Below are 141,106 nucleotides of genomic sequence, written 5' to 3'. Positions count from 1 at the left end.
CTCTCCTGTTCCCTTCCCCTCAGCGCAATGCGGGCGGTCCTCTGGCTGGAACCTCCCCACAGCTGCAAATGTGATGGAGGCATTTCCAGAGGCACATTTGGGCACTCCCTGTTAGCAGCGGCATCTCCTCTTGGCAGCAGAGGCCTGGCCTAGAAACCGCAGGAAGGGATATTTGCAGGGGGAGAAGTGGGGAGAAAGTAACCAGGGGGCACCCATTCATTTCCCATTGAAGGAGAATGTGTGCCTGTATTTACCCTCTCGCCCTTGGCCAGACGTCAGCCTGGGGCGCCACCAGCGTTGGCTGTAAGCTGAGCGCTAGGGCGACGGACCCCGCAAGATTCAGGGGGCACCCAGCTGACTAGCAGAGGGCTCACAGTGGGCAGCACATGTGTCCACTGGTGGTGCACATTTGCAAAGGCCTTACTGCACATAACAAAATGTATTCCGCTGAAGCCTGGGGAAAAAAAAAAGGAGACGCTGGAGGTCACCACTTGGAGAAACTGATCTGCTGGGGCTGTCAGTGTGTTTGGTTCCTGGAAGCGCTGATGGCCATAGTTTATCCATCAGGATGTGCACCCCTCCCCCACTCCCATTTATCTCCAGGTCTCGCAGAAGACCACATGATCCTGCGGCAGGAGCCGGCAGAACTTCACGGCCTAACCGGCCGGTGCCCTCTTGTGGTCCTTCGTCTGCACTCCCAGCGCCGCAATACACGTCTGCAAGGGGGAATGTCGTACAGGGCCAGGGATGCTGCCCGAGGTAGGAAAGGGTTTTGGCATATCGGGTAAAATTCCATTGGCCTGCAGGGTTTGGCCTGGACAGGAGGCGGCTGAAGACCTAATAACAGAGTTGCCGGGATGTGGGGTTCAATAACATAGTCTCTAGGGTGATGTACAGAGAAACCAGCCTCAGGCACGTGGTCAGTTCTCCTGTTACTTACGGGTGGTGGGTGTGACTTGACCAGCGAATGTCATCGGAGACACACAAAGCCAGTTTGTCCAATGCACATGGCAGAGGGGCAGCGCACAGGGGCATGGGCCACCAGTGCCCCTCTGCCGCGGGCTTTGGACAGACCGGACAGCGTCTGCGCCAAAGGATGAACGGACACAAATCGGACGTCAGGAAGCGTCATACATGGAAACCTGTCGGGGGACACTTCAACCTCCAAGGACGGTCACTAACGGACCTTAGAGCGGCCGTCCTCTGGCAAAAGGGTTTTACAGGAGATCACACAGGGAGACGTCTGAAGCGGAATTCATCTGCAAGTTTGACACATTTAACCTGGGGCTGAACAGAGCTCTCAGTTATCTTAGGCATGACAAGGGCAACTCCCCACCTTCGATAGTCGCATGAAGGGCGCCCGTCCCACTTCACGCAATCTACACCTCCCGCTGGCCCTGTTAATGACAGGTGACTTGCCCCCTCCTTTTGCCCCCTTCTTCTTCTCCCCTCCCTCTGCTATTTAAACCCTGGACTCTTATTTTTACTCCAAATCGGAAGAAGCGGGTCTTACCCAGAAGAGGTCATTACCTAGTAAATGAAATTATTGGTCTTTTAGACGCTACAGGACCACTTGGTTGGTTGTGAAGCTACCGACTAACAGGGCTACCCCTGAGACCAGCACAGAACTGGAACAAAACAGCTCCTTTTATCTGATTTCCGGGTCCTCTCTTCCCTTGCTGCTTTCCAGTAACGAAGGTAATTTTAAGTCAAAGGGGGAGGGGAGAACTCTCAACATAAGAAGATAAGAATGGCCATACTGGGTCAGACCAAAGGTCCATCCAGCCCAGTATCCCGTCTGCCGACAGTGGCCAATGCCAGGTGCCCCAGAGAAGGGGAACAGAAGACAATGATCAAGTGATTTGTCTCCTGCCATCCATCTCCTGCCCTTGTACTGAAGGCCAGGGCACCATATTTTACCCCTGGCTAATAGCCATTTATGGACCTAACCTGCAAAAATTTATCGAGCTCTTTTTTAAACCCTAATAGAGTCCTGGCCTTCACAGCCTCCTCCGGCAAGGGACCCAGCCCCACACCGGACCTCCTCCTGGAGCACCCCAAGGTTTGCAGTAACGCTCAGACAAGGTTAGGGCCATACAGGTATAATATGTGCCTGCACATTCCGGAGGGTTACAATGTGTCCATAGGGTTTAAGGCCAGAGGGGGCGATGGCGTCCAGCTAGCCTGACCTCCTGCATGACACAAATCATGGAACATCCTTTAGCAATTCCTGCTCCTAGGCCCGCAGCTTGTGGCTCAGGTACATAACCACGTAAAGATTTACCCTAGATCCCCTCAGGGTCCAAATGTATTGGTTTAAATTGTCCCCTGGCGACAGACACTTAACACATGCCAACTACAGCCATGGTGAAAGTGGTTTAGCACGTCCAGCTGTATCATGTAGCAGACAGATCAGCAGTAGAGAGTGTTTGGGGGACAAGCTGAGCTGCTTCCAGAGCCTCTTCGGATTAACTCACCCACAGGGCAGCCATTTGCTCAGCCAAAACTTGCACAGAATCATAGAGTCCTTTGGCTGGAAGGGACTTCCGGAGGTCATCAAGCCCAGCCCCCTGCCGAAAGCAGGATCAACCCCGACTCAAACATCCCAGGCAGGGCTCTGTCAAGTCAGGACTTAAAAACCTCTCAGAATGGAGATTCCACCACCTCTCTAGGCAATGCATTGCAGTGCTTCAGCACCCTCCTGGGGAAACAGTGTTTCCTAGTATCCAACCTACACCTCTCCCTCTGTAACTTCAGACCCCTGCTCCTTGTTCTGCCATCTGTCATCACTGAGAACAGCCTCTCTCCATCCTCTTTAAAGCCCCCTTTCGGGAAGGCTGCTATCAACTCACCCCTCACTCTTCTCTTCTGCAGACTAAATACACCCAAATCCCTCAGCTTCTCCTCACAGGTCATGTGCTCCAGCCTCTTAATCAGTGAACCTGCTCCGTTGTGTCCACATCCTTCCTACACTGGGGGCCCAGAACTGGATGCAATACTCCAGCTGTGGCCTCTTCAGCATTGTGTAGAGGGGAATAATAACTTTTCCAGATCTGCTAAAAGTGCTTCTCCTTATGCACTTCAATAAGCCATTAGCCTTCTTGGCCACAAGGGCACACTCACATCCAGCCTCTCATCCACTGTAATCCTCAGGGCCTTTTTTTCTGCACTGCTGTTTAGCCCATTAGTCCCCAGCCTGTAACAACGCTTGGGATTCTTCTGTCCCAAGTGCAGGACTTGGCACTGCTCTTTGTTGAACATCATCAGATTTCTTTTGGCTCAATCCTTGAATGTGTCTAGGCCACTCTGGACCCTGTCCCTACCCTCCAATGTATCTACCTGACCCCCTAGCTTAGTGTCATCTGCAGATTTGCTGAGGGTGCAATCCATCCCCTCATCCAGGTCATTAATAAAGATGTGGAACAGTAAAGGCCCTAGAACTGATCCGTAGAGCACTCCACTTGAAACCGACTGCCAACCAGACACTGAGCCATTGACCACTACCTGTTGGACCCTTACAAATGAATCTAGGGCTAAGCCTTCAAGTCAGTCTTCAACCTGAATTTTGCAGCTGCAACTTCTAACTGCTCGATTTTATGTGCATTATACACGTAACATACTGATGGATTGCAGAGTGTATCCTTCAATTGCTAGTCTTTGAAGTGCTACTGGACTGATTTTTTGTTTTTACATAGTCTCTCTCTGTCTTTCTCTCTCTCTGTTCTTAGCTTCTGTTTGCCAGAAGCTGGAAATGAGCTACGGGGGTTCATCGCTTGATGTTACCTCTTCTATTCATTGCCTTTGGGGCACCTGGCATTGGTCACTGCCAGAAGACAGGATGCTGGGCTAGATGGGTCTTTGGTCTGACCCAATATGACCTGTCTTATGTCCTCTTTTGCTGTTGCTGTTGGTGTTGCATTCATTATCTTTTCCTGTGCATAGCCTTTTGGGATCAAGGTGCTCAGAGAAGGTTAGATGGCTGTGTCCTGCTTGACCTATATGGACATGTGTGTTTGCTGCTCTTTCTATTATGCACTTACTTCCTATACTTACACCAGTAATAGGGCCATACGGTTACATGAATTGTTGTGTGTCAGTGTCAGAAGTGTAATGTTATTCCAGTGTGGGGTTGCTAGCCAGTATCTAGGATAGTTACTACGCTTCATGGTAGACACAGTAACCTTGCAGGAGTTGCTGCATTTAGAAAGTGAGCTCCTTGACTCAGAGACCTCATTTCCCTCCCTGTCTCTAGCGCACCCAGCAAACTGTTGTCATTGTGTAAATCAATAATGATTCACGCAGGTGTGTGAGGGCTGAGAGGAACATGCTGGAGCGGAGATATGCATCACTGTGAGAGTTTGCGTGTGTGCCGTCTGCATGTGAGATTTAGTGCAGTGTCTTTAACCACGCACACCACCTGTCCAAACCACGCAATGAATGAATAGTGAACCAGACAGGACTATGACAACGGCCGTAGTGGTTCAGACCAAAGGTCCATCTAGCTCAATATCCCATCCCCACACAGTGGCCAATACCAAGTGTCCCAGAGGAACGAACAAACCAGGTGACCATCACATGATCCCTCTCGGTCACTCATTCCCAGCTTCTGAGCAACAGCAGCTAGGGACACCGTCCCCACCCATCCTAGCTCACAGCCATTGATGGACCTGTCCGCCATGAATTTACCTAGCGCTTTTTTGAAAAACCCAATGAAGCCCCTGGTTTTCACAATACCCTCTGACCAGGCGATCCACAGGTTGACTGTGCGGTGCGAGAAGTAATCCTTCCTTCTGTTTGTTTTAAACCTGCTGCCTATTAACTTCAATTGGTGACCCCCTAACACGTGTGTTATGGGAACAAGTACATAACTTGTCCTTATTTAATTCCCCCACACCAGTCCTGATGTTACAGACCTCTGTCATATCCCCCCTTAGTCTCCACTTTTTTCGGAGCCAAAAAGTCCCACCCTTCTAAACCTCTCTTCACATTGCAGCCGTTCCAAAACCCCTCATTATTTTTCTTGCCCTTTTCTGATCTTTCTCTAGTGCCAAGGTATCTTTCTGAGATGAGACAGCCACATCTACCAGCAGAATTCATTTAATGTACATAGTGGCAATAAGAGACGCTCTGTCTTATTCTTTGTCCCTTTTTTCATGATTCCTAATGAAGAGGAGGGAGGTGGGGAGGAACTCAGAAGGTTGAGAACCCCCCAGTTCCCCAGCATTTTATCTCCTGCAGAGGATTTGGCCTGCAGAGCAGATGAGAAAGGAGCATGCCTCCATGTGCTATAAAAACGCAAAGGCTGACTGTACCGCAACATCTCATTTTTGCCTGTGAAAGTCAGGGCCACCTGAGGGGGTAGCAAGAAGGGCAGTGGCTGTGGGCCACAGGGGCCTGATGGGATTTGCTTAGGGGTAGCAAGCAGGGCAGTGCCTGGGACTACAGGGGGTCTGATAGGATTTGCTTAGGGGTAGCAAGCAGGGCAGTGCCTGGGACCACAGGGGGCCTGATGGGGTTTGCTGAGGGGGAGCAAGCAGGGCAGTGCCTGGGACTACAGGGGGTCTGATGGGATTTGCTTAGGGGTAGCAAGCAGGGCAGTGCCTGGGACCACAGGGGGCCTGATGGGGTTTGCTGAGGGGGAGCAAGCAGGGCAGTGCCTGGGACCACAGGGGGCCTGATGGGATTTGCTGAGGCTTCAGCTCAGGGTGGCGGGGTGGGACCACAGGCTTCAGCACCCCAGCACGGCTGGCCCTGCTTGCAGCCCCTAGGCACCGGGTTGTGAGCGGGGCTGCTGCAGGGGACCCCAGCTCTGCCGGCCAGCACTGCCGAGGCCTCGCGTACCAGCACCTTCCGCGGAGCTCCCGCCCCTGCCCACGCCTGCACCTGAGCCCCTCCCCCGCCGGGCCCCACGGGGAGAGGGGCGGGGCGGGGCGGGCTGGCTCCCCTGCAGCCTGGTTCCCAGCCCTCCCCACCAGCGCCCCCCCAACAGCTGGGGGCCGGCGGCCGGCGCGGCCACAGGGCGCTGCCCCTTTAAGAGCCCTCCCCTCGCGTGACTGAGTGACCGGGCGTTGCAGGTCCGGCCGGAGAGTCGCACCGGCCCAAGGCCCCTTCTCACGCGATGCCCCTCCCCCCCCGGCCCGGCGGCTCCCCCTTGTCCCCTCCCCCCGCCCAAGCCGGGCTGGGGGGCAGGGGGCGGGCCGGGGCAGCGCACCCCCCACCTTGCGGCCCGGGGGAGGTGCGGGATTTACGGGCGGGCTGCGGGGAAGCTGCTCCGAGTCTCTGCCCCGGGCAGCCGCTTTGGGGCCGGGCCGGGGTCCGATCCGCTGGCCGTGACCGCGCTGTGGGCCCGATCCTGCCTCCACGGGCTGCTTTTACCCGCTGCCGTCAGTGGGACCCGGATCGGGCCCCGCTTTAGCCGGAGGGAGCGCAGAGGCGCCGGCCTCAGTGTCTCGTTCTCATCGCCCGCTCGGTGCAAGGGCAATTCAGTGGCGCAGGGGGCGCAGCGCCTGGCTGTGCTGTCAATCAAAGCGGAGCACGAGGTTTCTCCCCCCCCGGCCCCACGCACGAGCGGGGCGTGGGCGCGTCCTCGCGAAGGAATCGGGGCCTTCCCGCAGGTGGCCCGCGCGTGCCGCCCCTTCTCCCGCGCCGCTCCCGAGCACGCGATGCCCCTCCGAGCACGCGGCGGAAAAGGTGCTGCCGGGCCCTGCCCCGCCCCCGCGTGTGCCCCGATCTGTCCCGCGGCGTTTGCACGAGAGCAGCAGACGGAGCCAAAGCGCTTCTCACGCGAACCTTTAACCTGGCCCGGCTCCGGGGCACCGCGCTCCTGCCCGAACCCCCGCTGCGCTGGGCTCGCAGCCCGGCCCCGCCCTCGCTCCTGAACGTGCCGGCCGTGGGGCCCGGCCCGGCCCGGCCCGGGGAAACGCGGCTCCCGGGGACCAGGGCGGGTCCCCTGCAGCGCCGGGACGGATGGGACCGCGCAGGGGAGGGGAGGCCGGGCGGGGCCCAGCCCGTGGGGTTTACGGGTCCCCGGGGCTGGGCCCAGAGCCCCGCTCCTCGGATCGCCAGCGGCACCGGCACGTGGCTGTTCTGCGGGGCACCCCCGGGCTCCCGGAGGCCGCTGGGCGCAGCGTAAGGCGGGGTCGTTGTGCGGCCGCTCCCGGGACCCGGCGGGTTCTCCCGCGCGCTGGGCGCGCAGCGCCTGAGAGCGGAGCTGCCGCTCGGGGAGTCCAGGGCCACGTGCCAGGGGGCGCCCGGGGGCTCGAGGCCCGGCCGGAGGTGGCCGAGGAGGAGCCCCCTGCAGGCCCGCCCGCAGGTCCCTGCTCCCGGCGGAGCTCGGCCGGTACCACCCCCCGCACACAGCGGGAGCGGACCTGCCCCGCGCCGGGAGCGCGGCTCCGCCCTGGGCGAGATGAGCGGCTCAGCGGCCGCCGCCTCTGCCCGGGCCCGGGGAGATGCTGCCCCGGCGGGGGCGCAGGGTCGGGCCGGCCGGGCACCGCGCGCACGAAACCCCCCGGCCCGGGGTCACGCGGCCGCCTCCCCCTGGAGCTGGTGCCAAGGCGCGCGGCCGGGGGAGGCGGGGTCGGCGCTCGCACGGACCGAGGTGGGGACCCCCCCCCGCCATGGGCTGTGGTTCGTTCCCGCCCCGCCCCCGCCCCGTGGGGTCCCGAACTCCTCGCGCCTCTGCCCTGCCCATTCCCAGCCACGGGCGGGAGCGGCCGGCAGCGCCGCCGGAGCCGGCAAACTTGGCGCGCCCCTGTCACGTGACGGGAGGAAGCTCAGCCAATCAGGATGCAAGGAGGTGCATATAAAGCGGCAGAAAGTAGCACGCCACTCAAGCCGCTGGGGAGCAGCCCTAGGTACCCCCGTTGGCCACCCCGCCGCAGCCCCCGGGCGCCTCCGACCTGCGCCCCGCTCCTGGGAAGAGGTCTCCGAGGCAAGCTGCGCCGAGCACCGGGGAGGGACTCGCTGGGAGCAGGGACTGGGGGGAGGTTTTGTGGGTGTGATCTCCAACGGCACCGCGAACAAACTCGAGCGACGCTGCCCTGCGGGGACGGTGGATAAGCAGCTCCCTGCAGCCTGCGCAGCAGCTGGGCCTGGGGGGGGGGGTTAATTGCCTCCCCCGTTCACGCCCAAGCAGCCCTGGGAACACTCCGGGAGACCTTTGTGGGCGAGAACTAAGGGCCAAGTCGCGCGCCAATCAAAGTTATTCGCCAAACTCCCAGCCAAGGGCAGAAGAGCGGGTCCCCAAAGCTTCAGGCACAGAGTTGTTTTACTGGATCGGATCTCCTGAGTTGAACGAAGTGTAGCCAATCCGGGTTTGTTGGGGGGCGCGGGGGGGGGCTGCCCACAGGGTCCCCACAATCAAGGCTCTGACCTCTGTTCTTTGAGGTTTGGATGAGTCGGGAATGATGAGGCTTATTCATTGTGAAAAGATCTGGGGGATGACTCGCAATCTAGAGCGCTCTAGAAGGAAGGAGAGATGGAGGCAAAAGGAAATCGAGAGGATTGTGCAAAACTGTTCTTCTGAACCCCACCAAGCAGCTGTAGATCCGTTCAGAGGGTCCCATCTCAGTGTCCCACAAAGACAGGCCCCTCGGCCTCAGACCTCCTGCTGCCCCGTGTCTGGGTTCTCTGCAGATAAGTTGTATCTGCCCTGGGGATTGCCTGGCCCCCTTGCAAAGGTGGAAATCTGCCGCTTGATGCTCTCCTTCCAAGTAAATTTCTTTCACTAACCAATTAGGAAGAGAATCCCTGTTTGCTCTGGCGCAAGCCACAGCCCACTCCGTGACGGGCACCAATGTCGAGTTTGGGATTTATTTCCCAGTGACTTATAAAAGCCCCTGCCCAGGAGCACAGACCCCTTTGGAAGAGTTCACCCATTATGTCCTTGCTCTGTCTCCTACCTTTTCCTTCACAGTCCTCCTTCCCTGTGAACAAGACAAGGAAAAAGTCTGGGCTGGATTTCCCAACTCCTTCGATTTCATCTCTGCCCTTGTGGAAGCATGAAGAAGCTTTGCCCTCTTTCCTGGCTCAGTCGGTTTAATGGGTGAATGAGTGACACCTTAAATCACACAGCACTCTTTGGAACTGATAAGGCCCAGCCTGTCTGCAACAAGCACACCTCAAGTAGAAGGTGTCTGATCCTGCATACGCTGCTCTACGCTGGTGATGTAAGTAGGGAGACGGCAGCTCATTCCATAGACCCGGGGTGTTCAACATGCCGGCCACTAGCCACATGTGGCTATTTGGCTGGTTGAGTGTGGCTAGTTGGCTTGAACAATAAATACGTTTTCGGAGTAATGTGGCTAGTTCCCTAGAGAACTGCTTTGACACCAGAGCTGAAGAGACCCTTCCAGAGAGTGGCCAGCAGTGGAGGTTATTAACAGACTCTTGACTAAAACTGGTCTAAGACTTTGTCTTCAGTTTACGCTTTTCTGGCAGGAGGAAAGGTGGTGCGGTCATACTAGGAATCTGAAAGAGATCTTGGTAAGCCCATCCCCCCCTCACACATGTGACACAGTCCTGGGAATCTTACAAAAACCAGGATCGAACTCTCTAGTCCTGCATCTTGTGATACCTTCCACAATACGAGGGACATCAGACCCAGAGTTAGAGCTAAATTGCAACTTGGGAAACTACTTTCTGCATCCCATTAAGGTCTCTTCTCTTTGTTCTGTGAAATGATGGTCTAATATTGACCCAGCCTACTAGAGGACCATGTTCTACCCTAGATCTGGCAATATTTCAGCAGGGAAGTTCTTGGCTCGGCTGAGCAAAATCCTGTGTGCACTCTTTAGCTGAGCTAAGGTGGAGTAGCTGGTGCCCCATAAATGATGAGTGGAATACTATAGGTATAAGATGAGCAGGTCCTCTTTCAGTTCCTGGAGACCTTGCTTCACCATCAGAGGTCCTTCACCAAGAGTCTTTATTTCTCCCTTGTGTAACACCAATATCTCAGCAGCAGCCAGGAGCTCCCCTTCTGCTCCCTGGCTCTGTCTCTTACGTTGCTTACCTTGTTCTCCAGCTGATAATTATTTTAGTAACTCACCAGGTACAAGTAATCCCTTCTAACCTACCCGAACTGCACCCTCTTCCATGGGTGCTCTGTCTAAGGGTATCTCTACCTTGGGATAAAAACCCACAGCTGGCCTGGCTTTGCTGCTTCAGACTCACAACGGTCTGGGGCTGAGATCTTGCCTGGTAGATAGCCACGTTCAGGCTGTAGTCTGAGTTCCAGGAGCGTGCGGAGGTAGATGAGTCCCATAACGGAGGAATGAGAGGAGTCACCAAACGAAATTAATAACTAGCAGGTTAAAAAGAAACAGAAGGAGGTATTTCTTCACGATGTGCACAGTCAGCCTGTGATACGCCTTGCTAGAGGATGTTGTGAAGACCGGTACTTTAACAGGGTTCAAGAAAGAGCTAGATAAACTCACAGAGGAGAGGTCCCTCAATGACCACTGTAGCCAGACAGAACCCCCCTTTTGCTCTACTCCATCTTGCCTTCCCTAGGTGCTTCGGAGCACGAAAGGGTTAAAAGGAACAGCCCAGCCCTGGAATGCCCAAGAGCGCAGATGGGCTTATCTTGGCCACGGTCTTTGAAGCTCCCGGAGCAAAGCTAAGAACAATGGCCTAATTAACAGCCGGCCTCGGACTGCCCTTGGCTAATTACCATCAGCTGATTCGCCAGGACACTCATCCCAGACAGGAGGAAAATCTCTGGCCCATTAAGACACAAATGCCCCTAATTGTCTACCTCACAGGTGTGAACTACACCCTTGAACTCCCCCTGAGAACTAGTATCAGACAGTCTAATTCAATTGGCACTTTTTTTAAAACCAAGGAAGAAGCCTACGTGACCCAATGGGTATAAAAGAGGGGTCTGGCAGACCCCCTATTTGAGCTCCAATCATCTTTCCAGCTGGACAGGAGGGTGGGGGTCTCCCCAGGTCCCCGGGGAAGCTCGACTCCTGGAAAAAAAGGACAAAGGACTTCTTCCCAAGGGATTGAGAGGAAACTGGCCAAGCCACGTTGGTAATGCAGGGGTAAGAAGAAGACCTGCTAGGTATTTTACTTTTCATTTCTTTTGCGCACATTCAACAAGTATAGATCTATGCATTGAACAAGTACAGATCTATGAATTAGAGTGTATGCTAGCTATTTGTAATCCAAGTATAAGCCTTGTAACAATTGTAACCACAAGAGCTTAACAGGCTAGGTAAACAAATAAAGCAACATTGAAACACTAAGAGATTGACTTGTTAGGTAAATAAACAAAGTTAATTGATTAAGTGGTAACCTGACTCCTCCTGTTACTGTGCAAACCCGAACAGAAAACAAAGAACCTCAGTGCTTTTCAGGGCTCTCAGCCTGGTCACTGGTGGGCTCTGCCCTGGCAGGTGAAATCTCATATTAATACAAGGGCATAGTGGCATCTCACCTGACCATCGGCTAACAGAAACTGGCGTAGTCGGCAGGTTTTGTGATATCGGTTTATAACACAGTGACATGAAGCCAGTCATGATCAGCACTGATTTGAGTAAGGTGGAAAAGAGTTTTGCCCAGGAAGGTTGGGGTGACCCCAAGTGGGATAAGGAGATGTTGGAAAAGAACTGGGGTGATGTAGAGGAACTGTGGTCACAGTTCTGTGTGGAGGAATGCTTGTAAGTTGAAGAAAGGGAAAGGAAAAGGAGCCTGTATCTGGCTGTTAAAGAGCGCCCTGCAGGCAGCAGGTAGGAGTCATAGGGAAGTAGAAATGGAGCTGGAAAGAGTGCAGAGGGAGAGAGATGAGTTGCAGCAGCGATGCCGGAATTTAGATACCCGGGCACACCTGCTGAGTAAGGGTGTGTGCCAACTGGAGGAGCGTCGTGTTCCTCTGGTAAAGAAGGGAGGAATAGAGCAGAGAGCAAAGCTAGAGAGTAAATCTAGGTGCATTAATAGAGCCAAAGTAGAGGCTGCTCTCTGGCTAGACCCAGAGGAGTGGGATGAGGACATTTGGGATTCCTCAGAGGATGACTATTCCAGCAATCTCACTCATGAGATAGAGAAAACTCCCATTTGCATGAGACCTATTGTTACTTATCAAAAAGATCTCACTCCTGAAGAGGAGGAGGCTGAGGGGGCTGAAACTGACAGCGGTTCCTCCTCTGAGTGTGATAAGCTGAAACGGCAGCCAAAGCGAATTACTACTCGGAGCTATGAGCCAGCCGAGCTGAGAAAGATTCAGGAAGATTTTATTAAGAAGCCTGGGGCGGGCGTAATAGAGTGGCTAGTCAGAATATGGGACGCAGGAGCTGGCCATACACAACTGTCCTCCCAGGAATGTGGAAGGGTTAATATGGGTGCAGGAGTATTCTTCACCCCCAGGCTACGTCTACACGTGCACACTACATCGAAATAGCTTATTTCGATGTAGCGACATCAAAATAGTCTATTTCGATGAATAACGTCTACACGTCCTCCAGGGCTGGCAACTTCGACGTTGGGCAGCACCACATCGAAATAGGCGCTGCAAGGGAACGTCTACACGCCAAAGTAGCACACATCGAAATAAGGGTGCCAGGAACAGCTGCAGACAGGGTCACAGGGCGGACTCAACAGCAAGCCGCTCCCTTAAAAGGCCCCTCCCAGACACAGTTGCACTAAACAACACAAGATCCACAGAGCCAACAACTGGTTGCAGACCCTGTGCATGCAGCATGGATCCCCAGCTGCGGCAGCAGCAGCCAGAAGCCCTGGGCTAAGGGCTGCTGCACACGATGACCATAGAGCCCCGCAGGGGCTGGAGAGAGAGCGTCTCTCAACCCCCCAGCTGATGGCTGCCTTAGCGGACCCTGCTATTTCGATGTTGCGGGACGCGGATCGTCTACACGGTCCCTACTTCGACGTTCAACTTCGAAGTAGGGCGCTATTCCCATCCCCTCATGGGGTTAGCAACTTCGACGTCTCTCTGCCTAACGTCGATTTCAACTTCGAAATAGCGCCCAACACGTGTAGCCGTGACGGGCGCTATTTCGAAGTTGGCGCCGCTACTTCGAAGTAGCATGCATGTGTAGACGCGGCCCCAGAGACAGGGAAGGTCCAAAGTCTATCTGGACTTTTGCCTGTAGATGGGCACAGGGAATTCACCCCTCTGATAGAGGTGAACCCACTAGCACCCCTTGGACCAATGGGGATGGACTTAAAGGAGCCCTACAGACTATATCCACGATGGCTATGCTTCGGGGTGATGGTCCTAGAAGCGGGGAAGAAGGGAGCCCATGGGAGCAGATAGTTGTAACAGCAGATTTACGACCCATAATTAAAGTAGCTCCCAGGTTTTATAAAGCCCTAGCAGTAGCTGAGAGAAATCGTGCTCAGAATAACCAGATTACCTATCAGACCTTACTTGGGAATATGCTTAAGGACCTACGAGAATGTGAGGAGGATGAGATAACACAACAGGCATCACAACCCAAAGCTAAGATACAGAGCCTGACAGGAGATTCTAGTGGTAAGGAAGGAGGCTTTAAGCCCAAGCGAGAAATAACCCCAGAGGAAAAGGAACTGAGAACCAAATTGTGGAAGCAGGGTTTAGATCTGGGATACCCCAGAGACCTGCTGCATGGGATGCCAACTGGAAAGTTAAAAATCTTGGCAACCTCAAAGGGCATTGAGCGGGGAAAACAGCAGGAATGCCTAGTGCTCCTTCCAGCTCAGACACCCCTTACTCACCACTGAGGCAGCAATTACATGAACTGATGCCCATAATTGAAATTGACCAGGGCAACTGAATAGTGGGGGTCAAACCTCTCTCTGCAGAAATGAACTTAAATCAGCAGAGGAGGGACGTACCAGCAATGACCCCCGGATCCTAGTAACAGTAAATGATAAAACTACTGTGTCTTTTCTAGTAGATACTGGAGCCCAATTGTCCATGATTAAAAGAGAAAACTTTCTCGGTCCTCCACCTTCTGGTCGGAGAAATGTGCTAGTCACAGGGGTAAATGGCACTATTGTGCCATTGAACATCCGCTGGTTAGAGTGAAATTGGATATGCCCTTGAATCCCTACAGACAGCCCTGAAAGCATAAAGTAATACCTGGGAATGCTAATATCCTTGGCATGGATATTCTGAGGGGCAAGGAGGGGATAATTAATGGGGAAAGGTGGGCATTTGGAGCTGGCTGTAAACCTAGCACAACAGTTCTGGATGAGGGGAAAGCTCCCCTCTGTCATGTAAACCTGCTAGCGCAAGCTTCTTCCCTCCCCACATCAGCTGTGGCTAATGTAAAGCAGTACAATGTCCCAGCTGAAGCTGTGGCTCCTGTAACAGAATTGATTAAAGACCTAGAGAAACGGGGAATACTAATTCGGACACACTCCCCGTACAATTCACCAGTGTGGCCAGTAAAGAAGCCTAATGGCAAATGGAGGCTCACTGTAGACTACCGCAAACTCAGTAACAACACGGGACCCCTAACTGCAGCAGTCCCCAGTATAGTAGACATTGTGAATAACACACGAACCTGGAACAAGCAGTGGCTAGCTGTACTGGGTGTAAAGGACATGTTTTTCATGGTCCTCCTACAGCCTGCAGATCAGGACAGGTTTGCTTTCACCTGGAAAGGTGTCCAATATACTTTCACTAGGATGCCACAGGGATTCAAACATTCACCCACAATATGCCACGGTGCATTATCAAAAGTCCTAGATGGTTTGACCATGCCACATAATGTCCAATTACAGTATATTGATAACATTTTGATTGGTGGGGATTCATGTGAGGAAGTACAGGAAGCCATGAACAGCGTAAAGACAGTGCTAGAAAACCTTGGATTAGATTTACCTTTAGATAAGTGCCAAGGTCCCTCCCATGAGGTGAAATTCCTAGGCACTGTCTGGATGGGAGGGCAAAGGTCAGTGCCTGACGAAACTGTAAAGGAACTCAGCCAGGCAGTGTCACCCGAGGACAAGGCTCAACTGAGACAGATTCTAGGAACTTTGGGGTTTTGGAGAAAACATGTGCCAGGCTTTGCTGTAATTGCCCGGCCACTATACAACCTGTTAAAGAAAAATGCCACTTGGGAATGGACCTCTGCTCACGAGGAGGCATTAAGGCAATTGATTAGTGAAATTCATACTTATCAAGCCCTGGGTCCAATTCAGCCCGATGCCCCATTTCATTTGTATCTTACTGTAGGAGTCACAGGAATGTCTTATGCCCTATGGCAAGAGAGTGACACTGCACCCTGACGCCCCATTCAATTCGGTTCAAAGTCATGGCAGGGGTCACAGGCAAATTACACTCCATATGAGAAAGTGCTCCTGGCAGCCTACACGGCTTTAAGGGAAACTGAGGAACTGACTCAAACTCCAAACATAACTATTCACACCCCTCTTCCAGTTATTAAACCCGTATTGGAAGGAAAGGAGCTACCACCAGGTGTGGCACAGAAAATGACAATTCAAAGGTGGGCACTGTACATACACCACAGGGTAGGTGGTGCACACACTGCACAAAACCCCACCATGATTAAAGAATCTTTATGGAAGGTGGGCATGCCCGAGGAATACCACCTACCCCACAACCGTCTCCGATCCGAGACGCTGCTCCATTTAACTCCTCTCACCCTGAGGGAGTGTGGTTCACTGATGGGAGTGCTAAATTAGTTAAGGGAAAGTGGAAGGGAAAAGCTGCAGCAGTGTCAGCAGGTAACTCCACCGCACCCTTAGCTACTGAGATTGACGGCTCCGCCCAACTTGCGGAACTGACAGCAATTAAACTCGCCTGTGAAGCTGGGGCTCACACTGTATATACTGATTCGTATGCTGTATGGGCGGGAGCCACCCAGTGGATAACTAACTGGAAGAATAATAACTGGGAAATAGGAGGAAAGCCTGTATGGGGACTGGAATACTGGAAATGGCTTTATAATCACACCACCCAGCAACCCCTAAGCATAGGACATGTGTCAACCCACCAAAAGAATAGTTCTCCAGCTGAATAACCTGGCTGATGCAGCAGCCCAGATCTTTACCACCCAAGTAGATTGGGAACGCTTATACATCTGGTTACGTGAAACTCTGGGACATACAGGGAGTGAGGAACTGGTACGGCAAGCCCATACCAGGGGGTGGCCCATTACCCACCAACAAGCCGGAGACTTGGTACAAGCCTGTGCCCCTGTGTGCTGTAACCAGGAAACACATAACTGAAGGGCAACGATTTGCCAGACTAAGAGATGGAAAGGCACTATGGGCACCCTGGCAAGTCGATTATATTGGTCCATTACCCACCACAAGACAAAGGTGGAAATACATCTTAACTGGGGTAGAAGTCATCTCAGGAACTGGTTTTGCTTCCCCAACTCGATTAGCAACAGCACCGTCAACCATTGTGGGACTAAACCGCCTACCAGCAATCATCCCAATACCCCGAGAAATCCAATCAGACAATGGCTCACACTTTAAGAATAAACTTGTGCAAGAGTGGGCCCTCTGGAAAGGAGCTCAATGGGTCTTTCACCTCCCGTACCGACCCCAATGCAACGGTAGAATTGAACGATGGAATGGGCTACTAAAACACCACCTTCAGCCCACGGATGGTACGTGGGAGAGCAGCTATAGTGCAACGACTGAACAATCGGCAAACCCCTACGGGTAGCCCGATAAATAAAGGATTTTTCCCGACAGGAAAAGCTTCTCTGACTCAAACGTTGCTCAAGGATTCTAAGTACACACCTGGAGACACTATTGTGATTAAACACCCTAGCCTGGGTACACAAACATGTGTACTCCAGTCATACAGGGGAAAAGGTGTATGGACCACCTTGGACTCTGGAAAGGTGCCAATAACAATCACTGAGGCCTAGACTGTATCCAAGACTGGTTGAACTTGTGTTCTCTTCCATGGAAGATAAAAGCAGTTACTACCATGAACAGATATACCTCAAGGACTCTTATCTTCTCTGTGTAGCAGACCTCAACCTGGACCACAGCATGACGCTCACGCTTGTTATGGTACTACTGGGAATCCCACCGGTCTCCGCCATGCCCGAGCATCCCCTCAAGAACGCTATCCAGACCATCGCCTCTGCTGCTGGTGCTACAGACTGCTGGATGTGTCGAATTTGTTCCCTTAAACCTAAATGACGGGTGGAACAAGAGTGACATCTTCAGGTGGGGACCAGCCTGGTTTAATGACGGCAACAACCTTCGAAATGACTCTGGGGGGCAATCCAGGGGGCAGCGCGGACACTGGCAATCCCCTGTATGGGGCCAGCCATTAGAATACATAACTGGAACCTCTAAAGATATATAGCCTATTTGTTTTGAAAATGATAATGGTGCTGGACCTCACCTGGGGTGGCTGGAGGACCAGCAATGCACTCACATTTTGGCTTTTAATAACAAACTGGGAATTTGGGACATTTATCCAAACTCAGGCAGTACAACCCCTCAGGGACACTTAACCTGTTGGGGACTTTTGTAAATGTCTCTCTTGGAGGTACACCTGTACATAATAACGTTACCATTGTTCCCCTGAATTTTAGCCAGTACCCCAGGGGAAAACCTGGCATAATAATTCTTTGTATATAACTCCTACTACTGAACATTATTGTGTGTATTGTTAAACGCGTAGTTAATGTAGCTATATCCTCTGTGCATGTCCGATATATGGCATTGGCAAGTGATCCTGATCAATCCCTTGACTGTCAATCACCATCACCTAATCAGGCCATCCCTACGGGCCGATTTTAGTTTCCTCCAAGGAGGGCAAGAGGTGCTGGCGTCACCACCACCTTGAGGTCTGGGACATAGTGAGGCGAATCAGGGGGGTGGAATGTAGCCAGACAGAACCCTCCCCCCCTTTTGCTCTACTCCATCTTGCCTTCCCTGGGTGCTTCGGAGCACGAAAGGGTTAAAAGGAACAGCCCAGCCCTGGAATGCCCCAGAGCGCAGATGGGCTTATCTTGGCCATGGCCTTTGAAGTTCTGGAGCAAAGCTAAGAACAATGGGCTAATTAACAACCGGGCCTCGGACTGCCCTTGGCTAATTACCATCAGCTGATTCGCCAGGACACTTGTCCCAGACAGGAGGAAAATCTCTGGCCCATTAAGACACAAATGCCCCTAATTGTCTCTACCTCACAGGTGTGAACTACACCCTTGAACTCCCCGTGAGAACCAGTATCAGACAGTCTAATTCAATTGGCATTTTTTTTTAAAACCAAGGAAGAAGCCTACGTGACCCAATGGGTATAAAAGAGGGGTCCAGCAAACCCCCTATTTGAGCTCCAATCATCTTTCCTGCCGGACAGGAGGGTGTGGGGTCTCCCCAGGTCCCTGGGGATGCTCGACTCCTGGAAAAAAAGGACAAAGGACTTCTTCCCAAGGGACTGAGAGGAAACTGGCCAAGCCACGTTGGTAATGCAGGGGTAAGAATAAGACCTGCTAGGTATTTTACTTTTCATTTCTTTTGCACGCATTCAACAAGTATAGATCTATGCATTGAACAAGTACAGATCTATGAATTAGAGTGTATGCTAGCTATTTGTAATCCAAGTATAAGCCTTGTAACAATTGTAACCACAAGAGCTTAACAGGCTAGGTAAACAAATAAAGCAACATTGTAACAGTAAGAGATTAACTTGTTAGGTAAATAAACAAAGTTAATTGATTAAGTGGTAACCTGACTCCTCCTGTTACTGTGCAAACCCGAACAGAAAACAAAGAACCTGACTGCTTTTCAGCGGCTCTCAGCCTGGTCACTGGTGAGCTCTCCCCTGGCAGGTGAAATCTCATATTAATACAAGGGCATAGTGGCATCTCACCTGACCATCGGCTAACAACTACTAGCTGGGATAGGTAGGAATGGTGTGTCTAGCTTCTCTGTCAGAAACTGTGAATGGGTAACAGAGGAGGAATGACTTGATAATTACCTCTTCTGTTCACGCCTTCTGGAGCATCTGCTGTTGGAAGACAGCCCACTGGGCTAGATGGACCTTAGGTCAGACCTAATGTGACCCTTTTTATGTTCTAATGATTCCAAGGTCAGGCTGCAGGCCACGCCTGAATTTATCTACACAGCGGGTTTTAGCCTCATGAGCCTGAGCCCAAGTCATTTGACTCTGGCCCATTGCAGCCAGGCAGTGGGGCTTTTATCCCTGCGTAAGCACAAGTGAACAGGCTGCTGGCTTGCTTGCAAAAAGCTCTTCACAGCTGCTAACAGCCCACGGTCATAAGCATATAGTATGTAAAATGCTTAGGATCCTATTAAAGTCTCTTATATGAAAGTAAATGCCTAACTCTTAAGCTGCTATGAGCAAGATCTCTCGTCTTGGGGTCATTCTGGAGTAAAATCAACGTGGCGAGTTTTTTCGGTCTGGTTATTTGGAGTGAAGTGGTTCAGGTGGAGCCATTCTCTGGGCGTCTCTGCTGAAACGTAACATGGCATTTTGAAAAGGTTCAGCTATGTGTGTCCATTAGAGTTAAGGCAAAGAAAAATGTCACTTAGTGTAGCTACGAAAGTGCTGTCTCCAGTAACCCGACTGTACAACAAGGAGCATAAATTGCTTTGAAAGCAACACTTAAATAATACTCAGGTTTCACATCCCAGCTGCTCTTCGGTAAAGGTCAAAGTGGGTTATTTTGCTGTACATATTCACAGAGTGTGCACAGATGGTAAAAGGAGGGAATGTTCACAAACTCAGTGACTCCCCAGCACTGCGAAGGTGGACATTTAATGGGAGAACACCAAGAAAAAAGCTGCTCAGAGTAAGGGGCAGCATAACGTGGCCCTAGGTAACTTGCCTAAGGTCATTGCATAAAGCGAGTGCCTGAGCTAGGTTAGAACAAAGGTCTCCTGGCTGTGAGCTTTGGGAAGTAACGATGGGAGAACGCTGCCTTATAACGTGAGGTGCCTCCTGGACGTTAGCTCTGACCGCTCTTATCTTTAATCTTAGGGTTCTTAGTGCCGTGAAGATGAAGGCTGTGATGTCCCTGGTGGGCAACCTGAGCAATTTCTTGGTCACTGAGCTGCTCATTGCCTCTGCTGTCTTCTGTCTGATCCTCACGGTGATCAGATCCTTCCAGCAGCGGATCCCCAAGGGACTAAAGAGGCTGCCAGGACCACGGGGTTACCCCTTGATAGGCAACGTGCTGGAACTGGGGAGCAATCCACACCTGACCTTGACTCAGATGAGCCAGACGTATGGCGATGTGATGCAGATCCGGATCGGCACCAGACCAGTGTTGGTGCTGAGTGGATTGGACACCCTCAAACAAGCCCTGGTGAAGCAAGGGGAAGACTTCATGGGGCGCCCCGATCTCTACAGCTTTCGCCACGTTGCAGACGGTCAGAGCTTGGCCTTCAGTGTTGACTCAGGGGAGGTGTGGAGAGCTCGCAGGAAGCTGGCCCAGAATGCCCTGAAGACCTTCTCGGTCTCGCCCAGCCCCAACTCTTCATCCCCCTGCCTGCTTGAGGAGCACGTCTCCAAAGAAGCTGACTACCTAGTGAGAAAGTTCCTGCAACTGATGGAGGAAGAGAAGAAATGTGACCCATATCCATAACTGGTGGTCTCCATGTCCTAAGTCATCTCTGCCATATGTTTTGGCAAGTGATACAACCATGGTGACCAGGAGTTACACAGTATAATAAACATGAGCAATGTGTTTGGGGCATGGTTGCCTCTGGTAACCCCGCAGACTTCATCCTGGTGCTCCAGTATCTCCCCAGCCACACCAGGGACATTTCCAAGGATCTCAGTAAGAGGTTTGGCTCTGTTGCGAAGAGCATTGGTAAGGAGCACGACAGCAGCTTGGGTAAGGTCAGGGCTTGGAGGAGATTTGTTTGCATCCATGTTTCTGCTCTGTTTTTTGTCTCCTTGCTGACTTGTCTCTTTTACTTTGTGGCTCAAACACATATCGCCTGAAGCAGAGGCTAGAGAAGAGGTAGTGGAGATCACAGTACATCTTCTCTCCAGCCAAATAACGTTTCTCCCCTGGACACTTTACAAAGTAATTTCTGAAGCCGACTTTTGCTGGACCTACTAAATGCATTCCGTGGATCATAACTGTTCAAGATTACTTTAGCTGCTGTAGGAAGCAATATAATTCTCCCCATTAACAATTACCCTCTGCATGTAAACAAATAGCATTATCTGTTGTCTAGTGTTTGCTGGGGAGAAAAACCTATTTCTGTGCCCTCTGCTGCAGTGAAATCATGCGGCAGGTTCACTAACATGGCAACAGGGCCCTAGCTGGACTTCTCATTTAATGGCCATACCATTTTGGGGCCACTTACAACCTGTAGACCTTCCTGTTTCAGGGCCATGTTCGAGACATCACTGACTCCCTGATTCAGCATTGTCAGGAGAAGAAATTGGATGGGTCGGCCAACGTTCAGCTCTCTGAGATGATTGTCAACCTTGCTTATGACCTCTTTGGAGCTGGTAAGAATATTTCCATTCAAAACCAAAGCAATCGCAGCTGTTCCTCTTCCAGGTCATTCAACACTCATTCTCTGAAGCAGAAAGGCTGTTTCGTGGCTACCGCTAGTCGCAGAGCCGTTACGTATTTGCAAACTGAAAGCTTGGAAGTCTTTGAATCCGGATTCCTCGGCAGTCGCCCAGCAGGACTCTGTAGGAAAGTAACTATGAAACAGGTTCTCAGGAGACAGCTGTGTGCTGCAGTTTAGCACTGATCATCCAGATTTGGGATAACAAAAAAAACTAGAAGTTGTCCTGAAGTAAAATTCTGAGTCCAAACACTCTTGACTTTAAATTGTGGCACCTTCACATTTTTGATTAATTTTAGCAAGTTGTTGATATCAACAACTTGTAAACTTGACCATGAAGTTATGAAAATCTGAAGTCACGGAGTTGCAGATTTCCTTTGACTGGTCGAAAGGACGACTAAATGCTCTTTGTCTGTGTCCAACCAGGTTTTGACACCGTGACAACTGCCTTTTCTTGGAGTTTCGTGTGTCTTGTGACGTATCCAGAAATTTAGAAGAAGATTCATGAAGAATTAGTCATGTTCAGGCTCCCAGTTCTACCCTGTTTCAGTGTCTGTATCTCAAAGGTCAGATTCCAGCCAATGTCTTCCTCCATTCCAACCTGTAGATCAGGCCATTGGCCGAGAGAGGAAACCCAGACTGTCAGACCTGCCCCTGGATCTTTTCAGGGGACAAGACAGTATGCCACGTTTATTATAAGAATGTAACCAATATCTAATGCTTAACACACACACACACACACACACACACACACACACGTGTTCTGCAGCTGCTATATAGTTGCCAGTCCTGATCGTAGCTGGAGTCTGTGGCTTGAGTTTGCAGCTCATGGTGGCTAACTGGCCAGGAAAGCCGGGCATGAAGAAGCTCCGGGTGTCCATTGGGTGCGCACCAAAGGTTACAAGCAGCATGTTACCCAGAGGTCTTCCCTTCTCCCCGCTTCTTTTATAGGCTTCAAGTTAGATGTTGGCTGATGGGTCCTGCTGTGAGGTGCAGCCTCCGTGTTCAGACACGACTTTCATCTTGTCTTTAATGGGACTTTGTTCTGCTGTCTTCGGGGTGGACCTTTTTCTCACCTTCCGGGAGCCGTCTGCACTCTTCAGCCACTGGCGTCTGATCATCAGGATGGGCTGGTGTTGGGGATCAATCACTCACAATCGCACACTCCCCATTCACACGTCTAATACAATTCACACCCTAGTCACACAGTTTAGGTAGAGTTTTGGTTTCAACAGGGCTTTACACAATGGAGTATGGGATCAGAATGGATCCTCGGTTACAATACGGAGTCTGGTTTTGTCCTTAGTGGTGCATATGACAACATAACTTGAATTATAAATATAAATTACAAACGTAAATTGAAAACATTAGACTAATCCTTCATTCATATTAATCTTATTACTTATCATACAAAGAATTAATGCAACATTACAAACAGTTTCATTTTTCCTAAATACAATATTAGTTTCCCTTTTTTTTCCTACTGATTAACCCTACATTGGGTCGGAATAGATAGTCAGTGTTCACAGTGAAGAAGCAAACAGCAAGTTACCCAAGAAGCGTTCCTGGGCCTTGCGCTATTCAACATCAACTAATGATCTGGAAAAGCAGGTCATTTGGCAACGCTTGGTGATACTACAAAACTATTCAAGGTAAGTCCAAAGCTGACTGGAGAGCATTAAAGGCATCACAAAAGTGGGTGAGTGGGCAGGAACATGGGAAATTAAATCCAATACTGATTAACGCTCAGTGGCTACGTCTACACGTGAACGCTACATCGAAATAGGCTATTTCGATGAATAACGTCTACACGTCCTCCAGGGCTGGCAACGTCGACGTTCAACATCGACGTTGCGCAGCACCACATCGAAATAGGCGCTGCGAGGGAACGTCTACACACCAAAGTAGCACACATCAAAATAAGGGTGCCAGGAACAGCTGCAGACAGGGTCACAGGGCGGACTCAACAGCAAGCCGCTCCCTTAAAGGGCCCCTCCCAGACACAGTTGCACTAAACAACACAAGATACACAGAGCCGACAACTGGTTGCAGACCCTGTGCCTGCAGCATGGATCCCCAGCTGCTGCAGCAGCAGCCAGAAGCCCTGGGCTAAGGGCTGCTGCCCATGGTGACCATAGAGCCCCGCAGGGGCTGGAGAGAGAGCGTCTCTCAACCCCTCAGCTGATGGCCGCCATGGAGGACCCCGCAATTTCGATTATGCGGGACGCGCAACGACTACACGGTCCCTACTTCGACGTTGAACGTCCAAGTAGGGCGCTATTCCCATCCCCTCATGGGGTTAGCGGCTTCGACGTCTCACCGCTTAACGTCGATGTTAACATCGAAATAGCGCCCAACACGTGTAGCCGTGACGGGCGCTATTTCGAAGTTAGTGCCGCTACTTCGAAGTAGCGTGCACGTGTAGATATGGCTAGTGATGCATATGGGGAAAAAATCCATTTATATCTATACAGTGATGGGGTCTAAATCAGCCATTCGTGCCCCTAAACATTCATAGAGTCACCCACGGACAGTTCTCTGAAAACTTCCATTCCATGCGTAGCAATGGCCAAAAATACAAACAGTGTGTCAGGGACAATTCTGAAAGGGATTAATAAAGACAGAAAATATCGTAATGCCACTATATAGACCCTGGTGCACTCACACGCTGAACACGTCCATGTCCATGTTGTCCATTTCTGGTTGCCACGTTTCAAACAGAGATGACAAAGATGAAAGATAGAGGCAGTTTTGTTGAGCGAAAAGATGATTAAGGGGGAAAGATATGACAGAGGCCTATCATATCATGAGCAACATGGAGAAACGGTCACCCTTTTAAGCAATGCAAACCAAGGGTCACTCCACAAAATGCGTAGGCAGCAGGATTAACACCCACACGTGGCGGTAGCTCCTCACACAATGCACAAACAACCAGTGGAACTCATTACCATTGGATGTTGTGTTGGCCAAATGTATAACTGAGTTTAAAACAAAACCGGCTAGGTCCACAATGGATGGTCTGGGTTCCAGTGGGTTTTCCCAGGAAGATTTCAAATGATCAAACCTCCAAGGAACTTTTTCTAATTGAGTCACTTTAATCATTTGTATCAGAGAGGTCGCCGTGTTGGTCTGTAGCTTCGAGAACAACAACAAGTCTAGTGGCACCTTATAGACTAACAGATATTTATTTAAGCTTATGCTCCAAAATATGTTTAATCATTTGGTTTCCCTTCGGTGGAAACTGTTGCCTTTGGTCACTAACAGAATGAGTTGAATTCATCCCTGGTTCAACTGCATTAGCTTTCAAGTAAGCAACACCAGATCTGAATGTGGCCCCGACCCTCATTGTCGCAAAGGCTCAGCAGATATCATGGCATGACTGCGGCTGCAGCGTTAAAAGTAAGGGCACAACTGAGTGATAGAAGTAGATGGATGCGAGGTTGAAAACCTGTGCCAGATACCAAGAGTCTGTTCTGATGACGCTTGTGCTGAGATGCTTCCCTAGTAGTCTTTCAGATGGTGGTGGTACATCTTCAGTCTTCTTCCGTTTCAGGAAGCTTTGGAAAGATCCATCTGCCTTCAGCCCAGAGCGTTTCCTCAGTGTTGAGGGGACTGAAGTGAACAGGGCAGAGAGTGAGAAAGTGATGGCCTTTGGCTTGGGGAAGCGGAGGTGCATTGGTGAGTCCTTAGGCAGATGGGAGGTCTTCCTCTTCCTGACCACCCTGCTCCAGCAGCTGGAGTTCAGCCTCTGTGATGGTGAGAAGGCCGACACCACGCCTCTGTATGGGCTGACCATGAAGCACGAGAAGTGTGAGCACTTCCAGAGTGAGTGGCGCTTGGAAGTGAAGAGCTCTGTGTGAGCTGTGTGTTCTCCCAGCTAAGACGTTGGGGCTGGAAGGACGCCACATTGCAATATTTTGACGTGGGGAGAGTACCACCGAGACTGCTTCTAGGGCCGAGGTGCTCTAGAGCGTGGTTTCCCAAAATGGGGGGGCATGCTGAAATTCTGGGGGTTGCGAGGCGATCCCCCCTCATTTTTCCCCACCGCAAGAAAGAGCTGGCCCTCGCTTCCAGCTCTCAGCTCCTGCCATTTCACATGGGTGACCCGGCACAGCTGCTATAAAAAGCAGGCAGCCAGTGAAGGCCCATGTGAAGCTAGCTGCCTCCTGTGAAGGTGAGTGGGTGTGGGTTGGGGTGGGGAGGAGGAGGATGGGGTTAAATGGGGGTTGGGGGTGCCTAGGTTTGGGGGAGGGGTGGGGAGGGACTCAGGCAGGTGGCTCATGGTTGGCTTGCTTGCGGCTCAGGCAGGCAGCTTGAGCAGCTGGCCCTGGCAACGCCGGGGCTTGGCAGCTGGCCCCGGAAGCACTGGGGCTCGGGCAGGCAGTTTGGGTGGCTGGCCCCAGCAGCGTGTGGGCTCAGGTGCCATGGCAGGGCGTGGGCTAGGGCGGGCATCCCCAGCAGCACAGGGCTCTAGTGCGTGTCCCCGGCAGCATGGAGCTCAGGTGGACATCACTGGCCGAACAGGGCTCAGGCAGGCTGGTGGCTGGCACAGGGCTCAGGCAGAAGGCCAGCTTGGGCCGCGCCAGGCACCCGCAAGGTATGGCCCATGCCGTGAGCCTGGATGGTCCATAGTTGGTCTCCTAGGATTTCCCAACTTACGAAATGCAGCAGCATCTTTCACATTAAATTCATTTGTTTCTGCTGTGAAATTATGTTTTTATTACATCTTTGGGTCAAGAAAAACAATTCGTGCTTATTTCTAATTTTAAATAAAATGTTTCTATCAAGTTTGTGGGTTTATTTTAAATTACAAATTGAATTTTTTGTTCAAAGGGGGTTGGATGCCGGTAAAGAAGAGGTGAGTGGTGTGTGAGGATTTCTCAAAAATCAAAAGGAGGGCGTGATGCTGAAAAGTTTGGGAACCCCTGATCTACAGCATCAGATAACACAAGCCGTGTTGACTGCATCTGTACTGACGTAGCTGAGGTTTGGTCGTATTTGCCATGTAACTGTACTTGGCTGCTGTCTGCTGGCGTTCAAAGATTGTATTGTAAATACTCAAATCGGCCCAGCTGCATGCTGTGTGAGGACACCTGACACCTCAATGAGCCAGCTCCTGCATTCTGACCTCTAGAAACAACATGATCGGGAAATGTGTTTTGATCATGTAGGTACCACTGAGCGTGTGCTGGTTTACACTGAGTGTCCTGAGTTCTCTGCAGAACTGCCCTTACTGCCTTTATGATGGACACCTGGATTTTTTGAAAACAACAAGAAGTCCTGTGGCACCTTATAGATTAACAGATATTTTGGAGCCTAAGCTTTCGTGGGCAAAGACCTGCTTCGGCAGATGAATGAGTTGTGGGGGCAGGGTTCAGAGGAAGATTGAAAGAGGGAATCTCAGTAAAGGGAAGGGCCAGAACTGACAAGGTCTACTCAGTCAGGGTGGAAATGGCCCATTATCGGCAGTTAATGTGGAGTTATGAACATCAAGGCTATGTCTACACGTGCAGCCAACATCGAAATAGTCTATTTCGATGAATAACGTCTACACGTCCTCCAGGGCCAGCAACGTCGATGTTCAACTTCGACGTTGCTCAGCCCAGCATCGAAATAGGCGCAGCGAGGGAACGTCTACACGTCAAAGTAGCACACATCGAAATAGGGATGCCAGGCACAGCTGCAGACAGGGTCACAGGGCGGACTCAACAGCAAGCCGCTCCCTTAAAGGGCCCCTCCCAGACACAGTTGCACTAAACAACACAAGATACACAGAGCTGACAACTGGTTGCAGACCCTGTGCCTGCAGCATAGATCCCCAGCTGCCGCAGAAGCAGCCAGAAGCCCTGGGCTAAGGGCTGCTGCCCACGGTGACCATAGAGCCCCTCAGGGGCTGGAGAGAGAGCATCTCTCAACCCCCCAGCTGATGGCCGCCATGGAGGACCCGGCAATTTCGACGTTGCGGGACGCGGATCGTCTACACGGTCCCTACTTCGACGTTGAATGTCGAAGTAGGGCGCTATTCCTATCTCCTCATGAGGTTAGCGACTTCGACGTCTCGCCGCCTAACGTCGAAGTTAACTTCGAAATAGCGCCCGACGCGTGTAGACGCGACGGGCGCTATTTCGAAGTTGGTGCCGCTACTTCGAAGTAGCGTGCACGTGTAGACGCAGCTCAAGAGAGGAGAAAACAAATCAGTTCATCGGGGGGATGTGGCCCATTGTCAGTTGCTAATGTGGAGGTGGGGACATAGAGAGCAGAGAAACTGCTTTTGTAATGGGCCAACCAATTTTTGTGTGTGACTTAGTCTAGGGTAGTAACGGTATATTAGACAAACTTCAAAATCTCTTAGACAAAGACTTAGTGGGCATAAAACAGACGTAAAAACACTCCTGATTCACGCACCTGTCAGCCAGCACTTTAATGGAGTGGGCCATTCTGTTAATGACCTGAATGTCTGTGTCTTACTGAAAAGGAACTTCCACGGCTGTTTGGAAAGAGAAGCTGCTGAACTCTCTTTTATATTCAAATTGGACACATTAACACATGGTTTGAACCGGGAGGGCAATTATCTGTGTCATTATAAGGACTCTTTTACATACTTTGCTTTATCTAATTCTTGACTCCCCCGCCCCCCGCTTTTGCCCCTCTGCTCTCTGATTTGCTCACCTCGATCACAGTTTTTCTGATTTGTCAACCTTGATTACTATTTTTGGTTCTCTGTGCCTTAAATATTGAGTCTGTTCTGGTCTGGCTATGGTCTGAAGAAGTGGGTCTGTCCTACGAAAGCTCACCACCTAATAAATTATTTTGTTAGTCTTTAAAGTGCTACTGGACTGCTTTTTTGTTTTGTTAGTTTAGAGTAAGTGACTTGGGTCTGAGCTAGTCTCTGAAATTTAACCAGCTGGCTGTGGCTGCAAAAATATATATATACTATCAAATTTGAGGTCCAACCCATTATCAGAGCACATTTTACAGCCGTTCTTTAGAATCTCATTAACTCATCAGTTGCCTAAAGGTTCTGAGGAGAAACACCACCACCAGCTCTTTGCACTGAGTGGAATGCAACCTTCTGCAGAGAACGAGCTCACATTCAGCCGCGACTTAAATCTGATTTTGAAGGCTTCTGTGAACTTCAGTTTTGCAGAGAGGAATTTCACCTGCTTTGAGGCTGGCCAGCTGAGACACATGGTATCCTTCCCCTTCAACTATTTGAAAGAGAGGATAGTGAAAGATGCTTCACTTGTATGAAAATTCACGAGAGTGTTGGGATTTGAGCTTCAAGTTTTGCCCATTTTGGAATACTTGCAATACAATCTTTGAACGCCAGCAGACAGCCACAGAGTACAGGCACACGGCAGGTATGGCCACACCTTGGCTATGTCAGTGCAGTTTTATTTCCCTTAATACTTGGCAATTTTCCAGCTATTTCAGTACCCCACAGCAAACAACTTGATCCTGTTGTACGTGAAAATACTAACAAGACAGAAGTTTTACTAGACCAGCTCAAGTCATTTCACAAAAACCTCTTCAAAGTTGTAATCAAGGTGGACAAATCAGAAGAGCAGAGGGGCAGTAGGAGGGGAGTGGATTCAAGAGTCAGATAAAACAAAGTATGTAAGAGAGTCCATATAATGACCCAGGTAACTGGCATCCCGGTTCAAACCATGTGTTAACGTGTTGAATTTGAATATAAAAGAGAGCTCGGCACTCTCTCTTTGCAGGTGATTCTTAAAGTTCCTTTTCAGTAAAACACAGGCTTTCAGGTCATTAACAGAATGGCCCACTCCATTAAAGTGCCGGCTGACAGGTTTGTGAATCAGGCGTGTTTTTATGTCTGTTTAATGCCCATTAACTCTTTGTCCAAGAGAGTTTGAAGTCTGTCCAATATACAAAGCATCTGGGCATTGTTGGCACATGATGGCATGTATGATGTTAGTTGAGGAACATGAGAATGTGCCCATGATTCTCTGAATAACCTGGTTAGGTCCAGTGATGGTATCTCCAGAATAGATACGTGGACAAAGCTGGCAATGGGGCTTGTTGCAAGGAAAAGTTCCAGGATTGGTATGATTGGTATTATTCTCTTCAAAGTGGCAAGTTGAAATGGGTAAAAGCAAAGGACAGAGAGTGAGAGGGGGAACCAAGGACCTTATTTACTTTCAACCTGTGCATCGCTGCTCTTTCAAACTCTTGCATCTGATGAAGCAGGTCTTTGCCCCCGAAAGCTTATGCTCCAAAATATCTGTTAGTCTGTAAGGTGCCACAGGACTTCTTGCTGTCTTTCAAACGAGTTTGTTAGAAAATTGGTGCTAGATGTGTACGTTCCGCCTAGTAAAAGGCTAAGGGTAGGAGGGACTCAGCTTACCAGGATCACTGGTTGTGGCTTTAGAGTACCGGGTCAATTACAGTGTGGTGAACCAACACCTTGCTCAAGGATGCATTTGTTGGGGCTAGCTGATATTAGCATAAGAGGTCACTCACTCAGAAAAGCTGCCTTCTAGCTTTGCTATTGCAGTGAAGAGCTCTCTGACATCTGCTGGCCTTTCCTTGAATCAGCTTTCTATCCATAGTCAATATTTTTGATCGGATACCTCTGTTCTGTTAAGAAAAACAAGGGAGTGGCAAGTATTTATTTATTCACTGCACACACTGGACAAAATAGGATTAACACAGGGAGTTTCCATGCAAATGCACTTCCATCCTACAGCAAACTTGGAGTTTTTAGTGTGGCAGCCAGAAATCTAACCCACCGCATGGCTTTCAAACTCCGCCAGGAAGCCTGTAGGGTTCCATGCCAGCCCCAAGCCTGGAGAGAGGAGGGGGGTTGGTCAGATAAGGGACGATGCGCTGACTGTGAAACAACAATACAAATGAACGAAGCTGAGCGTCTTGAAAACGTGTATATTCAGCCACGTGTTGTAGGGACGTGAGACGTGGGTGATAACAAAAGATTTGAAGAGAAGGATATTGGCATTCGAGACGAGCTGGTATAGAAAGATCCTGAGAATAGGATACACACGTATCTTGTAGAGCTGGAAGGGACCTGAGGAGGTCATTGAATCCAGTCTCCTGCCCTCTTGGCAGGACCAAGCACCAGCCCTTTTTAAAATCTGTTTCCCCAGGTTGCTCTCTCAAGGATTGAGCTCACAACCCTGCAGGCTAATACACAAACCACTGAGCTATGGATGCGGAAGGGCACCACTGAGGAGTTCTATAAGAAGATACAGCTGAAAGAGAACCTGCTGCAGAAGGTTATACAACGCAAGTTACAGCTATTCGGGCCTATCTGCAGAATGAACGACGGACAAAAAATCAAGACCCTGGTATTCGGCATAATGGACGGTTTGACTAGGAGAGGCCGACCCCACAGAGATGGGGAGATGATACAGTAGATTGGTGCGGAGCTAATTTACAGAAACTAAGCCGCTCCGCACCGGACAGGGAACGATGGAGGAAATAGTAGAGGGGCATCAGACACCGATGGCGCTGAGCCCATGATTGTTGTTGTTGATGATGCTGAAAATAGCAGCCTTCAACTTTCATCGCAGCCTTCAACTTCCTGCAGGGAAGCTCTAAAGAGGATGGAGAGAAACTGTTGTCAGTGGTGACAGGTGGCAGAACAAGGAGCGATGGTCTGAAGTTACAGAAGGGGAGGTCTAGGTTGGACATTAGGAGAAACTACTTCCCCAGGAGGGTGGTGAAGCACTGGAATGCGTTGCCTAGAGAGGTGGTGGAATCTCCATCCCTTGAGGTTTTTAAGTCCCGGCTGGACAAGGTCCTGCCTGGGATGACTTAGTGGGGGTTGATCCTGCTTGAAGCAGGGGGCTGGACTAGATGACCTCCTGAGGTCCCTTCCAGCCCTGTGATTCTATAATTCTATGATGCACGTTTTTTTAAAAAAACAAACAAACAAACAAAAAAACCAATACAAAACAAAACAAAAAATCCCTAAGCGCAGGAATTGCCAAGTGACCGCAAGAGGGAGCCACTGCAGCCTTATGAATATAATAAGGCTTTATGGGCCATTATTGAAATGTCAGAAGATAAAACAGCTCAGGCTGTGCTGTGCATTCCCAGCAAGAGTTAGTGGCTGGGAAGACAAATGTGAATTAAGTTTGATTTGTTCAACCAAACCCCAATAAAGAAGCAAATGAGTGTTCCCAACCCCGTCTGCTGCAGTAAGGCAACACATGCAAAGCACTATGTTTTGCTAGGATTATCACATATCTAGCACAGCAAACCCCCACTAAAATGGACAAATGCAGGGGAAGGTTGTCGGCTATTCCCAGCAGTCTGTTATATGTGAGGGTTTACTGCCCACCCACCCCGCCAGGCTCCCTGAGCCCCAGTCCTAGTCCCCCACCCCCCAAAAAAAACCCTGCCACTCATTGGAGCCATGGCTGACGTAAGAGCTGCTGAACCCTACCATGTGGCTCCAGCAGAGGAGACGGCAGCTTCTCCAGGCTGCACCACCGGCAAGTCTTAACTTTTTTTTGATGGGGGGATGATTTTACAGACCCCCAGTGGACTTCAGCGGCAAGGGGGTGGGGGGTGGGGATCTGTAGTTACCAAAGTCCACTAAATCGGGGTCTGTAAAATCGAGGGTTTCCTGTATAGTAATACAACGTGAGTTGGTAGATATCGACACAGATACATTCCCTCGCAGGGGCGTCCTCGTTTTTGAACATTCAAATGTGGCAACCCTGGTTTCCTCTTGCTTGTGTTAAAGTCCCACGTCTATTTCACTGACACAGAAGCTGACGTTCAACTGTGCTGCCAAACGGAGGCCTAAATTAACGGTGTCCTTACCCCAAATCTCCCTTGTCTTCGTCTTCCGCTCGCAGGGACGTAAAGCGGGGCCTGACGTAAGGAGTTTGCTCACCCCAGCTGCAGGCCATGTGCAGTCTTGACGCTTGTGTGGCCCTCTGGGATTAGTATCAGAGAGGGAGCTGTGTTAGTCTGTATCTTCGAGAACAACAGGAAGTCCTGTGGCTCCTTATAGATTAACAGACATTTTGGAGCAGAAGCTTTTGCGGCCAAAGACCAAAATATCTGTTAGTTTATAAGATGCCACAGGACTTCTTGTTTTCCTCTGGGGCTCGGCAGCCATGAAGTTCTAACCCAAGACGTAGCAGCTCCTCTGTTAGCTTTGGAGATCCCTGGGTCAGTCCTTGGGGGTGGCTGTCGCACTGGGGCAGCTCTCGAGGCCTAACTGAGTGGATTTAATTCAACCAGATCACAGTGGTGTGCCGTGAGAACTGTCCAAGTAGCACCCTGAACTTTTGTCAGTTTCCAGTTCCCACTGGCCGCACAGAGATGGGTGGCGGGAGTGGGGAGGAATTAACAATCCCAGGCCAGCAAGGCTGCCTGAGTCCCAGCTGGTGCAGGGCGTGTCAGTTTCCCCTTAGCTACACATCACATCTCATAGAGCCGGAAGGGATCTTGGGAAGTCATCGAGACCAGTCCCCCGCCCTCTTGGCAGGCCCAAGCACCATCCCTGACAGGTTTTTTCTTTCTAAATATCTACTTGCTCCAGACCCCTAAATGGCCTCCTAAGGATTAAACTCACAACCCTGGGTTTAGCAGGCCAGTGCTCAAACCACTGAGCCTGTACGGTGGTTCTTTGCAGAGCCACCACGAGGGAAAATGCTGACCCTGCAGGAGCCTGTTCACACCCTGAGAGGGAGCTGAAATGCTTCTTCCCTGACCAAGATGCTGCCCAGCTGTGACGAGGTGGGAGGGAAGGCAGGAGACCGCTGGAGCTGGGGTGAGGTTTAAATGCCCTGTCCCAGTTCTAATGGTAATCACAAGTAATCAAGTAACCAGATCCTCGTTTGCACAACATCCCATTCGATCCCTGTTTAGCTTGGTGCATGCGCTGTAGGTAATCTGTCATGTCTGACGATGACATTTTGAGCTTGCACAGGTTCATGGGCTGTGGACTTGCATGTGGCTGAGGGGTCCAAGCTTTGGATGGCGTGGGTGTTCACAGTGGGGGCAAGGGAATCGTCCTGGCTCTGTTGGTGTGGCTGCTGCTGTCGCTTTCTTCCTCTCACGAGCATCAATGAGGCGCGCACGTCGCTGCTCTTCAAAGTTGTCATACGCGTGTTGTACGAGAGCACGCCAGCCTGGTCGGTCTTTTGCACGCTGCTCCAGCTGATCTGGGTTTAAACCAGCAGGAGCAATGTTGGCCTTCACGCAGTCTTATACCTCTTGCGAGGCCTACTTGGATTCCTTCCACCCTAGGAGAGGTCACCGTAGAGGAGTTGCTTAGGGATTCTCACCTCCTCCATTCGTATGACGTGCCCTGTCCAGCAAAGCTGGGCTTTCAGAATCATGGCTTCCATGCTGGTGGTTCCTGCTCTGTCCAGGACTTCCAGGTTCGTAACTCCGTCCTGCCATCGAATGTGCAGTATTGACCTCAGGCTGCATGCGTGGAAGCCTCCAGCAGTTTTATATGTTTTCTGTACAAGGCCCAGGTTTCACAGCCATACAGGAGACTGGTCAGGACTACAGCCTTGTACGCTTTCAGTTTACTGGACCGTTGGATATTGTGCTGATTCAACACTCGTGCTCTCAGACGTCCCAGTGCCAGGCTGGCCTGGCAGCGCTACCACTGTTGCAGACCGCTCTAGTGAGCCCGGAACCTGAGTGAATGGACTTAAATGCGCCGATTCTGAGCAATCGACTCAGCTGAGAAAAATGTGGCTGCGCCATGGAATCGTCCAACCCCCCACGCACCCACTCGTCCTTCGGGCCGCTGCTCAGCACGCCTGTTGCTGACACACCACAGCAGCGATCTCATGGCAGGGCTAACGGCAGCGTCTGTTGAGTGTGTGCCTGAGAGGCCTTCTGTCAAGGAGGAGCAGTTTCACTTCAGCAGCCCTTGCGCTTGGCTTATCTCCCCTGCAGCCATAAAACGCTCATTCCCATCAGAGAGCAGAGCTGCTATCTTATCGGTGCCTGGGCCTCTTAGCCCAGAGGGTGAGGGAGAATGTCTTGGGCTCCCTTCTCAGCAAAGGCAGCCGGCACTGGGGTGGATGAAGGCACCGTACCCAGGGCAGCAGATGAAGTGAATTGCACGGCAGCTCCCTTGCATCCCAACATGCCTGGGTCTTCTGGGCCCCATGCTGGACGTTTCTGCCCTGCAATCCACTTCATTGGGAACCACTGCCAGAGGAAGTCTAGTTTCTTATGGGACTTGTTCCTTAGCGTCTCCTGGGAGATGTTGAGTGTCCTCAGCTCCCTGGGAGGATGGGGACTGATTTTGTTTAGCCACAGAGGGCCTTTGGTTTTTCATGCCATGGGGCAGGTTGTGTCACTGGCTACTGAAGACCGGTCTCTAAATGGGCTGGGTGAAACAACCTGTAGATGAGACCATGACGTTGCACCCTGTATTAGTCATACGAATATGCTAATGAATATGAATATGCCTACCTGGAAGACGTGTAATGCAAAATACATCTTACACGTGTATATTCTGTGTGCGTGTATCATTCCTGTATTAGATGTTAGACGTATGAAGTCTAAACCTGTTTACTAATCTCAGTGTGCTAAGTGAGGGCCATTAGTAGTACTCAGGGAGCTTAATGGCCTGGTACTTGGGACAATGATCTGTGAATAGTCTTGTTCTTCCTGCAAGCCAGGACTACCGTTGGGGTTGCGTGGGGGGGGGGGGGCGGAGTGGGGGGAGGCCCTGCAGGTGCTTTCAGATGATGACCTCTTCCACTGAAGAGTGAAAAGTTTCAACTGAACACAAAGGATTCCTGCCTTTGGCAATTGAAATATAAAGGCAGGAAACCAAACAATAGGGCCTGCCAAATGTGGGGATCCCCCACTTGCCATCCAAGATGGCTGCTGCAAACATCTCAGACTGACCAGTGGGAAAGATCAGGCCTAAGCTGGGAGGCTTCTGACACAGCTTGTTTTATTTTGCTTAGTAACTTACTTTGTTCTGTCTGCTATCACATACAACCACTTCAGTCCTATAAAATCACTTTGTTTATTCACAAACCCAGTGTACATAACTGTTACCTGGGAGGAGGGAGATAGCTGTGCATATCTCTTTCACTGATAAAGGGGGTGAACAATTTATGAGCTGGCTCTGTTTACAGCTATGCAGAGTGAGATGGATTTAGCTGGGGTCCTGGTCCCAGTGGGGCTGTCCACCTGAGTGCTGTTAAGTCCCTGTGACTGAGCCTTCCCTGAGCTGAGAGGCTGTCCATGTTTATGTGGCCCTGCTATGGGTTGTGAGCCCAAATCTGTGCCAGCACTGGAGGAGACTGGAGGGTCAGCCCCAGAAGGCCAGGGTGGTGGGGCACCCCAACGGGAAGGCAGGCAGGCAGGCTCAGTGGTGTGATCAGCCCAGGAACAGGTAGTATCAAGAGGGCCAAGCCAATCATGCAGATCATAGCGGCTGCACCTGGGCTTTGATTTTGCCAGGCATTTCCCTCTCTTGGTTCGGCTTAGGTTTGCGTGATGCAGAGCAGGTGTGGCCGTGCTCTCCTTGGGGTCAGAGGCTATTGGCTTCCACACTTCCCCGTCCTCCTGTGTTGCTTCGTTCCTCTTTGCTGGAGTGCGGTGCATGTTGAGTGAGGGAAGGAGGCCCCATGGCTCTATCTTTTAGGGCGCACCTCTGGCTAGGGAGAAGTGACACAGGCCATTGGGTTCTGGGGTGGAGCATGTTACGCGAGCCATGAACCATGGCTCCTCTCTCCGGCTGGACTTGTTCCCGTGCTGTTCTCTACCTGCTCGTAGTTTTGGCGTGCGAGTGAGCAAAGAGCCTCTCTGGGACACGGGATGAGCCAGACAAGCCACGTTCATCTCCAACGGTGCGGACCGAGTGAGAGCCATGTGACCTCCTTACCCCACCAGTCCTGCAGCCAGTCCCCACCTTCCACTGCTCTGCCCCATTGGTAGGACCTGCCCCCATCCCATGCTGGAACTCCGCTGGCCCCAGCGCCCAGGCTCTGAAGTTAGGACCTGGGGCTTTTGTCGGTTACCGAACCTGAGCCAGGCTGTGCTACGGAGCTGGCAACTCGCATGCCCATGGTGGGAATGGGGCTTTCCTGGTGCGTGGCTGAACTGCCGCCTAGGTGCTCAGACACGGTGGTGTTGGGCAGCAGGGAGCTAAGGAGACAGAGGATCCACGTGGCTTGTACTTCTGGGCCACCACAAACGAGACATCAATCAAGGCTACGTAGGGTCTGGAGACACCAACATACTGACCTGATTCCTACCCGCAGCCGAGACTCCTCACATAGCTAAACACGCTGCTCCTGACCTTCCCCCTCCTCCTTTCCTCTGGGATACACGCTTCTCCTCGGCCCACTTCTAAGAACTTGCTCTTCCTCCCAAGGGAGCTGCCCAGGCTAGTCCATCAAAGGCTCTTGTGCCCTGGCTCATGGGGCTGGGATCCAACTCATCACACGGACCTTACTTCAGTGCACTGTCCAGTAGGCTTGTTTATGGTCTTAGTGCTGTGCAGTGCCAGGTGTGGGTTTTCCAGTCCCAGGGATGCGTGGTGCACACTCAGGGCCAGGTGTGGGTTCTTCAGTCCCAGGGACGTGCAATGCACACTCAGGGCCAGGTGTGGGGTTTCCAGTCCCAGGGACGTGCAATGCACACTCAGGGCCAGGTGTGGGGTTTCCAGTCCCAGGGATGTGCAATGCACACTCAGGGCCAGGTGTGGGGTTTCCAGTCCCAGGGACGTGCAATGCACACTCAGGGCCAGGTGTGGGTTCTTCAGTCCCAGGGACGTGCAATGCACACTCAGGGCCAGGTGTGGGGTTTCCAGTCCCAGGGATGTGCAATGCACACTCAGGGCCAGGTGTGGGGTTTCCAGTCCCAGGGACGTGCAATGCACACTCAGGGCCAGGTGTGGGGTTTCCAGTCCCAGGGACGTGCAATGCACACTCAGGGCCAGGTGTGGGTTCTTCAGTCCTAGGGATGTGCAATGCACACTCAGGGCCAGGTGTGGGGTTTCCAGTCCCAGGGACGTGCAATGCACACTCAGGGCCAGGTGTGGGTTCTGCAGTCCCAGGGACGTGCAACACACGCTTAGACCAGATTTCAAAGAGGCTTTAAGGATTCTAAGGTGCGTAACTCTCACTGGTTCTTAGGCTGTAGACACTCCCGAGTTTGCTGGCGAGGGCAGGCGTGGTTCCTTCTCGTGCTTCGCAGCGCCAGTGCCCGTAGCATCAGCGGGCACAGGCGTGTGAGCTAATCGTACTTCTGCTTGGAAGTGCTACTGTGGTTTACTAACATGTTCCTAGTGCCTCACCAGTGTCTGGATCTCTTCCTGCAAGGGATCCATCCTCGCCCAGCCATCCGTCAGCCCAGCAGCCGGATCCACCAGTGCCGATGCCTGGGTTAGGGTAGCCCCAAGATCAGGCCTTGTTATGGCCTTGCTGGTTGCCGGTGGTGCTGCATTCACTGTTCCTCCTGACGGCTTCGGGTGCTCCAGACACACAACGCTGTTCTGAAGACCAGGCTTAAAACACCTCCCTGAGGGACAAGGGGTTAAAAAGCCCTTGGTGAGGACTATGGCAGCAGCCAATGAGGAAGAGGCTTGAGGCAGCCAATCAGAGCTTGGCTGGGCTGTATAAAAAGGTGGCTGGTCTGAAGCACCTCAGTCTTGCTGTAGGTTTGGACTAAGCTATATCCTAGAGGTTGGTACCTGGGACAGACTGGTGCTGGGCACTCCAGGCCTGACTAACTCCCAGCTGAGGGGGTGCTAGGGCTGCAGAGGGGCAGCCAGGGGAAAAAAAATACACCACCGTCTGGGAGGAATGTTGGTCCTGGCAAGTGGTGAAGCAGTTACAGCCGGCAAGAACCTGCCAGAAGAGGGTGCTCCAGGCTGGAGGACAGCTGGTTCCCAAGCCTGGCCAGCAGGAGATGGCTGGGAGCTGTTACACCCCTCCAAGAAGGTTCCCACCTGAGCCCAGGCATCTGTGAGAGCTAAAAGTCACTTCCTGAGGGGTCCGTCCTGGGTTTTCCTCTGGCTCCAGCACCTGCATGGAGAGGTAACTCTGTGTGCAGTTATGATCTGTCCCAATTGTGCACCTTCAACTCTACTGGCGCACTTAAAGCGAAACAACCTCTCTAGAGTAGCCACGATTACACCAGGATGAAGGTCCGGGTGCCCATCTAGTTATTCCTGAATGGGAAGGGGGACTCTTTGAAGCGCGTTATACTGGTATAACCAAGTCTGGACTAAGGGCTGCCCTGCTATAGCGACAGCCACAGGCCTGTGGCGTTCAACCCACGTGCTCTGAAATTCCTCAGTTTCCCCCTGCTGTGGATCTTTGCCCAGCCACTGCCAGGGGAAATGCCGATGCTGCAGGAGCCTGGTTGTGCTGGGAGGCAGCTGAAATGCTCCTTGCTGGCCCGAATGAGCCAGCGGGGAGCCTGCCTCCGCTCTCTGCTGTGGCAAGGGAGAGAGAGAGGAAGGGTGGATCCTGTTGGCGCTGGGGATTGGCTTAAGTGCCACATCCTGGCTCCAACAGGCTGGCGGGGAAGGGAGCCTGCTTTCAGTGCTCGCTCCTTTACCCAGCACCCCTGGCATGGCGCTGAGCAGAATTCCAGCCCTGTGCTCCCCATCTGACAGCGTATTCTATGGTGGATTTGAAACGTGAATGCCTTTGATCCCTGCTTAGCCTGTTGTGTGTGCCACCATATGCAGACCTCTCTCAAGGCCGGGACCGTAGCAAATGGGCGTAAAGGTGACATTTATGAGCAAGCGGTTCTGCTGAAAAACGTGACTGTGCCATGGACTGGTTTGTTTCATTGAAGTGTGCCGGGCTCCTGAAAAGGTGGGGAACCAGTGACCTAGACCACTGTGTAAGGCGCATTGTCTGTAGCCAGTCCAGGCATATTTATGGAGCTGTCTAAATTAGAATAGAGCCACTCTGGAGGTCTTCCCTGGTGGTGGGTGCTGATGGTGTTAGAGAACTTGGCCCTCGGACTGGGTGGTGAATAAGAGCATATGGAAGGACCCTGCTATGGAAGTCACAGCAGCAGCTTTACTTGAGGACGCAACCAATAAGTAAGCAAATTCTCCCCAAATCACAGCTGGCCCTGGGGTGGGAAGTGCCAGCAACCGGCCTGAGCTTTTTGCCCGCTCTTTACAATTTGTTTTCAGTACGAATCTTCCTTTACAAGCCAGACTCCAGTCCTCCAGGTCCCTGCCCACTGGGCATTGCTGCCTCTCAAATGATGTGCCTGGGAAACAAGAGGGGTTTTTGTGGCGGGGAAGGTCAGGACCGAAGGATCAATGGCACAAAGCCTGGGGGAAACAGAGGAGGCAGCTGCAGTAGAATGGGGATGGACTTCAGTTCCCGCCCGCTCCATGGGACAATGTCATTTCCTGATGCGGTTCAATAAGGAGAAGTGCAGAGTCCTGCACCTGGGGCAGAAGAATCCCAAGCATTGTTACAGGCTGGGGACCGACTGGCTCAGCAGCAGTACAGCGGAAAGGGACCTAGAGGTTATGGTGGATGAAAAGCTGGATACAAGTAAACAGTGTGCCCTTGTAGCCAAGAAGGCCAGTGGCAGATTAGGGTGCATTTAGGAGGAGCATTTTGAGCAGATCTATAGCAGTGGCTGTTCCCCACTATTCAGCACTGGTGAGGCCACATCTGGAATATTGTGTCCAGTTGTGGGCCCCCAGTATAAAAAGGATGTGGATTTGCTGGAGCAGGTTTGGCGAAGGGCAACAAAAATGATTAAGGGTCTGGAGCACAAGACCTATGAGGACAGGCTGAGGGATTTGGGCTTGTTTAGTTTACAGAAGAGAAGACTGAGGGGTGATTTAATAGCAGCCTTCAACTTCCTGAAGGGGAGCTCTAAAGAGGAGGGTGAGAAACTGTTCTCAGTGGTGTCAGATGGCAGAACAAGGAGCAATGGTCTGAAATTGAAGAGGGGGAGGTGTAAGAAAACTTAGGAAAAACTACTTCACCAGGAGGGTGGTGAAGCACTGGAACGTGTTGCCTAGAGAGGTGGTGGATTCTCCATCCCTTGAGGTTTTTAAGTCCTGGCTTGACAAGGTCCTGGCTGGGATGACTTAGTGGGGGTTGATCCTGCTTGAAGCAGGGGGCTGGACTAGATGACCCCCTGAGGTCCCTTCCAGCCCTGTGGTTCTGTGATTCCTCCCCTTTGCCCATGCGGGGTGTGTGCGTGTCTACTTTAGAGGTATTTCCCCTTGCTGGCTTCTCCCAGCCACCCCGTGACTTGCTTCATCGTAACCTGTCTCGCCTGTAGATTGTTGGCGCTCTGTGGGGCGCTGATTGTGTCCTGTGATGCTTGTTTGCACAGCACCTTACACGCTGGGGCCTTGAGCAGCGAGTGGGGATTGGAGACGCTGTGATCATTAACATCAGCCCGTTCAAGACCCTGGCGCTCTCCAGCATCCCAGCAGAGAACTGCTTCCGCTGGCTTAGCGGGTAGAGGGAGACAGAGGCCTTCCCTTTCCCAGCATGCTCTGTTTGCTGTGGGACAGGATCTGAGCCCTGTGCCTCTGCCTCAGTCAGGGACTTGGAACCAACAAATTCATTGACTGTTCTCTTGATTGCTGCTCCTGGGTAAGAGCGGCCCTCCCCCGGCTTTGTCTTTTCCCAGGAATCTTCCTCAATTAAGCATCTCAATCCCTAATCCCCAGAGTAGGTTGCCGGCTGTGTTATTTCTTCACTCCAACAGGCACTGTGGTAAGGAGGAGGTGCCCTTATCACGCCAAGGCTGATTGCTTTTTATTGCTGGCTTCCAAATGCAACGCCAGTTCCACAGATCTCTCTCTCCAAGTTCTCAGAACAGAGCCCCGATCTCTGGGCCTAAGTCAATGTCTCAGAACCTTGAGCGCCACCCCTGAAAAATCCTTCCTCCCCAGCAGGATTCAACAGATTTTCTTTGTAGGAAAGCAGGTCACTGGCCTGTGGAACTCATTAGCACAAGATTAGACATTCATATGGATAATGAGAACATCCCCAGCGTAACTAGATTGGTTAAAAAGTAACTCAGTTTAGTAACAGAGAGAGAGCCGTGCTAGTCTAGATACTATCAAAACAAAAAAGCAGTCCGGTAGCACTTTAAAAGACTAACAAAATAATTTATTCCGTGAGCTTTCGTGGGACAGACCCAAGTGGGTCTGCTTTTGTTTCAGTTAGGGGGGTGTGTGTGTTTGTTTCAAGGAAGGCTCTAAACCCTCATGCTTCAGGAAGTAATGGACCCATGGAGTAATGAGGGTCAGGAAGAAACTTTGCCTGTGGGCAAATCATTGCATAGTTGTCAATTAAGGAATTTTTGGAGCATCTGGTGCTGCCAAGGCTGGGGCATCTCCTCCCCAGGGCCCAAGGGGGAAGACGATGCCATGCAACCTCCAGAGTCTTTCTGAGCTAAAGAGGAGCCAGGTGAACTGCTACAAGGCATAGTCTGACCCTGGTTGGATGCTGGACTGGCTGGACAGCCAGTCTGATTTGGTGTGTGGGATGGGAAGCGGGGCATGCAGAGGTGAGATGAGGTGTCCCAGGTCATCCAGACAGTCAAACGGCCCTTTACAAATATTTCCTGTGAAAGTCCTGCTGCTGCAAGTTGCTGGCTTCTCCCCACCCAGGAACAAGGTCTTCAGGGTCTTACCAATGACAGGTATTACCTTAGGCCCAGAACCTCAAAGGTGTGAAGGTTCCTCACTTCCCCAGAAATCAATAGCCCCTAGGAGCCAAAACATCGTTGAAGATCTGGGTCTCCATCTGTTGTCTCTCCAGCTCCAATCAGCCCCTGCCCCAAAAAGCTTATAGGTCTAGTGGCCAAGAAAAATAGGATTGGACGTATCCACCTTCAACAGAGCGGGAACAGTGGCCCAGAGGGGCGCAAGGCCATGCAGGAAATCTGCTGAGACCTGAAAACTAACCCCAGCTGCCCTCGGCTGGATTCTCCATTGCCCTGCAGCCTGCGTGGTTATTTGCGGCCTCACAAGGCGAGTCAGATCGGTAACAATCATTTGTTGTTGGGGCTTTTTGTCCTGGGACTGTCCAGCTCCAGACACAGCGGGGCCAAGGGTCCTGACGGGCTGCCAGACCCTGTGGTAATACAAATAAATCAGCTTCCCTCCAAGGCTCATGGCGCATAGGTGGAAATACACAGCCTGCAAGGCAGAGAACTGGCCCCTTGGGATACTTCCACACCTATTCCAACCCAGGGCTGGGGGACTTGGTTTGCCAGGCTGTCAGTGTGTGTGTGTGTGTGTGTGTTGGGTCACCAGATACTGCCCCCCCAGTGGCAGTCAGATGTGACTCTCATGCAGAAGGGAGAACAGGAGGTTACGAGGCGACAGGGACACAGCATAGAATAGACTTGTCAGCACAGAAACCAGGAGCAGTCAGAGGTGAGGGGATCCCGGAGGGTCCCAGGGCCCAGCCCCTGGCCCCACTTCCTCCCTCTCCAGCCAGCTCAGACTGCCCCACTCCAGAGCCCTGTTCCAATTGAAACCAGCCAGGCCCCTCCTCCCTCCTTTGTCCTGTTTCTGGGGGAACAAAGGCATCACCTGGTTGCCTAGGTTACAAAGACCCAGGAGGGCCATTCCCTGCGTGTGAGAAGTCATAACCCCAAACCTCCCCTCACCACTATGCACCGATGCTGTGCTGAGGGAAGCTGAGGCACCCCCCTCGGGTCACTGCAGGTCAGTAGGAAACACCTGCAGCCGAACCCGGGGAATAAAATCCTCCCCTGCCCCACTTCAGCGCACAGGTCCTCATTGAGCAACCGCGCTGCACTGTAAATCTGAGCCTCGCAGCAGTGCTACCCGGTCCCCGCTGCACGGACCTCCTGATCCAGCTGCATGGCCTGCTCTGGAGCATGACTATTTCTAACCATGTCCCTGCAGCGGAGTCCTTAGACTTGGTGTTTGCTTCTCCTAGCTGGTCTGTGCCTCCGCTTCCACCTTGGTACACGAGGGCTGTGGAGATGAAGGGAGGTGTGGATCCTAGCCTGAGTCAGGGCCTGGGCTTATTGCGCAGTGCGGAGCAGTGGTTTTCAGCCAGCGTGCCGCGAGAACTGTCCGAACAGGCTGTGAAACTTCCTCGGTTTCCCTTCGCTGTGGAGCTTTGCAGAGACACCGTGAGGGGAAATGCCAACCCCGCAGGACCCTCTTCATGCCGGGAGGCAGCTGAAATGCTGCTTGGCAGCCTGAACAAACTGGCAGGGAGCCCGTTCCCATTCTCTGCTGTGGCAAAGGAGAGGGAGGGAGCTTGGTGGTGGTTTAAATGCTACATCCTGGCTCCAACAGGCTGGCGGGGATGGGAGCTGCTTTCAGCGCTCACTCATGACTCAACATCCCTCGCATGGTGCCGAGCAGATTTTGAAAATGTCTGTGCTTGCTGAGGTGGTGTATTCTGGGGTGGATCTGACTCATTCATGCATTTGTTCATTGTTTAGCTTGTGCACGTGCCTAACTTGCAAACCACTCTAAGACCGGAGCCAGAGTAAATGTGGCGTGTGCGAGCAAACAAGCCCGCTGAAAAATGGGGCTGTGCGGGGTAATTGCTGGTCATATTGAAGCGTGCTGTGTTACTGAAAAGGGTGGGAAACTCTGCTGTAGAAAGACCATCGGCGCTCTAGCCCAAGGCCTTTAACCATGCATTTGTGCGGCAGGCCCAGCTGGGGGGGCTTGCAGAATGGAAGCAGTGGGGCAGCCTGGAGGGCAATGGGGTAGCTCAGCACCTTGCGTAGTAGTAGTAGTAGTAGCATCCTTCAGTCTGCGTAGACTATGGATCGTGCCCTTCGTAGTTCTATTTGGGATCATCATTTGCAGCGTCGACCGTGACTGTGAAGGCCCACACGAGGGTGACAGTCCTTGCCGCATCTGTTGCATGCGTAATGGGTGTCTGGCAGGACCTTACTGTGCTTTCTGTGGGCTCGCTTCTCCTCTGCTAGCTGTCTGATCCTCATCCCCCCCTTCTGAAGGCCCTTGTGTAGTTCCTGCCTCCATCTGCTGCGATTGTCTGCCGGCTCCTCCCAGCTGTCCGGCTCGATGTCTACCTCCCTGAGGTCCCTCTTGCAAACGTCTTTAAAGCACTTTGCCCTGGTAAACCCGCAGTTGTGAGTTCAACCCTTCAGGGAGCCTTCCGAGGTTCTGGAGCAGGTTAGATCCTGCTTGAAAAAGGAAGTCTGCCAGGGATGGTGCAGGGGACTGGATTCAATGACCTCTTGAGGTCTCTTCCAACTTTCTGAGATAGGTGTATCGGCATATAAATGTCTCCTGCCAGCCTCTTCCACCCCTGTCGAGTCCGCTCGCCAGGCTGTTTATTCCCCACTTGCAGGCGGAGGGCTGGGCGTGGCAAGGGAGCAGCTTTCTTAACAGCTCCCCACCCTGCTGCTTTCCCCGGTGTTGCTTTCAAAGCAGCCGCCACGGAGGAAGGGCGGTTGGACGGGGCGGGAGGGCTGGGCAGGCCGCCTCTGGCTGCAGGCACGCAAGGGCCTTCTCAGGTTCCTCAGGCAGCCCTCCTCACCTGAGCGGCTCACCTGGCTGGGGAGGGGAGCTGGCTTAGCCTACCTCTGCTGGCTCCACCCCTTCCCTCCCTCCCACCCAGGTGCTCCTCTCCTGCTCTGGAGGGAAGTGTCAGGCCTGGGGGCTAGCTGGCTCGCCCCAGGGGCTGCACGAAGCCAACAGGTCTGCACTGAGCTCAGCAGCAGGTCGTCAGCTTACGCGACAGTGATTTCTCCTCCCCCTGCCCAGGTTCCTCATAACAGCACTCCTAGTTTCTCCCCCAGCTGTTCCCTTCAGGCCTGACTCCAGGCCGACCCCTGGTCCTAACTGCCAGTCTCCGGCTCTAACCCCTAGGACAGATAGTCTGCCTCGTGGTCTCCATCAGCATAACCTCTTTGGGGCAGGGGCTTCCTTTTTGTTCTGGATTTGCCCAGCACCTAGCACGATGGGCCCATAAGGGAATCCTGGAGTATGAAAAGTACTCTCCCAAAGCCAGGCACCCCGGTCAGGCTATGGCACCAGGCTGGGACTCAGGAGGTGTGGGTTAAATTCATGGCTCTGCCACAGATTCCTGTGAGACCTCGGACTGCTTTCTCCCACCTGCTAGCTGTAAAGCAGGCACAGTGGCCCTTCCTTTGCTTGTCTTGTCTGTGCTGATTGGGAGGTGTTTGGGGCAGGGTTTGTCTGTCACCGTTAGTAACACCGAGCCCCTGATCTAAGACAGGGTCCTGAGATGTGCTGGTTGGGGTCTTCCCTGCCCTGTTCCGGGGGTGCAGTCAGTTTCCTGCTCACTTGGCACATTCGGCTGTTGGCCAGATGGGAAATGGAAATAGACCAGGATAGCTGGGAGGAGAGGAAATCAGAACCTCCTAAGAGCTCACCTGGAGATCAGAAACAACAAGTCCTGTGGTGGTATTTGTTGTTTTTGAAGATACAGACTAACTCGGCTACCCCTCTGAGATTTGAGATCAGACTCCTTCTAGCCTTTGAATCGGCATCTTGCCTCTTCCACTGGGATGTGCTGTGATCTTGGGCCAGTCACGTATGGCTTTGTCTTCACAGGTGCTGAGTAGCCAACATTGCCTCTGAATTCAGTGGCTTCTGACCCACCCCCTGTCCCTTCCCACTTCATTTCTGTCTTCCTGTCTGCGGGGACTAGAACACCAGCTGCTGCTCAGGGACATCATGGGAGTTTTTAAAAAAAAAAAAAAAAAAAACAAAAAAAAAACCTCTGGATCAATGTGCCCGCTAAAATTTTCCATGCATGTGCACAATAAATTTTTATGTGCACCACCCTACAAACGCGCAGTCTAGCAGTGGGCACTCTGTTAATCAGCTGGGTGACAGGCGTTTGGACTTCTCCTGGGTGACTGCACAAGTGCCCTGCCTACCGCATAGGGGTCCCCAGGCCCTGTCCCCCCAGCCACAGCCAGTTGTGATTCTCACTCAGCAGGGAGAACAGGAGGGTTATGAGGTGACAGGGACACAGTATAGAACAGACATGTCAGCACAGGCACCAGAAGCTGTCAGTACAATCCATCTTGCGGGGGTGGGGGAGCCCAGAGGTGATCCCCAAGCCAGACGCTGGCCTCCCTCCTCCCTCTCCAGCCAGCTCTGACTGCCCCACGCCAGAGTCCAGCCCCAGTTCAAACCAGCCAGGCCCTTCCTCCCTCCTTTGTCGCATTTCCCAAGGAAGAAAGGATGTCCTCTGGTTGCCTAGGTTACAAACAGCAAGGGGGCCGCTGCCTACGGGTGAGAACTCATCACTCTGAAAGTCCCCTCACTACTGTGCCCTGATGCTGTGCTGAGGGAAACTGAGGCAGCCACCTTGTGTTACTACAGGACAGTGGGGAAACACCTGGAACCTAACTAGGGGAATCAAATCCCCCCACACCCCACTTGGCTCGGCCCACCTGGGGGGCTCCCCCGGAGTCACAGGATTCCAGCTGTTGGGGAACCCCCGAGTCTGGGAACTAGGATGGCTTTCCGGTTCCTATGTCCCACAGGTGAGTGAGCTGGCAGGAGGCCAGGCCGTATCTGGTGGGCGGGGTTCAGTCCAGACATCCTCAGAATCAAACCTGTCTGCAAAACAATTTGGTTTGGACAAAGCAACGCACTGCAAGGAAAAGTCTCTCATGGGCGTTTCTAACAGACTGGAGTTCCACCAGGCGCCAAGACCAGAGCAGTCTGAGTATGATCCTTTGGACGCTTACCCGTGTCAGACTTCCAAAGGTGGTTCTGCCGCCAATCACAACTCAGTAGACTTCAGCTAGTTAGTGCTGGTCAACCTACTGTGTGACCACCTGCCCGGAACAGAGCAGGTCCTCCAACCCCACCTCTTTGTTAGAAGTGCTCACTGATGACACAACACGGCTCCTGCAGCCCTGTGAGTGGCTGATTGGTCCCTGGAGAACATCCGCATGTAACTTGCTGTCCTCCTTGCAGAGGAAGAACCCAGTACGTTTCCAGCTGGTACTTGGCTATCTAGGCATCCCAATAGGGAGGTGAGCTGGTTTCTCCAGACACTTGGTGTGAGATGGGATTGAGTCAGAGACCTGGCTCCAGTATTGGACCAGATCCTCAGCTGGTGTAAATCAGGGATGAAGTCAATGGAAGGACAGGAGTTTAAGCCACCCGCCTGATTACCCACTTCCCGTCCCCCACAAACTCTGGGGTTCAGCAGCCAGACAGGGAGGCACCCCAGGGTCTGGTTCATTGTGACCGTGTGGAGGAGGAAGGGATCTGGCGGCTAACCCCACAACCAGCCCCAAATGTTATGATTGGCTCCTATTTGTATATGAGACCCACCAAACCCCCGGTGCCTCTGAACAGTGCAGGGTTTGAAATCTGGACCCAGGTCCACGTTTTGTGACTCTGGTTTCTGGTGTGGAGACCTTTTTCTCCCTGAGTTCAGCTGGTGTATAGCAAATGGCATGAAAATTTTCAATGCCCTTGTTCCCCTGAGTTCCTCTCCCGCAGCCAATTCCTGGGGTGGTTCTTGGCTCTAGCTTTCCTTCATGGTCTGGTGCCAACCCCCTCCAATCCGTGTTGTCTTCCTTTGCCCTCTGGATAGGAGGCGGCACTTTGATTGGCTGCCTGGAGTAATCAGAGGTCTAGTGAAGTGCTGTGTTAATCAGCGAAAGCGTGAGGCTGGAGTTTGGCCTGAAGTTAAGAAGGAAAGGAAAGGAAAGTAGATAGGCAGATAAGAGCTTCCTGCACGCAAAGGGCTGCCTGAGGAGAGCTACGCGCACCTGTCTCTCCTCGGAGACTCTCAGCACAGCCCTTCCCACACATCCACCTGCATGGGTGTCAGGTACGTGGCAGGAGTAGATGGCTGGTCCCCCCCCGCCCCCAGCACTTGCCCAGCAGGGTGAGGTGAATTTCTCTGTGAGGGTGTGTGCCCATGAAGGGAGGGGGAAAACAGCAGGACACTCAGGTCATAGGTGACAGTTGGGGGTGAGACAGAAGGGAGACGGGCTCTGCCGGGGGGGTCCCAAGAGCTGGTTCAGCCCCTGCTGCAGCTGCCAGTCTGTGTGGCGCAAAGGGGATTTGCTTTTACCCCCTTTCTAGCACCAACTGCCAGCTGGACTGAAAGGACACCCAAGGCCGGTTACAAACGGAGATGTAAATATCTCAGAGCGGGGAGCGACCTTCAGAGATCATGAGTCCAGTCCCCTGTTCTCTTGGCAGGACCAAGCAGCATCCCATTTTCAATCTATTTGCCCCAGATCCCTAAATGGCCTCCTCAAGGACTGAGCTCACGACCCTGGGTTTAGCAGGCGGCTGCTCCTCTTGCCCTGGGCTCTGCCTTTGGCTCCCAGGAGGTGTCACTGCATGTCCTTCACATGTAAGATCCTCCCTGCCAGATGGGCAGGCCCCCAAAAATCCCAGCCTAGGCCACAGCCCAGCCACACCAACTGCTCGTGGTGAAAATCATAGAACCCCAGGGCTAGAAGGGACCTTAGGAGGTCACTGAGTCCAGCCCCCTGCCTGAAGCAGGATCAACCCTGACTAAATCATCCCAGCCAGGGCTGTGTCAAGCCGAGACTTAGAAACCTCTAGGGATGGAGATTCCACCACTTTTCTAGGTAACGCATTCCAGTGCTTCACCACCCTCCTGGGGAAGTCGTTTTTCCTAATATCCAACCTACTCCTCTCCTCTCCAGCTCTCCACTCCCAGCTGGTTAACAAATCGCCCACAGCCACTCACCTATGGTGGTGCACATCCGTGCATGCCTCAGTGCACTTAACAAAATTTATTCTGGACCCAGATGAAAAAAATTAGAGGGAACCTTGGTAAACAGCTCCCCCAGGGTTCTGCCTATACCCCAGCTTGCATTGCCTGAAAGCACCACCATAAACAGATCAGAGCATCAAATATGTGGGCTCAAAAAAGGGTGGGAGAACTCCAGGGTCAGAGTCGGAGTAATGCTCCCATGGAGACTTCTCCTAGGTGGTCTGGGCCTCAGTTTCCCCATCGGTACAAAAGGGCTGGTGCGCTCTCCAGCCTCGTGGAGTGGTGTGAAGGTGACTGTTACAGATTCTGACCAGGGTAAGAACTGCAGCAATGGGGGCTGTCATGACATTTAGGCTAGACTGAAAAAAACTTAAGCTGAATCACCAGCACCTTGGACAGCCAGGGCCATACTCGCAGCAGAATTCCGCTGTCTTTTGCCTACACCAGCTGAGGTTCTGACCCACATTTTAAAATTCCTAAATTATGGCGTGCACTTATTGTTACAGTTCCGGGAAATTTCTGTCTCCTTTTAGCCCCTGCATAATTCCACCAGCATGCCTGGCTCGTGCAACCCTCTCCAGCAGCCACAGGGCACCGGTATGAAAGGTGTTTGGGTTGCAGCTCAGGTACAGTGTGTGAGGGGCCCAAGCTAGGCTGCAGCCCTGGCTCTGCTGGGCCATGGGTGGACCATCACACCCTCCCCTAGCCATTGTCTAGCACGGCTGTGCAGATGGAAGCTCTCGAGGGCTCGGAAAATGTGCAGCACCTAGCTTATCTCAGTTGGGCCCTCATGGTGCGATGGGGAAGAAAAATGACCATAGGGCTCCTGCTGCACCCCCCCGCCCCACACCCGGCGTCCTCTCTGGCTGAGCCCGGCCACCTGCTTCTCGGCTCCTCTGCCAGAGGCACAACAGGTCCTTAGCAGGCAGCCCCCCTCCTTTGGGGGGCTGCAGGGTGTTTGTATGAGAGCCTCAACTCCCCTTTGCCTGGGCCAGTGTCCCAAGGATTCCTTCACACAGGCCTTTGCTCTGCGTAAGCCTGAGACAAGTCAGTCGTTCCCTTCTCCACTGACAACCTAGGGTGGATTTCAAAACCCCTGCTACCACCTCCTGGAGAGTTTTGGCCATTGCATTTCCTGGAGCTTCCCCCGCCACCGTCCTTCTCTTCCTCCTCCTCCTCGTCATCATCATCAATGACCAAGTCGCTCTCCTCCCCTACAATTCACTTGTGGGTTTAGTAACACTTAAGCCCCTCAGCTGGTGTTTAGTCGGAAGCAGGCAGCCCTCTGAGCTGGAGAAGGACCCTGGCCTTTCCTCTGCCTGCAGTTGCTTTCCCTGCCATCTCGTCTGCTGCGGGGGCCGTTCGGAGGGGAGGGTAAGGGCGGGCAAGTCCACAGCTGCGTAACTTACAAGGTGAAGGATGCAGAAATGATACTAGTTGCACCTTCCTGGTCTGACACCATCGGAACCTGAGCAGTCCTGGAATTGGGGTTTTGCTGGACCAGGAGAGGTCAATCCCTTGCTGGCTTCTGGCCCTGCTCCCAGGCTCCCCTCCCTGCTGCTGGCCACTTCCCAGCCCCCACTCTCACTCCCTGGCCCAGGTTCCCCAGCCATGGGCCAGTGCTGTCCCCCTGCAGCTCCCCTCTCCCAGCCTCCAACTTTCAGGACTCCAGGCCACTCTAGTCTAGCAACATCTGTGGTCGTGCCGGACCAAGGGTGTGGCTGGATCAGCATATCGCAGATTTTAGCAGTTCAAACTGCACATGAGAGTCACACCTGCATTTGGCCTTAGTCAGTATGGAAGTCACAGGTGCCCCCAGGTCCTTATGAAGAAAGTACCAGCCGGTCAGAGGGGCACAGGCTCCCCCCAGGCTGGGAGGGCCTGGCCTGTCTAGGAACTTCCACTGATTGCCGTTAGTGGTGCGGTTCTCTTTCTACCATGCACAGCACTGGCAGTGGGGATCAGAAACCTGAAGCTTCTGTCATTTGAGCTTGGCCACCGCTCTGAGGTCCTGCCGTTGCTACAGCAGGGTGGAGTACCGCACGGGGCAGGGGGTTCTGCCGAGCTTTCTGGAGCAAAGAGGGTCGGAGGGGACGTCAGGAGAAAATTTGCCTTTGGATGCATCAGTAGGGCTGTGTCTATATTAGCATTGCACCTGTGAAAGAGGCATGCAAATAAGGACATTGAAAATGCAAATGAGTTGCCGATTTAGATATCTGGTGCCTTATTTGCATATTCTTTCAAAAGAGCCACGTCTGCACTGCTTGTCGTCTTCGGAAAGGAAGGATAGGCAAATGAGGTGCCAGATGCGTAAATCTGCACCCCATTTGCATGTTCAGTATCCTCATTTGCATGTCTCCTTTGAAAGGTCAGTGCTAGTGTAGACACAGCCTAGGTGGCTGAGATGATCTGCACCTGATTCTCACCTCCAAGAGCGACCCCAGTGTAAAGCTGGAGTCAGAATCAGGCCCATCGTGTCATCTGTTAGGATTAGACTAGTGGTTCCCATCCGGGAGTCTGGGCACCCCTGGAGGTCTGCAGGGTATTGCAGCGGGGGTGTGAAAAAGCACACTCATCCCTTGCTCTGTCAGCACAACTGGTTCCCAACTTTCCGCTCGTGGGCGAAAACTTGTAAGAGGGACGCTACATTCCCATTGAAATACATGTAAAAGCCTGATTGGTTCCTAGTGCTCCTAATTTGGCAAAGGAATGGCAGCATGTGGCGCTGCTTTTGAAAGGTAAGTGAACCTTGGGTTGAGGGGGGATTGGGGAGGGTTAAAGGCCGGGGGCAGTTTGGGGCTATGAGCGAGCAGGAGGGTTAAAACCTGGTGGCGGGTTGGAGCCGTGGGGTGGATGGGGGGGTGTTAAGGCTGCAGTGTGTTGGGTCTGTGGGGGGCTGGTGGGAGGTTCAGGCTGCAGCAGTTTGAGGTGGGTGGGGCTGGCGGGGGTCAGCCTGTGGAGGGTTGGGTCTGTGGGGCTGGCGGGGGATCAGGCTGTGGAGGGTTGGGTCTGCAGGGCTGGCGGGGGATCAGGCTGCAGTGGGTTGGAGCTGTGGGGAGGCAGGTAAGGTTCACATTAGGCAGGGGAGGTCACTCATGCAGTGAACAAACGTAAGTATATGCATCCCTCATTTAAGTGAGTACTCGTAAGCAAAGTACTCCTTTAACGAGGGATACGTGTAAAAGAAATAAAAATGATTGTACATCATCATTTTAGGTGGGGTGACCAGATCTGCAGACAGCATTCAAGATGTGGGCATGCCATGACTTTACACAGAGGCAATGCGATATTTTCTGTATTATCCATTCTTTTCCTAATAATTGCCAATATTCCGTTAGCATTTTCAATCACCACTGCACATTGAACAGATGTTTCCAGGGAACTATCTCCAGTGATTCCAAGATCCCTTTCTTGAGCGATAACTTTGGGTGTGTAGTGGGGATTCCATTTTTCAATAGCCATTACTTTGCATTTATCAATGCTGACTTCCATCTGCCTCTGTGTTGCCCAGTCACCCAGTTTTGTGAGATTCCTTTGTGAAGTTAGCTTTGGACTTGAAGTTACTTTGTATCATCTGCAAATGTTGCCACCTCGCTGATGACCCCTTTTCCAAGACTATTTGTGAGTCGTAGTCTCAGGGGAATAGCCATGTTAGTCTGTAGCTTCACAAAAAATAAGCACTTTGAAAACGAACACACTTATTTATTAGGGAATGAGCTTTTGAGTGCTTCCACGCACGTGGCCTGAGGTCAATACTGCACATTCGGTGGTGGGACAGAGTTGCGAACCTGGAAGTCCTGGACAAAGCAGGAACCACCAGCATGGAAGCCATGATTCTGAAAGCCCGGCTTTGCTGGACAGGGCACGTCGTACGAATGGAGCAGTCGAGAATCCCTAAGCAACTCCTCTACGGTGAACTCTCCTAGGGTGAAAGGAATCCAGGTAGGCCTCGCAAGAGGTATAAGACTGCGAGGAGACCAACGTTGCTCCTGCTGGTTTAAAACCAGATCAGCTAGAGCAGCGTGCAAAAGACCGACCAGGCTGACGTGCTCTCGTACGACACGCGTATGACAACTTTGAAGAGCAGCGATGCGTGCGCCTCATTGATGCTCGTGAGAGGAAGAAAGCAACAGCAGCAGCCGCACCAACAGAGCCAGGACGATTCCCTTGCCCCCCCACCCCACCCCCCGTGAATGCCCAGGCTGTTCAGAGCTTGGACTCCTCAGCCACATGCAAGCCCACAACCCATGAGCCTGTGCGAGCTCAAGACGTCATCGTCAGACACGACGGACTACCTATTACTAATGAGCTTTTCTGGGTAAAACCTAATAAGTAAAGTAGACCCCTGAGTTACGTGAAGGTTGCACGAAATTTGAGTTGGGCCAAGTTGCCCAGGAATGCAAGTTGGGAGGAGCTGGGAACCAGGTGGCAGCCTGGCTCCCAGCTCCCCTGCGCTTGTGGGAGCTGGGAAACTGACCAGCATTGGTGCGCTGGTCAGTTTCCTGGCTCTGAGAGTGGCAAGGAGCTGGGAACCAGGGGGCAGCCTGGCTCCTGCCAGCAGAGGCAAGCTGGGAGCCAGGCTGGCCCCTGGTTTCCAGCTCCCCGCCAGGCCCAGGGACGAGGAAACTGACCAGTGCTGCTGCATTGGTCAGTTTCCCCACTCCTGTCAGTGGCACAGTGGAGAGTCAGGCTCTTGGCAGCCACCCCCACCTGATCCGGGGAACTGAGCAGTGCAGCAGCTGGTCAGTTTCCCCACTCCTCTGAGTGGCAGGGGGTTAGCGCCTGGCAGCCTGGAGCCAGCTGCCAGCTCCCCACCACCGAATCACTTAACCCCAAGCTATGTGCGTGTCAAGTTTGTGTATCTCAGGATTCTACTGTAAATCTGCTTGGTCTTTGAGGTGCTACAGGACAGCTTGTTGTTTATGAATAAGTTGCAAATCAATGGTTCACACATGCTCTTTTCCCCTCTCATTTAAGTGGCATATCTGGCAATGTTTTCAAGCTCACCTAATGATCCTGCAATTACTGGAATTACTTTCGTTACCTTAGTTACCTCAGAGAACCAAAATTAGTAATAAAGGTTGACAAATCAGAAAAAAAATTGTATCAAGGTGAGCAAATCAGAGAGCAGAAGGGCAGAAGTAGGGGGCTCTGTGCCTGAAATATGGAGTCTGTTCTGGTATGGCTATGGGCTGAAGAAGCGGGTCTGTCGCACAAAAGCTCATCACCTAATAAATTATTTTGTTAGTCTTTAAAGTGCTTCTGGGCTGCTTTTTTGTTTTGAAGATTCCCTGTTCTGTTCATTCCCTCTGGGGCACCTGGCATTGGCCACTGTCAGAAGACAGGATACGGGGCTTGATGGGCGTATGGTCTGACCCTGTATGGCCGTTCTTACGAGCTATCCCTCCCCACTGTGGTCTCCATGCAGCATCTCTAGCAGGTCATTGCATGCTTGGCAAAGTTCCCTGAATAGAACAAGAAGTCTTGCTTTTTTTTTTGTCTTGATAGTATATAGACTAGCACGGCTCCCTCTCTGTTACTAGGTAATCTTCAAGTGATCCATTCCCTGTCGCCCATTTCCAGCCTCTTGCAAACAGAGGCTGGGGACACCGTCCATGCCCATCCTGGCTAATAGCCATTGATAGATGTACCCCCCCATGAATTTATCTACTTTTTAAAATTCTAATATAGTCTTCGCCTTCACAACATCCTCTGGCAAGGAGTTCCACAGGTTAACAGTGCCTTGCGTGAAAAAATTGTTTCCTATTGTTTGTTTTAAACCTGCTGCCTATTAATTTCATTTGTTGACCCCTAGTTCTTGTGTTGTGAGAAGGAGTAAATAACCATTCCTTATCTATTTTCTCCACACCAGTCATGATTTTATAGACCTCTATCGTATCCCGCCTTAATCGTCTTTTTTCCAAGCTAAAAAGTCTCAGTCTTATTAATCTCTCCTCGTATGACAGATGCTCCGTACCCTTAATGATTTTTGTTGCCCTTTTCTGAATCTTTTCCAATTCCAATGTATCTTTTTTGAGATGGGGCGACCACATCTGTACACAGTGTCCCAGATGTGGAGGTACCATGGATTTATATAGAGGTAATATGGCATTTTCTGTCTCATCTATTCCTTTCTTCATGATTCCCAACATTTTGTTAGCTTTTCTGACCGCTGCTGCACCCAGAGTGGATGTCTTCCGAGAACTATCCACAGTGACTCCAAAATCTCTTTCTTGAGCGGTAACAGCTCAGTCAGACCCCATATATTTTCCAAAGTGCATTACTTTGCATTGCTCAACATTGAATTTCATCTGCCGTTTTGTTGCCCCATCACCCAATTTATTAAGATCCTTTTGTAGCTCTTCACAGTCTGCTTGGGACTTAACTATTTGGAGTAGTTTTGTGTCACCTGCAAATTTTGCCATCTTACTGTTTAGCCCTTTTTCCAGATCATTTATGAATGTGTTGAATAGGACTGGTCCCAGCACAGACCCCTGAGGGACACCACTATTTACCTCTCTCCATTCTGAAAACTGACCATTTATTCCTACCCCTGGTTTCCGATCTTTAACCAGTTACTAATCCAAGAGAGGACCTTCCCTCTTATCCCACGACGGTTAACTTTGAGCGTTGACCTGCTAAACCCAGGGCAGTGAGTTCAATCCTTGAGGAGGGAATTTAGGGATCGGGGCAAATAAATATCAGGAATGGTGCTTGGTCCTGCCAAGAGGGCAGGGGCCAGGACTGGATGGCCTCCTGAGGTCCCTTCCAGCTCTGTGACATGTGTATCACAGACAGCTGGTCTGGTGACATCCAGTGCATGTGGGTAAATGAGTTCTGAAGTGTACAATGATCCAGGCGGCTTGTTGTTCCTGGGGCTGAGTAGTGCAGAGGCGGCTGTCGGACGGTGGTGGGTGGAGCAGGAAGGAGTGGATTTCTGATTGTTAGTCCAAGCCCAGTGTTCAGACCAGTGGACAACCTGCAAGCGTTTGCAAGGAGCCTGCCAAAAACATCCCTCGGCTTCGTGAGCTGCAAAATATCGGTGTTCACCTCATGGCTCTCAGCCAATTCCTTTTCAGGATCCTGCTTCTAAACCTGCAGCTGCCTTTGGAGGGTGCCCCCCAGTGCCGGGGATTTCTTAGTCAACATGAGACAATTAAAGGGTTCTGGGCTGCAGTGGAGCTACGCCCAAGGGAAGAGGCAGGGTGTTGGGTTGCAGGGCTCAAAGCTTCAGTGATCCTGGGCAGGTGAAATAGCCCAGAAAGGGTCAGTCAAATCTAGTGTTGGTTCGAGCAGATGCTGGGCACCTCGATAGCTTGTCTCGAGGCAATCTTCTCTGCAGACACCCCGTTAACACTGGCAATGCACAGATCTGCCTCTCTACCCCAGACCCAAGTGAAGCCTCAGCCTGTCTCATGAATGCTGAGCCATTAGTTAAGCTCAGACGAAACCAAAACAAAGCACCCCAGTTTCTCCCTCCATCATTATGTCAGCAAGTTCACCATCCTGTCTGTCAGTTATTTCTGTGGCTGGGGGTCATCTTCGACTGGACCCTCTCTTGCCTTCCTTCCAATGAGGATGTGCCTGCATCTTGTTGATTTCTCCTGCATAACGTCTCTAAGATACGGCCTTTGCCTCTCAGTCCACACAGGTAAAACTCCAGGCCAGGCCCTGGTCTCAATGCCTGGAACACCCTCTTCTCTAATCATAGAATCCCAGGGCTGGAAGGGACCTCAGGAGGTCATCTAGTCCAGCCCCCTGCTTCAAGCAGGATCAACCCCAACTAAGTCAACCCGGCCAGGACCTTGTCAAGCCGGAACTTAAAAACCTCTGGGGATGGAGAATCCACCACCTCTCTAGGCAACGCATTCCAGTGCTTCACCACCCTCCTGGTGGAATAGTTTTTCCTAATATCCAATCTATGCCTCTTCCTCTGTAACTTCAGGCTCGAAACTCCGATTGTGTCATCCAGCCCTTGGCGGCCCTCTCCAGGCTCCTGCTTCTCCATTGTTTTCTCTCAAGCTGCCCCTCACAAATTGTTCCCCTGTCCCCCACATCTGTCTGCCCCTTGCTCATCTTATAGTTAGGTTGTAAGTTCTTTGGGGCAGGTTCTCTCAGTTCTCTGAGGCTCTACCACAGTACAAATAAATTGTAACACTAATAATAATTGGCAGCTCAGACTCTGGACCTTGACACGTCCATGGTCAGTCGTGCTCCTTCTTTCTCAGCTTATCCTCCCCGGGCTGCTGCAGTTCCACTTAAGAGCAGCCACAGGGATTGCTTGTGCAGCTAGCGACAGTGTGGAAGGTGAATGGCCTTTTCTGTCTCACGTGGGCTCCTGACTGCGCTGCTGCCAATTTCAGCTGTTTGGCCGATCAAGAGCAAGCTGCAAAGGGACCAGAGCATCCAGACCGGCTATTGCATTTTGGACACACCCAGTACCCCTTGCAAAAGTGGCAGGGCTTGGGGGCAGTCACAGCTAGCTGATGGCGCCACCCTATTGGCCTCTTTAATGCCTACGGGACATAACGTCTGTTTGCACCAGTCCATGGTTTTGACTTGGTCCATCAATGGCTTTGAATGGATCCACCTGCACAAGGAAGCAGGAAGGCCCCAGGAGAGTAGGGGGATCGTGCTGTGCCATGCCCTCACACGCACAGCGTGGTGTGTGAGAGAGAGACTGGCCTGGCCTATAGCCACTGCCAGATCAACTCTAGGCCATGACACTTGGCAGTCCAGGTGCTCGGGGAGGGAAGACACCGGCGTGCTTCTCGCTGTGCTGCTTTTCGCGACTGAATACCTTGTTGCCTGGTTGTTCCCTTTGTGATTTGCACCTGGCAGACTTCTGCTCTCTTGCTGTCTTTTGCCTCCCTCTGAGTTCCTGAGATCGGACTGGGAATGGCCTGGTTCCTTGAAGGGAGCTGGGGGAGGAGGTTCAGCTGGGACCTGGTCAATTTCACCACCTTGCTTCTGTCCTAATTCACAGAGTTGTGTGAGAGGCCTGGAGAGCTCAGGCGAAAGCCGACTATGTAGACGACAAAAAACCAGTCCAGTAGCCCTTTAAAGACTAACAAAATAATCTATTAGGTGAGCTTTCGTGGGATACATCCACTTCTTCAGATGTCTGATGGTCTGAAGAAGTGGGTCTGTCCCACGAAAGCTCACCTAATAGATTATTTTGTTAGTCTTTAAAGGGCTACTTGACTGCTTTTTTGTTTTGATAGTATATAGACTAGTACGGCTCCCTCTCTGATACTATGTAGACAACAGAGTTTTATAATGTAATGATATCTTGTGTCATGTATCTCAATGGTTAGTGAAAGAACAAATAAATATAGTTCAATGGCTAGTGTGAGAATAAATGTCAAGCACCTATAATTTGGCTGGCCACCCTTTTCTGATTAGCAGGAAAGAACGTTCTTTCAGGCCGTTGGAAAAGATGCATCGGGCAGACTGTTTGCGTCTGTTATCTGATGTCAAAGCAGAAAGAGATCAGCAGGGTCCCCACGTTTCAGTATGATCATCCTGTTGCTCGTGGCAATAATTAGGATAAAGGTGGTGGTACGAAGAAGGTCTAATAAATAATTAAATGTTGAACTGACAAAAGATTTGCATCAGAATTAGACTGGACCCCTGACAGAGGAGGCAATTACAGCCCTTTGCATGGGTGAAGCAGTTATGTAGTTGGGTGAAGGAATAACAAATGGGCGTATTTGAGAGAGAAAAATGTGACTGTCACCTCTGTGTCCAGATAGGCAAAGCGGGAGCTGGAGATTTGGGAGCACTCAGAGCGATCAAAGGGGCCCTTTGCAAAAGGCAACACACCCGTGTGGGACAGACACAGGGCCTTGGAGTTAAATGCCAGCAGCCCTAACTAATTCAGCTTGAAATGCCATCAGAAAGGACCCCGACATACTGATGCCAGCTAACAGTGAAAACCGACTTCCAGATAGACGGGGGTCACACAAATTGATTGTGACTGATGAAGAGCTGACAGAGCAAGGTGCGTAGAATCGAACGGGAGAAAAGCCCTGTAAAGGATGAGGTGCTTGCATGAACCTTTGGGTCTCAAATAGTCCAGCTCAGAGCATTGGTCCAGAACGACAGAAGCCCTGCCCCGCCCCTTTCCTCGCATTTGACTCATCTGGCCAGTGAGTAAATGTGAGCAACAGGCTGGTAACTATGACATCAGCGAGATGTGGTGTCTGAATGAAAAAAAAAAACCCAAGAGAACTTAACTCAGAGCTGGAAGGGACCTTGAGAGATTAGCAAGTCCAGTTCCCTGCACTTACACCAGGACCTGTCAACATCCCTGATAGGGATGGTTTTTTTAAATCTATTTGCCCCAGATCCCTAAATGGCCCCCTCAAGGATTGAGCTCATAACTGTGGATTCAGCAGCTCATGCTCAAACCACTGAGCAGTCCTTTCCCTCTGAAAGGGGCTCCCCTTCAGGAACTGGGCTCATAACCCTGGGCTTACAAGGCTGGTGCACTAACCACTGAGTCATCCTTCCCCCATAGGCATATGGGTATGCTACACTAGTACCAGAGGGCTAGCCATGCTAGTCTGTATCCTACCAGAACGAAAAAGCAGCCCAGTAGCACTTTAAAGACTTGCAGAATAATTTATGGGGTGGTGAGCTGCCGTGGGACGGACCCCCTTTTTCAGAGCTGAAGTGCTACTTCAGAGTGCTGCTGGGCTGCTTCAGCTCTGAAGAAGTGGGTATTTCCCACGAAAGCTCATTGCCTAATACATTATTTTGTTAGTTTTTAAAGTGCCACTGGACTGCTTTTTCGTTATGCTACCTATTATCAATAAATGTGGCATTTTGCCTTACCCCCCTGAACAAGCTCCTGTGCAATTATTTCCAGCGTAACAACTTTCCTTGTAAGTAATGTTTCCGGTTTTGCTTTCTCTTGAGTCTGGGAGATGGCACAGGGGACCCTCTCCTCTGGGAAGGACAGAGTCCCCTGCCCACCCTGTGAGGTGGGGGTGGTAGTGGTCAGGTTGGAAAGATTTGGTACCTACCCTAGGAACTGGGTTGTCTCTTCCGGGTTGATTGGACTGGGCCTCCTGTGCTCCTCAGCTCCTGCCACACAGTCCTCTGATGGCTCCCCACCCCTAGCAATTGATGCTGGAGGTAATAGCCTGCTAAGGTACATGCACATCTCCTAGAGCTCAAAGGGACTTCTGGAGGTCATCTAGCCCAGTCCTCTGGACTCTCAGTAGGACCAAGCACCATCCCTGATATCCGTTTGCCCCAATCTCTAAACAGCTTCCTCAAGGATTGAGCTCTCAAGCCTGGGTTTAGCAGGCCAATGCTCAAACCACTGAGCTATCCCTCTCCCCCCACACCCACTAGCTCACCCTTCTCAGAGCTGTTGTTTCAGGCTGTCTGCAGACGGACAGATACTGTTGCATCAGTTACATGAGGGTCACATTTTTGAGCCTTTCTTCAAAGTCACGATGGCCAGACGTGTCCTTGTACTTCTAAATGAAAGCTGAAATTCTATCACATGATTCCAGGAGCTGATGCCCTACGTAGCAGCTTATAAAGCCTATGGTTTCAGCCAGCTCCACCTTGGACCAAGCCTGCTGTGAACCAAGGTCCAGTATTTAATACAACCACCTCTAAATCTTCAATCAGCGTCATTTTTCAATCCCTCGAGGGCTTAACTGCACCTTCAGTGGCTGTTCCCGTAGGACTGTGCCCCCACCAGAGATATGGCAGGGTCATTGTCTCCCCTATCCAATGATCTCAGTGAGCTTTTGCTTTACAATCTGCCTTCAGATCCCATTGTGATCATCCACACAATGAAAGGGTGAGAACTTCGGGGCATGTCAGGGAGTGAACAATATGTAAAAACTGTGCTCAGCGACAATGTTTTTGGCTGTTTCCTTTTGTGAAGGGAGCGAACACCTGCCACAAAGGAAGCTGCTGGTTACAGAGCAACAACCGGGGGCTTGTAGTTTTCATTTCCGCTGGCGTTATTTCAGCTTCTCTTCACTAGCACTGACGAAAGCCTGGCTGATTGATCACCCAGTCACAGAGCTGCAACGGCCCTGCATGAATGTAATTCTAAGCACATATATAGACACGTTCTGGTTTTACTACTTTTGGCTGCTGTGTGCTGTTGCTGGTTGGAGGATGAGGAGCAGTTGTTGTTTTTTCTGCCTGTTGCCACTCTGGGGAACAGAGTCAACTGACTGGTTTCTCATTACGCCACAGCCAGGAAGTTTGGAATGTCTTAGCATAGTCCAAAAAGGCCTGGTCCGACTCCGACTGTTTGCAATGTCTTCGCCTAGTCTAAAAAGGCCCGGTCTGGCTCTGACTGTTGTCATCGGAAGCCATCCCAGGCCTCAGATTGGCTTGTTAGCGATTCGTCAATAGCCCTTGTTCACTTTAAAAATAAAACCCGTGAAGCTTCTAGGTGAACACTTAATTCCAGCCTGTGGAGTCCGTGCCGGCAATGGCGAGCATTTACTCGGGGGAGTAATCCTCTGGACTTCAGTGGGCTTACCTGAGGGAGCAACTGCTCGGCAGCATGAGTCTGGGCTTTGCGATTTGGCTCTTGCATTTTATAGGTAGTCCGTCATGTCCGACAATGATGTCTTGAGCTTGCACAGGCTATGCATGTGGCTGAGGAGTCCAAGCTTTGACCGGCATGGGCGTTCACAGTGGGGGCAAGGGAGTTGTCCTGGATCAGTTGGTGCGGCTGCTGCTGTTGCTTTCTTTGTCTCGCGAGCATCAATGAGGCGCACGCATCGCTGCCCTTCAAAGTCATCATACGCGTGTCGTACGAGAGCACGCCAGCCTGTTCCGTCTCTTGCACGCTGCTCTAGCTGATCTGCTCTTAAACCAGCATGAGCAACTTTGGCCTTCAGGCAGTCTTTATACCTCTTGCGAGGCCTACATGGATTCCTTTCGCCTTGGGAGAGTTCACCGTAGAGGAGTTGCTTACGGATTCTCGACTCCGCCATTTGGCTCTCAGCTTGCAGCAGACACAACCAGCGGTTCCTGTTCGTTCTGGTTGTCATCCCTTGTGTTCTACACAACCCCGTTGGTATATATACTGTGTGCTCTTTGTGGCCAGAACTGTAAGACTGTGTGTTTGGTAGGCAACCCAGCCCAGTGATCTGATCCTGACTGGGTTCTCCAGGAGCTAGCATTGTGCACATTAATGACTGAATCAATCATAATTATAATAGCTAGAAACTAACCGCTACAGGATGAGGATGTCCAGCTCTCGTCTGCAGCTGTCACAACCTCTCGTGGGCAAACAGCCCCACACAGCAAGTCACAATGGCCTACGTTCTCCTAGAGGTGATGGACCAGCTAGAACTTCCTTCCCAGCCTGTTAATGAAACTCCTCCATTGGCCTGGGGAGGTCGCTGTGGAGCAGCAGGAGGTGGACCCTTCCCCCAGCCCAGGATGTTGATTTTGCAGCGCTTCTCTCTCCTCCACTGCTTGGGGGCAGTCACACCTAGCCCATGGTGCCACCCGATTGCCCTCTTTAACGCCTACGGGCCAGAATGTCTATTTGCACCAGTCCCTGGTTTTGAGTTGGTCCATCCATGGCTTTGAACGGATCCACCTGCACAAGGAGGCAGGAAGGCCCCAGAAGAGCTGACCATAGACACAGGCAGAGCATGCAGCTGCCCGGGACACCACTGAATCGGGAGCACCACTGTCCCCTACGCTGCGTAGGCCTAGCACCACCTGAGGGCAGTGCTGCTGAAGCAGCTCAGGGCCCCATCCTGCAGCCCCCATTCCTCAGCCTGGCTACAGAGGCCCAGTCCCTCAGGCCACGCTTCACCTCCTGGCCCCGACAGCCAGCCAGTTGTCCGAGCTGGATGCTTTGCCTCTCGCCCCAGTGACTGAACCTGCCAGTCTCCTTTTCTGACCACTGCTTCACTGCCCGGTTCTGGTGGCCAAATCCACTTACCCCCGACTCTGCCTCCCCACCCTGGTGGCCGGAACCCCAAGCTCCCTACTCTGGTTCCCCTCTGGTTCCGGTGGCCATGATCCCCTGCAGCTAAAACCGCGATATCCCATCCCCTGCTCCACCCGCCCTTCCGCCAGTTCCTGCCCCCACCGCTCCCTCCCCTCTGCAGAGTTGCTGACCCGCTCGGGGATGGGGGGCAGGTGCCCAGGCTGCTTGGGCGCCAGAAGTCACAGGGACAGCCCTGAGCATCCGCACTGACCCCAGGGTCGGCTCCTGTGATGCAGAAATAGTTCGGTCCCAGGCCCTCGTATAACCCTGGCACACAAGGGACCGTTCCCTTTATTTAGCCAAAACTCCCTAATGCAGGCTGGGGACCCTCAGCTGGTAATTTCGGCATCTGGCAGAAGCCCTCACATTGTTTCATAGTGTGGACTCGAGCTAAAAACCTCCCTTCCCACTCACTAGCACAAGGAGCACACATCAGCCCCCTCCCCCACCATCAGATGAACCCCCTTCCCTCCCATTCCCAGTGATTCTGGGACGCCAACCTGGGACCACTAAATCTTAGTGCATGAGCCTCCACGCTGTGAGCTAAAAGCCACTCGCTCAGACCTCCTGGCTCCCAGACTTGCTGAGGCCCCTCCCATTCTGGACCACGCGCATTAAGAAAGTAGTTAGTGTAGGTGTGCCCCTTGTAATGAAACACAACAGCTGACGAGCAGGAGGCAGAGCCAGCATCCCGTGACTTGTCCGTACCCTGCCCTCCTGCACGTGATCTGTGGCGTCACCTCAAACAGTGGGTTCTTTTGCTTCCTTAAAACACTGTGACCCTCTGACCTAAATCTCACGTCACTCCCTTGGAAGACGGTGTGTGCAAGTCTGAGCCCAGAATCGGGCTAACCAAGCTAGATTCTTGTTGCCCTGTCATTTACGTCCACTTTAAGATTCATTATGCTGCCAGTTTTATCATTACTATTGTTATTATTACTACTATTATTACTGGTTTGTGTAGTGGTAGCACAAAGTGGTTTGAGCACTGGCCTGCTAAACCCCGGGGTGTGAGTTCAGTTCTTGGGGAGGTCATTTAGGGATTGGGGCAATAGATGTCAGGGATGGGGCTTGGTCCTGCCAAGAGGGCAGGGGACCGGACTAGATGACCTCCTGAGGTCCCTTTTGGTTCTAGGAGATGTGTGTATCTCCAATTATATTTATTTATATTTAAAGGCAGCCTAGTTACGGTTCACCACCTGGTGCTTGGTGCTGTACAAACACAAAGTAGGAACAGAATGTAAAAGTCTACAGTGTAAATTACAGAATCATAGGACTGCAAACCAAACACGACCTAGACCAGGGGTTCTCAACCTGCGGTACGGCAGGAGGGCTGTGAAAATAAATAAAATGATCATAGAAAATAAGTCTTAAATAAATTGCACAGTTACAGTCATTAACAGGTCGAACCTCTCTAGTCCGGCACCCTCAGGACCTGACCGGTGTCAGATGAGAGAATTTGCCAGACCACAGGAGGTCAATATGGTCTAACAGCGTTATCAACACTCCCCCTGCTTACTGGGCTCTGAGAAGACATTAAGGGGTAAACTAGAGACAGCACAGAACACTGAGAGCCGGGACTGGTGGCTGCAAAGAAACTTTATGGGACCACAGGAAACTCGGCCATGCTCATGGTAAGTGGTCGTCCAGCTAACTAAAATCATGCCAGATTACGGCTGTTGCCAGACAAGACAGTTCTGGATTAGAGAAGTTCAGCCTGTATTTTTTTTTTAAATTAAATATCTTCCAATAATATTTATTGCTGTCTGGAAATCTAGGTTATGGCTTCCTTTTTCATGTACTGATGTGTATGTAGTGGCTAGAATTGGCTTTGATGGGGGTCTGCAAACGGTTTGTGGGGAGGTGATTGGGGGGGGGGGTCAGTGAATGGTTTGGGGGGACAATTGGGGTCCACACTGGAGAAAAGGTTGGGAACACTGATCTAGACCATCCCATACAGGTGTTCTGTCTAAGATGATTTCTAAAATCTCCAGTGATGGCAATTCCACTACCTCCTTAGGCACTTTATTCCGGTGCTTGGCTCATCAGTTTTAACCCGACCTTATGACAAATCTAGGCTCTTTTCTTTAATCATTTCATCAAAACTCCTAGATTGCAACCAGGCTGTGTTTATTTCTCATGCTATCAGTAAAACAATTTTGTCCGTAATAAGTTTATACATATGTAATGCCTCTAAGACAGGATATTTCCAAACCAATTTAAAAGCCAATGTGCAAACAATGGCCATGTATGATTTCCCATTCCACAGCACACAGCAAGATCGCGTTGTAATTTAGGACAGGAAGTGACAGTTTCCTTTATTTTCAGGCACTGAATCCGCCAGAATTCAGGAGCACCCAAACTTTCAGCTGTCAGGGTTACATCACTCTGTCTTGCTCTGATGGTGGGCTGGAGCAGGTCAATTATAGAAAATAATAGGTGTATTTTGTACCTAATGCTAAAGGCTTAAGAGACAATTCCTGTCCAAAGCGTGCTTATGGAAGCTCTCTGGGGCTGAGCACCAAGTTTGTCCGGTGAACAAGAAGAAGTCCTGTGGCACCTTATAGACTAATAGATAGATATATGATGAAGCAGGTCTTTGCCCATGAAAGCTTATGCTCCAAAATATCTGTTAGTCTATAAGGTGCCACAGGACTTCTTGTTGTTCTCAAAGCTATAGACTAACCCGTCCACCTCTCTGAAGGTTGTCAGGTGGGCTCTCCTGATTTTGAAGGGGTTCTCCTGAGCTTGAGAGGACAGTCCCATGACCTGGAAGTTGGGCTTGGAAGCCTTTGAAGGTGCCCTGAACTGTATTGTAGGCTGGGGCAATGCATTGCGATACTATGTCATGACATGGTGTTGCAAGTTCTATGGGTCACGCCCAAGTGCTTGCTCGTACAGTGCTTCGAGAAGATGGAACGTGCAATGGAAATGCCAAAAGGCTCCTCTGCCAACCACACATGGACGACGCGCATCCCTCTAGTATATGCTGTCACAGTGCCTGAGGAGTGGAAGTACGTGGGTGAGAAGCAGAGCTGGCTCAGGGCTCGGTGCAGGGAAAACAGAAATGATACTGGTCGGAAGAGAGAAGTTCTTTGAGGAAACAGAAGCAGCTGTGACATGGGGCGTGGAGGTAGGTATTTGCTCTCTGACTACTGACGGGGTGCACAACAATAGCCTATTGTTATTTATTTGAGTTTGCAGAAGCCTGGAGAGTCCCCAGCCAAGAACAGGGCCCCACTATGCAAAGTTACTCCTAGATGGCTAATCACCATGACATCTAGGTGTTACCTCCCTAGACTCATTGCATGTTTTGCCTTTATGTGTACCCGGGCCCTTCACTCCCTGATCTGTTTATTAGGCTCTTTTGGAACTGGGCCTCTGGTCTGCTGTGTTTGGAGAGAGCTTAGCACAATGTGGCTCTCATTCAAGTTGTTGCAAGGAAAATGATGCTTTGACACTCCAGTAGCAGGTGTAGCCGGAAAGGCCGGTTTCCACCTTCAGTTGAGGCGCTTCTTCCTTTCAGACTGACAGAGCTTTTCTAACCCATGTCTCTGCCAACATCCAGGCGGTGGAGAGGAGCGTTCTCAGCCACCTTGACCACAGACTCTCTGGACAAACCTCCTGCCACTGAAAACAGCTTTAAGGATGGGGGAGGGGTGTGGAATTTCCTAAGAGGGGGACCACACAGTCAGCTGCTGGGTCTCAGGCTCCTCCATCTCCTTAAAATTCTTGACATATGTGACAAAAAAAGGGAGAAAAAAGCGGTCCAGTAGCACTTTGAAGACTGACAAAATAATTGATTCGGTGATGAGCTTTTGTGGGACAGACCCACTTCTTGGTCTGTCCCACGAAAGCTCGTCACCTAATAAATGATTTTGTTAGCCTTTAAAGTGCTACTGGACCGCTTTTTTGTTTTGATAGAATACAGACTAACTCGGCTAGCTCTCTGTCACTATAAAAAGTGGGAGGTCCTGTGGTACCTTATAGACTAACAGATTTTTTGGAGCATAAGCTTTCGTGGGCGCAGACCCGCTTCAAAATATGTGGCTGTTTCTATGTCTGTGCCTTTGCATTTATATACCAATTAATCACGTTTTTCACATGCTACAGACTTATTCCTGGCTTGACAAAGTCCTGCCTGGGATGATTCGTACCCGACTTCCAGGACGGGTTGCTCCTGCATCAGGCAGGGGGTCGGACTCGATATCCTCAGGTCCCTTCCAGCCCTAGGATTTTATCATTTTCTTACATATGCTGAAAGGGACTTTTTTCCCCATATGCACATAACTCAAATGGCCATTGGTTTAGATTACGTCAGACAGGGTGGGGGGGCCCTGCTAACTGCAGGGATGAACAGTGGCGCCCTGGAACAATAGATCCTCCGCGGGGGAGGGAGACAAAGTGAGAACACAACAATTCTGGAAGCAACAGCACCCACGAAGATTCAGGTCCTGCCACGTGGGGATCTGAAACGTGTGTGCAGGCTGCCTTGAAACTACAGCACTGGGCCCGTTGGGAGGCTCCCAGGTGGATGGGGATGTACCCGGGGAAGGGGTCCAGAGCCACTTTGAGTTGGGTCACTCTGTTGTGAACGGGACTTAGCATCAGGTCACGATGCTCCCGAGCAAGCTGGTGGCAGCTCCCGCACGAAGCCTGCCCACCCCACTCCTCCCACGGCCCCTTAGGAGTCTCACCCCAGCCGCCCTCTCCTGTTTGCTGGGCCAGTTTACCCCGCCCCCGCCGGAACATGTGGAGTCTGGTCCCCTCCCCCACCCCGCCGTAGCAATGCGCCCGGATGCCCGGAGGGTGGCGCACCGTCCCTGCCCACGCCTGAGCGGCCCGGGAGCGGGGCGAGCCCCGGCGGCGCAGGCGCGGTGCTAAAGGCGGACGGATTCGGGGCCGGCCTCCGTTTCCTTTCCCCAGGAACCAGGGCCTGCGAGCTCCCCGCCCGGCCGAGCCCGAGAGGGAGCGGGGTGGGGAGAGACCGAGACCCGCACCGCACCGCCTCGCCTCCTCCCCCCGGGCTCTCGCAGGGCCTCCCTGCTCTCTCCGGTCGGTAGTGGGCTGGGTCGCCCCCTCCCCTCCAGTGCCCAGCGCGCGGCTCCCGGCGAGCTCCGGACCCCGGGAGCTTCAGCGTTCCGGGATCGAACGCTCGTCGCGCTCCGAGGAAGCCGGCAGCGTTCGAAATTGGAATCCTCCCGTCGGCCGCTGCTACATTGTTTCCTCTTCCCCGCCCCTCCTCCCCGATCCCTCCTGCCCTGCTGCTATCCGAGCACCCCCCCCCCGACCCCACCCCTTTGTACCTCTCCCGCTTCCCCTCCCCTCCGTCCCTGGCCCAGCGGCGCCCGGGGACCCCCCGCCGCATGGAATACTGGGCAGCTGGCTGAGCCCCACTCTGAGAAGGCGGCTCCCCAACTGGGAAGCGGAGCCGGAGGCAGCTCGGAGTCTGGAGAGAGGTGAGCACCCCCCACTTGGGGGAGGCTGGTTGTGGTTACTATAAGGATTGAGGCTGCACCCTCTCCCTCGCTCTTCCACAGCCCCTCAGACCGCAGTTGGGTGGGTTACACCAGGATCATAGTTCCCCCCAACTTCCACCCTCCCGGGGTCTGAATAACCCTGGGAGCTGTGTCACTCCGGGAGCACCCCGTGCTCAGGGAGCGCCCAGCGTGGATTATAGTCCTGCCGTCTGAGTTCAGCTCAGCACACGGAGAGCCATCTGGGACTTCACAGGAGGCCTGGAGCCTCTGGTGGGCGTCCGTGGGGCGGGGTTCCCCAGCCGTGTTCCCTGCAGCCATCTGCCAGCAGGACCAGCTTTGGCTCCTAGACCCAGTTTGTCACCGGTTGCCAAATGGGGAGCCAGGGGGAGAGATGACTTTTCAGATTGTCAGTGAGTCTGTGGAGGCTTCTGGCACCCTCCCATTTGGACTAGGCCTGTGATCTCTCCACCCCCTCTCACCTCAGCAAAATCTCCTTCCTCCCCATAATCAGATCCGGGGATGGGTTGACTAGGGCTTTGAGTTTGGCAGTCTCTTGCTGCTGAAGTGGATTTGAATGGTGGCCTTGCTGGTTTATTCCTCCTCACCCCCAAACAAATGGAGGGTCAAACTGCAAGTTTCCTCTGCAGCCCGAGACGGCTTCTAACTCCCGGGCTGGGAAGGGGGAGATTTGCTGGCTAAAATCTTGACATTTCCATGGCTCCCCGTCCCTACCTTAACTGCTCAGGGCCACAGTCGGCTTTCTCACAGCCATTCTCATGGTGCCTGAGATGACAGCAGCTGAAACAAAGGGGACTCCCTCGTCCCCTGCTGCCCGTTTCGTCCTTCCCCTGCGGAGCCTGGGAGCCCTGAGCCTGGGATTGCCTGTGCAGAGCTCTTTCTACCCCAAGGTTCAAGTGTTCAGAGCTGCAGGTGCGGATCTGGGCCCTTCGGCGGCTGAGTTTTCTCTGAGCCCAGAGATCAGGGGCTCTGGGACTCCCGGCTCTGCTGAAATATGCCTTGGCATGGTATGAATAGCACAGCGCCGCTGTCAACTAGCGTGTGAATGGTTGTAGACAGACAGCAGTGCTACAGTACTGGCCGGTCTGAGCTCTCCACATCCACTGTGGAAAAGAACAAAGCGATTGAACGAGGGGAGCTGTGACACCCCCCGCAACAATGAGTCATATTACTGCAAACCAGGCAGGCTAGCTGTAGGACAAGCAGCCCTCTTCTTGAAGCCCTTAGTGTGCTTTTGGTTCCCTGAGTGTAAGTTTCATGGGACTCAAGTTACAATGAGATGTCGTGAAATATTTAGTGTTCTTTAACCTGCATGGTAGGGGAGTGGAGCACAGAGCTGAGTGAGGTTGTTGGGGCTGGGAAGGGGCCCATGATACTTGACTGTTGCTTTATAAAATGGACCCAAGGGGTGCTCAGAGCGGTGACCAAGCGAATGGAGAATACTAGGCCAAAGGAGCTGTTTCTTCACCCCGAGTCGTCTTCCCACGGGATTTGAGGCTGGCAGTGGGAGATCAGAAAGCCAACCGACGTGGCTGGCGTTGGATGGTCATCCAGCCGTTTATCATTGGGAGTTCTTCATGGTAATCGGGCCGGCACCAAATTTCATGGTCTGTGGTGTAAGCAGGTTAATTCAGGAGCTGGGAAGAAATTTTTCTGGCGTATCTCCAGCAGAGCCCTCCAGAAGCATCATGTATGCTGTGGCGAGGAGTGAAAGCGGTGTGTAGACACAGCATGAAGTCCTGTGGCACCTTATAGCTTAACAGATATTTTGGAGCATAAGCTTACGTACGTACATCTGACGAAGCAGGTCTTTGCCCATGAAAGCTTATGCTCCAAAATATCTGTTAGGCTGTAAGGTGCCACAGGACTTCTTATTGTTTTCAAAGATACAGACAAACACAGTGACCTCTCTGACTGATTCAGCATGGTCTTGTCATGATTTTCCATCGCTATTTCTGTTTGTCGAAGGCAGGTCTCTGCCTCATTCGAATCTGAGTTGGGACGGAGCTTTTGGGTGTGGATTTTTGGCCCCAAAGCAGGGTGACTTGTTTTGGTTTAACACCTCTGGTGTCTCTTACTTATCATCATCATCATCATCATCATCAATAACCGTGGGCTCAGAGCCTGTTGCTGTCTGATGCTTCTCTTGCTATTTCTTTCCGTCTTTCCCTGTCCAGTGCACAGTGGCTTAGTTTCTGTAGACTAACTGTGCACCAATCTGCTATATCATCTATCCATTCTCTGTGGGGTCTGCCTCTCCTATTCAAACCGTCCACCATGCTGAACGCCAGGGTCTTGATTTTTCCTTCATCGTTCATCCTGCAAATAGGCCCACGTAGTTGTAGCTTCCGTTTTATAACAGGACAGGAATTGGGGACTCTACACTAAGCAGCTGGCAACACCCCCCCCGCCCTGAAATTTATGGGTCTGCCCATCACAACCACATGTGACCTGCTGGTTCAAAGCCTATAAGCGTCGTAGAACCTTTATGGGCATGTTCACAGCTCTTGTGTGCGTGAGGGGATAAGGTGCCAGAGGAGCGAATGGAATAGATTTAATATTGGTTTTGTTATAGGCTGTTTTCCCCCAAATGCAAAAAAAAAAAAAAAAAATCCTTGCGGTGTAAAATTGTCGAGCAGCTGAAGGAGAGAGAAGAGAATTGGTGATGTGAGTCCAACTCCAAGAAGCAGGTGCCCTTCCTATGAAATTACTCACTGCCCCCCTCTTTTTCAAATCTATAGGGAGGGGCTTGCTTCTGTTCCTGAGAGTTGATTGGCTAGGCTTGGCATAGAAAAGACAAAGGGTGCTGTCCCGTGGGATCGTGGGGTAGCATTGGTGGAGTCTCAGGACCTAAATCCAGGGGGGAGGGGCTGGGCCCGAGCTGCATTCACACTGCAAAATGATGGTCTTAGGGCCCAAACTGCCTCCAGGACTCAGGCTCAAACCCTTCACTCCTGGAACCTGGGCCCAAATCGTACAGCGCTCTGTGTAGCTAGGGGGAGATTTGGACTCGACCCTGAGTCGGTGCGTGGGCTTACATTGTACTGCAGGCATACCCTAAATGGGCCACTGAGTCAGCTCGCACCCCTGCAGAAGCAGTGGTACGGCATGTCGGTGGGGTCAGACGGGGGAAGCTCGCGCTGCTGTCTGTTTGGCGGACAAAGAGCGGCCTCGGGAGGCCGCTAATCCAGCGGCTGACTTGGTCAACGCTGCACCTGCTTACCCTGGGCTGAATTTGGCGCTGCATCTGAATCCTGTTCATCTCCTGGGTGGGGGGCTTCCCTGTACGATCATTGCACAAGTTTGCTTTGTGCACCAGGCTGAGGTTGTGTCTGTTCCGGCCTTTCCCTCCAGAGTTGCCCACCGGTTCAACTTCACCAACCTGTACCGGCTCTGGGAGCACCAGCAGAGAGAGACCCTGGCTGCAAGTGGCTAAGTGCAGTAGCCTTTTGTCTCGAACTAATCAGAGCGGGTGTAGGTGGCTCAAACTCCAGCGAGTGCCTATCTACTGTCTGCGTTACTACTTCAGTTACCGCCACTACTGGTGGTAGAAGTGGGATGCTTGCACAGACACTTTCCTGAGCTGTATCAGCAGTCAGGAATATGGTGCTCCCTCATTGGCAGCTAGGTCCTAGCTCATGAGGGCCCAGGTTCCTGGGAAGCGTTAAGCTGAGAATAAAAGAAAATGTAAACAAAAAACCTGCTTCGAACTTGGCACGCTGGCTAATGTGCACAAACCACGAGCCGCTCCTGCCTCCGCCTGCCCTTGTTGTGTTGCAGACCGGGAGGGTGTTTCATGGAACTAGATCATGGCTGAGCTCAATTCCCCACTCATAGCTGGGTGCATTAAGATGCCTTTCAGTTCTGTTTCCTGGCTTTTGTTTTTCTGTAGAGTCCTAACCCTCAGGGTTGGTCTGAACCCCAGCTTGTGTGCATCCTTTTAAGTAAATTAGTAATGAATTTATGCCAACCCAATGGCACTGCAGCTCTTCAACTGATTTTAAAGAGTGTGTGTTCTAAGGCTTAACCCTCGTTGTTAAACTAGGGCACAAGCTATGTATGGGCCAGTCCTGAAGAGCTGGGGACGTGATAGCCACCTCCAAATACCTGGAGTGGCCTGTGGAGGGTTGCTTAGGGAAATATGTGACAAGTATGACCATGGGGGAGGGATAGCTCAGTGGCTTGAGCCCTGGCCGCCTAAACCCAGCATTGTGAGTTCAAGCCTCAGGGAGGCCATTTAGGGATGGGGGCAAATAGAGGGTGGCCTTTCACAGTGCAAAAGCCCAAACTGCACAGGGAGGACCCCACACCAAACTTAAGATGGCTTCAGGTCCTCCAAGTGCAGATTTTTGTGGTTTTACAATGACGTTTTTCAAAATGCTGCTTCTCACCCTCGTTAGTGTGTGAAAGCCCCTTGCAAACTGACTAAACCAGAGAGCAGCAGTGAAACCAGCTACATACTGTTAAGTGCGTCTTGGCAGCACGTTGATGAGCTAACAGAAAAACATATTTTTCATGCCACACTTTCAGTTATGGTAATTGTAGGTGTTTTTTTTGTCGGGAGGAAATTTAGGTGAACTGTTAGGCAGAGTTTCTGACGCTGGAGTGCGCTGATCCAGAAGTAGACAAAGCCAGTCGGATGTGTTCTCTTAGATAATGAGGTGGGCCTGACTCTTTGCCTACATCAATAAAACTTTCATTCCAAAGAAAAAGTCTCTCTCCCAGAGCAGTCATACAAAAATGAGATGAGACTGTGTTGCCTGCCTGTCAGACTCAAGAAGACGGGTCTTGTGAATCCCCTGTTGCTCCAAGCCTTGTCTGGCAGCAGTCTGAAATGGACAAACCTCTGATCCGTTTTATCCCTTGCTATGCAAGGACCTTATGGGAAGCAATGAAACTGACAGGTTAGAGTCCCCTGCTGATTCTTGGGGAAAACCTCTGCGCAGCAGCCCAGGAGGCAGTCGTGTGGTATGGGAGGACTCCGAGATGGGTGCTGGGAAATGAGTAGAGAAGTGGAACGCTCTGATCCCTGGGAAGGGGGAACATCAAATCTATCTGACTCCCATTAGGCAAAGGCTGCTCTTTCCTCCTGGCTTAGGTGAGTGTCGCTCTCTTCTTCTGGGCACCTTCTCCTGTTCTCGTCTGCTTTATCCACCGCCAAACCAGGTCCTTGGACGGCCCCCGAGTACGAATACCCAGCGCTGTCCATCCCAGTGAGTGATAGTCCTGGAGGACCAGATTTCACATACAAAGACTTATTGGTGATGCTGCCTGTCACTTTCTTCACTGCCCTGTGAGGACCAGGGACACTTAGAAGTAGACCTTCTGCACAGGTTGCACGAGTTGTTGGACAAAAGACTGTAGCCTACAACCCGCTTTCAGCCAAAGAGGGTAAATTGCAGCTGATTCCGCAGGGTTCCTGTAGCCTTAGCGTCGGTGATTGGACGAAGCCTCCAGTAAAATTCGCAGAGGGGCTGTGCCGCTTTGCCCCAGCCTCTGCCCACGGAAGACGCTGGCACTTCATCCTCCCCTGTCTCGCGAAATCAGCATGCGTGGAGGCCTCTAGGAACAGGGCTGTGGATTCAGCAAAGGCTGTGCCCTTTCCACTGGAAGCAAATTCCCCTTTGTGTGCAGCAGAGTTGCTAACGGGGGTGAATCTGAACGCTACCCCCCGCCCTGCTTGCTGCCTTTGCGGAGGGGCACTGGGGCTCGGCGCTGAAAGCTGCCAGTGATGTGCTGAGAATGCAATTGCCACGTCTTGTGCTGCAGCCTGAGCTGCTGTGGCAGGATTTCCTCTTCACCTCTGGTTCCCATCCCCCTGGCTGGCTGGAAGAACTGCAGGAGATGAGAAGCTGAGCCGGAGGGAGGTCTGCAAGCAGAGCTTGGCAGCTGCCGTGGCCCTGGTCCTTTGCTCTTCTGTTATGTAAGGAAAGATGCTTCTCTGCTTCTGCTCTGGTCTTGTAAGTTTCCCTCCCCCACTCCCTGTCTCTTCCTCTCCCCTCCTCACCTTTAAAATTCATACATCATTAAGGCTCGAGAGAGGCTGCTGGCTGGGCCCCGTGCTGCGGAGATTCAGCGCTGTGTGGAGAGCAGATGCTGCAGCTCGGGCAGGCTGCTCGCCGGGGTGGCCCCTGAATTCTACCAGCCAGACCGTTGTGGGGGGTGTCATCCTGCTGAAGCTGTGATTGCAATACCCACGTAGCTGGCTGCCCCGCGCGGCCCCCCTGCTGGGCTGGGGGAGGCAACGCTGAACCCGGGAGGTGGGGGAGAACCCCCGTGTGCTGCAGAAAGAGGGTGCAGGGGGAGACCTCTCGGAATGTCCCGCCAGCGGAATGTTCCAACTCGGTCAGTTGCAACCCGCGTGTCGGTCAGTTGCAACCCGCCTGGTGTGAGGAGAGAGGAGAGCTCGCAGGCCCCCAGCTGGTTTGAGGGGTACAGCGCAATGCCGAGGAATTGCACCTGGGAGCAGGCAGTGCGGCCGCTGGAGTACCGGGGCGCTGACGTGCAGCGTCCTTCTGCCGCAGCACCGGGGGCTTGCCGCATGGCCTCGGCAGGCGGGCAGTCAAATCTCGAGGTGACATAGCCCTGGGTCAGTGCGTTGGAGAGAAGAGGTTACTCCTTGCTGGTTGCTGGATAGTGCGCTGGGCCATACCTGCTGCCCGGGCATGGGGGAGTGTCCAAGGATCTAGCAATATCTAGTTGCAAATCTCTGTCACAAATTCAATCAACTCTTTCCTCTGGTTCTTCCCCTCCCTCCCACGTGGGATCTCCAGCTGGTCCAGATGTGTGTGTATTGGGGGGCTGAATCAGAGCTGTGCCCCAACCCAGAATTCCTCCTGCTGCCCCAGCATGGGGGCTGATCCCGTTGCACTAAGGGCGGTGGGGCTTCTGGGCCTTCATGCAACCCTCTGGCTACTTGGGGGGCAGCCGGGTCCCCTCAGCAGCCCAGAATCAAGAAGGTAGAAAGGTGACTCAAAAGTCCCCTGTGTTTCCTGCCCCCATTGTTGGTGCATCCCGTAGGAAGGGGTGGGCAACCAGTGGGGTACTACAGTGCCTGGAGGGAGAAGGACGTGCCTCCGGTGAGACTCAATCATTGGATTAGAATGGGGGGTGCCTGGCACTGGGGAAGGGCAGGGGATTGGGTTAGAGCACGAGGCTGGGGGTGCCTGGCACTGGGGGAGGGCAGGGGATTGGGTTAGAGCAGGAGGCTGGGGGTGCCTGGCACTGGGGGAGGGAGGTCATTGAGTTAGAATGGGGAGACCAAGAGTGCCTGGCTGAGTGGGGGGTGGGCATTGAGCTACGTATTGTATATTTATTTCTCTCTCCCTCCCTCTGTGTAGCTATATCTTATGTCTGTCTGTAGCTAGATCGATAGGTACAAATAAATCTATAATACGTGGCACTTGTCACTTGATCCACAGCTATTTTGGCTCTTAGTCGCCAGCTGGTTGGCCACCCCTGCCGTAGGGTTCTCTCCCCTGGGGAGCGGGGCCTAAGCGGGGGGGATTCTGGGGTGCAGCCTGCAGGGATTTAGCTCCCAGAGCTGTGGCTGGATCTGGCTGCCTGCGCCAATGCCAGATATTTGCAAACAGTGAGCGTGCAGCCGGAACTGGGAAGAGTCTGGAAATGTAAACAAAGCCGCTGCTGGCATTGGAGATGGACGCAAAGGTGGAGGTGAGTGGGTCCCAGGTGGGGGTGAAGGCACAGTTTGAAAACCTGGGTAAGGCGAGTGGGGAGGGTGGGGCAAGCAGAGGACAGCCTGGATCATGCACAGTAAAATTCCAGATGCCCCTTCTGCTGCTTAGACCTCGAAACCTGTTCTGTGGAGTGTCCTGGTATCAGAGCTGTGGTGATCTCACACCTCCGCTGTTATGCCCCTCTGATCCCCTGCCCCAGTGGTGCTGTTTATACTGGTGTCAGAGGGAGGCGGGTCGGACCCCAAGGCACTACAGGGCCCAGTGGTTGAGTTTAGGGTTTAGAAACGTTTGGTTTTAAAGTGAGGAAGAGTGGCAAACTCTAACCTGTCAGGGTGTCTTCATGCCTCTCTAACCAGCACTAAAAATAATAGAAACAACCCTAGTCCCCGTGTTACTGACGGGCCTGGAGACTGCGAAGCCCTCAAACCTTTTTAGACCTCGGTGAATGTTTGCATTTCCCACGGCTTGGACAGTACAGAATCATGCCTTGCTGTGGTCTGGCACTTTTAATCGGCAGCTGTCAAAGCACTCAGAAAAGGAGGTTAGTATAAGTGTGGGGAAACTGACGTGCGGGGCAGGGAAGTGACTTGCGCCAGGTCATACAGCCAGTGCCTTTTGGACCTGCCCTTGTTTACGAGCAGGTTCTCAGCTCTGCAGGGTTTGGTTCGCAAACTCTGGTGGTGGGGGGACAAAGATCAAAGCTTTGGGCTTGACAGTGGACGAAGTGTGAAAACCTGGAAGTGAAACTGGCATGGCCCTGCTCTCTCTGTAAAGCAGTAGCCCTCCAGAGGGAGGGAACTTGTTCTTCCTTGCCTCTGAGGATAGAACAAGAGGCAATGGACTTAAATTGCAGCAAGGGAGGTTCAGGTTGGACATTAAGAAAAAGTTCCTCACTGTCAGGGTGATCAAACACTGGAACGAATTGCCAAGGGAGGTGGTAGAATCTCCATCACTGGAGCTATTTAATAGTAACAGAGAGGGAGCTGTGCTAGTCTATACACTATCAAAACAAAAAGCAGTCAAGTAGCACTTTAAAGACTAGCAAAATAATTTATTAGGTGAGCTTTCGTGGGACAGACCCACTTCTTCAGAAGAAGTGGGTCTGTCCCACGAAAGCTCACCTAATAAATTATTTTGCTAGTCTTTAAAGTGCTACTTGACTGCTTTTTGTTTTGGTGGAGATATTTAAGAAGAGGTTAGATAGATGTCTGTCAGGGATGGTTTAGACAGTACTTGGTCCTGCCATGAGGGCAGGGGGCTGGACTTGATGGCCTCTCGAGGTCCCTTCCAGTCCTACTCTCCTATGATTCTATGATTCCTGCGCCGTGAAAAGTTAGAGCTAAAATATTCCGTTTTAATAATCTTGGGCTATGGTGTAGAATTACAAGGGCTGGGTTAGTTGTAAAATGGTTTGTCGTCTTTATAGTCATGGCTGGGCCTCTCTTGTGCCTGTTGCTCTACGAGTACACTGTGGCCGTGTCTACACGTGCCTCAAACTTCGAAATGGCCACACAAATGGCCATTTCGAAATTTACTAATGAAGCGCTGAAATGCATATTCAGCACCTCATTAGCATGCGGGCGGCTGCGGCACTTCGAAATTGACACGGCTTGCAGCCGCGCGGCTCGTTCCGATGGGGCTCCTTTTCGAAAGGACCCCGCCTACTTCGAAGTCCCCTTATTCCCATCAGCTGATGGGAATAAGGGGACTTCGAAGTAGGCGGGGTCCTTTCGAAAAGGAGCCCCATCGGAACGAGCCGCGCGGCTGCAAGCCGTGTCAATTTCGAAGTGCCGCAGCCGCCCGCATGCTAATGAGGTGCTGAATATGCATTTCAGCGCTTCATTAGTAAATTTCGAAATGGCCATTTGCGTGGCCATTTCGAAGTTTGGGGCTAGTGTAGACGTAGCCTGTGAGAGACAGTCTCTTTCCCAGTGATCGTGCGTTCTGCATTGTCAAAAGGAAGGCCGGGTGAGGAAACAGATGCGGGGGTAAGTGAGTTGCCTAGGGTCCAGACAGCAAGCCAGTGGCAGAGCCTGAATGCCAGTCCGGTGCTCTAACCATTAGCTCTTGCTGCCTTTTTGTACCTGCAGTGTGTGTGTTGCTTTTGGTGCTTGTTTTGTGTGTCCGAGTGGGGACATAGAGACACCGAAACAATTGCGGGTGGTTGTGTTTTTGAAGGGTTCTCCCACTCTGGCTGCCAGTTCTCTCGCCCGTAGCTGGTTTTGCTCATTTTCTCCCCACACGCCTCCCCGTGTCTGGCTCTCCTTTATGTCCAGTCGACTGCCCTGTGCCATTGGGCCTTTGTCTTTCTGCATTAGTGCTCTCCTGGGAGAGCAGCTGTGGAAACTGACCACGATTCCTCCGGGCCTGTCAGTTTCAAATTGCTGCTGGGAGCCTCTGCTTGCTGGTGATCCTATGGGGTTCTCTCCCATGGGTGAGCAGGCCCTAAAAGAGGGGAAGGTGTTGGATGCAGTGCTGGGGGATTTAACTCACAAAGCTATTGCGCTGAGCAGAACTAGCTGCTCTTCGAGACCTGAATCAACCTACAAGGACGCACAAATCCCGCAACGGTGCCGACGGGAGTCACAGGTTTCCTTTTGCTCTCCGAGGGCTTTATCCAATGCCTGTTGAAATCAGCGAGGGCCTTTCTGTTAGCTGGCCTGGGATCGGGCCCATTGTGCAGTGCAGCGAATACATTTGGGCTTTCTGCCAGCTGGTAATGAAGCCGGCGTTCAGATCCGCTAGAAGGGCGGTTGGGACGTGTGGTGAGTTGAAGTCCAGTTCCTTAGTGGTGCCCCATCTGTTAGCACAGATGTGCTCCCAGGACAGCTTAAACCCAGCTGGCAGGAAAGGAGCACAGGAGAATCAGAGGTGCTTACCACTGTCCTTTGGCCTCTATGGAGAATGCCCTGCACGGCACAGATGGAGTGTCTCTGGGGCAAGGCTGGAGAGAGCTTCCCACTCTCTCCTGTGCTAGGGAGGTGTCTTGTCTCTGTTCCAAAACCAGCTGTGACGTTCCTGTCACAATTGGCCTCTTGCCGAGCCAAGAACTTGTGCAGGCTGTGGGGACCGACTTCCCCTCGACAGGGCAGGGCAGGGCAGGGCAGGGGACGGTTTTGCCGAAGTCGCTTGCTCTGTCCCTCTCTGTGCTACACCTGTTCTTGGACTTTGCCCTGCAGGGATGTCAGCCTTCCCCTAGCAGGGCATCCGCTTCTGGCGAGTTTTGAGGCTGCTGATCCTCCCAGCGGCTAATTTATTTGCTCCGCTGTGGAGTGAAACGCTCCCCACCGCAGAGGCACAAAAGCTTCCTGACAGGATGTTCCCTCTGGGATCCAACTGTCCATCATGTTCTCCCTGGGCGGGTGAAAGACAGCAGCTGGCGCTGTGCTTGGGCCCAGCAGTGTGCCAAGAGAAAAGGTTGATAACTTCCTCTTTGTGCTGGGGCTGCATGCTTGCTTCCTGCTGCAGCAGTGGTTTCTGGGTCGAGTTCACCACCTCTGACACCAGCATGTCAGCGGAGAGGAATTTCCAGCCGACCAACTCTGGGGCTCCCGAGTCTCCCGCAGAGGCAGGGCGAGATACGGGGGTGGATTTTTGTCCAAAGATAACACTGAGCTGCACAAGACAGGAGCGGGCGAGGCTGTCATTTTTTTCCCTGCAGTTTCTGCTTTTGGGGAAGTGGCTCTCCACGCTTCAGAGTGGGGTGAAGTCTGGTTTTTCCTGGGAACAACCAGCAGGACGTTATGGGGATTTGGCAAGGGAAAGATGACAAGGTTCTTGGGGGCAAAACTGTCCCATGAGCAGCAGGGGAATTCAGATCCGCCGTGGCAGGGTCTGTCTCGGACATAGGGCAGGTGGCGCAGTGGTGGAGGTGAAGTAGATTCTCTTGTTCTCTCTGATCTATTACAAATTCGGATACCTCCAGTATCCTGAGGAGGTTCGGGGCTGCTGATCTTTCATAAGCTGGGACCTTTTCTGAACTTAAATTGTGGCGTTTCCCCACTTTTCATTCCCCTGAAATTCTGAGCCGCGGGGTTGAACGTAAAACCTCTAAGTAATTATCTGAGCCCGACGGCGGCCTGAAAATAAACCCAGGAGGGAAAGGACAGTTATAAAACCCGAAAGAGGAAAAAGAACTGCTGGAGAACTGGTGAAAACTGCCCTGACCGCAACCCTGCCACAGTGCTAGATGCTGTAACTCACCCCTGGTGCTTGTAAGCTAAATGGGATCAGTTCTGGGGCTGCTTGGAGGGGAGGTGGTGGTGGGTAATAGAGCTGGTGCGGTCAGTAGGTGGCGTGCTCTCTGCTCTTGGTGTGGAAGCCCTTCCCTAGTGATAGTGGTAGGGGTTGCCCTGTTTTAGCGATGGACCGGAAGAGCTGAGATCTGCCCAATCCAGCTGCAAAAGCCCTCCTGAAATCCCTGCTGCAGCTGGTCTGTAGGCCCCCCATTCCAGAATGGGGGCCTGCTCTGGGTCTGAGGGCTAATACAGCAGTGTGGGGGTTCCCACGGGGCTCTGCGTCCCGGACGCAGGGGTGGGACTCAGAGGTCGAGCTCTGATCTGAACAGAAATGTCGATGCTGGTGCTGTTAACGCGAGCCTGCGTCCGAAGTCCTGGATTCTGAGACCTGCTGCCCTAGGCTTACGATATAACAGTGGCCGTACTGGCTCAGCCCAGGGTCTTGCCTCCCAAGAGGACTAGTGCCAGATGTGTCAGAGGGGGTGAATAGACCAGACAGCATCAAGCGATCCATCCCGTCGGCCATATCCCACTGCTGGCCAGGAGAGGCTCAGGACCACTGTTCCCTGTAAGCCGAGCACTTGGGCGGCCAACCAGGAGAGATTCCGGTGCCGCCCAGCTGATCAGCAGAGCAGCCACAGCTGGCAGCCTGTGTTTCTATGGGCGGTGCACAGCAGCACCTGCCTCGGTGCATGTAACAAAATTTATTCCATCCCGGGATGGAAAAACTTGGCCGGAACCCTGCTAGGGACCCTCAGAGTGTGGGGTTTGGTTTGTTTTTCACAGTGAAAACACCCCCTCAAAGTTCCTCTGGCCCATTTCAAAGAAAATGGCTGATTCAACTGCCTGCTTAAAATTCTCCCTTTTATTGGACCCTCTGGTCCTCCCTTCTCCCGAGCTGTTCCCTGGGCATTACTGTGCCCTCACAAACAGCGTCCATCTTCCATCAGAGGTCGCTGAATTTCTGTACGGCTGAAGTGAACCAAAGCGCGAAGCACTCAGAGGAGCTTATGTGGTGATGAACAACAAGTCCCGTGGCACCTTAGAGACTAACAGATATTTTGGAGCATAAGCTTGCGTGGACAAAGACCTGCTTCATCAGATGCATGAGTGGGCGGGGTGTATGCATCTGACGAAGCAGGTTTTTGCCCACGAAAGCTTATACTCCAAAATATCTGTTAGTCTCGAAGGTGCCACAGGACTTCTTGTTGTTCTCGAAGCTACAGACTAACACGGCTTCCTCTTTGATATGTGCTGATAGTTATGATGTGTGAAAGTAGCTCGAACCGTGCAAATAACTCATCGTCAAGAGCTTGTGCAGGAGATGTTACCGCCTCTTCTGTCCACCGAATATGAATGAGCAAATTCTGATTTTTCTCACGTGTGTTAGAAAAGATTCCAAAGGTGTCCCGAATTGCACTGATTCTCCGGCTTGCTGTTTGAGCTCGCCGGTTTAGTTCTGGATCAGTCCCCCGGCGCGTAGTTCACGTAATCAGGCTTCTGCTGTAAGTGCTGGGCAGAACATGATTTTTATCACGGCCGCTGTGCAGGTGAGCTTCCAATTCGCTTTCTTCAATCACTTGTGCTCGTAAAACTCAGTCCCAGCACGTGACGAGGGAAGCGGGAGGGGATGCAAATCAATTTGTGTATGAAAAAACAAAGCCGCAGAAACCTGCGTTTCCTTGCAAACGCCTGGGCCGTTCGTAGGGAGCAAACTGGGGATGTTCAGAGCAAAGCCCAAGCAAAGGAGTAACTCCTGGTATGAACCCAGAGCTGGGTGTTACAGCTCCTGCAGTGACCGTTTGTTTGAGAGTCTAAATCACGAACTGCTCTGTTAGACGCTACTTACCTAGCTCTAAAAGTGGTAGCTCCCACCCTGCCCTAAGGGGTGCTGGTGTTGCGTAAGGCGAATAGAAATAATGTGTAATACAATAATTAAATTTTAAGTGACTTTTTTTTAAAAGAAAAAGGTGGCTGTCATTTAAGTTCATTTTCTCTTGAAATCCACATTTTTAAAAATGCGTATTTTGCTAAATCATTGCTTTTGTCTCCCTTTTTAGTCTCATGGCTCTAGTCTCGTGGGAGGTTTTGTATTTGTATTTGATTCTTTCGTTAGTTTCCTAACAGTGAATGGGGATTTTTGAGTTCCCGTAAGTTTTTTTTTTTTTTTTTTTCTTGCTGCTATGGGCTACGTCCACACTGGCACAAATCTTCAAAATAGCCGTGCAAATGACCATTTCCAAGATTACTAATGAGGTGCTGAAATGCAGATTCAGCTCCTCGTTAGCGTGCCGCCGGCCACGGCTCTTCGAAATTGCTGCATTTTGCTCGCACGCAGCTCGTCCAGATGCAGGTCCTTTTCAAAAGGACCCTGCCGACTTCGAAGTCAGCTGATAGGAGTAAGGGGATTTTGATGTTTGAAGGGTCCTTTCGAAAAGGACCCCCGTCTGGACGAGCCGGGTGGGAGCAAAATGCAGCAATTTCGAAGAGCCGCGGCCGGCAGCACGCTACCGAGGCTCTGAATCTGCATTTCAGAGCCTCATTAATAATCTTCGAAATGGCCCTTTCGAAGATTTGTGCTAGTGTAGACATAGCCGTGAAGCGTTAATGCTTTACATGCTCAACTGTGCTGAAAAAGACACGCCCTGGGCCTCCGGACCCGCCTTAGGGTGCGAAACACAAAGCTAGCACAAGGTTGATAAGCAAATAGCCTGCCCTGCATTTGTAATCAAGAGGAATTTCTTTGTGGAGGCCATGTTTGTTCATTAGGGTTTGCTGTCCGAAGGCAGTGGGCCGCCTGTCTTAGATGTTATGTGCAGTGATATTTTTCAAAAAGCGCGTAGGGATTTCAATGTGAGCAGAACATCCAAACGTCTGGCTCCTGCTTTTTGAAAACGTGGGCCTATGCAGGTAGAAAGGTTCCCAATAACCCTGCGAATGGGAAGTCTAGCTAGCTCTGTTTGTTTGGAAATATTAGATCCTGGTGAGAGACTTCAAATACTGGTTTAGACCCTGGGGCTTCCCGCGTGAAGCAGATGCGTGATCCCCCTGAAAGGATTCATGTGCCTCGACGTTGAAGTGTTTGCAGGATCAGGGCCTTCGTTATCCAGCGTTTATCGGGAAGGCCAAGGTTCTATTTCCTGCTACCCCACAAGCTGAGTGAGTCGCCGATTCGGGGAGATTAAGGCCAGAGGGACCGTTGGATTTAGTTAGATCTGCAGTTTTACGCACAGGCCAGAGAGTTCACCCAGTGACCCCTGATCTGAGTGCAGTAATTTGTGTTTGGCTAAAGCATCTCTTTCATGCGGCCTGGGCTGGAGAATCCACCAGGCCCTCGGTCAGTCTGTTCTAATGGTTGATCCCCCCTCCCTGTTAAAAAGTTGGGCCTGACCCCCTTCGGGCACATTTATCCTATAAGCAAAGCTATTGTAGGAGGACAAGTGAGTTTCTGCTCTGGGTGTCCTCACCGGTGGGGGGTGTCATGGCTATGTACTCTGATTTCTAGCTCATGCTACCACATCATCGCTAATGTCAGAGGCGTTAGCCAGACGAAAACTAGCGCGGATCTATCCTATCTGTGCTGCAATTGCATCTTCGCTTGCAATGTAGATACCTCTTCAGTTGGCCTGTGCCTCAGTTTTCCTCATCTGTATAATGGGGGCAAGCATTGGCATGCCAGCTGGGGTGCCTGAGGGTAAATATACAGAGCGGGGTTCAGTTAGTGTGGTATTGGTAACATAATTGTAGTGCTTTTGTAAAAGTCAGTTCAGGTACTTGAATTGTAGTGGCAGTAAATAAATTATGCGCTTGTAAATGAATTCATTCTAAATGTGCAGTAAAATACTTGCAGGAACACGGCCATTCAGTCTGGTTTTACAAGGCCCCCCACATGCCTCAGATCAGTGATTTAAAATAAATAAATCAAGCCAGTTAAATGTTCTCCACCCTCTTGGTTATTGTCTGCATGGGGTAATGCCTGAAAGCTCCAGCTGAGATCAGGGCCTCTGTGTACGGGGAGCTGTCCAGGCCGGTAGCACGGCCCTGTTGCAGGGAGCTGACGGTCTGAATAGATGAGACAAAGGCTGGAAGCAGGGGTGTGTGCTTACAGCTATTAGGCAGATGGGAGTAAGTGACTTCAGATCTCCCCAGAGCCTGAGCCACAGGCCAGTTTTGCCTCGAATGCCTGCTGGTATTTTAACTACACTCATGGTCCTGCCCAGCTCAAATCCCTCTGTTACGTTTTAGGGTCCCGTGCTAGGAAAGCAGAGAGCTGGCGATAATGCCTCCTGTTCAGCTAAATTAGTTGGGCCCTGGCCTACTGGCAGCATTTTCCCCATTGGGCCATTCTCAAGCTGCTGTACCACTAAACCTCCCCCCCGCGCCCCAGGCCTGCATTCCGACTAGGGCAGAGAGGTCCTGTGGGAATCGGGACGGCAGAGGGGAGGGCTCGCTCCCTGTCTAATGCTTTCATGCCACGGATCCCTGGACGCAGGGGTCGCTTCCCCTGCCGCTGATGCAGCTGTTGTATTGCACCAGCAAAAGGACACAGCACTGAAGTTTCCATTGCAAATATATATATATATATATATATTTTTTTTTTTCTCTTGCTCTGTGGGGGGAATTGTTGGCCGGCGGAGTGGATGAGCTCGTCTGCAAAGGGCTGTGGGGTCGGAGTGGGGTGGAGCCAGTCACTTGTTTCAACTCACCCCTGCGTCCCCTCTAGTGGGGGGTTTCTCCCATCCCCTTCCCTTACTCCTCCTGACTCTGGGGCAGGGGGGCACGCAAGCAGTTGATTTAGCACGGCCCAATTACACCCACTCAGTCAACCCCCGGGAGATGGGTCTTCGGAGTGTCGACCTTCCCGTAAGCATAGCCAGACCCTGGGTCGTTTTCAGGAGATTTTTACCTCTGGTATCATGGCGCTCCCTAGTGTACCAGCTTCTGTACCCATTAATCCCTGTCTGTGAAATCCTCAGCAGCGTCTTAGTCTCTGATCCTGCGTAGCTCAGAGCTTGGGCAGAAGGGCTGTGGGGTTGCTGGTCTCGATTTTAATCAGGCTGGTAACCCAACCCCTCTGCCCCCAGTGTCCCTTTCTCTTCCCCGGCTGTCCCCCTCCCCCCTGAAGTTTCCCATCCTTTTCCTAGCAGTAGCTAGAAGCAGCTGCTGCTCTGGGGATCACAGGGAGTGGGATGAGAAGAGAGTCTGGTTGGCAGGGAAGGGCTGTCAGAGAACAGCGGCGTAAATTAGATTAGATCCAGCAGTTGAAAGCACTCAGAATCTCGGGAGATCTGGGCAGGTTGGGTTACTTCCAGCTATTTCGAGCTGCTTTCAACGTCGTCCTCTTCTGCAGCCTTCAGAGAGACAGGCGTGGGGGAAGGGAAGGGAATACAGTCACCAGGCACGTTCCCTGCAAGGTGTGAGGGTCTGCAGTCTGAGCCCACAACGTTACTAAACAGTCCTGCAAAGCGGAGTCAGCTGGTCCCGGGCCAGCCGCTGGTGTGTGGTTGCAAGGTAGATGTAGCTGAAGACACTTGTCCCCAACCTTCTCACTAGCGTGGACCCCCGCTCGCCACTCCGAACCGTTCACGGACCCCCATCGGAGCCTGTTCTAGCTGCTAACGTACCCTTCGTGCAGTGAAAATGGAAGCCACAACCTGAATTTTCAGATGGCCATGAATAATGTTGGAAGAGGTTTCGTTCAAAAGCAAAACAAAAAAGCAGTCAAGCAGCGCTTTAAAGACTAACAGAATAATTTATTAGGTGGTGAGTTTTCGTGGGACAGACCCACTTCTTCAGCCCATAGCCAGACCTGAACAGACTCAATATTTAAGGCACAGAGAACCAAAACTAGTAATCGAGGTTGACAAATCAGAAAAATTATTATCAAGGTGAGCAAATCAGAGAGCAGAGGGGCAGAAGGGGGGAGGAGTCAAGAATTAGATAAAGCCAAGTGTGCAGAAGAGCCCCAATTAATGACCCAGAAAGTTCCCATCCCAGTTCAAACCACATGTTAATGTGTCAAATTTGAATGTAAAAGAGAGTTCAGCGACCTCTCTTTCCAGACTGTTGTGAAAATTTTCTGGGTCGTTATAGGGGCTCTTTTGCATACTTGGCTTAATCTAATTCTTGACACCCCCCCACCCCATCCCAAGCTTCTGCCCCTCTACTCTCTGATTTGCTCACCTGGCTATGATCTGAAGAAGTGGGTCTCTCCCACGAAAGCTCCCCTAATAAATGATTTTGTTAAAGTGCTATTTGACCGCTTTGTTTGTTTTGATAGTACGTAGACCGATTACTGTTTTTGGTTCTCTTATTTTCTGTGATCATTTTTATTGAGCTCACCCCAGGTTGGCAACCCCTGCCCGAAGAAACCAGTGAAGATGGCTACGCCCTCTCCATGAGCCTGGGCCTAGACATGCAAAGCGTTGGTGATAATTAAGCTGGTGGACTTGCATTCTGTTCCCGTTTGGGACATGAACCTAACGTCACAGCGGGGTTGGACGCCTGTCTGGGGAGCCAGGCCATCCCGCAGCAATTGACTGAGGTGTGTTTTCTGCCTCTCTTGTAGCAAAATGCCAGGAAATGAAGTGCAAAGCGAGAACACCTGCTCGAAAGTGAAAGTTCCTGCAGCCGCCCATGCTGGGTCCGGCACGCAGGTGTGCTGGGTGAATGTTAGATTACTAGCTCTTTCGGAGGTGATCAAGATTGGCCTGGCTGTTTTCCCATTGAAGGCTGCGGTCAAACCTCCATTTCCTCACAGCGCCGGGTGCTTTGAAACGCCCATCTTCAGTGAGTGGGGCTAGTTTCTGCTGTGATCAGTGTTTTATTTTTTTGAGACTCATTTTTTGGAGATGTCTTTAAAGGGATCTGTTTTCTGTAGCGTTACAAGGTCATCCCATTATTTTTTTTTAAGGGCAGGAGGGACCGTTACATCATCTAGTCTCTTTGGCTGAAGTCCAGCACACACAAAGGCATTTAGTCTTGATCTGAAGGCAGCAAAAGAGAAGCCACCGTGTCCCTTGGGCGTTAGTTCCGCTGGCTGATCCCTCGCCCTTTCCAAACTCTGCCTTGTGTCCCTGGTGATAGGCCCTTCTCTGAGGGCAGGGGGCTGGACTCGATGACCTGTCGAGGTCCCTTCCACTTCTATGAGATATGTAGATGTATGCATGTCTCATTTGAACTTCAGACAGCAGATGCTGGGCACTTTCCAAAGATGGGGTCTTTTCAAGATGCCTCAGGCTGCGCTCCCAAAAAGCAGTGGTTGCTTTTGAAAAGCCCAGCTAAAACTTTTCACTCCAGTGTTAAAACAGGGATAATCCTCCCTCCAGGGTACCTGTTAGCTTTTTCCACCTATGGGCGGAATAAATTTTATGTGCACCGAGGCATGTGCGGATGGGCACCGTCAGTAGAAATGCACGCTGCTGGCTCTGGGCACTTGGCTAATCAGCTGTGTGGCACCTGCACAGCTCACGGGGAACACCGCCTCCCTCCTCTGCCCACCTCAACAAAAAAAAATCGAGAGGGTTTTTTATCAAATACCCAGTAGCTCCGATGGTTTTGCTGTGTGGATTAATTTCTCTTTTTGGTGGGGCCTAGTGGCTTGCCTAGCCTTTTATGTTGTGCTTGAGCAGCACCCAGTGCCCTTGGGACTTGATTTTATTCTGTATACGGTCTTGCACCACGGTATTTGGGAGGCTTTGAGGGGTGCGTTAAGTGAGGGGATGCTCATTCTATCCCCAGTGAGTGAAGCATGTGGAGTGGATTATTCTTATAGGGCCGTAGGATTTGCTTGGCTTTTTAAGATATTCTTACTGATGTTAGCCTGGTTGGGTCCGTGGATGGTACCTGAATACGCAGGAGGCTTGTATACACTACAAAGAGAGGTCAACTTGATTAGGTCAGACAGCCGCCGCTGTTAATTCAGTCGGTTGTGGGTGTCCACATTACCCCGCTTGCGCCAGCGGAGCGTGTCGTCATCAAGAGCGCTTGCACAAACTGAAATGGAGCAGATGGAGCCACGTGGGGGCTGCAGCTGGAGTCTCCACCTACTCTGGGTGACACTGGCTCCCTTTCACAGCCTGAAATTAATGTTCTTGTCAGTTTCAGGGCTCCGGCTCTGAGGCCCGCCTGCTCAGCTGAGTCTGAGGCGGCCCTGAAGCTGGCAGGAATGACGGCCAACACCCGATGTAAATAATACAGTATCTACATGGCCACTGCATCACCCTAGCTCAGGGTTTCCCAACCTGTGGATTGGGACCCAAACATGGGTCGTGGTTACATTTCAAAAGGGTCACCGGCTGGGCTGGGCTGGGCGGCTCCCGAGGTGGCTATTAAGAAGCCATTCACACTTCTGAAGTAGTAACAGAGAGGCAGCCCGTGCTAGGCTACATACTATCAAAATAAAAAACAATCAAGTAGCACTTTTAAGACTAGCAAAATAATTTATTAGGTGATGAGCTTTCGTGGGACAGACCCACTTCTTCAGACCGTAGCCGTACCAGAACAGACTCGATATTTAAGGCGCAGAGAACCAAAAACAGTAATCGGTCTTTCTGATTTGTCCTCCTTGATTACTGTTTTTGGTTCTCTGTGCCTTAAATATCGAGTCTGTTCTGATATGGCTATGGTCTGAAGAAGTGGGTCTGTCCCACGAAAGCTCATCACCTAATAAATTATTTTGCTAGTCTTAAAAGTGCTACTTGACTGCATTTTATTTTGACACTTCTGAAGCGGTTCTCGACTTCTTAATTGGATGAACAGCCGTCAGGCAGGTAAGCTGATCAATTACATTGAGAACCATTTCAGCTGCAGGGCAGAGACGTGCATACCTGAGGAGCAGCACCCAGCTCAGGTGAGGTGGGGGCCTGAGTCTGAGGCTGGGAGGGAGGGCAGAGCCAATCAGCTTCCGGGCTTCCAGCTGCTCCAGGAAATGGGGTCCTCCCCAGACCCCAGCAGGGTTCCCGCAGGGGCACTGCCGGCTAGGGCTCTGCACCCCAGTGGACTTCCAGCCATGGGGGTCCCTGTGCCTCCCCTAGCTCCTTCCAGCCTGTGAGTGACTCTTAGCCCCCGAGTAACAAGAAGTCTTGTGGCACCTTACAGACTAACAGATATTTTGGAGCATAAGCTTTTGTGGGCAAAGACCCGCTTCATCAGATGCATGAGTGGGGGTGGTTTCCGAGGGGTATTTAAAGAGTGGGGTCCCAGTAAGAGGGAGGGCCAGAGCTGACGAGGTCTATTCAGCAAGGTGGAAATGGCCCAGTGTCAACCGTACTTATCAAAAGAGGAAAAAACAAGTCAGATCAGACAGGGGGATGTGAGCCTTTGTCAGAGTCTAATGGGGAGATATTAGCACCCAGAGCAGAGAAACTGCCTTTGTAAGCTGCCAGCCACTCCCGGTCTCTGTTTAATCCATGGTTAATGGAGTCAAATTTGCAAATACATTGCAGCTCAGAGATTTCTCTCTCCATTTGATTTTTGAAATGTCTTTGTTTCAGAACCGTCACCCTTAAATCTGCCACTGAGTGTCCAGGGAGATTGAAGTGTTCCCCCACAGGCTTCTGTACGTTACCGTTCCTGAGGTCTGATTTATGTCCATTTATTCTTTTACGGAGAGACTGTCCAGTTTGGCCAATGTAAATTGCAGTGGGGCATTGCTGGCACATGATGGCATCTATTATATTAGTAGATGTGCAGGTAAAGGAGCCCCTGATGGCAAAGTTGATGTTAGGTCCTGTGATGATGTCACTGGTGTAGATATGTGAGCAGAGCTGGCAGTGAGGACTGTTGCAGGGGCTGGTTCCAGGCCTAAAGTCACTGGTTTGTGATTTGTAGCGGCTGGTGAGGATTTGTTTAAGGTTGGCCGGCTGTCTGTAGGTGAGAACACGCCTGACTCCCAAGGGCTGTGAGAGCGACAGATCGTTGTTCAGGATGGGTTGCAGATCACAGATGATGCGCTGGAGAGGCCTTAGGTGGGGGCTGTATGTGATGGTCAGTGGTGTGCTCTTGTGTTCCTTGCGAGGCCTGTCTTGTAGCAGGTGGCTTTTGGGTACCCATCTGGCTCTATCAATCTGAGTGTGACTCTCCTATCCCCCTGCAGCCCCTGAGTGGGACACCCTTAGCCCCCTTAAGCCCCTGAGTGACTCCTAGCCCCTGAGTGTGACTCCCCAAGCCCCTGGTTGTGGGGTTTAAGCTGGGGGGTAGCAGTTTGGGGATATGTCTTTCCACCACCACAGCTCTGACTAACTGTAGTAAATGTAGAATAGTAACAGAGAGGGAGCTGTGCTAGTCTATATACTATCAAAACAAAAAAGCCGTCAGGTAGCAGTTTAAAGACTAACAAAGTAATTTATTAGGTGAGCTTTCGTCTGTCCCGTGAAAGCTCACCTAATAAATTACTTCGTTAGTCTTTAAAGTGCTGCTTGACTGCTTTTTTTGTAGTAAATGTAGTGTTGTTGTTTTATAAATGTATTTCCCCTTTTCCATGAAATAACTGTTATGAATCTATAAACATGAGGGGGCACAATTTTATATTCTTGCCGCAGGCGCAAACTTAGCTGGTTACAGCTCTGCCCCCCTCCCCACTGCCCCCACCACCACAGTGTTTGAATTACTGTGGGTCACCAAGTCTTCCTGCATTGTCCAAATGGGTCCCCATCTGGAAAAGGTTGGGAACCTCTGCCCTGGCCACACACACACGAGCACTGTTGGAGTGCTGATGTTAGCATAACAGGCCATTTGCTTCTGTGGAAGCTGCATTCTGGCGTAGATGCTGGTGTAATTAAGTCAACGCCTAACGTCAACCTAACTCTGTAGTGCAGGACAAGCCGGAGTAATGTTCCTGAAATCACCTTCACTAGGAGATCTTCTGGAGGAATTTGTGCCTTCAAAGGGCCTGGCTGACGGGTATGAAATCTTTTAATGAAATTAATTTTTTTTTTTTTAAATATTTCCGAATAAAAGCTTTTTTATAACTCATAAAAATGAACCATAATTAGCCTAAAACCAGGGAAAAACCCTCACAAACAGGACACCCTGCATATATTTAGTACTTGCAGCGTGGGAGTTTAGCACTGCTATGGAAGACTTATCTTTTCATTTCCTGATGCATGTGTGGGCAGATTTGTAACCTCAGCCTAGACCTTTGCTGTCAGAGAGCAGTTTTGCTCTGTGCAAAAGGCACCATGGGGCTTCCGCAGCGATGGGATCATGGAGGCACCAGATCAGGGTTGCTGGGTTTGAGCTCGCAGCTTGAGTTTGCAGGGCTGGCAGTTGGACGCTTTTTTTGAATAATGCAAGGGGCTGGCCCATTTAACAGCGGCGGCTCTTGGTCTGAACCATGAGCTCAGATACTGCAGGTGCAAAGGCTTGTGGGAGGCGGGTGAGCTCCCTAGCGATACTATGCAATCACACACCCGGGGGGTTGTTCTGTAACCTGCTTAGGTGCCATCCAGGGGCACTCTCACAGCCTGGCGGTTGGAATGTCCTGGCTGGGAGCGGGGAGGGGAGAAGATGCGGATCTTTGAAGCCTTCGCCTTTTTTTGCCTGCTTTTGACAGGATGAATCTTTGCGTCAACGCCACCCAAATGCTTGTGGCTCCAAAGGCCAAGGAGCTTAAAACCTGGCAGCTGTAAGTGTGGCTTGGTGGCAGTCTTTGAACGTGAGCCCGAACAGACGCGTCCACTCCGTCTTCTCTTCTTCGCCTGCTGTAGGGCCTGATCCTGTGGGGCAGGAGGGGGAATACCTACCACCCGTGGGAGTCAAGGGCGTGTAGTGCCTTCTCTGGGGGCCCATGCCCATACCTGATGGAGCCCCCTTTAAAGAGCCCCAGAATTTAAGCTCTGGTAACGGAAAGAACAAACCCTCCGAGATAGTGCTCCTTTCGGAGCAGGGGCCATCTTTTCGTTCTGTTTGTACAGCACCAAGCACTGTGTGAGCCCAGTCTGGGGCTGGGAGCCGCTGCTGTGGTACAGACAAGAGAAGGGGAGTTGAATGATGTGATCCTCTTGTTAGCTGGTGGTTTAGGGTTATGTCTTCAACTGGAGAATTTCCCCTCCAGCTCAGAATAGCAGTGACTGGGGAATTTTGCCTTTTTCTGCAAGGTGCTAGTCACTTGGCAGAATTATCTGGGTACATCTCCTGTAACCAGTTCCTTGCCATTGCAGGGATGTTGCACTCGGCTCCTGTGCCTGTTGGACAGAATAATCTCTGCTCCGGTAGGAGAGAAGAAGCCGGTCCAATTTCCATGTTGTATTTCATGTGCAGGTCCTGGTTGGTGCCGGTCTCAGGGAGTCAGACGGGATGGTTTGCTGTCCTTTCTGGGCCTGGTGCGCCTCAAAATCGACCTAATGGTATTGGCAGCAAATACGGTCACCTTGTAAAATCCAGCTAACTGCCTTAACAGCGACTTTTTGCTGTAGTGTAGACACAGCCGTAGATTCTGACTCGTAAGGCCTTGTTCGCGTTTGAGTTCTGTATGTACTCGGCAAACCCTCCTAGAGTGGATGCAGGCCAAGTCTGCCCTTGTAGCCTATGCCTGTGTTTCTAGTGGTGGTGCACCTCCATGCATACTTTGGTGCGTGTAACAAAATTTATTCCACCCAGGATGAGAAAAATGAGAAGGAACGCTGTGCAGGGGCCTGGTTTTTGTGCAAGCTGGTGATAAGTTTTGAAAGTTTTAGCTGTGCTGGCATGTAAGTGCTTTTGCCAATGTAGCTTTTAACTGTTTGGTGAGTGAAATGAACTATATCTGCACAAGTATCCGAGGGCTCACCGTGTTAGTCTGTATCTTCGTGAACAGCAAGAAGTCCTGTGGCACCTTCCAGACTAACAGATATTTTGGAGTAAAAGCTTTCGTGGAGGGGAAATCTGCTGAAGCGGGTCTTTGCCCAGGAAAGCTTATGCTCCAAAAGATCTGTTAGTCTAGAAGGTGCCACAGGACTTCTTGTAGATCTGCACAAATGCTTTTATCCCACTACAACTGCCTCTCCAGCAGGAATTTTACTGGCATGTCTGTTTCCAACCCGCCGCCCAGTCCTTCTCCATCTCGCGAGGAATGACCTCCCTCTGTGAGAAGGCCGGGTAAGTCGATTGTGGGTAAGTTGATCCCAGCTACACAATTGCTGTAGCTAGAATTTTGCGTCCCCAATCGACTCGAATGCCTAGCATAGACCCAACCAACGTCTAAGCCGTGGGGGTTAGGTCGACCTAACCACATTGAAGAGGGCGTGACATTTTTCACGGCCCTGAGCCAGGTAGCTAAATCGGCCTTAGTTTTAGGGCTCAGCCCTTGGTGTTGGCATTGCTGATAAGGTGGTGGCTTTTGCATTCATGCTGCTGAGTGGGTGTGGACGCTAAACTGGTCAGTTTTAATTCCTGCATCTCGCAGTGTTGCAATGTTTGGGTTGCTATGGCTGCCAGGATAGGCTTATATAGAGAAACTCCAGTGACTTATATTTAGATTTTCTGTGGGTTACTTTAAAAAAAAAAAAAAAAAAAACAGTGTTCCTCAAATAGCACTTTTTGAACAGCTGGTTGCAATCTGTCTGTTTCCAAAGCAGTGCGTAGATCTGATTCTGCTGAAGCGTCGGGACATTTGATTTCCTTTATGCCCATGTTCAGAGGACAGAGGCGCATAAGACCCTGCCTGCAGCTGCGCCAGTTTAATTAAAGGCCAGGTTTTCAACCAGGGCGAGACCTTTGTGGACACTCTGATGTAATCCTGGCCCGTATCAATTTAGGTTAAATGGATTCCTTATCAAGTTAAGTGTTCCCGTAGCATTTGGGGGCTGGGCGAAGGCAAAGCTGGTTTAAAGCTAATTGAAATTGAACTTAGCTGGAGCTTCAGGAAGAGGACGGACGGACGGCTGTGAGCTGAACTCCTGTCTTAGTGCTCTGTCATTCAAATGGCCCGAGTGAGCTGGAAGGGAAGAATTTCCCCGCCCCGTTGCTCCGTCCCAGAATAGTAGCTCTGTGTTTCGCCCGCAGAAGCTGATCCAATAAAAGCTATTGCCTCAGACAATTTGTCTCCCTAATATCCTGGGTCTGACATGGCTGTAACTGACGCGCCCTCTGAGCCGGGCGGCCGTATGGCGGCCTTGGAAGCTTGGTGCAGGCGCTCGGGGGGGGTGATGGAGTGAGACGTCTCTGCCCCAGCCTTGGAGCTGCCCTGGTGGGGAAAGGCACCTCTTCCCCACTGCCCCCAGGCCAGCCCTGGCGCAGACTCGCTGCAGCTGTTAGGTGGCCCTCTCCCCTGCCCTCAGCCCAGGCGCTGTTGCACAGAGGGAGACCTGGAAGGGGTCCTTTCTCCTTGTCCTATCCCCAGGGCAGCCTGCACCCCTATCCCCAGCCTGCATCCCCAGCCCCACTCTGAACCCCTCTGCCCCAGCCTTGCTGTCCAATAGGGAGGTGTTATGTTGCACCTGCCGTCTGTACTGGGGTCCCTAACAAAGGGCGCGATCCATAGTCTATGCAGACTGAACGATGCCTACTACTACTACGGGGCCAGGGCAGTGGAGGCCGGCTGCCGTGCCGCTGGACAGGAACCGGCCGTCGTGCCGTCGTTACTCCATACCCTACTGGCAGGGCCCCTCGAGAGCCACAATCACAGCCGTGCTGCTGCTTCCAGTACGTAGGAAAAGGGGGAGCCCATTGGTACTCCCCGACGTTGCAACCTGTTACGTTGCCAAGCCTGCAGCGACTTCCTTGAACCGCTGCAGCCTGCGACGCCGCGCGGCGCTGGAAGGGGGCAGTCCGCTGTTCCCAAGGCATACGTGTGGCTCCCTGATCGTGCGCCCCCAGGGAGAGGGGTTTTCGGGAGATCCTCACAACACGGTCCCAGCTCTTCCAAGCAGGGCCGGCTAATCCCCCCGCCGGGCAGTCTGGCCACGAGTAAGGCAATGATTGCAGCGCCAGCAGGAGCGCCTAAGTCCCAGCGGCACTGCCAGCTCGGGAGGGGCAGAGTTAAGGCTGTGTGGGTGTGTCGGGTAGCTCTGCCTTCCTCGGTTTCAGAAGCTGGAGCTTTCCTGAGCTTGACGCTGTGATAAGGGCAGCTTCACCCCTTCGTTAACGAAGGGCTTCCGGCCAGTGCTGAAAAGCCCTGGGCTGCAAAGCAAAGCAATGCAGCCTGTTTATATCAGGCCAGAAGCAGCTAGGGCGGGCCACGCAGGGTCACGCGTTATCCATACACCCCCCAGTTGTGGCTTGGCTTGCACTGAGCATGCCCGCCCGGCCCGAGCGTGCTCAGTGTCCCCACTGAAGCCGGCTGCCCTCTCTCCGCTCCTTCCGCCTCCCCGTCAGCAAGCACGGGTTGTCTCTGAATCGAAATATGTGCAAATCGCTCGGGGACCACGTTAACCTCCCAGGGCATTCAGTAGTGGGTTTGAAAGTCACCAGCCTTCTACAAAAGGGTTTTACCACTAGGTGACCGAGGGAGAAGCATCATCCAAAAGTGATTTGCAAATCTGACACATTTAACCTGGGGCTGGACAGAGATCTTAACTCTCTTATGCCTTACAAGGGCAATCTCCCCTCCCCTCCCTTGATATGGGCAGGAAAGAGACACATCCGACTTACTTTGCTTCATCAGCTGGTCCTGCTAGTGACAGGTGACCCCCGGCCCTGGCTGTACAAACCCCGGATTCTCTCTTTCTCCTCCAATATCTCAGGAAGTGGGTCTTACCCAGGGAAGATTGGGATCGAATAAATCTGTTTTGTCTCTAAGGTGCTACAGGACTGCTTGTGATCTGTGAAGCTGCAGACTAACCCAGCTGCCCCGCCGCGGCTGTTCTTTTTTGCAAGCCCGGCAAGCTATTTAAAACCTCGCCTGAGTCTGTCGTCTCCCACTCACTAAAACACAGAGGGAATTTCCTTCTCGTTAATGACAGAGATTCCTGCCAAATTAGCAGCCTCCGGGCTCTTCAAGTCTTTGGGCTTGTCGGCAGTAGAAAAAATGGCAGATTTTTTTAACACCGGGTTGTTAGTTTGTTAAAACCCGGTGTAGACATGACCGTTTGTATGTTAGTACTTGTTAGCACTAGATGGGGCCAGTGCTGAAGGGGAACCCAAAGCTTGACTGGATTAGCTCGTGTTTTAAAACTACAAGTTGAATCTCTCTTGATCCAGCATGATTGTAGTTAGCCGGACGACCGCTTGTCATGGGTGTGGCCGAGTTTCTCGTGCTCCCATAAAGTTTGTTTCCAGCCACCAGTCCTGGCTCTCGGTTTTCTGTGCTGTTGTTTAGCTGCAATTGTCTTTTAAATGTCTTGTCAGAGCCCAGTCAGCAGTGGAAGTGTCGGTAATGCAACTGGACGATATTGACCGCCCCCGGTCCGACAGATTCTCTTGTCGGGTCCCCAGGGTGCCGGGCGAGGGAGGTTCAACTTGTACAACCTTCCCGTCTCCGTCAAGGTTTCAACAACATGCCTGGGATACCAGGCGCTGGGCAGGAGGCTTGCTGTGCTGGATGCTGTACGGATATAGAGGCAGAAATACCTCTGTGTCAAAGAATTTGCAAGTCCACCTCTTTATGGTTAACATAAACATAGCCTGGGGCCTGTACGTTACACCAAGTTTAGGTCACACACCTGCCCCCAGATCACCGAGCTGAGCCTGTGCAGGGCCCCGCTGGAGCGAGGCCTGGAGCTGAGTGCAGAAATTAGCTCGTAAATTCTTTGACGCAAAGGTATTTCTTCCTGTGTATCCGTACAGCGCCCAGCACAACAATCTGGCAGACGAACATCTCGTCCCGCCCAGTGCCTGGTATCCCAGGCATGTTGCTTGATGAAGAATTTTTATGGGCTCTCTCTATATAGGGCGAATGCTTCCTCTCTCCCCGTCCTGCCTGCAGCCATGCTGACCAGCCTGGAAGGAGGCAGAGCCCTGTTCCATTACCCTTTGGTACCTCCCATTCCCTGCTTGGCTGCTGCTTTGCAGCCTGGCCACTGGTCAGCAGGACAGCCAGGTGGCTCCTTCATCTTGTGAGCCCCCTGAGGAGCCAGGCACCAGGTTCGGGGCCCCTGGCCTGGCCGGCGCGATTGGTGTCTCCCAAGGAGAGGGCTGGGCAGGACGTAACGCAGGTGGTCGCAAAATGCGCCCAGAGTCTGGCAGCAGCTGGGCTGGAGCCTTCCAGCCCATGGGTCTAAGAGGTCTGGCCTGCCTGCTTGGTACTCGGAGACTGAGGCAGGGGGTACATAGGAACCGGCCGAAACAGCTGTTCAGCCAAGGGCAGTGTTGACTAATGGTAAGAGAGCAGGGCTAGGTTCATGGACTCTTAGGGCCCTATGAGGTCTCCTTCTGAACCCGGGGCTGCGCACCCAGCCCTGGCGCCAGGCTGTCTCCCAGGTAGGCGGGCTGGCTTAGAGCAGCCGCTGGAAGGAGGAAGATTTGTTTCCCCTGACCCGTGCCTGATGGGCCAGGCCGGGCTGGATTGCGGCTTGCCGAAGGGATGCTGGGAAAGGAGGGGGAGCGTCTCGCCGCTCCATCTCTCTCTGTTACCGCCCGTCCTTCCTGACAAGCAGAGAGACCTGCTGGCCTCTCACTCCCATGCTGCCCTGCGCAGGGCTAGAGTCTCAAGCGGTGCTTTGTCCTGCGTCCTCAGGACGAGGTGCCACCGCAGGCCCAGGCTGCCACCCTGGGGATCTCACCCAGCCGCGGCACAGCTGATGCCGCCCGTCCTGGTGCCGCAGTGGCCTGGGTGACGGAGCTGCGGCTCGGCACTGCCGGTTCCTGGGGGCCGTGCGGGGGTGCAGGGTGATGTAGGGGGTAGAGTGGCATCCCATTGCGGCCGAGGGAGGGGAGAGCCTTGCAAGGAGAAACCACAGCTGGGTGGTGCTGGCTGCTGGATGTCAGGCCATGACCAGGCCCTGTCTTAGCTCTGCAGGGCAGTTGTGTAACACGGCTGCATCTTATCTCTCATCTCTTCCTTCCTGTGGTGCAGCCCCCACTCGCCGCTCACGACCCTTGTCTCGGTTCCCCTTTCTCTAGTATTTTTAGCCCTCAGGAGCAGCTGTCATCAGGGGCCGGAGGAGCTGCTGCTTGGAGGCTTCCTGCCACCCTAAATCTGTCCCATACATAAATAAAGACTTGTCTATTTTGGTGCAGCCGCTGGCTGCCAGGGTGATCGTGGGCAGGTGAGTCCTGCACAGTGTTCCCGGTAAGCCATGTGCTTGGGTGGATGCCTGGGAGAGATTCAGGTGCTGCTCAGCTGATAGGTAGAGCACCCAGAGCCGGCAGCCTGTTTCTATGGGTGGTGCACATGCGTTGGAGCACATAAAATTTATTCTGCACATGGATGGAAAGCGTTAGCGGGAGCGCTGTTTCTGCAGCAGTCGGCTCAAAGGGGGTGTCTGCAATTCTGGGGCGGTTGAGGATTGTTGTGTCGTCCCTTCTCTAGCCTGTGGCTCCTTGATGGGTTTCCCCTGCCGTGTGCGGCCGTTTCATGTGAGCTGAGCTTTGCCCCAGTGGGATCCCCAGAACCTGGGGAGAGGGAGCCAAGCTTGTATTTACAACCTGGGTAATTCTGGAGCCCGTGTCTTATGCTGCCCAAGGTCCCGACGTTTCTCTGCTCTCCGGGTCAGTGGTGTGCGTGTCGAGATAGCACGTGTGAGCCAGCCAACCAGAACTGTCTGACTCCCCTTTCCCTGCCCTTCTTCGCTTTGTTCTCCAATTTAAACAGTCTGCTTGTTCTCGGCTCCTTTGTTGAAAAAAACTCCGTATAATTCAAGCTAAATGCTGCATGAAACAGAAATCCCACAAGCCCGGACGCCTGGGTTCTACCGGTTGGAACTCTCGTCTGGCAACATCCGTAATCCGGCAAGATTTGAATTAGCTGGACGACCACTTATTGCAGCTGTGGGCAAGTTCCCCGTGGTCCCATAAAGTTTGTTTCCAGCCACCAGTCCTGGCTCTGTGTTCTTGGCTGTTATTTAGCTGTAATTTACCCCTAAATGTCTTCTAAGAGCCCGGTAAGCCGTGGAAGTGTTGGTAGCGTGGCTGGACAGTATTAACCTCCTGTGATTCGGCAGATTCTCTCCTCCGCCACCGGGCAGGTCCTGAAGGTGCTGGACGAGAGAGGTTCAACCTGTATTGTGGCTTTCCCACCCTCTCTCAGTGGGCAAGGCTCCCAGCCTCGGTTTCCCCACTTGTAACAGGAAGGGGGCTCTCTACTCATGTCCCAGGGCTGCTGAGAACTAGAGCTTGTCAGCGTGGTACCTGCCTTGGACTCATCCGTCCAAGCCCTGATAGTGGCTGATGGAAGCTTCCTCTTTCCTCTGCTAGCTGCCAGCTCTGGGCTCTCCTCTGGCCCCCGTGGGCCTTTCTCCCCACAGGGAATGGCTCTGCTGCCCCCGGAGGCCAAACGTGGCTAGTGGTCGCAGGTGCTTTGCCAGGTGTGGGCAGTGAGGGCCGATGACCACAGACTCCGGGAAATGGAGGCCTGGAAGGGACCGAGAGAGGCCACCTTGTGCAGCCCCTTGTGCTGAAGCAGGGCCAGTGGTACCTACACCAGCCCTGACAGGTCTTTGCCTAAAGACCAGGCTCCGATTAGACTTGGAGCTGTATTAGTGCAGGCAGGCCCTGGTGGGGGGCAGATCCTCTCTGGCCAGGCCAGTATGCGGCGCCTACCACTAGGGCAGGGATTCCCAACCTTTCACTAGTGCAGACCCCCAGTCACCCCCCAACCAGGTCAGGGGCCCCCAATCTCCCCCCAGAGCAGTTGGGGACCCCCATCAAAGCCAATTCTAGCTGCTATGTACCCTTCATTCAATGGAAAAGGGAACCCAACGTAGCTATCCGGGCAGCCGTTTGTAACGTTACTGGAAGAGCTTTAATTTAAGAATAATCATCGATTGTAACTGCAGTTTATTTACAACTTATTTTCTGTGATCGTTTTTATTTTTTCCGCGGGCCCCCTGCAAAGCTCTCACAGACCCCCAGAGGGCGGCCGCGAATGCCAGGTTGGGAAGCACGGCCCCAGTGCATCTGAGTGTTGATGAGTTCAGAACCCAGCAAGGCCGGGGGTTAATGGTCCAGTACCTTCCCCCTCCTCCCCTCTAGAGCCACAACCCCGTTAAATGTACGCTCATCCCTCGCTCCACGAGCCCAGCTGGTTCCCAGCTTTCTGCTCGTGGGCGAAAACTCGCAAGAGAGGCACGAAATTCCCGTTAAAATACATGGAAAAGTCTCTGATGGGTTCCTGGTGCTCCTAATTTGGGAAGGGGCGGCACCATGCTGGTTGAAAAGTAAGTGAACCTTGCGGGGAGGGGGTGTTGGAAAAGGTGCAGCACCTGTGGGGGGTGCGGTGGGCTGGGGGGTTCGGTCCCAGGCCTGGGTGGGTGTTGGGAGCAGGCAGGGCTGGGGGTGCGTGGGGAGTCGCAGGCCAGGATGTTGGGAACAAGCCAGGCGGGGCTGCGGGTTGTCTGTGCCCTGACCGCCCTGCAGCAGGCTTCGGGTCTCCCTGCGCCCCAGCCAGGGACCCTGCAGCTGGCTCGTGTAAGCCAGGGAAATTCATTCTTTCAGTGATCAAAAGTAGGTATGTCTGTCCCTTGTTTTGGCGAGTACTTGTTGGTCAAGTACTCGTTAGAGGAAGGATGATTGTGTTCCAGTAGCATTTACAGGCCACCTGAGGTCAGGGCCCCATTGTGTTGGGAGCTGTACATAGCGAGAGAGAATCTCTGGCCCAAAAAGTCGACAAGGCAGAAGGCTGATCTGCGCTGGGAACTTAGCAGAGCAGCGAGTCTCTGGTGTGAAAAATTTGCACCCTGAGACAGAGCTGTGCCAAACTCTAGCCCCTTGGGTCCCAGGCAGCACCGGGAGGGTGGCAAAATTCTTCCATCGCCCCAGTGTCCACCTTTCAGGGAGCTGGATTAGCTGTGCCAAGGGGAAAGCCCCTCCCCTCAGCACCGGGAACATCCACGCTGAAATGCTACAGCAGCAGCGTGTGATGTCTCAACGCACCCAGACGTAAGGTGACAAGGGCGGCAAGAGAGACACAACTCAGCAGCAAAACAGTGTCAAAGCTGGGTCTTGGACCCCCAGCTTCTGAATCACTGGCCAGCACCTACACCCCTCAGAGTGGATTGATTTGGATCGCCAATTAAAAACCTTTGATTTAAATTGTTACCAAAAAAAAGCAACGTCTGACTCAGCATAGAGCGCTGTTCGTTCTGGAGTAAGCCCCGTCGAACCCACTGGCACGTCTGCTTTTTTTTTGCAGGGGAGGAAACCAGGATAGAACGGGATTCCCTTGGGAAAGCTGAGTTATGCTGGTGTAAAATGGGAACAGGCTTACGGCATCACCATTACGGTCTGTGGCCAGGATGTTCCAAAATAAAGGCGCCTGTGTTATGTAATATAAGAAAATGACAATAAGCGGCAACTGGCAGCTCTGAGCTTTTCTAGTATCGGATGTGTGAGTGACAGATTTTTAAGCCGAGTTAACTAATTAAACAAGTCATAAGGATTAGCTCAGCTAAACCTCTTTTTTTCTAGCAACATCCCATAGAGCAAACAGCTTGGAAACTTACTTAAACTGAAAGGCACCAAGTGAATCTTGAAGAATGATTCATTGCAAAGCGAATTATTTCAGCTACTAACCGCTCGATCCTCTCAGCTATATCGTTGTCTACATCCACGTCATTTTTTCCCAATAAGCAGTTTTCCTTGTGACGTTTCCCTCTTCAGTCTAGGTCCTGCATCTCCTTCCCACACTGCTTACACTTGATGCATTTGCCTTTTTTTTACCCCCAGGGAACGAATTGCTTCAAAAATAAGGTGTCTCTTATGCCTAAAAGCCAGGACAGTTTCAATGTGGCAAAAGAGGGGGAGAATAGATGAAGCCGTGTGCACTGGGTAATGTCTTCACTGTTCTTTTTAGTCCTCTTCACTGCTCCTTTCTATGCTGCTTCTGTCCTTTCCCATATATAGCCACCGTCTTTTAAGATGTTATCTTAACTAACTCCTCTGCCATGCTTGGCCCAGGTCCACCACCCTATAAGCACAGAACAAAAACAACCCGATCCAGCTTCTCTCTCTCTTGGCACATTTTACTTTTTAGTCTGCTGCAAAACAGAATTTGAAAGCCCAGAACTTTGAAGACACAAGAGCTGGTCATTAGGCTGGACAGACTAGATCAGTGTCTCGACCTTTATCAAAAAAAAAAAAAAAAAAGGATCCCTTTAAAAAATTATAAGTGCCCCCAGACTTCTCTTGCATATCCTTAGGAGTACAGGAAACAATGTCCCAAAGTAATCTGAGGTTTTGAAACAAGTGCCATTCAGCCTCTCCAGATTACAGTCCCCCCTTTCAGGAGTCAGTTTTGTCTTGCGTCCCGGCAAGTTACACCTTGCTTAAAAAGTAACAGAGAGAGATATTCAAATTGACACACTAACACGTGGTTTGCACTGGGATGGGAATTTTGTAGGTCATTTATAGGGACTCTTATGCTCACTTGGTTTTACTAATTCTTGACTCCCCCCGTTCTGCCCCTCTGCTCTCTGATTTGCTCACCTTGATCATATTTTCCTAATTTGTCAACCTTGATTACTGTTTTTGGTTCTCTGTGCCTTAAATATTGAGTCTGTTCCGGTCTGGCTATGGGCTGAAGAAGTGGGTCTGTCCCACAAAAGCTCACCTCCTAATAAATTATTTGGTTAGTCTTTAAAGTGCTACTGGACTGCTTTTTTGTCCTCACTTAAAAATTATTCTCTTACAAAAAAAGGTGCACAAATCTCACAGGAGACAGCCATTGAAAGCGTGCTGGCTCTCTGCTGCTTTATTAGCTTATGCTCCAAAATATCTGTTAGTCTCTAAGGTGCCACAAGACTTCTTGTTGTTCTCGAAGCTACAGACTAGGAGGGTGCTGAAGCATTGGAATGCTCTACCCAGGGAAGCAGTGGAGTCTCCATCCCTGGAGGTGTTTAAGTCTCGCCTCGACCAAGCCCTGGCGGGGCTGATCTGATGGGTTTGGCCCTGCTTAGAGCAGGGGGCTGGACTCGATGGCTTTTTTAGGTCTCGTCCAGCTCTATTGTTCTGTGATTCTATGATCTGTGACTGACGCGGCGACCTCTCTGATACTTGTGTGAATGAACTTCCGGGTTGTACCGACTTTACTAGTAACAGAGAGAAAGCCAAAACAAAAAGCAGTCAAGTAGCACGTTAAAGACTAGCAAAATAATTTATTAGGTGGTGAGCTTTCGTGGGAGAGACCTTGTGTGCAGCTGCTGAAGACTTGGCAGATCTCTACATGACTTGCTGTATCCCCCGGAAGACCTCAGTGTACCGCCAAGGGTCCATGTACCCCTGCTTGAGAAACACTGAGCTAGAGCCATTAGTCCCATTTTTATGAAGGCGTGCGGGTGTGGTAGGTTGGCGATGGGATGCGATTGTAACTCTTGATTTTAAATGAGAAATGCAGGATCTTATTGATGATTTTTAAAAAAACTCAGCTCCGTTTTTGTTTGGGTTTTTTACAGCTGTTTTTTTAAATTGATTTTTATGCAGCCTGAAGCCTGTGGACTATGTGGCCTCTCCGCCTTCCCCCTGCCTTCAGTCCTGCTTGTTTCTGTTCCTAGCCAGAGCTGTGAGCATTTGCCCCGACTCCCTCCCCAACCCCCAGTGGGTCCCAGCTGTGGGGCTTGGCAGGAATCCTGCAGGCCAGCCTTTCAAAGCCACTGCCATTAAGTGCTTCAGAAACTCTGGCCCGGCACGGGCGGAGGTGTGCGTGTCCTTGACGAGCAGGGCGCATGTTAGAGTAGATCCTTAAAACGCTGCCTGTGCCCTCCGTAAGGCACACATGCGATTTCAGAGCTGGGCTGGCTTTCCTCCCTCCCTGCTGCGGGGCCTTGGCTGTGCTACGTCCCTACGCCGGCTGCTCGGCACCCACGCTCCGCCCGCCTCGCCCGTGTGGACCTGAGCGAGAGAGGCTCGCTTCATGCTTTGGCTGGTGACATCAGCCTGCTCCCTGGATTGTTGGGAGCCCCTCGCAGTGGGGACTTATCCCAGCACGGGGCCTCTTTCAGCCCGCCACGGCCAGGAGCGGATGGGACCCCTGCCAGGCTGGCGCTCCCTCCGGCCTAGGGGGAAATCGCACCTGGTGAGGAGTCTGTCTGGTGCGTGAAGGGTAAGCATAGTCCTTATCATCTCCTGGCCCAGGCACCCCTCCCGTTTCCAGCCCAGCCCCTGATCCCACTTACGGTGATGTCCCATGTGCTGCTATCGAGGGGATTGCGAGTGGCAGACCCCTCATCGCCCAGGCGCAAAGCTGCGTTTCCACCTAAGGCCCGGTGACTCCCCGATTGCTCTGCTGTTTGCTTGTCAGTACCACTGGGCGTCCTGCCTCGGGCTGAGCACCTGCTGCAGCAAGGACCTAGCAGATGCGTTCCAGAGCCTCGTTTATTTGTAGCAGTTTCCAGCCGGGGGATCTCCCCTCCCCGAGCGATGGGTAGCTGGGGGGGCGGGGTGGGAGTGGGTGGGAAGAGGACAGGCAGCTGGAAAGCCTGTACCGTGCCTTCTGCTCGGGTGGCGCTGAGCCAATGGCAGGGCAAGTCCATCCCCCGTCTGGATTCAGAGGCGCAAGAGGAAGGCGGTTGGACAAGTCTTATTGTGGCTGCGTGACTCAGTTTCCCTGTCTGAAAGATGAGGGGGGTAATGACATTGATTGGTGGTAGCCTATCAGTTTCCTGGGATGTTGGAAGCCTGGGTTAGTGGTAGGGCCCCACTAAATCCACAGCCATGGAAAAAAATATCACGGAGCGTGAAACCTGGTCCTCCGTGTGCTTTTACCCTCTACTGTACAGATTGCTCTGGGGAGGGCAGCGTCCCTCACGCTGCGGGTCCTGACCCGAAAAGGGGTTGCGGGAGTTGACGAGGTTATTTTAGGAGGGTCACGGCAGTGCCCCCTTTTGTACTGCTTCAGAGCTGGAGGGATGGAAGGGCGACTGCTGCTTGGGCACCCAGCTTGGAGGTCAGCAGCCCTCCAGTGGCAGTGCCAGAGCCGCCAGCTGTTTTGAATGGTCCGAGGGTCCTGACAGGGAGGTGGCAGGCCAGATTCAAAGGTTTGGAGGGCTAGATCCAGCAGAGTTGGATTGATTTCAATTGAGGCAATTGAAATCATGGATTGAAATTATGATTTAAACTACCAAAAAAAAAAATGAAATCAAGTAACCAAAAAAGCAAAGATCGACTGTGCTTGGTGTGTGCTTAGTTTTGAAATAAGCCCCATTGAACTCACTGGCGCGTCTGTGTTTGGAGAAAACCAGTATACAAGAGGGATCTCTTGGGAAAGCTGAGTTAGGCTGAAGTAAACAAGGCAATAAGCTTACGGCATCATCACCTTTGTGGTCTGTGGCCAGGATGTTACAAAGTAAGGGGCACGTATTATGTGATATAAAAATAAGATGACAACTGGCAAATGGCAACTCTAGATTTCTCTGACTGCAGCCTTCTGCATTGCGTACCGGAATTACAGACTCTAAACCTAGTTAACTAATTAAACAAGTCGTAAGGATTAGCTCAGCTAAACTCTTTTCCTAGCAATATCCAACCCAGCAAACGGCTGGGGCATTTTCTTGCCAAATCTCACCTATACTAACAGGCACAGAGAGAATCTTGAAGAACACTGCCTTGCAAAGTGAATGGTCTCAGTTACGAACCACTTGGTCTGTTCAGCCCTACCCACGTCTTCGGCTGCGTAATTTTCTCCCATTTTCCGTATGATGTTTCATTCTTGCAGTTAAACCCAGCCTCCTCTTTGTGCACTCCTTACACTTGATACGTTTTCCCTTTTTCACCCTGGGAGTGAATTTCTTCAAAATATTCCCTGATAGGGTCTCTTGTGCCCATGAGCCAGGACAGTTTTACCGTGGCAAAAGTGTGAGCAAACATAGGAACCTGTGTGCCTGCTGAAAAACGTCTCCCCTCTCTGTCTAGTCCACTCCACTGCTCCTTTCTGTGCTGCCTCCGTCCTTCCCTATATATTGTCTCTCTGTCTTTTAAGACATTATCTTAACTAACTCCTCTGCCATGCTTGGCTAAGGTCCGCCACCCCGTAAGCACAGAACAAAACCAGTCCTATCTAGCTTGTCTCTCTCTTGACACATGTTACTTTTTAGTCTGCTGAGAAACAGAAATTGAAAGCCCGGAAGTTTCAAGAAGCAGGAGCTGGTAGTTGGGCTGGGCAGACTAGAGCCGTTAATTCATTTTGTGTGAGACTACAAGTGTAGGTGTTGCATGTTTGTGATGAGGTTTAATTGCAACTGTTGGTTTTGAACGAGAAATTTAGTATTTTTGGATCATTTTGAAAAATAAATCCTATGGAAACAAAAATCCAGTTTTTTTTAATACAGCAGAACCCCGAAATACGCACACTCAAGTTGCTCAAATCTCGAGTTAACGCGACTGGGGGCGTCGGGGGGCTGCCGGTGGCATGGGGGAGCTGGGAAACTGACAAGTGCAAGAGTGCTGGTCAGTTTCCAGGCTCCTGTGAGCCACAGGCATTTGGAGGCACCAGCTCCCCTCCACTCACAGGAGCAAGGAAACTGACCAGCACTGCTGCAGGGATCAGTTTCACTGCTCCTGGAGCCTGATTCTTGGCTGCTCCCAGGGGAGCTGGGAAACTGACCAGTGCAGCAGTGCTGGTCAGTTTCCTGTCTTCTGTGAGTCTGGCAGCACTGGGGCCTGACTCCCAGCTCTGCCTTGCTCACAGGAGACTCGAAAATGTGCAGTGCTGCTGCGCTGGTCAGTTTCCTGGCTCCCGGAGTCACTGAAATTTGACTTACGCGCAAGTCGGGGGTCTACCGTGATCAATTTTTTTTCCACCCTGGGACCCAGCCCCCGGGCTGTATCTTGCCTGCCCCTGCTTTTGGGACATCCAAAGAAACCTTCTGTCCTCTGGCCTGTCCTTTCTTCTCTTTCAAAGCGTATCGACTGTCCTCTGTGACCAGCTACTGCTTCTCTGCGCACACAGGTCTCTGTGAAAGTGGCAAGGCAGTAGCTGCAGGAAGATACCACTGGGCTGAGCTCAGAGAGTTGCGAGTGCCAGCCAGCGGCCACCTCTCTCGCTCAGGTCAGGACTAGATAGGTTAGCACTAACAATGTGGCAGGGACCTGGGGGTGGGAACCGCTGCAGCTGCCTTCTGTTTCCAGGTTTAGCTCTTAAGCTGCTTTGGTTCCTGCCAGAGGGTGGAAGGAGGTGGTCCATCTCCCTAACACGCTGCGTGAACAATGGTGGTGATCAAGGGTAAGACGGAAGCTAAGTCGGCACTTAAAACATCAACCGGAAGTGTGGCCACGCCATTGGGGCCGGGAGAGGGCTCGCCCGGGAAACGCTCTGGGTAAACCCCCTAAATGAGGAGTGTCGTTCCCAGCACAGGGAGCCCATGTACACAGGCATTCTGCAGCCGGCGCTGGACTTTGCCCTGCTCGGAGTACGTGTGGAGGGTGTTATTCACAGCACTGAGCAAGCAGGTTGCGGCGGCGGCGTGGACGTGGTTGGCGACCGTGTGGTTCTGGCGGCTGCCAGCAGGGGGCAGTTTCATTTTACCCGTGCAGCGGCTGCTGGCGGCCCTCAGCCAGGCAGCTTTGAGATCTGGTCTGCTGGGGGTGTATCTGCCCCAATGGGAGGGGCCCCGCCCCACCGTGTGGGTCAGGGACTGGCCTGAGCCGACTGGGAGAATCCTCCATCTGTCTTGCAAGGGGTGGGGTGGGGGGGAAGCTCCAGTATGGTGGGAGGGTAATGGTGGCTGGGCTGGGCTGGGAGGGGGGGGGCATGGGCTTCAAACCCCCCAGCTGCCTGTTCACACCTGGCTTGCTGCAGCCCCAGAGCAAAGGGAGAACCTGGCTCTAATCCCTGCCCCAGCGGGACAGGATCCGGGTCCTCAGCTCCTGTCCATGGAGGAGCGGCCCCCTTCCCCTCTGTTCTGATGGCCCGTCTGGCGCTTTCCGTTCACACTGCACTGCGGCTCTCCTGATGTGGACGAGGCTCCATTGCTTTGCAGAGGGAGGCAGGGGCTGGGCTGCTGAGACACCCCGGAAGGACCCGTTGTGACCCTCTGGTCCAGTGGGGGGCAAAAAGTGGGGCTCCACCAGCAGCCCATGGACCCCTGGCTGCTGCCCCGCCCGTACACTGGGGCACCCAGAGCCTTCCCCTCCCTCCCAGCACTTTCAGAGCTGTGGTTCACTCTCTGGAACACTGCGAGTCAGCTGCTCCTGGTGTTCCAACTCAGGGCGGCGGGCGAGGGCAGAGACAGAATGCAAATCAGGCAATCCACCTGCCCCCAAAGTGCTGGGAGGGGGGCACAGGTAAGTGCAGGGCTCCAGTGTCCTTGTGCAGGGAAAGGCGTGGGGGTCGGGGGTGGGGGATGCAGCGGGGCTGCAGCCCATTGATGTGGTCCACCTCAATCTAGTGTGACCTGTGCAGGTCAGGCCAGAGACCTGCCCTGATCCTGGGAGCAGAGCTTTCAGCAGACCATCCAGCGGTCACCTTGGAAAATTCCCCGTGGCCCTTGGAAGGCCGTTCCGAAGGTTAATGACCCTCACCGTTAAAACGGTGCACTGGGATTCCAGCTGCTAGCCACAGGACTGTGATACACCTTTCGCTGCTGGACCAAAGGGCCCTTTGTTTAAATATTCATTTCCCACCTAGATGCTTCTCAACGGTGCCTGAGCCACCCCAGCCCTCTTTGTGGGACAAAAGAAATCAAACTCCTTGAGCCTAGCCCTGGCCGGCAGGTTCGTGAGCCTTTCATCCGTTCCCCTGCTCCCTCTCTGAACCCTTCCCAGTTCACCGCGGGCGCCAGAACTGGGCTGAGCATTCCAGCGGCAGTCGCGCCAGTGCCGGAGACAGAGCTCAGACAGGCCCTCTGCTGCCGTGCGGAGGATCGTTTCTCTGCTATGAAAGAAGTAGTGGCCCTCACCATCCCCAGCCCACCTCACATGTATCGGACAAAAAGCCCAGGTCAGCTTAGGCGGAGACCAAGCCTGGGAAAATTCAGCCCCCAAAGATGAGCATTTGGGTTAGTTGTGAGCAGGGGTCCTCCTAATTTTTCCCAGCCCGGTGCAGAATAAATTTTGTGTGTCAAGGCCTCCATGGATGTGCACCACCGGCGGAAGCTGTGCGGGGCTGGGGCGCTCTGCTAATCGGCTGGATGGCGCCTGTTGGGCAGCCCCCTAAGGCCTCAGCTCATGGGAAATGGTAGTTACTTGGGATGGGGAAAGGGAGTTTGTAATGGAAACTCTGACGACCTTCATGCTCCTGCTGTAGCTGCTCTGGGCGCTGTAATGTTCTGCTCTGGGTGACGGAGGAGAACCACTCTAGCAGACTGAATGCAGTGAGGTCCCTGGCTGGAACGGCGCATCCTTCGTATGTGGGGGTGGAGTAAGATCACTTGGGTGGGGCTTGGAAGAAACCCCATCTTGGGCTTCATTGGCCTGTTTCAGTTCCCACCCAGCTAGCTCGGTAAGCAGAGCATGAGGTGCCCATGTTCTGGGTTCGAGCCCTGCCATGGTAGCGTGGGCTGACGGCCTAACTGGACTCGGGCTCAGCCTTGGGAGATGTGTTTCCAGCTTGAAGCAGGGGGCTGGACTAGATGACCACCTGAGGTCCCTTCCAGCCCTAGGGTTCTATGCACTTGTGGAACTCCTTGCCAGCAGAGGCTGCGAAGGCTAGGACTGTGAGAGTTCAAAGAGCAGCTAGCTAAATTCATGGCGGTTAGGTCCATAAAGGGCAATTAGCCAGGGGGTAGGAATGATGTCCCTGGCCTCTGTTTGTCAGAGGCTGGAGATGGATGGCAGGAGACAAATCGCTTGATCGTTGTCTTCGGTCCACCCCCTCCAGGGCACCTGGCATTGGCCACTGTCGGCAGACAGGATGCTGGGCTAGATGGACCTTTGGTCTGACCCAGTCATGGCCCTTCTTATGGTCTTATTCTAGCTGCGCCAACGGCATAGCTAAACTTGACTTATCTGCGTTGAGCTGGCTTGGCCGTCTCCCGTTGACAGCAACTCGTGAGGAGTACAGGGGTCGACGGCGACCTGTGAGAGGTCGATTTCACTCATCTCTACTAAAAGCGTGAAATGGAACCCTGGAAGATCAATCCTGACCAGGCTGATCTTCTGGAGTAGTGTAGATCTCTGCCCTAGCTAGAAACTGTAACAGGCTCAGGGCCTCAGCTGTACAGACACCTTGTAAGTGGCCATCCTTGACTTGATGTACTTGTAATGCACAAAGGCAGGGCGCAGGGTGGGAGGAAGGAGGGTTTATCTCCATCTTTGCAGCCATCTCGCAGGGACCAAGTAAACGCCGCCATTATTGTTTTGGTTTGGGTTTGGTCACTAACACAAAGATTTGCACCTCTCAGGTTTTGCAGGGATGGCACTTCTGGGACAGACAATGACAGATTCCAACTTGTTTGCAGTGGCACTTCAAGCTCTGATAACTAGTGAATCCTTTCCCAGGACAGGTGGGTCAGAAACATAAGCCAGACGGCCTTGAAAATCTGAGATTCTTTGCTTGTCAGCAGCACAGAATTACCACCACCAGCCCTTGGCATAGTGAGATCTTAAATACTCTCTGGATTATCTTCTTGTCTCTTATCTCTCCACCCCTTCAATTCCACCTTGAATTTAGAAGCCATTATCTAGGGAGCAGAGAGCATAAAACCAGCGAGCGTTGTCTAGCACCTGAAAGCAGCTGGGATTCGTAGCTTTGAAATGGTATTAAGTTCCGATCCCTTAATTCAAGTGGTCATGAGATTCTGCCTGCTTGAATGAGGCTGGACTTGAAGTGAGAGGGAGCACCCGGAAGAGTGTGATTTTAAAAGGAGGACTGTCTCCCTGTGTTTGTCCCTCCCGGGATCTGCCCTGTGTGAATGCAGAATCCTCTCTGCTGGCTTGAGAGGTGAAGCACGATCACAGAACAGATGCAGCAGTGGAAGAGGGACCTGGGGTCTGTGCTGGTTCCAGAATTCTCTTCTGTTGCAGAGTTCTGAATTCTGTTGCGTCGGCTACCACGTCGTTCAGTTGTCGCATCTGGATCCTTGGCAACACGTGAGTCTGGAAGACGCCAGCCTGACTCTCAGATCCCAGTTTGAATGCGTGGAGCTGGCACTCAGAAGGAACCTTAGAGAGAAGACAGCACCGAACCCCAAAGGGCATTTTCGTAGTCGTTTACTGACATCAAATGAGCCTTTAATAAATGAAGGCCATGCCCAGGTTTTCAGAGCTTGTCCTCTCTCTCGGTGTCCGTTCCCCATCTGGAAAAAGAGGATGATGCTTTTCACCCGCAGTGTGCCTGTGCGGTCGGCGTGCACTGCAAGCTTTGGGCAGGGAATTTCTCTTGTTGTGTGCTTTGTACGAGGCTTGCACCATCAAATCTAAATCTGTTCACCCCGTTGCTATCAATGTACAAATAAATCCATTTCATCGCTGTGACCTGTTGAGGCTAAAAGTATTGTCTGGGCTGTACGTGTGGTTTTTTGGTCAGTGCACTTTTCCTCTGGCTGATTAAAAGGAGCGTGGTCGTGGTGTTTCAGTAAAGCTTTAGTAAATGAAACAGGTTGACAACCAAAATAGCAAAAAGAGCCATTTTTTTTCAGCTTGGTTAAAAAAAACTCGATAATTCAAGAGCCAAAGTGCATGTGAATATGAGACAGTCCTTAGTAAATAACATCAAACCGTACTTTCGTAACCCCTGTTTTAAGAAGTCCTGCCTGACCAATCTGATTAGCTTCTGTGATGAGGTAACTGGTTCTGTGGACATGGGGAAGTCGGTGAATGTGATATATCTTGACTTAAGTAAAGCTTTTGTTACAGTCTCCCATGACATTCTTGCTGTACGTTGAAGTATAGATTGGATCTGTGGACCGTAAGATGGATAGAAAGCTGGCCTGACAGTCAGGCCCAATGGGTAGTGGTCAGTGGCTCACTATTTGGACGGCGGTTGGTTTCAAGCAGAGCGCCGCAGGGCTCGGTTCTGGGGCCAGTGTTGTTCAACATCTTTATTAATGACCTGGATGAGGGACTGGGTTGCACCCTCAGCAAGTTTGCGGATGACACACAACTAGGGGGAGAGGTAGATACGTTGGAGGGCAGAGACAGGATCCAGAGTGACCTGGATAAATTGGAGGACTGGGCCAAAAGAAATCTGATGCGGTTCAACAAGGAGAAGTGCAGAGTCCTGCACCTGGGGCGGAAGAGTCCCAAGCAGTAAGATGGAAAGGGGTTATGATGGATGAGAGGCTGGATCTGAGTCAGCAGTGTGCCCTCGTAGCTAAGAAGTCCAATGGCATGTTAGGGTGCATTAGGAGGAGCATTTTGAACAGATCTAGAGAAGTGGTTGTTCCCCTCTATTCGGCACTGGTGAGGCCACATCTGGAGTACTGTGTCCAATTTTGGGCTCCCCAGTACAGAAAAGATGTGGATGTGCTGCAGCGGGTTCAGTGGAGGGCAGCGAAAATGATTAGGGGGCTGGAGCACGTGATCTATGAGGAGAGGCTGAGGGATTCGGGCTTACATAGTTTGCAGCAGAGAAGACTGAGGGGTGATTTAATCGCAGCCTTCAGCTTCCCGAAGGGGAGCTCTAAAGAGGAGGGAGAGAAACTGTTCTCAGCGGTGTCAGATGGCAGAACAAGGGGTAATGGTCTGAGAGGAGTAGGTTGGATATTAGGAAAATCTACTTCCCCAAGAGGGTGGTGAAGCACTGGAATGCGTTGCCTAGAGAGGTGGTGGAATCTCCATCCCTTGAGGTTTTTAAGTCCCGGCTGGACAAGGTCCTGGCTGGGATGACTTAGTTGGGGTTGATCCTGCTTGAAGCAGGGGGCTGGACTAGATGACCTCCTGAGGTCCCTTCCAGCCCTAGGATTCTGTGATTCTACGAACAGCGCACGCACGGTGATTTGTAATGCCGAACATGTTTATTGCAGGGCATTCACAAACTTTTTACATAATCTGTTTCCTCACACTTTACGCGTGTGTTTGTACCACTGTCATCTTGACTTTCACTCCTGAACCTTCTCTCTCTCTCTGGAGGACGCTGGGGAAGTGATCCAAAGTGTTAAGATGCCATATCATTTGCTCTTTAGAGACGAGTTATTTTGGGGCTTTTAGACATTCATCATATATCAAAAATAACCAGGAGGATGTGCCTTTTTGGGTGGGTTTTGGGTTTTTAAATATTTTTGGTAAAAAGTTTGAGCTCTTTCCTTTTTTTACTTTACAATTATAGCATTGGGAGCCACAAAGAAGTCCTTGAAGGGCTGCCTACGGCTCCGGAGCCCCGGGTTGCAGACACCTGCATGAAAGAACGATTCACCAAGTTGTTCCTGGGTGGAGATCCCGGGTGAGGGGGAAGGCGCTCCGCCCCGTTTGTACTTAGATACCAAGCAGACTAGGGTGAGTGTGGAACACTGGCCTGGTAACACTGAATTGGACCAAACTTCCCCTTGGGATGGGGAACTGGCACAGGAGATTGCAGCTGACAGCGTGCTGGTTTGCACAGAAGTGAAAGTCTGGTGATGCTGTCTGCCTTAATGCGTATCTGAGCACGCCCAGATCTTTCATGGGCTGCTTCTCCCGACATCCTCATTGGGCAGGGCTGTTGGGGAACAGACAGAGACAAAGGGGTTTTCCTTCCAAGGTCACCCGGGAAGTCTGTGGCAGAGCAGTTCTAAGTGCTGGACCATCATTCCACGCTCCCTTCCCCTGCGTGTAGGGGAACGAATCAATCTGCCAAGAAGAGTAGGGCCAGGTCTACATGAGACCTTAAAGTCAGTCGTAGAAAAGCACTTCCAGCCGTGGCAGTTGTGTAGCTGGAATCGATATAGCTACGATTGGCTTCTCTGGCTGTCCTGACAGAGGGAGGTTGATGGGAGAACTCTCCATCAACCTCCCTTACCCATCGCAACAATGAGCCGTCCGGGGTCAACTCCAAAGTCCAACCCCTGGTCGATCTTCCCCAGGGAGTGTAGACGGACCCTAAGGGATGTTGAATCTCTTCTGCGCCCCATGTTTTAAGTCTCCTGTTCTTTCCTTTTCCCAGCTGTGCTAACTGGTGCTCCAGAGCCGTGCGGCTCTGCAGAGCTCGTGGGATTGCGTTGTTCACCAAAGGTGCAGTGAGAAATGAGGGGCTGAGCGATAACCAGGCATGCTGTTCGGAGAGGGCAGGAGCAGCGATGGTGTTTCCAAAGCAAGTGTCTCCGAAACCCGTTCAAAAGAAGCCAAATGGGACCCTCGGGCAGGCTGCCTTATGGCATCCCTGGGAGTGGGACAGGCCAGGGGAGTTCGGGGCACATGTGGTTTTGTGAGGGAAGTGGGATCTAGTGGTTAGAGCACTAGTGGGGGATGGTATTAGAGAGTCAGGACTGCTAGGGTCTGTCACGTGTTGGTTGTCAAGACCAGGTCTCTGCTGGGTGGCCAGGCCACGTCCCCTTTCTTACCTACCTCTTTCTGAGGGATTTGGGCTTGTTTAGTTTACAGAAGAGAAGACTGAGGGGTGAGTTAAGAGCAGCCTGCAACTTCCTGCAGGGGAGCTCTAAAGAGGAGGGCGAGAAACTGTTCTCAGTGGTGTCAGATGGCGGAACAAGGAGTAATGGGCTGAAGTTACAGAGGGAGAGGAGCAGGTTGAATATTAGGAACAATTACGTCCCCGGGAGGGTGGTGAAGCACTGGAATGCGTTGCCCAGAGAGGTGGTGGATTCTCCATCCCAGAGTTTTTTAAGTTCCGGCTTGACAAGGTCCTGGCTGGGATGACTTAGTTGGGGTTGATCCTGCTTGAAGCAGGGGGCTGGACTAGATGACCTCCTGAGGTCCCTTCCAGCCCTGGGATTCTAGGGTTTGTGTGTGTCTGTACAGTGCCTGGCCCGTGATCTCCCTCCGGGAGTCCCCAGGTACTGCTGTGATGTCAGCAGCTGGCAGTGGAATGGAAGAGGGTCACCCAATGGGGTTCGTCTGTAGCTCTGGGGTCTGGCAAATGGGGATGGTGGTGGTGATCACTTCGAGAAGCTTGTCCTCTGCAAATGTTGATGAAAGCCAGGACGCATTGGCAGCCGGCCGCCAGGACCCTACAGGGGTTCCCAGCCCCTCAGGGCTGCCTGTCCTCTTGGTTTCTGTCCTCCTTGGATAAACCCTCCCTGCCCCAGGCTTCCCAACAGCTGATGACTCTCCGCTAGTCTCCTGCAGATCCGGTGCAAGGGATGCAGAGTAACCTTCTTTCTGGTCTCCAGTCGTGCATTTTTGCAGCTGCCTGGGCCTCTTGCCTGCCCAGGTACCCGTGTCAGCCAGTCCCTTAGCTAGTGAACGCTGAATGTGTCCCCACAATCCCCTACTTAGCTCTGCTGACGGTGCCTGAGGGACCCTGCTTGGATCCCAGCCCCGTTGATTGGCGTGTGACGTGAGCCGGGGTGGGGCGACCTCGTGCATCGGGTAAGGAGCTGGGTGCTTCCGATCCCGACTCTGCCGCTGGCTTGAGCGGGGCTCCCATTCCGTGCCTTGCTTTCCCCTCGTGAATAATGGGGCGGACGCCCCTTGCCTTGCAGGACCCGCCTGGATGATGCTTTAATGCTGCATAAGAGATAAGCACTGAGCTGCCCCCATGCCCAGATTTGCAAACGGCATGAAGGCTTGCACTGGGGCATTGCGGCCTGGAAACTGCGCCTGCAGCCCCCCCATCCTGGCACATAACTGGGGAAGAGATTGAGGAAGAAGGTCCGAGAAGATCCCTTCCCTGGTTTCATAACTTTCCTGGCCAGCCTTTGGCTTCCGAAGGATCCAAGCGGTTGCCCAGATGGTGCCCAGTCGACGCTCGTCCCTAGCAGCGCCAGCTGTAGCACAGAGAACTGGCTGCCCCTGTATTTACAGTTATGTGTGCGTATGAATCTCCTGGGGGAACGCATGGCCCCGGGGCTCCGGGAAGCAGGAGACAGGGCCGTGAGGACGGCGCTCTGCTGGAAACAGGAGAACTAACGGCTATTGGCACCTAGCAATTGCGGAACAACCTGCGAAGGCTTCCAGGTTCTCCCAGCAGCGTCTTCCCGTAGCCTTGACTGCGTCACTTTACGTCAGGGGTTCCCAAACTTTTCGGCATCACGCCCCCCGCCCCTTTGATTTTTGAGAAACCCTCTCGCCCCCCAACCTCTTCTTTCCTGTCCTCCAACCCCCCCAACAAAAAATTCAATTTGTAATTTAAAATAAATGCACAAACTGGATGTAAAAATGTTATTTAAAATTACAAATAAGCATAAATAGTTTTTCTCAGCCCCTTGCGGGTGCCTGGTGCAGCCCCGGCTGGCCAGATGCCTGAGGCCCATGCCGGCCGCCAGAGCTGCCCGCGCCAGCTACCCACCTGCCCAAGCCCTGTGCTGCCAGAGCTGCCCGTCCAAGCCCCGCAGTGCCGAGGCCAGCCACCAGCCCGGCAAGGCCGGGGCCAGCCGCCCAAGCCCCTCAGCCTGCATCTAACCCCATCCTTCTCCTCCTTCCCCTCCCTGCCCCAACCCACACTCGCTCCCCGTTGCAGGAGGCAGCTAGCTCCATGTGGGTCTCTGCCGGCTGCCTGCTTTTTATAGTGACTGCGCCGGGTCGCCCACGTGAAATGGCAGGGGCTGAGAGCCGGAAGCAAAGGACAACCTTTTCTGTGGGGGGGTGGGAGGGTATGCTGGGGAGAAGGGGCTGGGTCGCCTCACCCCCACCCCCCGGAATTTCTTCACACCCTCCCGTTTGGGAAACCCTGCTTTAAGGCGTTGTCCACATGGCTTTGTGAGCCTGGCTGAGATTCAGGTTTAAGTCCAGTTCCTCCCCACACCCCTGCAGGCTTTCTGACGTGGGTCAGGTACCACTGAGGACTTGGGGGGCTGGGACCCCCTGGAGGTTAGAGGCCAAGCTTACGTCCTAGCCGGGTCCTCTCCCTTTGCAGCGCGGAGGCCGGTGAAGGTGCAGTCTGGATAGGAGGGTACGGGGGCATCAGCGTGGCTCTACCAGCAGCACCGACAGCCACGGCCAGCCCAGAGGCAAGGTGGGAGGGAGGGCCGGCTCCTGCCCCACATAGGACAGAAGGGGCGGGCTTAGGGTAGTCAGCCTTGGGGGTGTCCGTGCTCCCTCCGAGCCATGCGCAGAGCAGCGGCACAAGGGCATCTGCCCCCTTTGTTGGAGGGCCAGGGCTGTATCCTGCAGCATGGGGGCAGTGCAGTGCGGCCGTCCCCTCCATGCGTGAGCTGGGGAGGCCGGTCTGCTGTGGTCCTCGGAGGGCAGGGCCAGATGGTGGTTGATGGCCCCTACAGAGGTGCCGAAGTGATGGGCTTGGTGCACAGCTGACAGGTTCACCGGCCTGAGCCCTGCAGAATGGTGAGGATCACAGTACATCTCCCGTCGGGGATGGGCAAGCAGCTGCTGGAGGTGGGGTTTCGTAGGCCGCGTGATTGGGGATTTAATTAAAACACTTTGAGGGGCTATTTTCTGACCTGTGCATGTAAGTCGCTGCAGCCCCTACCAGGGCACATCCTGGTCCGTCCTGAAGCGTGTTCTGTCGCCCGTTCCCTGTGGGAGGGCTGGGTGCACTCAGCTCGTGAGCTCTGCCCAGGTTTGGGGGAGGAAGCTCTCTCGGGCGTGGGGAGGGGATCCGTTCAGAGCTTAGCCCACGCTTGTGGGCTTCCAAGCCAGCCTGGGAAGCTCAGACTCTGATACAAACCTCACCCTAAAATCAATGGATTTGCTTCCCTCTCCCCACCCCCGCAGAGCTCGGAAAGGTGAAGACTGTTTTGCAGGTCACGTTCTCACCATGGCTTGGTGCAGAGCACACAAGGCCAGGGTCTTGGGCCTGGGCCGTGCGCAGTGGTGAGATCAGCCTGCCCAGCACGGCAGGGTCCCGCACGGTGACTTACTGGAGGCATGCCCTGGGGAGCCCTGTCCCCGAGAGATGGGAGCAGCTGTTTGCCGTCTTGGACCCAGAGCTGAAGGGGATGTGGGTTAAGCTGAGCTGCGATCCCCCCCCGGTGTGTGCGGCACCCGTCCCTCATGGGCGGCCAGGGAGGGCACTGCAACCACGTCCCTTTCTCCCCAGACCTGAAGCCACCGAAAGGGGCAGCGCCCACCAGACGGTGTTGCTCTTGGAGGTGGGCTGAGACGGGTCAGGCCGGGTCACTCCCCAGAGCTCCCTCAGGCCTGCAGTGCAGCCAGGGACAGTGCTAATTCCCACCCACCTGCACCCACCCCCTCCGTGGCCTGGCTGAGACCTAGATCTGGGGGAAGGGGGTGTGGCAGGGCTGGCAATGAGACACGCACCATCCTCCCCCGCCTGTCGCCTGGCAGTGGGAGAACACCCCCCCCACCACCGCCAGCAGCCTGCTTGGGCTGCGGAGAGGAACCCGGCTGGTTTCACAGCTAGCACCCAGCAGCAGCTCGCTGGGGCGCAGACCAGGCTTCTGCATTTCTGAATGGCGCTCGGCAGCCGCATCCGCCTCCCCCAACCACTTCCTGTTTGCGCTATCAAATCGGTGCCTGGGGGCACTCGCCGGCTGGGGGGAAGGGGGCGGAATTGGTGCTGATTCTGAGTCTTTGGCCGCGTGCTTCCGCCGGTGTCGTGGCAGGGGGAGAAGCCGGTTGGACAACGTGCCCACCTACTCCCCAGTGGCAGGCATGCGTGGAGGAGGAGGCAGAGGGAAGCCATCTCTCCCTACACCACTCTATCTGTCCCCATGCCACCAGGCCCCACCAGCAAGAGGCCTGAGCCTGTAATTGACACGCCCGGTCAGTTTCAGCGCCCTGGTCCCATCCCTGGGGGAAGCCCTGGAAGGAATGTCTGTTTCATTCTGCTGCTGCTCCCAGTGTAGAGATAGTGCCTGGAGCTGCGCCGCCGGAGAGGGGCCCAGGAAAGAAGGGTGGAGTAGCCACCCGCAGACACCCAGAGCGGGCGGGAGGCCGGGGCAGGGTGGGAGGGCAGGAAGCTGTCGGGGGAGAGGCGAGTGCTTTGGCAGGGCAAAGGGAGAGAGAACAAGCTTCTTCTTTCTAATGACATGGGCAGGCCAGCTCCTCAGATTCATCAGACATCCACTAGGCTGCAGGGGGGCAACAAGTTAGGAACTAAGAGCCACGGACAAAGTACAGAGATCCGCGTATTATATATTTGTCTGTCTATCTATAGGTATATCTATCTAGATTGCAGTCCCCCCCGGCCCCCTCCTGCTCTAACTCAATGCCCTCCCCCAGAGCCAGGCACCCCCAGAGCCCCTGGCTCTAACTCAATGCTGGCAACTCACCGGAGCCGCCACCCCCGCCACGCGCTTCTCCCAGCCAGCACGGGGGCGCGTGAGCAGAACGGCGAACGGCTCTCCCGGCGTGCGGTTCCAAGCAGGAGCCTCATTTCGCGGCTCAAAGAGCCGCATGTGGCTGGAGCCGCTAGGCAGAGGCTGGTCTAAGCAAAGAGCTGCCCCCATCCCGCCACGCAGGGTATGGAGATGCCACCAGGGCCTCGCTGGAAAGGAGGGCTCGACCTCCTCTGCCAGGATGCTGCCCTAGGGTCTTGTTGTGGCCTACGAGGTGTCTGGCAGCATCTCCCAAGCCCTCCTGAAGAATGAGCTTTATTTGTGGGGTTGGCTGGGCCTCTGGAGCTGCCCTGGGGGCTGGTCGCCTGAGGGCTCGTCATGACAGTTCTCAGCATCTCCTCTCTCCTTCAGGTCTCATGGTCCCAAGTGACGTGTCCCTCCTGTGAGATTCGATCCCCGGACCCGCCGGAGACCATGTCAGGAGTGCAGGTAATGGCCTGTGCGTTGGGGTTGGGCGTGTGTGTGGGGTGAGGGGGGCGGCAAGCTGAGGCTGCAGCCCTGCTTGGCCTGGTGGGGGGCTGTGTTTGGGACCAGGCGCTGGCTGCTCCTTTCTGGAGGGCTCGCTGGTCCCGGGAACCTGTGCAAACGGCCTGACACTCGCGTGCCTGCACCCACAGGGCCCTGGCGCATGGTGTGGTCTGTCCTGCCAGCCTCAGGAGCCAGAGGGTTAAATCAGGACCTGCCCCACTCCCCTTCGCACCCTCTGTCCCTGAGTGGGGCTCTGAACTGGGGATTGGGCAGGGGCCCTGTGCGTCCCACGAGACAGCAGAAGCCCATCAGCCGTGGCATCTCCGTTTTCCTAATGAATCCTCCCTGCCAGCAGCCCAGGGTGGCTGGGAGCTCACTGGACAAGGGAAGGGGCCAGGGCCGTCACAGCTAAGTAATAAGCAGCAGGGACCCCGAGTCCCCTCCTCCATGCCCCCCAGCCCGGACACACGCGATCCCGCCTCTGTGACTTCCCCCCGTGAGGCCGTGTCGGAGGTTTGGCACCTGCTGGCAGGAGCTGAGTCCCTCAGCGGCTGAGGCCCTGTCCGTCTGTCCCTCTGGCAGGCCGTTTGGCCGTCCGGCACGGAGTGTATTGCCAAGTACAACTTCCACGGCACCGCCGAGCAGGACCTCCCGTTCTGCAAAGGGGACGTGCTCACCATCGTGGCTGTCACCAAGGTAACCGGCCCCGCCTGCCGCCACCCGGGGATGCCTGGCGATTCGCTGGGGGAACGTGCCCGTCGAGGCTGCTGGAGTGATTTGCGTCTCGGCATCCTGTCGTGCAGTGTTTTCGCGGGGGGGCTCGTTCCCAGCTTGTGCTGCAGGGAGCCACCCCCCATCAGACACCCCCAGGGCAGGGGGCAGCCAGACAGAACATTTCGGAACCCAAATAGGAGGAGGTGGAGGCAGGGGACTAGCCTCTTTCCCTGAGAAAGTGATCTGCAGAATGATAAAGTGGGGGACCCCCTGGCTGGCTTCAGGGGCCCTGGCCGCAGAGAGAAGCAATGCAGCCAACGCCCACTAGGGTGCGCTCCCTCCTGCACAAGCCCTGCCTGGATTCGCTCCCCAGGGTTGCAGCAGGGACAGGAAACCCGGCTGCCTTTTTAATTAACGTGCTCGGTATTTAAACCTCTCCGCAAATGTAAGCCAGCCGGGCGGGTCCCAGGGAGGCGGCCACTTGGGTGCAAAACGAGACATGGCCAGGAACAAGACTGTGCCTAGCGGCAGTGCTGGCACCTGGCGGGTGCCCTGGGTGTGGTTCCAGAGGTGCCCAGAGCACAGGCCGGGGTGGGGGTGGGGCATCTGTGAACTGAGCAGTGGCGTCAGAAACCTTGATAATGCGGGGGAGCAGATGGGGATTTTTTCCTGGGGAAAGATGGGGCTGGACAGCGCCTGCCGCCCGGACAGTCGTACAGCGGAGGCTTTGCCGGCTGACGCGTCCGGTTGACGCCGCAAAAGGAGGCCCACCCGGCCGAGGGATGTAGCGAAGCCGACCTCGCCCTGAGCGGAGGGAAAAGTCTTTCTATCCATCCAGCTGCTGCCTCTAGGGGAGGGCGGCGTCCGCCCCCCTCCGCCGACATGGGCAGCATCAGGGCGAAAGTGCAGCCTGGGTGGGAGCTCTGAGCCGGGGGTGAGGGTGGCAGGGAAAAGCCGAGGTACTGAAGGCTGCAGCTCATTCGCAGTCACTGCTTTTTTGCAAGTGGGGCTGGGTCAGTTAACTCTGTTTTGGTCAGAGTCCAGCTCTGCTGTTTCCAGCCTGCAGATGTCAATGGCCCCTTTGCAGGTCTAAGTGGATGCTGTCGTCTTCAGTGCCTGCGGGGCTGCTTGACTGTGAGCCGTTAAACAACTGCCCTGCGGCTCCCCAGAGGGGGCCGCACGTGTGTAGCATCGTTAGGGTTCCCCAAGATGAAAGGCGCTGCCTCGATGGAAGTGCTTTGCTCAACGGGATGGGAGCGGCTGGCACATGGGAGGTCGGTTCACTTCTGCGCTCCCTTTCCAGGATCCCAACTGGTACAAGGCCAAAAACAAGGTGGGCCGTGAGGGGATCATCCCTGCCAACTACGTCCAGAAGCGGGAGGGAGTGAAAGCCGGAACCAAGCTCAGTCTGATGCCGTGAGTACCCGCAGGAATAGGAGCATGACCCCTCCCACCGATCCCCACCAAGATCCTACGGTGCCTTGCGGTAGCCAGGGACCGGTGGCTCCGGAGCGAGGCTGGACTGGTTGAGTGCTGCCTGACAGGGGGCTTGAAAACCTTACTGAAGCCTTATAAACCAGAGAGGTAACACTGCCCAACCAGGGGAGGGGGCACGTCCCAAAATGGAACAGCATCAGTATCTGGGCTGGTGGCTTTCCCAGCCACGGAGAGGGAATCCACCTGGTGTCCGTCCCTGTGGCTGCAGGGTTGTGAGTAGCAGCAGTGCAACTGACTGCCTGCTTTGGAGAGCTGTGAGCATTGACGCAGGCGCTGCAGGCTCGGGAAGACGAATGCAGCAAAGGCTCACATTTGGAAGGGGCTTTTTGCAGCCCTTCACGCTTCCCGCCGGACCGAAGAGGAGGCGGCACATGGGGCTTGGAAAAGGATCCCCAAAGTTACTTGAGCAAAAGTCCGGCTGCTTTGGAGGGAAATGTACTTAAGTACAAGTTACCCGCGTTCCTCTGGGAAACTACTTGTGTAAAAGTACATCCACATCGCATCTAGGTTGTACTCAAGTATCCAGACGTGAGAGCAGCTGCACTTTTACTCAAGTAACTTTTGGGGTACTTCTTCCATCTGTGTTTTTTTTTTTGTGGGGGGGAGCCATTAATGTTCCAAGAATGTGGAACAAAAAGCCCCTGTAAGGCTGCTCCACATGGCTGCTACGTCCCCTTTCCTGGGTCCCCAGGCCAGCAGCCACCTCCTCGGCTTGTTTAACTTCCAGCTGCCAAATACAGGAGCCGTGCCTGGGATCTGCATCCAGCAGCGTTCCTCTGGGTGGCTGGGGGAGAGGGCAGGGGAATTCTGCTCTCGCTCACCAGCAGAGGCCGCTCAGGCCTCTTAGCAAGAGCAGTTACCGACTCCGGAGGAGCTGATGCAGTGAATGGCTGTCGCAGGCCGGCTCGGGCTGGGCAGAGCAGCCGGCAGGGCAGAGGAAGTCCCAGCGGGTGGAGTTAGGGGCAGCGTCTCATGGGAGGGGCGGATCGGTGATACTGTGAGATCTGGCTGTGCTGGGGTGTACGTTACATTTCCTGGTTCTCACAACACTCAGGGCTGGGTCAGTTTCAGAGGTGTGTGTGTGTGTGTGTGTGTGTGTTCCACTCACATGGTCCTGCTCACCAAGGGGCTGGCTCTGGTTAAACCCTCAGTTGCTGGGCTGCCGGGCACAGCAGGGCTGGTGTGTGACCTGGCCGATGGTTATCCGAGGCTCCGGTTGTACCGAGGCGGGTGGCCACCGCTGATTGATCTGGAGGGCCTCGCCCAGCGGGAAGGCCACACGGGGCTAGACGTCTGTTTGGGTAGCTGGGTCTCCTGCAGACACCCTCCTGTCGTTGTGATTGTCTCCCAGGCCGGGGCCTCCGCAGGGGGGCGCTTTCCCGGAGAGGGTCCCGCCATCCCCGTAGTCTTTAGGGCTGGAGGATGCACCCCCGGGGCTGGGACGTGCCGGCTTAGACAGCACTAGGCGAGCGCAGATCAGCAGCGTCCCAAGTGGCTTCTGATTCTTCCGGGCTGTGTTGCCCCGGGTCTGTGCTCATCGGTACAATCTGGGGTGTCCCGCTGGTGTGAGGCCTTGTGGGAGGGAGCGTGGTCGGCCGTGTTCACACAGGCAGTTCCCAGGACGGGGCAGGGCCATTTCCCTGCCCAGCTGTTCCTGTGCTTGGCCAGCTGTGCTGTTCAGCTCCTGTGTCTCCCTTACAGACCCTCCCGCTTCAGCCCCAGCTCCTCCCCATGGCATGAGTGACGCCCACACTGACCGGCTCCCCTGAACAATTTCCCTTGGGGCGGGGGCTGTGGGGCGGGATAAAGGGGCACCAGCAGAGCTGGGAGGGAGGGAAGGAGGGAGGGCTGGGCTGAGATCACTGGGGCTGTGGGTCGGGATAAAGGGGCACCAGCAGAGCTGGGAGGGAGGGCCGGGCTGGGACCATGGGGGCTGTGGGTTGGGATTGAGGGGCACCGGCAGAGCTGGGAGGGAGGGAGGGAGGGCTGGGCTGGGATCACTGGGGCTGTGGGTCGGGATTGAGGGGCACCGGCAGAGCTGGGAGGGAGGGCCGGGCTGGGATCACGGGGCTGTGGGTCGGGATTAAGGGGCTCTGGCAGAGCTGGGAGGGAGGGAGGGCCGGGCTGGGATCACGGGGCTGTGGGTCGGGATTGAGGGGCACCAGCAGAGCTGGGAGGGAGGGAGGGCTGGGCTTGGATCACGGGGCTGTGGGTCGGGATTGAGGGGCACCAGCAGAGCTGGGAGGGACGGAGGGCTGGGCTTGGATCACGGGGCTGTGGGTCGGGATTGAGGGGCACCAGCAGAGCTGGGAGGGAGGGCTGGGCTGGGATCACGGGGCTGTGGGTCGGGATTGAGGGGCTCCAGCAGAGCTGGGAGGAAGGGCTGGGCTGGGATCACGGGGCTGTGGGTCGGGATTGAGGGGCTCCAGCAGAGCTGGGAGGGAGGGCCGGGCTGGGATCACGGGGCTGTGGGTCGGGATTGAGGGGCTCCGGCAGAGCTGGGAGGGAGGGCCGGGCTGGGATCACTGGGGCTGTGGGTCGGGATTGAGGGGCTCCGGCAGAGCTGGGAGGAAGGGCCGGGCTGGGATCACTGGGGCTGTGGGTCGGGATTGAGGGGCTCCGGCAGAGCTGGGAGGGAGGGCTGGGCTGGGATCACGGGGCTGTGGGTCGGGATTGAGGGGCTCTGGCAGAGCTGGGAGGGAGGGCCGGGCTGGGATCACGGGGCTGTGGGTCGGGATTGAGGGGCTCCGGCAGAGCTGGGAGGGAGGGAGGGAGGGCTGGGCTGGGATCACGGGGCTGTGGGTCGGGATTGAGGGGCTCTGGCAGAGCTGGGAGGGAGGGCCGGGCTGGGATCACGGGGCTGTGGGTCGGGATTGAGGGGCTCTGGCAGAGCTGGGAGGGAGGGCCGGGCTGGGATCACGGGGCTGTGGGTCGGGATTGAGGGGCACCGGCAGGGCTGGGAGGGAGGGCCGGGCTGGGATCACGGGGCTGTGGGTCGGGATTGAGGGGCTCCGGCAGAGCTGGGAGGAAGGGCTGGGCTGGGATCACAGGGCTGTGGGTCGGGATTGAGGGGCTCTGGCAGAGCTGGGAGGGAGGGTCGGGATTGAGGGGCTCCGGCAGAGCTGGGAGGGAGGGCCGGGCTGGGATCACGGGGCTGTGGGTCGGGATTGAGGGGCTCCGGCAGAGCTGGGAGGAAGGGCCGGGCTGGGATCACGGGGCTGTGGGTCGGGATTGAGGGGCTCCGGCAGAGCTGGGAGGAAGGGCCGGGCTGGGATCACGGGGCTGTGGGTCGGGATTGAGGGGCTCCGGCAGAGCTGGGAGGAAGGGCCGGGCTGGGATCACGGGGCTGTGGGTCGGGATTGAGGGGCTCCGGCAGAGCTGGGAGGAAGGGCCGGGCTGGGATCACGGGGCTGTGGGTCGGGATTGAGGGGCTCCGGCAGAGCTGGGAGGAAGGGCCGGGCTGGGATCACGGGGCTGTGGGTCGGGATTGAGGGGCTCCGGCAGAGCTGGGAGGAAGGGCCGGGCTGGGATCACGGGGCTGTGGGTCGGGATTGAGGGGCTCCGGCAGAGCTGGGAGGGAGGGCTGGGCTGGGATCACGGGGCTGTGGGTCGGGATTGAGGGGCTCCGGCAGAGCTGGGAGGGAGGGAGGGAGGGAGGGCCGGGCTGGGATCACGGGGCTGTGGGTCGGGATTGAGGGGCTCTGGCAGAGCTGGGAGGGAGGGCCGGGCTGGGATCACGGGGCTGTGGGTCGGGATTGAGGGGCTCCGGCAGAGCTGGGAGGGAGGGCTGGGCTGGGATCACGGGGCTGTGGGTCGGGATTGAGGGGCTCCGGCAGAGCTGGGAGGGAGGGAGGGAGGGAGGGCCGGGCTGGGATCACGGGGCTGTGGGTCGGGATTGAGGGGCTCTGGCAGAGCTGGGAGGGAGGGCCGGGCTGGGATCACGGGGCTGTGGGTCGGGATTGAGGGGCTCCGGCAGAGCTGGGAGGGAGGGAGGGAGGGAGGGAGGGCCGGGCTGGGATCACGGGGCTGTGGGTCGGGATTGAGGGGCTCCGGCAGAGCTGGGAGGGAGGGAGGGAGGGAGGGCCGGGCTGGGATCACGGGGCTGTGGGTCGGGATTGAGGGGCTCCGGCAGAGCTGGGAGGGAGGGAGGGAGGGAGGGCCGGGCTGGGATCAAGGGGCTGTGGGTCGGGATTGAGGGGCACCGGCAGAGCTGGGAGGGAGGGCTGGGCTGGGATCACAGGGCTGTGGGTCGGGATTGAGGGGCTCCGGCAGAGCTGGGAGGGAGGGCCGGGCTGGGATCATGGGGCTGTGGGTCGGGATTGAGGGGCTCCGGCAGAGCTGGGAGGGAGGGCCGGGCTGGGATCACAGGGCTGTGGGTCGGGATTGAGGGGCTCCGGCAGAGCTGGGAGGGAGGGCCGGGCTGGGATCACGGGGCTGTGGGTCGGGATTGAGGGGCTCCGGCAGAGCTGGGAGGGAGGGCTGGGCTGGGATCACGGGGCTGTGGGTCGGGATTGAGGGGCTCCGGCAGAGCTGGGAGGGAGGGCTGGGCTGGGATCATGGGGCTGTGGGTCGGGATTGAGGGGCTCCGGCAGAGCTGGGAGGGAGGGCTGGGCTGGGATCACGGGGCTGTGGGTCGGGATTGAGGGGTACCGGCAGAGCTGGGAGGGAGGGCTGGGCTGGGATGACAGGGCTGTGGGTCGGGATTGAGGGGCTCCGGCAGAGCTGGGAGGAAGGGCTGGGCTGGGATCACGGGGCTGTGGGTCGGGATTGAGGGGCTCCGGCAGAGGTGGGAGGGAGGGCCGGGCTGGGATCACGGGGCTGTGGGTCGGGATTGAGGGGCTCCGGCAGAGCTGGGAGGGAGGGCTGGGCTGGGATCACGGGGCTGTGGGTCGGGATTGAGGGGCTCTGGCAGAGCTGGGAGGGAGGGCCGGGCTGGGATCACAGGGCTGTGGGTCGGGATTGAGGGGCTCCGGCAGAGCTGGGAGGGAGGGCCGGGCTGGGATCACAGGGCTGTGGGTCGGGATTGAGGGGCTCCGGCAGAGCTGGGAGGGAGGGCCGGGCTGGGATCACTGGGGCTGTGGGTCGGGATTGAGGGGCTCCGGCAGAGCTGGGAGGGAGGGCTGGGCTGGGATCACGGGGCTGTGGGTCGGGATTGAGGGGCTCCGGCAGAGCTGGGAGGACCCTTGGCCTTGCCGGCCCCAGCTCTGTTCCCCTCGTGCATGGAGCAGTGACTTCACCCCGGCTCTCTCCTCCCTGCCCCAGCTGGTTCCATGGGAAGATCACACGGGAGCAGGCCGAGCGGCTGCTCTACCCGCCAGAGACGGGCCTTTTCCTGGTGCGGGAGAGCACCAACTACCCGGGGGACTACACCCTGTGCGTGAGCTGCGAGGGCAAGGTGGAGCACTACCGCATCATCTACTCGGCCAGCAAGCTCAGCATCGACGAGGAGGTCTACTTCGAGAACCTCATGCAGCTGGTGGAGGTGAGCCCGGGGGAAGGGGCTCCCCAGAAGCCCAGCCTGGCCGGCTCTCCGAGCTTCCCCCCCGTGTGAGACCGGCCTAGGCTCCCTGCGGTTGCACCTGAGCCGCCGGCGTAGCTGCTCCGAGTTTGCATAAAGATTTGCTTTCCAAATCCCGGTGCGCCCGGCTCTAAGGCGAGCACGCTGCCGTGGCCGCCTGGCTCACCACCGAGCCCTGCGCTCAGGGATTGGAGGCTCACCCCTGCTCTGTGGGCCACCCAGGGTGATGGTGCATCAGTGGCAGGGTTCCTGCTAATTCCCCCCCCAAAGGGCGGAATAAATTTTATGCACAGCAAGGCCCGTGCGGATACGCACCACAGCTAGAAGCACACGCTGCTGGCCCTCTGCTGATCAGCTGGGCGGCACCTGACTCGCTCCTGGCTGCCCAAGCACTCATCTGGCGGGGAACACTGGTCATGGGCCGGTTCCTGCTGCCTGGCCCTGCGGAGCTGCCGGTCTCCGAGCTGGGCCGGATCCTGCTTGTCTGCACCAACGCAACTGCACCCTCCCTTCCCTCAGCCCACTCCCCGCCCCCCCCCACCCCACTGGCGCTCAGCACAGGCTGCGGTTAGCCGGGCGCAGCCTGGCTTGCTCTGATAATGATTCTGACGAACCTGCTGAGCACTTCCTGCCTCTGGGGGCCGCCCCCCCCAGCAGGGCCAGGAAGAGGCTCCTCGCTGGGAGGTCCCAGGCCTCTCTCAGGAGCCAGGCAGGCTGGGGCAGGGGAGCGAGTCGCCCGCAGAGATTTGCGTGGGTTCCTCTTTTGTGCACGGCTTGTGAGCGGCCCGGGAGGTGGGGGAAGTCCTGGTGCAGCATCTCCAGGAGGCTGAAGAATGCACCTGCTCTCCCGCAGCCAAGTCGGGGTGGGCGTGGCAGGGCCAGAGCTCACCTGGGCTCCCACTGGGCTCTCCCAGGCCAAAGCTCAGCACCAGCACCGGTGCTGCCCAAGCTGCAAGGCGGGTGCAAGAGAAGAGCCGGGGAGCTGGGTGGGTTCCTGGATTCCTCCTCCTTTCCAGGGCCCAGCCTGCGAGGCCGGCTGCTCTGCCCCCCAGGGGCCAGCTGGTCCGTTCTTGTCCTTGCACTGCCCCCTGGTGGTCAGGCTCTGCCACTGCACCGCACACGGCCTGTCTCTGCCGGTTCCTTCCCACCCGGCTGGCCCTGGAGGGTGATGCCTGGGGTGCTGGAAGGCCGGGCACTTGGCAAAGTCCATGGCTGGGCCACCTGCATTGTCCCAGTTGGTGGACACGGACCGGCGGGGCTGGAGTCGCTGGGGGAGGCTGGGCTCTGAACTAGGGAGGGGCCTTTGGCACAAGCACTGGGGGAAGGTCGGAATAGCTGTACTGGGGGGCTGGCTGGGCTGGGGGCGGGTATTGGCAAAGCCGGGGAAGGGCTGGGGGGTAGCAACGAGGCGGGGGAGGAGCTGCGGGTCAGAGCTGGGGGGAAGCGATGAGGCAGGGGAGGGGCTGGGGGTCAGGGCTGGGGGGTAGCGAGGAGGCGGGGGAGGGGCTGGGGGGTAGCGACGAGCAGGGGAGGAGCCGCGGGTCAGAGCTGGGGGGGTAGCGATGAGGCGGGGGAGGTGCTGGGGGTCAGGGCTGGGGGGTAGCGAGGAGGCGGGGGAGGGGCTGGGGGTCAGGGCTGGGGGGAAGCGATGAGGCAGGGGAGGGGCTGGGGGTCAGGGCTGGGGGGTAGCGAGGAGGCGGGGGAGGGGCTGGGGGGTAGCAATGAGGCAGGGGAGGGGCTGCGGGTCAGGGCTGGGGGGTAGCGAGGAGGCGGGGGAGGGGCTGGGGGGTAGCGACGAGCAGGGGAGGAGCCGCGGGTCAGAGCTGGGGGGGTAGCGATGAGGCGGGGGAGGTGCTGGGGGTCAGGGCTGGGGGGTAGCGATGAGGCGGGGGAGGTGCTGGTGGGGGTAGCAGCGAGGCAGGGGAGGGGCTGCGGCTCAGGCCTGGGATGGCACTGGCAGAATTGGGGAGTCAGAACCAGATTCGGGGGAGGGGTTGTCCGTCAGGGTTGTGGTGCTCGGAGGCAGACTGGGCTCACCCCCCTGCCCCCGATGCAGCTCCTTTACCTTCATGCGCACACAAATCCCCTGGGTAGGAACGTCAGACAAACCCTGTGGTGGCAGAGCTGGGTTGTATGGGGGCCTCCCTCCCTCCCTCCACGAGCCCCCCAGCCTGGCGCTGCAGCCCTGGCCCCGGGGAGGGACCCAGATTGTTTGCCCAGGGGGTCAGTCTACTTGGCCCATCCCAACCTTTAGAGAGAAGTGGGTTGTAAATCTCACTGGCTCCTTCGGTCTCTCCCTGAGCTGCTCCCCAACCCAGCGCGGGGGGACCAGAACTGTCCCTTGCAGCCTCCAGGCAGCAGCTGGGGGGAATCACACAGCCAGTCAGTGGCAGAGCCAGGATCGGCCCCCAGCCGTCCTGAGTTGGGGCCAGGGGCCTTAGGTCCGGCTGGGCTCTCACCTCCTGCTTCTCCCCCGGCAGCATTACACCACGGACGCGGACGGGCTGTGCACACGCCTCATCAAGCCCAAGCTGATGGAGGGGACGGTGGCGGCGCAGGACGAGTTCTCCAGAAGTGAGTGCTCCCCCGCCCGGCTGGGAACATCAGTAGCCTCCCCCGCTGCTGCCCCTCTGCCCGGCTCATCTCTCCCCTTCCTCTTGCAGGCGGCTGGGCCCTCAACATGAAGGACCTGAAGCTTCTGCAGACCATCGGCAAAGGGGAGTTCGGAGGTGGGTCAGGTCGGGTCAGCCTTTGTGCTCTGCTCTTGGAGGGGGGCTGCAGGGGGTTGGCTCCTTCCCCGGATCCGGGCTGCTCTGCCACCCTGGGTGATGCACCCAACAAGTTACTTGAGTAAAAGGGCAGCGGCTGGCCCTTCTGGGTACTTGAGTACACTAAAGAGGTAGTGTGTGTGTACTCAAGTAGTTTTCCCGAGGGACACGGGGTGACTGGTACTTAAGTACACCCCTCCCCAGCCCAGCTGCACTTGATTCAAGTCACTTTTGGGGCACTGTTCCCACCTCTCCTCCCAGGGCAGCAGGAACCCAGTGGGGCTCTGGTTGTGGCAGCGCCCCCTTGCCCATGACCAGCCCCTTCCAAGGCTCTTTGGGGCTGTGCTGGTTATGGCCGCTGCCCTAATCCCAGCCGGTCTCGGCCCCGTGTTCCGGTGGCAGGCGGCCGAGATCCCCCCGCCCGGGATTAGAACTTGGGACTCCAGGCTCTGAACCTTCCTCCCAAACGCTTCTCCGGGCCATGGCTGGGTGGGTGGCCGGAGGTTCTCCAGGTGTCTTCAGTCTCCGTCTCCTCCTCAGACGTGATGCTGGGTGATTACCGCGGCAACAAGGTGGCCGTGAAGTGCATCAAACACGACGCCACAGCTCAGGCCTTTGTGGCCGAGGCCTCGGTGATGACGTGAGTGTCGCCAGAGGGGGAAGGGGGCCGGGAGGGGGAGGGGGCTCAGCACAGGGAGGGAAGGAGGAGCCCCGGGGCGCGAGTGGGGCTTGGGGGACGGCGCGTGGGAGCGGCAAGTCCCCCAGCGCCGGCTCAGGCTGCGGTGAAATGGCTGGGGCCGGGGGCTGCCAGGCCAGGCTCTGAGCTCCCCCCGCGGCTTGACTTTGCAGGCAGCTCCGGCACAGCAACCTGGTGCAGCTGCTGGGCGTGATCGTGGAGGAGAAGAGCGGCCTCTACATCGTCACCGAATACATGGCAAAGGTGAGGCCCTGGGGCTCGGGCAGGCTGTGGGGTCCAGGGTTATCCCCCAGCCCCGACTCTATCCCCCTCTTCCTGTCCTGGGTCCTCTCCTGAGACTGGCATCTGGACCTCGCTGGCTGCACCGCCCCCTGGCTCCAGAGCCTGCAGCAACCGCCCAGTGGACAAGCCAGCTTTGTCCAGCACTGAGTACCGCAGGCCCCTTCCCTGGCATTGCCAGCAGAACTCTGCGGCTGGGCGCCTGCAGACCCACCTGCTCCTGGATCCTCCTTCCCCTCCCGGGGGGCTTTCGCTGGTTCCTGGCCGGTGCCCTCATCTGCAGCACCCAGCCCGGCTGGTCCCCGCGGAGCCGGCAGCCAGAGGAACGTGCCACTCACCCGGGGAGCAGCTGGGCGCCCCAGGCTCTGTCCAGCACTGGGAGAGGCATCAGGGACTCCTGGGGCCGTCAGCCACCGTCACCTGTCCGCAGCGATGGAGGGGAAGGAGCTGGCGTCTTCCAGTTCTTGTACGCAAATGGGAGGCCCCGGCGTGGACACCTGCTGGGGTCCCCCCCGTCGTCACCCCGCAGCGGCTTGGACAAGCGGGAGGCTTCATCGTGGAGGGAGCTCAGCTGGGAGGCTGGGGGCAAACCCTTGAGGCAAGCACTGTGGGGAGATGCCCCATTGGACCTGGGACCTGCGGCACCACAGCACTGCAGGGCCTTGAGGGAGCTGATCCGTCCCCAAGTGAAGGAGCCCTCTGCTCTCCCAGCCCCACCGTCGTCTTCTGGATCCAGCCAGCTCAGCGTGGCCTGGGCAGGGCCGCCGGGGCTCACAGGCTGGCTCTGACGGGCCCGTCTCGCTCTCTCGCCAGGGAAGCCTCGTCGATTACCTGCGATCCCGAGGGAGGTCTGTGCTAGGAGGCGACTGTCTGCTCAAATTCTGCTTGTAAGTACGCGGCCGGGCTGCCAGGACCCGGGTCCGTGAGAGCGGAGGTGGGGAGTTCGTACCCTTGCGTCAGATCCTCAGGGGTCTGGTCTGCTGCTGGCTGCTTCTGCTGCCCCACGGAGCCAGGACAGCCCCATTCTGTCCCATCCCTCCGTCGGCAGCACAGCCAGGCCTGTCCAGGGCTCCTTGCTCCCGCCTCCCCTGGCACTAGCCAGAGGGATATGTTCCCCGGCAGCCTGGTGCCAAGGGGGGATTTGCTGGCAGACCCAAGGATGGAGTGGTGGGAGGGCCATGCCACCTGGGGACCAACTGTGATGGGCCTTTGGCAGATATACAGCTAATGCTTGAGATACGTGCAATCGAGTTGCACATCTCTTGGGTTAACGCAACTGCCGCCCCTGAGAGGGGCGGTTTCCCAGTCCCCAGAGTGGTGGGTAGCTGGGAACAAGGCGGCAGCCTGGCTCCCATCTCCCCTCTGCTTGCAGAGAGGGGAAACTGAGCAGAGCAACAGCCCTGGTTAGTTTCCTGGCTCCCAGGAGTGGAGGGGAGCCAGGCTGCCCCTGGTTCCCAGCTCCCCTCCACTGGCTGGAGCCAGGAAACTGACCAAGGCTGCTGCCCTGCTCGGTTTCCCCTCTCTGGAAGCAGAGGGGAGATGGGAGCCGAGCTGCAGCCTTGTTCCCAGCTCCTCACTGCTTGTGGGACCCGGGAAACTGACCAGGTGGTAGGGAGATGAGAACCAGGCTGCCCCCTGGGTCCAGCTGGAGCAGAGCTGGTCAGTTTCCCAGCTCCTGCAAGCCCATGGGAGCTGGGCACCAGGCTGCAGCCTGGCTCCCAGCTCCCCTTTGCTGGCGGTACTGGAAAATTGATCAGCCGTGAGCTGGTCATTTTTGTGGTCCTGTAAGCCACGGGGAGACTGGAATGAGGCTGCTGCTTGCTTCCCGGCTCCCCACTTCTTAGGGGACCTGGGAAACTGACCAGCCATGAGCTGGTCAGTTTCCTGTGTCCCGCAAGCTTCCCAGAACCAGGAACTAGGCTGCCTCCTGGTTCCTGGCTCCCTGCCGCTCTGGGAGCCAGGAAACTGACCAGCCCTGGGGACCAGCTGCAGCCTGGCTCCCGGCTCCCCGCGACTCGCATGGAAATTTGAATTACACAGGGGTTGCAGAAATGCAATTCCTGTGTAACTCGAGTGTTTACTGTACCCCTGAGGTCACAGGGTCGAGCCCAGCCGATCACTTACTTGCTCTGATCTGTTGTCTGCTCAGTGGCTTCTGTAAAATGACCAAGGCGAGTCTCGGGCCACTTCCTAGAGCTGCGTTTCTAAAACTCTTTGGGACCACGGCACGCCAAACAATAACAGATTTTGTGCGGAAAACCTACGAAAATTTTCTTTAAAAAAATTGTTGTGAAACCAAAAAAAAAAACAAAAAACCAGCAATATATCCAGCAAAACCAAAGCGAAGTCATTTAATTGGGTATCAGAGCAACAAAGACATCACACGTATCAGAGAGGGCTAGCCGTGTGAGTCTGTGTCTTTAAAAACAACAAGAAGTCCTGTGGCACCTTAGAGACTAACAGCTATTTTGGAGCATCAGCTTTCGTGGGCAGAGACCCGCTTCGGCAGATGCAAGCAGGTCTTTGCCCACGAAAGCTTATGCCCCAAAGAAGTCACAGGGTATCTGGTTTTAATAACAGAAAATATAAACTTTGAATTATTTTACCCAACGCACGGCACGCCTACGAGTCGGTCACGGAATACAGTTTAAGAAACACTGTCTTGGAAGACACCAAGTCTTTGGTGTGAACTGGTCTCCTTCCTGTGGCGTGAATGAATGGTGGGACAGACCTCCCCAAAGGGGTCCCTCCAGCCTTACCAGCAAGGGGCAGGAGGTGTGGGGGCCCCTCCTTTAACTGGGCGGTGGATGACCAGCCAGTCCTGAGCCCCGCTGGGTCCTTAAGCCTGTTGTTCTTTCTCTGCCACCCCACCAGAGACGTCTGTGAAGCTATGGAGTACCTGGAAGCCAACAACTTCGTCCACCGGGACCTGGCGGCGAGGAACGTGCTGGTCTCGGAGGACAACATCGCCAAGGTCAGCGACTTCGGGCTGACCAAGGAGGCGTCGTCCACTCAGGACACGGGGAAGCTCCCGGTGAAATGGACAGCGCCGGAAGCACTTAGGGAAAAGGTGAGTGGAATTCGGGGCGGCCTGCCCAGGGGATCAGGAGACCCTGGCTGTGCCCCAGAGCTCACCTGACCACAGGGAGATGCTCGCCCTGGCAGGACCAGTCTGGCGTGTTCAAGACACAACAGTCCTGCCCCCCCGTGTGGACTGGGGGGCCCCAGGGCAGAGCCGCCCCAGAGCTGTGGGAGGAAATATTGGCCTCAAGTTATGGAAGCCGCTGCCCGGGGAGGGAATCTCTTAACCCCCCTCCTCTGTGGACTCGGGGCAGCTGCTCCGGCTCGCGGGGGTCCCAGCAGAGGCTCCCTCTGGCGAGTGCGGGCAGGCAGCCCTATGCTGAATTAGCCAGGGAGGTGTCATGGCTTCCCCTGCTTGGTGGTGGGTCCCCCACCGCCTGACCCCTCTGCGGCCGGCTCTGCCCCCTGCAGAAATTCTCCACCAAGTCGGATGTGTGGAGCTTCGGAATCCTCCTCTGGGAAATCTACTCCTTCGGGCGAGTGCCTTATCCGAGAATTGTAAGTGCCACTGCCGGCTCCCTGCCCCCCCCGCAGGGGCCACTGCTTCAGCCAGCCTGGGCCTGGGCAGGGGGCGTGGATGGAGAAGCCCCACCCATGGGGGTGAAGACCTGGGCCAGAGGGGAGGGTTACATGTCACTCAGGTCGCTGGCTCCTCCCTTTCTCTCACCCTGCCCACCCAGTCGGCCCCCAGGCCCTGCCCATTGTTTCTTCCCCTTGTGTGAACCCTCCTCCAGCCCCCCACTTTCCAGGTCGAGGTTTCAAGCCCCTCGGATGCTGCCTGGCTCTGCCCTGGTCCCTTACCAGAGGCGGCGTGTGATGGGAAGAGCCCTGGGGGAGCCCGTGTGCCAGCCCCTCCCCCAAACAAGGGGCCAGAAGCCGGTGGGGTCAGAGCCTCTGGATGGCCCAGGGGACCAGCGGGGGAGCCTGGCGCAGGCGGGAGGTGGAACAGCACAGCTGGGGAGTAGCTCCGTTTGCCCTGGTGAGGATGGGGCGGGTCTGGTTCCCGCAGCCAGCACCAGGCCCTGCTGCTCCCTTGAGCTGTGTTGCTTGGGAAAAAGCTGGGGCAGGGCTGGGCAGGGGGCGGGGCAAGGCAGAGGGTAGGTCAGGAAGGGGCGGGGCTGAGGCAGGTGAAGGGAGGGGTGGGGCCAGGTGTATATCTCAGGGATGGCTTGTCCTGGCCTTCCCCGGGGCTGGGGACAGTCAGATGCCTGGTGCGCCCCCCCCTGCCCCAGCGTCCCTCCTCAGCAGTTGCCCTGTCCCTTACGGCCTTCCCTTTACTGCCACCATCGGTGCCAGCTGCCCCCGCAGCCCATGGACCCTGGAGCGCAGTCCCCGGACACCTGCTGCTCCTGCCGGCAAGGGGTGGCCCTGGGGCGTTGCAGAGCTCTGGCACTGCTGTCATGCAAATACCAGTGGGGCGCAAGGAGCACAGAAGCCCCCACTGCTGCAGAGGCAGGGCCGGGAGCCCCCGGTGGGGGGGTGTAACCCATGTTTAGCAGTCGCCCTCAGGGGCCTGACCTGGGAGCGGGGGGTCCCCACGGTCTGACCGAGGGCGCCCAGGGGCTTAAGGAGCCGCCTCTCCCTGGCAGCCTCTGAAGGACGTCGTTCCCCGCGTGGAGAAGGGCTACAAGATGGACGCCCCTGACGGCTGCCCCCCGGTCGTCTACGAGGTGATGAAGAAGTGCTGGCATCTGGACCCCGGCATCCGGCCTTCCTTCCACCAACTCCAGGAACAGCTAGAGCATATCAAAGGCGAGCTCTACCTGTGAGGCGGGGGGGGCGGGGCTCCCTCGAGACACCCCGCCCCCTGCTCCCTTCGTCCCCGCCCCCCCCACACGGGGGAGGGGCTGGGGCGGGGGGTGGGAGGGGAGAAGGACTGAGCGAGTTGCTGGACCTGCTGAGGCGCCCCACCCCGGAACTCTTCTACAGAGACGCATTGGACTTGTGTGTGCCCGGCCCGGGCCTGCCTCGTCCCCTTCCGCCCGCCGTTAACGCCACCCGGCTCCCTCGGGCCGGGCCGGCCAGAAACGCACCAGGCGAGGTCATGTCTGCCAGGCTGCCCCTGTCTCCTTGCCCCTGTAGACCCCAAACCCGGACGGGAACCCTAATATTTTAGTGGCACGTTGGTCCCTTTCCCCTCCACCCCGCCTCCCTGTCCCCTTCCAACCCAGCCTTCCCCACAGATTTCCTCCTCCTGGCCTCCACCCACGGTTTCTTCCCAAGATCACACCTCCGCTTCTCCAGCCTGCAGGATTGTGACCGAGGGTGCAACTGACAGCACGAGGAGGCGAGATGGGGGCGAAGGGGAGGGTATATGGGGTGTCCTATTTCTTGGGGGGTGTTTCCCGCTCCTCACCCGATTCCCGCCACGGCGTTCAAAACCTTCCGATTTAGTTGGTTTTTCTCTTGTTTCGGGGGGGGGGGGGGTATTTTTTATTATTTCAAACGGAACCAGGGCCCGGCCAAGCACCGGGGTTTTACTAAAGTACGAATCTCTTATTTTTTAACGTAATTGAAAAAAAAAAAAAACGAAAAAAAGGTTGAGGGGGAAAAAAAAAAATAAGCGAGAAGCAAATCGGCCCGCCCAGAAGAAAGGAGGGGAGGAAAGTCCCGAGCCCGCTCTCTAGAGCGGGTGAAATCACTGAGAAGCCCAGGCCGAGCGTTGAATTGTTTTGCTTTGACTTATTGCGGTGTGTTGCATGCCATTCCCAGAGGCCTTTACCAGTCCTGTCCAGTGCTTTATTCTCATGTAACGCTGCCAACTGTGAGATTAAACTGTAATAAAACCATTCCATACGGACACACAAGCCCGCTTCCCTCGGTGTCTTTCTCTGCCTCCCTCCTCGGGGGCGGCGTTTCACCCAGAGGCCGGGGGAGGTGAGAAGGGTGCTGGACAGCCAGACGCTGGCAGAGTGTCATGTTTGCCGCCATAGGGACCGGTGCTCCCTGGAAGAAAATTTATTCTGCCCAGGGATGGAAAAAACGAGAGGGAACGTTCCTAGGGACCCATCTGCCTGGCTCGTCCAATCGGCTGCTCTCCCAAACTAACCTCTTACCTAGCTCCTTCCATCTGGAGAGCTCTGCAAGAGGGGGTGTTTTGGGAATGGGTCCTGGGGGCATGGTGAGATTGACTTGCCCTTGGTCTCTCAGGGAGTCTGAGACAGGAGACATAACATCAACCACACCATCAAGGGCTCCTTCACCTGCACATCTACTAATATAATAGGTGCCATCATGGGCCAGCAATGCCCCACTGCGATTTACATTGGCCAAACTGGACAGTCTCTACGTAAAAGAGTAAATGGACGTAAATCAGACCTCAGGAACGGTAACAGAGAAAAACCTGTAGGAGAGCACTTCAGTCGCCCTGGACACTCAGTAACCGATTGAAAAGTAACAGTTCTACAACAAAAAAAACTTCAAAAATAAAATGCAAAGAGGAAATTCGGAGCTGCAATTCATTTGCAAAGTTGATGCCACCAGCCAAGGACTGAACAGAGCCTGGGAGTGGTTGGCCCATTACAGAAGCAGTTTCTCTGCTCTTGATGTTCACACCTCCACATTAACTGCCGATAATGGGCCACATCCCCCCCGACTGAATGGACCTTGTCAGCTCTGGCCTTCCCCTTTACTGAGACCCGCTCTTTAGTTCTTCATCTGAAACCCCCCTACTCGTGCATCTGCCGAAGGGGGTCTTTGCCGACGAAAGCTGATGCTCCAAAATACCTGTTAGTCTCTAAGGTGCCCCAGGACTTCCTGTTGTTTTTGAAGATACAGACGAACTCGGCTAACCTTCCCTGATACTTCAGACAGATTTGGCCCTTGTGCCTGGTGCTTCTGAGTTCCACTCTGGTACTTCGACCACAAAGCAGTTCCATTGTTCAGTAAAATCCTCCCTGGCCAGCTGGGTGTTACGCCATGCCTGGGAGGTCATTAACCGTGGACTGGCACATGGGGCGCAGCACTGTGACAGGCTGAGTACGTACGTGCAGAGGAGGGGCACGCCGGCGGAATCCGCTTGGGGCGTAACCCCAGGAACGTGCCAGATTCCGTCAACGCTCAGCAACGGCAAAGGACTTGGTTTGTCCTGGGAAAAGCTGACTTGCCAGTCAAGAAGGCATGTGCTGGTAACGCCTGGATCAAGCCGTCGCTTGGGCCCCATAGGAGCAGCCGGAGCAAAGCTCCAGGATAAGAGCACAGTCACCTGTTCCTGGGGGTGGCCTCCAGCTATTACACTGGTGAGCTGTGTAGTTTTCCTTCACCATCGGGGTGGTGGTTCTCGCCCTAAGGGTAGGTAGCGTCAACCCTCAACTACAGTCCCCTTACCTGGCTGTCACCTGAGCATGGCTCACAAGGCCCCGCTGGTATATCTGCAGTTGGAAGTTTGTGCGAACCTACCTTATCTCATGCATCTGGTTGGTGGCCACAGTTGTCCACAGAGTGGCCATACCTGGGTGCTTGTGCTCCTCCTATGATTGTGATGCCCAAAACCTCAGTATGGCCTGTCCCCCACTGGTGCAGATACTGATTCCCTGGAGCACAAGGGTGACTTACACCTGACTCTCTCCATCTTCAGACAGGCATCCCAGCTCATAGCCAGAGCCGGGAGTAGAACTTACATCCCTGAAGGTGCTAGATTAGCATGCAAGCCTCTGAGCCACTCTTGAGCCTGCTTGCCTTCTCCGTGGTGCGTGTTTACCTCTTGTTTACAACAGTATTTCTCAACGAGGGACGTGTACGTTTGCAGAACACCAAGGTCTTCCAGGGGGTCCATCAACTCCTTTAGAGATTTGCCTAGCTTTACACCCGTCTGCATAAAGAAAACCTAGTAAAACCAGTGCAATCTAAAAGTTTTTTTCAGACAATGGCTTGTTTCTACTGCTTCACATGCCTTACGCTGAAAGCTAAGAACAAGATTTCCATTCCAATTCATGCACGAGGCAATAAGATGGGAGAAAGCGGGTTTTCAGCAGTCACCTTCTGTGAGATTTGTCCCTGTTTTTGTAAATAAGTAGTTTTTAAGGGAGCTGTAACTTGGTGGTATGCAAAACAAATCGGACTCCTGAAAAGGGGGCAATAATCTGGAAAGACAGGAAGTCCCGTGACGCCTTCTAGACTAACAGAAATTTTGAAGCAGAAGCTTTCGTGGGCAAATACCCACTTCGTCAGATGCATCTGCTGAAGCGGGTCTTTTGCCCACGAAAGCTGATGCTCCAAAATATCTGTTAGTCTGTAAGGTTTCGCAGGACTTCTTGTTGTTTTTGAAGATACAGACTAACATGGCTGCCTCTCTGATACTTCATCTGGAAAGCTTGAATGGCAGTTGTTTCAAGAGCTCAGATTAGGACCACATTTCTCTGCTGGTGGTACACGTGCTCGTAGGGCTACGTGAGAGAAGTCGGGGGTAAAGGACGAAAAATGCTGGTTTTCAGCATGTAGGCAATAATTTCAACTTCATCAGTGTGGACTGTACAGACATCACCAAGGGGGTCACTGCTGGAAGCCGTGGAAATGCCAGGTCAACGGACACACTGGAAGAGCTGTGGTCTTTTATGACCAGCTTGTTCCACCAACTTTCCCTGGTGCGGCGAGACTGAGACAGATTCTTGGGGGAGTTTGAACCCTCCTATATCAGATCTGGCTTTGGGTTATAGTCTCGTGCGAGAGAGAGGTGGGTGTTAAGCTCTCCAGGTTTGCTTTCTAACGTAGATTCCCCATCTGCATGTCTTCCACCGACCCAGTACAGGTAATGTCTTAGCTGGTGGTCTCCTTTCTTCCTTGGGGCAACGGAACAGCAGCTGCAGTGGGGTGGAAAATGTGCCTCTCCTTCCACCAGGTTTCAAGGTTCTCTGTCGGTGGAGGAGACCTGCTTCAAAAGGGTTGCCGACTGAAACCCCAGGGAGTGGGGGAGATTGAGCTCACCGAAATGATTGCCTTCAGCGTTGGCAGGTTTAACTTTTCTAACCTTTGTCGTCTAAATGCTGAATTCAGCTTTTGAACCCGAGCCCAAAACACATTGGAACGGGGGATATGGCATCATGGCGCCTTTCTCCCACGTGGGTGCTGTTTACTCTCAAATGGCATTTTCTGATGGGGGAAAAAAAATGTTGAGCTGGAAGATTCCTGACCCTCTGCCTCTGCATCT

General features: G+C 53.9%; 1 protein-coding gene and 1 pseudogene across 1 annotated transcript; both read left to right on the top strand.

Moving 5' to 3' along the window:
• Positions 1-19,964: 19,964 nt before the first annotated feature.
• Positions 19,965-25,358, top strand: LOC142019853 (cytochrome P450 1A5-like; annotated as a pseudogene).
• A 42,747-nt stretch (positions 25,359-68,105) lies between these two features.
• On the top strand, positions 68,106-137,768 carry CSK (C-terminal Src kinase). Its single transcript, XM_075006468.1, has 13 exons — positions 68,106-68,669; positions 120,291-120,368; positions 120,990-121,103; positions 122,425-122,537; positions 127,881-128,100; positions 130,617-130,710; positions 130,800-130,865; positions 131,445-131,544; positions 131,754-131,844; positions 132,694-132,767; positions 134,755-134,950; positions 135,373-135,459; positions 136,551-137,768. The coding sequence occupies exons 2-13, from the start codon at positions 120,354-120,356 to the stop codon at positions 136,728-136,730; spliced, it is 1,350 nt and encodes a 449-aa protein (XP_074862569.1). The 5' UTR covers positions 68,106-68,669; positions 120,291-120,353; the 3' UTR covers positions 136,731-137,768.
• Positions 137,769-141,106: the final 3,338 nt, after the last annotated feature.

This window comes from Carettochelys insculpta, chromosome 12 (assembly GCF_033958435.1).
Source record: "Carettochelys insculpta isolate YL-2023 chromosome 12, ASM3395843v1, whole genome shotgun sequence".
Lineage (NCBI taxonomy): Eukaryota > Metazoa > Chordata > Testudines > Carettochelyidae > Carettochelys > Carettochelys insculpta.
The sequence above is the reverse complement of the archived record's forward strand: the minus strand, read 5'-3'. Positions and strand labels throughout refer to the sequence as shown.

Coding starts and splice junctions, on each gene's coding strand:
- CSK (XM_075006468.1), top strand. Junction 122,538..127,880: donor ACCAAGCTCAGTCTGATGCC/GTGAGTACCCGC, acceptor TCCCTGCCCCAG/CTGGTTCCATGGGAAGATCA. Junction 132,768..134,754: donor TGTCTGCTCAAATTCTGCTT/GTAAGTACGCGG, acceptor CCACCCCACCAG/AGACGTCTGTGAAGCTATGG.